Genomic DNA, 144,179 nt, shown 5'->3' with positions numbered 1-144,179 from the left:
TTACATGAAATGAGTTTCATCTTCTCCATTGTTCGTAATATCTCAGTGAATCTGGGCTTATTACGTTTTACAAGGTTAAATAATGAATTGAAATAGTAAACAATAAAAATAAAACGATTGCCTACATTTGCCCTATAAAATGTGCGTGCGTAAAGACGCACCTGTATCACAGGGGCATATTTGGTTCCTTGTAAGATGGGCAACGATGTTTCTGATTTTTAAGCACACATATGAATTATAAAACGTTTTGTTCATAATTTGAACTTTTTTTATGAAAATAAAAACATTAACACTGATTTTCTATTCTCCTCTCATAAAAGTTCCCATTACTACATTGAATAAGACATTTAGTACATACATGTGCCACGCTAAACAAGGCATACATATGAGTATTCCATCTGAGGATGAATTTAAAAAAAATAATAATATCAATGTTGGTTCCTTAGGTGTACACTCCCACTGGGCATAGATATTAGTTCAATGTTGAGTTTTGATTTACAATTGGTTGAGTTGTCAACTAACATAAATGCAACGTGAAATTCAACAAAACAACAAAACAAGCCATTGGACTTAGATGAAAATTTTAATGAAAAAAGACGAAATGCCCTTACTTTGATTACTTTTTGCAAATCCAATCAGTTTTCCACTGATTTAAGGTCATCACATTGATTTTGGGGTTGAAATGACGTGGAAACAATGTTGATTCAAAGGTAAGTTCACACCTATAGGATGGCACATTTCATGGAGTTACATTGCCTTTTTGGTCAGACCAACATGAATGATAGGCTTTTAACTTTCTCGTATAATATATATTTTTTCAAGCTGGAGTGAAAATAGTATATGGAACTTCAAGAAGAGAAGAGGTTTAGGTCGAGACTTTTTGGGGAGGCTTTTTACGCTGGCACCAGCATGGACGTGTAGCCAGGAAGAGAGAATCTGGCGGGGAAACTAATGATGAAAAAGTCTACTTTACCCTCGCGCCTTCATTAAATTAAATACATGGAAAGAACTAAAGCAGCGCATCTGGATTCAATTGCATGTCTTTGATGGCATCCAGTGTTCTTTTCCCAGATCAGGGGATGGAAGCTGGGATGTCTATAGCAGCTTGGAGCCTATATAGTCTACTCCTAGCTCCCATCTAAACACATGGACCCCCCTCCTCATTCCCCATTCCTCCTTCATTCCTACATCCCACCCCTAGCCCTCCTGTCAAGACCCCCACTCAGAGCGTGCACAAAATGAGACCCCAATTCTAAACCCAAGTCTAACAAATATATGTTTGTCAGACAACGGCTTGTGTAGCCTAATAGAATGTCTGGGGTTTGGTTTTGGTTGTACCATTGAGTGCCAGGGGGAAACTTAGCTAAGCTATGACAATAATGGCATCATCACAGTTTATTAATAATAATATATTGGTTGACATTGTTTTATGTTGGGATTATGTTTGAACTTTAACTATTGTAGCCATCCATGTAATAGCTGCAACGGGCAGACGAAATGTCTTGTCAATGTCTCTTCTTAAAGCTTTTATCAAACATAGCATTTACAGTATGACCTATCCTTCAATGTCCACATATCTGAGGAAAATGGAGGCATGGGCCACGGCTGAATCCCGTGCAGTAATAGTGATTTGATCTGTGGCCGAGTACCCCGACAGTTAATATCTCTTTACTGGCTCTATCATCGCACTGGGGGATAATTACGCCTCCCCTACAGAGCTCGCGGAGCTCTTCTTGCTGCTGGTTCCAATTAAGGGTTTGGTTAAGGTTGCCAAAGGTTCGTTAAAAGCCTTAATCAGTGGGTTCTGGGTGGTGGATATGTTGTTGGTGTGGTGTGTGCTGCTGAAGTGGAGGGCAGAGCTTTAGGAGGACGGGAGAATAGAGAGGGGGTCTGTGAAACGTCAGAAACTGCACAAAGGCATCGCCAAGTAATTACGGGTTCCTATTAGGGTCCATATACCCTCCCAGGGGTCTCAGCGTTTCATTTACTCCCCGGCTGGTACAGGCAGCATCTGCAGCGTGCCAGCGTGAGGCTCGTTTGAAGTTGCAGGGCGAGAGAGAAGCAGCGAGAAAGAGAGACAGAGAGAGAGAGCGAGAGCGAGAGAGAGAGAGAGAGAGAGAGAGAGAGAGAGAGAGAGAAAGAGAGAGAGGGGAGAGCAAGAGAGAGAGAGAATGTCGACTGATTCTCACTGAGAAAAAGCAATAGCTCCAAGAAAGGCGGCGGCGTCCAGCCTCTCAGTGCCATAGCTGAGCCGAGCCAGCTTTACGCACACACGAGCGCATCTGTTCGCCATCAGCACTTTCTACTAAACTCAGTCAGTTGCGACCGTGAGTCAACAGGAGTGGGAAGTGGGACAGGGCTTTTTAAGAGTACTTCTTGAAAACCCAGCTACAGGATGCTGTGATTTTATATGGTGACCTATATTTGTTGTTTATGCGCGTGTATGGATGGGCCAGATGCATAGAGATTTGTGATCCCGGGAAACAAACGAGGAGAAAAGCTTTTCTCCTCTGTCTGTAGAAGTTTGGTTTACCACTACTGTTCCGTCTGGATGTGAGCCGCAACTTTGCTTTGCTTGGAAAACGTAGGCTTCTCTGCTGGTTTGGAAGCGCTGTTCCTGTTCGTGAGTTCTGGGATCAATTTGGCTCGCTTATTATTATTGCTCTTTTTTTTTCTTCTACTGCATCCTATTTGCGTCATGACTTCTAGCTATGCACATGGAATGGACAGGCAAGCAACGATATCAAATCGTTTGGAGAGCTCGATTACATCCAATCTGGAAAACCTTCAAGCCAAAAAGAACTTCTCCGTGAGCCACCTGTTGGACCTGGAGGAGGCCGGAGAAAGGGTTGGGACCCAGGCGGACGAGAGTGTCGGTGAGGCGGGGAGGAATATGCTGGAGTCCCCTGGGCTGACCAGTGGGAGCGACACCACTCAGCAGGAGAGTAAGTGCAAAGTGCACTCCAAGTGCAGCCTATACACTCGGGACTGGGGTTGTCATCAACACCTTAACGCAGAAATAGATTTTGTAGGCTACATTAGCAAATGCAGGCTACAATCTTGAAAAATGGGTTCCAAAAGTGATCTTAGGCTGTTCCCATAGGATAACCATTTTCAGTTCCAGGTAGAACTGTTTAGGTTCCATGTAGAACCCACTGGGAAAAGGGTTCCACATGAATCCCAATTAGGTTCTTCCTGGAACCAAAAACTGTTCTTCAAAAGCTTATCCTGTGGGAATAACCGAAGACTCCTTTTATGCTCTCGATACCCATTTTTTTCTAAGAGTGTAGGTCTATATAGGGTATATAAACCCATTTTGAGAGGGTTTTAATCCGCAAAATAATCCGCATTTTTTGATGGTTGAACCCATTTTGGTGTGCGCCATCTGTAATTTAAGCGGGACTCTTTGGAGCCACGAATTGTATGACCATTACACAGGCTACTGGAAGCTACTTTAATTTATTTTCATTAAGTCTTGTCCAGGCTTGTCCAGCCTACCGCGCGCATGGAAGCAATCCTTCGTGGCTCATGGTAATATATCATTTCTGACGGCTACACTAAAAATGGCCATTCATTTTACCATTAACACTTTGATGTCAACGAAGTATGGCAAATGTTGGTGGATATGGTCAGTAAAATAAGTCAAGCTTTACAATAATAAATCAAACCACTACTATTGAGCCGTGCACAACTGCCTAGATGACTTCAAATGGGTCAGGATAGCCTGACCTATGGTTTGTCTATGACTCTTTTAAAAAGGCGATTGATGAGACTGAAGTAAACTTGAATTACACCCCAGTAAAAGCAAAATAACACCGTGGTGCTTTTTCCCACTCAGCCATGCCGTTGAGAGAGTAAATAAACCAGTCAGGTCCCGGGTGATACGCCCTCATATCCAGAGTCATTTGGAGAGGTTGACAGAAACGTTAGTGTTTAATGACTGTTATTGTTATGATATGGGTAAATCAGACCTCGAGGAGAGGTGTGTGAGACATGCGTAAGGGAAGGCGCTTAGGTGATGTCGTTAATTCAAAGCTATTTCGCTTGTCAAACAACTTCAGCATATTTATACCTAATCATTTTGTCATAATTATCTGATCTGTCTGCTAGACATGGCTCTGTACCGGATCAATTAACAAAACCTTAGTTTATCTGCTTGTCAAGAATAAAGATGTTCCTTAATGAATCACGTTGGATGTTTGTGTAATGTTTGGAATTCTTAAACACATTCATCGAAAACAAACAATACCCGTGTTGTGATATTAGGAGGTGCACATAGCTTGGATAATTACCATCAAGCCAAGCCAATAAATAAATCATTGTGTGAATTGTGTGAATTCTCTCACTTTGACAATATATTACCAGCATTTTCACAAGAGATTTAACATATTCCCAAAACGAGTTTTGCATGGGGGGTCACCTCGCAGTAGGCTCGAGACTGTTATAATTTGGTTTAGGCTTAAATGCACATGATTTATAACCATCCGCTTTAATGCAATGGTTTTCACCCCATTTACCACCTAAAAGCTTTGTTGGAAGTGTGCTAGGTCAGCCTCCAGTGAAGCATCTCACAATTTTTCAGTAAGAAAACAATAACTGCACTTTTGGACGTGTTTTACGATGATTATGTCGTAAGGCTTCCCATAATAAAAACATGTTTTAAATTCATTCCTGTACCAGGGACAAACATTTTCCTAGTGCAGAATTAGCCTAGTGATTTTCATTTAGGCTTAATGTTTTAAGTTAATTTCGAAATGACACATTAGCCTTTTTGGCAAGGAAAAAAAGCCGCAAAATTGTATCCAAAAACAAATATTATTATTATAATATTATGGCATGTGCTGTCTTGTGAAAATAGTGTATATTACATTTTTCCATGCTAAATTTATAAATATTTATTTTTGAAGGCCATTTTCCAAGTCCATTACAATAGTGTACATATAATTCATATTAATTACGCAATAATAACACAACTAGCATTTAAGTCCTGTAATGTGGTCTGCTGCGATCCCCTTTTGACTTGGCAGTTTTTCTTCTTCCATTATTAGTTTACAACGAAATACCATATTTAAATGAGTGCATTGCAGAATTCAACATTTGGCTACAGATGATTAATATCCTATTGGTCAAGACACGCGAATTAGCACTGGAATTGTGTTCTCAACGTGGATCGACAGTGCGCATTCTGTTTTGCTATTATTAGTCTGTCGGGTTATATTCTTGATATTTGTATATTCCTGATATTAAACATATGTATATGAAAGGTGGACATGGATAAGATACGGATTTAGTATTTTATTTTAGGACTGCGCTATGGGCTCGCATGCATTCTTGTTATGCACATCATAACCAAACTTAAGATAAGATAATGTGATTGGTAAAATAGTCCAAACTATACTCTATTCTGTTTCACACAATGGCACACACAATGTATGTGTAAAAGTGCAAATGTGTGCGCATTGTTGCTTTGCAACAAAATCATTAGTGCTATGAGATTAGGCCTTCAACGATACACTCAGAAAGGCTTAATCATGTCACATTCACCATAGGCTTCCTCTACAATGGATGGGCAAAAATCACCTCCAAGTATTGTGGGAACAGTCCATTTTTTGTCCTTCAGTATGCAATTGCAACTATCCCGCAGAATGGATGTGTAGGGTTATTTTTTATTAACACATGACTGTAGCAACAGTAGAAATGTCTGTAATGCTTAGCACAATACGATCATAGAAGAAGTCAGGTCATACATCCTCTGAGAAGAGAAATAAAGCAGATATAGTTTCTGATCTACAAGAAAATCCTTTTCGCTCCTTCTCTCATCACACTACATGATGACAACAACCTGAGCGTGTTGCCACGAGAGTTGTAGAAAATAGTACACAGTGGACACACTTGATGACAATATGGTGATCTTGACCAGAAATGTGTTTATCTGTACCGTAAGCCTGTGTGTGCCTGTATTCCGTATATTATACACAGTATATCTCTTTCCTAGTAGAGTTTGAGTTAGAGACGTTTATTAAAGTGTCCCTCAACAATGACGCAATCATTTACAATACAAAATACAGAAAAAAAACGCACATTGTGGACCACTCAAATAGAGTTTTCACTCAAATAGAGTTTTCACTCAAATAGAGTTTTCACTCAAATAGAGTTTTCACTCAAATAGAGTTTTCACTCAAATAGAGTTTTCACTCAAATAGAGTTTTCACACACAAAAAACAATCATAGTCAAAACATGGTAGTGTGCTTGTCTATGTGAACATGTATGTGTGTAAATTCAATAATCAAATGTGGGATATAAAAATACATATTCGGAGCAGGCAGCAAACAGTGAGCGGACATTTACTTTCGTGTCTCTAGTTAGGTTATAGCTAACCCCGTGCCAGCGCAAAAGCGGATGTCTACAGTTCTTCTCCTACTTCCTGCGTCTGACAATGTTGTTGTTGTTGTGTTGTAGATGAGCAGCTGAATGCGGAGGAGAAGAAAAAGAGGAAACAGAGAAGGAACAGAACTACATTCAACAGCAGCCAGTTGCAGGCTCTGGAGAGGGTGTTTGAGAGGACACACTACCCCGACGCCTTCGTCAGAGAGGACCTGGCACGCAGGGTCAACCTCACAGAGGCACGGGTGCAGGTAGGACCATAGTAAGCGATTTTGTATGCGCGCATGCATTTTTTGTCCCATCGGGGACAGAACCCACAGCTTTGGTGTTGCAAGTACCATGCTCCACCAACTGATCCACAGAGGACCCCCCTCGTCATAAGAAAGACTCCTCAGCAAAATCCTGATAGGTGATCCCCAGGCACTTAGACTCTCATTATGGAAACTAATAGGACCAATTGAACCTTGTAGCCTATTTACGTGACTCGGACAAGATAGTGTACAATATCTACACATTCTTCAATCATCTCGGGTAGATCTTGATGGTACAGTTGTGTACGTGTTTGTGTGTGTCTGTGTGTGTGTGTGTGTGTGCGAGAGAGAGAGAGAGAGAAATAGAGAGAGATAGAGAGAGAGAGAGGGAGGGAGAGAGAGAGAGAGAAGGAGAGAGAGAGAGCAAACACATCTGCGATTAATGCGTACCAGAGTGAGATGCAGAAATCCTTTGATAAAAGAGACTTTAGGCTCATTCCTGAAGTAGTGCGTAAGTGGACACTATGCCTCCAAGAGCCTCAGCGCTCCCAAAGCGTTAAATAATGGATTTGATTTCAGTGTGGAACGCCATTATTAGTAATCCCAGTCAGGCCCCTTGATCTACTAATAAAGGAGACTTGTGGCAGTGTGTGTACGTGTGTGTGTGTGTGTGTGTGTGTGTGTGTGTGTGTGTGTGTGTGTGTGTGTGTGTGTGTGTGTGTGTGTGTGCGTGCGCCGTGAAGAACAAAACGTGTGAGTGTGTGTGGTTGAGTGTCACAGGCTCGAAGCACTGTGAGGAAGTTTGGTTGTTGAAAGGACAGTGTTTGGTTATCATGCTGAGCGATACGGCTGTATTATGTTACAGTATCTATAGATACGAACAAAGGTTTGAAGAATTGCCTGTTCGAACATGCATGTAAACCTATTTTACACATTGTAAAAATGTAAAACATGGATGTCATGGAGAAGTAGTTAATATCATTACATTTAGGAGCTAGATATGACATAAGTTCTAAAATACTGTGTAAAGATATGAGTGCTAATTTACATAGATGTATATTGTAAAGGATTTATAAAAGGTATTAAAATATGTTTATTTACTGTAATTTATATATATATATCATTATGTCATTATCAATTGGACTGCTTTCATTCGAGGGTCCAATGTATGTTAATTCCTTGAATGAGAATGTTCTCTCACATTCTGCTGTTTTTCTCCAGGTGTGGTTTCAGAATAGAAGGGCCAAGTTCCGTCGGAATGAGCGCGCCATGTTGGCCAGCAAGAACGCCTCGCTCCTCAAGTCCTACTCCGGGGACGTCACGGCCATAGAGCAGCCCATCGTACCCCGCCCTGCCCCCCGCCCAAACGATTACCTGTCATGGGGTAGTGCCTCTCCTTACAGGTAGAACCTCTCTCCCCTGTCCTGACTCCCCTGCGTCCTCAGGCTCCCTCTCTCACTCTACCCACCCATACCTCTAGCAATAATCACATCTAACCTTACCACCCCTTCCTGAACACCACCCTTACCTCACACCCCAAACCCTCCATAACACCCCACCATCCATAACCTCCAGCCCCATCTCCCTTCCATAATACCCCACTGCTGTCTGTTGTTGTTTCATTTTCGTCCCTTTACATCTCACCTCCCCCACCTTCTACACTCACCTGTACATACTCCTCCTATTATCACTAACCCCTATAGATCCCTCTTTTGGTCCTCTTGCCACCTGGATCCAAGGAAACTGTCACTTTATTCAACCTTGGCTTTGATAAACAATAGTCAGGTTTAGTTTATAGTGTGTTTAGTTTTGGGGATTTGTGCTATAAGTAATATTAGAAAAGCATGACCTTGTTTATCAAAGCTTCAGTGATAAAATTCAGTCAGACCCCCCCCTCTCTCTCTCTATCTCTCTCTCTCATTTTATTTTCTCCAGCTCTACACTCTCTCCAAGGACTTTCCATATACACTACCATTCTAAAGTTTGGGGTCACTTAAAAGTTTCCTTGTTTTTTAAAGAAAAGCACATTTTCTTGTCCATTAAAATAACATCAAATTGATCAGAAATACAGTGTAGACATTGTTAATGTTGTAAATGAGTATTGAGAGTTCCTCTGTCCAGTGTCTATGTTATTTTGCCCATCTTAATCTTTTCCTTTTATTGGCCAGTCTGAGATATGGCTTTTTCTTTGCAACTCTGCCTAGAAGGTCAGCATCCCGGAATCGCCTCTTCACTGTTGACGTTGAGACTGGTGTTTTGCGGGTACTATTTAATGAAGCTGCCAGTTGAGGACTTGTGAGGCATCTGTTTCTTAAACTAGATACTCTAATATACTTTTCCTCTTGCTCAGTTGTGCACCGGGGCCTCCCACTCCTCTTTCTATTCTGGTTAGGGCCAGTTTGCGCTGTTCTGTGAAGGGAGTAGTACACAGCTTTGTACCAGATCTTCAGTTTCTTGGCAATTTCTCACATGGAAGAGCCTTCATTTCTCAGAACAAGAATAGGCTGACGAGTGTTAGAAGAAAGGTCTTTGTTTCTGGTCATTTTGAGCCTGTAATCAAACCCACAAATGCTGATGCTCCAGATACTAAACTAGTCTAAACAAGGCCAGTTATTTTTGCTTCTTTAATCAGAACAACATTTCAGTTGTGCTAAAATAATTGCAAAAGGGTTTTCTACTGATCAATTAGCTTTTAAAATGATAAACTTGGATTAGCTAACACAATGTGCCATTGGAACACAGGAGTGACGGTTGCTGATAATGGGTCTCTGTACGCCTATGTAGATATTCCATAAAACAAATCTACCGTTTCCATCTACAATAGTCATTTACAACATTAACAATGTCTACACTGTATTTCTGATCAATTTGATGTTATTTTAATGGACAAAAAAATGGCTTTTCTTTAAAAATAACAAGGACATTTTTAAGTGACCCCAAACTTTTAATGTTAGTGTACTTTAATGATACCCTGTCCATGGCAGTTGCAATCGGAGACCTATATTTCCAAACCATTATGCATGAATGTTTTGTATAATATATGGTGACATTGCACAATATAGATCTAGTCCTATTCCTAGATCTATAAAGTATCTGTAAAAAGGTCAGTCTCTCTCTCTTTCTTTTTCTTCCTTCTCTCAAGTCTTCTTAACAGAAGGGATGGGGCGAGATCCAATGACCCTCATGAGGAGGTGATAATCTGAAAACAAACTGTATTAAATCCACTGTTGACCCTTGCAACCTTCTCTGCAATACAAAACCAAGTAATGAACATTAGAGCAACAGCAGGCTCCACTGGGCAGGATTTTTTGTGACTCTGGTTACATTGGTTGTGATTTACAGTAATCCCCCCCTTATGAAACTCAGTATAAAAGGTTTGACCTGGTTGCTACAGCCAAAAGCTCCATTCTCCAATTGGACCTCAGTGGGGGAACACTTTTCTGGCCTGGCTGTATGCACTAGTGGATAGTCACATGACCAGAAGTAATACCAGTGAATACTATCACACTAATGTGGTCGTGCTAACACATACATTTAAACACCATTTATATATTCTTATTAAGCTGGTACCCAATGCCGGAGGGAGGGCCAATGCGAGTACCACAGAAAATGCTGCCCTCAGAAAGCAAGTACTCTTTCACTTTACTACATGTGGTTCCTTTCTTTTTTTTTTCTTTTTTTTTGGCTTGTAGTCTTGATATTAAAAAAAAACATTGCAATCATTAAAAACACTACCAAAATCTTGACTTTCACAGCCATGAACAATTCAACACATTTAATGTTTTTCCTCATTATGAGTTTTGCGATGTTAATATCGATGCTATTCTAGTTGAACTCACACTGCTATGTTGGCTCGATCGCCGCTGGTTACAGTTCTGACCGTTTCCCTCTGTTCCGTTCTCTCTTCCAGTACCATGGCAACCTACCCCCCCACATGTTCCAACCCCAATACATCCCAGGGAATGAACATGGCTAACAGCATCGCCAACCTGCGGCTCAAAGCCAAGGAGTACAGCTTGAACCAGGTGCCCACGGTTAACTGAGGAGAGAGGGGGGAGAGAGTGCTTCACGGTGGGGCTGGGGGCAGGAGCAGGGACTCTCTCTCTCTACGTCTGTCCCACACAGAAAGACAGTCAGACCCCAGCCTGACCCCCACAGGGATGATCAAGATCTGACCACCCTCCATGGAATTTTAGCTTGAAGTCTCCTCTCGCTCCAGAGCGTCGTCGCTATAGTGATGGACGTGCTTCCTATACTGTCCTCATACCTGAAGCATCAGATGAGAAAGCAAGTGACGCGGGGGAAATCTGAGAGGCTGTTTCTGTGAGCTGCCTCTCTCCTGTCCTGAGCATCGCTGAAATGTCGCTGTCTGTACCTTCCAATGATACCAAAGACATCGAGACTGAGACTGGGTGCTTCAGTAGTTTTTATTATTTCTTTCAATTTGGTGTTGACTGAATGAAAGGCTCATTTCCAAAGATATCAATGGAGAGGTGTTCTCTCAGACCCTGACAAAATAAATCTGATTGTCAGACTGTCAGTGTCCGTCTATAGTTTGACTCATGTTCAAGACCACAGTGCCTTGCTGGGGTTGAGGAGGAGACACCAGTATGGGCTACTTTTCAAATGGAATGTCTTTTTATAATAGAGCTGATCAATAGGATTATAACACCAGGGATGGGATGAGCAACGTTCTGCTCAACAACAACAAACAACAAACAACAACAAGGACTTATCCATGCAAATTGGGTGGTCGCAAACATTTATACATTTAAAGAATTTTAGTTTTCACATACTGTATCTTTCTATTTTATGCCACTGACAAGCAAACTTTTTTTTCCCGACGCATTCCGATTCATGTAATGGTACACCATACCGGAAAGGCTAATGTAACCTATTTCTGAATCCAAGACTGTAGTTTCTCTTAATCTTGGTATGATATCCTTTATTTGTAACAGATAATCATGTATATGAATAAAATACACTTCAAGCAAAGTAAAGCCACTGTGTCAGACTCACAGGGTTGAAGACTATCTGAGAGTTGCACCATCCAGCTGTGATATCCACATGAAGTACTTAAACGGATATAAGGATGTGATCGCTTTTAGAATAATTTAATGTTATTTTCAGAATGCAGTGTTTTTTGAGCCCCTGGGTGAACAAAGTGAATCATGTCAACTTTTTTACTTTGGTTAGTTTTATCTTTCTATGACTTAAGGGAGGACTTATCCATAGAGGACTTATCCAAATAGGACTTATCCATAGAGAACCGTCATACTTTAAAATAACCGTAACAGCAAGTCTAATTTCCATTTGACCACTGCAACAGAGACCATTTCGAACACTGGCTTTGTTTAACAAATATATATAAGAAGTTGTACCTTTGAAGTAGTGGCTGTTTGGAGAGGAAATGGCTTTTTGGAAGTTGTGCAAGTCCCTTTAAAAGTGTTTTATAACCCGGAGACAGACTTCTGCTTCAGAATAATTCTACTCTTCAAACCTCAAGCTGTTCCCGATGTGCTGATTACTACAAACTGAAATATTCCATCTTTAAAAAGCGGATATTTATGAGGAGGGAAATCCTCTCTCTAATACTGGGTGCCCAGTGGCCTCGTTGTGCTCAGCGGCTGTCACCAAGAGGTGTTTCTACTCACTGGCCCTTCATTACCTGTTGTAAACTGCTGATGTTTGACATCTCAGCAGTTCGGTCCAAGCCTTTTTTACACCTTGTCCTTAGTACACCTTGGTGTGTATGAGAAAGTTATTATTTTCAGGCAGTGTTTGCTTTTGGCTATATTGGGTTTTGACTGCATTACCCACTTTGGAGGTTTTCTGTATGGTAGTCTATATGGGATGGTACTAGGTGTCGGGTGCGTGGCCGTGGCATGTCCGTACAGCAGAGTGGCGCCCTGGCTCACCTTTCACGGCCAGGCCAGGCTGACCTGAAGTGATTCCAGATGTTCAGCCCCCTCTAACCCCCGCCCCCTGTACCCCTCCTCGCCTCTCATCCTCCACACCCCTCGCCCCAGGCCCTGGCCACTCCATCAGGCCTGACAGCGTCCCCTCAGATGGGCGTCTCTCTCTACACCCGCGCAGATAACATACAAGCAGCTCCCCCTCCTCCCTCCTCCACTCCCCCCTTTGCTCCACATCTGGATCCCATTACAGAGGAGACAGTCAGTGAGAGGGGGGAGTAACAGTCTGTGTCTCTGTGTGTGTGTGTGTGTGTGTGTGTGTGTGTGTATGTGAGAGAGAGAGAGCTAGAGGGAGTAAGAGAGAGGTGGTGTAGCATCAACTTCAGCCTCCATACATTACTCTATATCTGCTCTTCTTCACTTTCTATCTCTTATTATTTATCAGTCTCTTTTCTGTCTCTGTCCTTTCGATCTCCTTCTCTCTGTTTCCTCTGCTCTTATTGCTTCCCTCTCGTCTCTTCCCACGACCGTCCGCATTCTTTGTCCTACTGTCACTGCCATATGATCACGGATCTTATATTAATGAGAGGTTTTGGATTGGGCTTTGCTTTGCACAGAAAACTCCCGAGCTCAAGAGGTTGAGTGAAATAAGGCACAGCTGTTAACAGTGTGTGGTTCGGGTGAACAACCAAAAGAATGTCCTGAATTGTGGAGTTTCCACGCAGGGAGAGTCTAGTTGACTGAGAGAATCCAGTGTTTGTGTGATTAAGTCAGTTAAACTACACATTCTCTTAAATACAGATGCAACAGCCATAAGGGTAAACAAAGCCTAGCCTGCAGTCAAGTTTCATTATGAACATAATCAATTCACCTTAGAGCCATTTCAATTGACTTAATGGCAGGCTATGTCACACATTTGTTCATCACAATTTTAAAATGAGTACATTTTAAAATCATAAATACTCATTCACCATGTTTGGATATCTAACTAATTTATGTTTGCTAGGCCTAGTGTGTGTAGCCTGGGCCTGAAAACACGAAGCTTATTTAGACAAAATGCCACATAAATGTCAATTTTCTTGCAACACATCCTAAAGATCACACCCATGCTTTCTTCTCTCAAAGAAAGCAAATAAATTGTGAGATAAACATTTTGGGTCGTGTTAACCGACTGTTGTGGCATGGTTGGTACTGGATGAATTTGCACTTGAATTTCCTCCGACGCGAGAGGCCACCGGGTACCGACCAAAACAACAATTATGGTGACTGACATGACGTGTGTTCTGAGACATCGTCACCATATAATCACAGTCAGATTTCCTCTGCGTACAATACATATTCCCCATGCACAGCCAAAGTATTTACAGTATTTGCTGCTGGAAGGGTGTTTACGAATATGAATAGAATTTGATTGAGAGGTTTGGCTCAAGAGACTCCGAGGGGAACACAGGCGCAGGTTTGGCTCAGAACATTGCAGCTTTCATCATGCGCGGGAACAGGGAGCTGGGGAGGAATGTGCACCGCTGAGAGTGAGCTGCCTGACCCCTACAACCCCCAAAAATACCCGAGCAGCATATCTTTCCCAACCCTTAGGCCTAAATTTTATTTTTTGCTTTATGGAATCCTAACTTCATGTTGTAAAAATGGACTTAGGCTACACGCAATCTACCGACTACTCCATAGGCCCTTTTCCTGCCACCGGAAATGGCACACTTCAGCCAAAATGCATTTGTTTTCAAGGTCACTGATGTTTGTACTTCAGATTTCAACGATTGACTAAACTGATGTAATATCAAAGAGAGCAATATTATTTTTCTGATCGGCTGATGAATAGCTAATATCTAAAGCATGGAGCCTAATCAGAATTGATGATGACAGTCAGATTTCTTCTGATTGAATCTAGAAAGAGGAGGCCTATATGATACGGGCCTAGCACAATGGGTAGGCTTCTTAGGCCATTGTTCTCTTGAAGATGGCTTATTCCTTGGGAAACAACGACTAACAGCCACTCTAGTCAACAACAGGTAAATGAACGAGCTACGGGAAAGTTTGTGATGGTTTCAACAAACTACTACGTGACTAGCAGCCATCTTGCATGGACCCGGGATCCAACAGGTAATACATGCCTACAATAGCAGCTCACCTCACCTGCCTGACATCTTCCCCAGATAACAAGCTCTCTTCTTCCCTCTGCTGGCTGCTGCCTCTCCATGCAGTAATGTCACCACTGGTCAAGAGGGACATTGAGTCAAATCAACAGATAGCATGTTGTTACAGTAGGCTACATACAGTATGCATACCGAACATACACTCATAAAATGAATTATACACATCTTACTTTGTGTAAAGTTAGTTGTAATTATTATGAACATTTATCACTTGTTCGGATGAAGAATTGTGTAAAGGATAAGTTATAAAGCGATCTAACGAGATGGGCTGTGAACATCATTTCAAGCAAACTGTCAATGAAACATTTCTGAAAAACAGTCCAGTGTCTGTGGCATTAAACATGTCTGTAGTGTAAATAGTTTAAGGTTGAGGGGAAGCTTTGAAGAAGTAGAAAAGGGCAGAGCTGCCTGCACTCCTTTTTTAAGTAACTCAGTCAGGGTTTCAACTTACTTTTAAGAGTTACAAGTTTGGTAGTGCATCAGCAGTTTTCCACTTATGTCAGTCACTCAATTACCCTACATCAGCTAACATGTTTTAGATTGCTAGGTAAGGTAGTCTAGCCAGCTATCTACACATTGTAGTTGGCCTAATCATTACCAAATTACTGACCGGGGTGCAGGGCATGTGCTCAGGGACCCCGATTGATTTTGTTAGTCAGTCTCACACAGATATCATATGAACATGGCATAAGTTTTGGCAAAACGTTTAAGAATGACAGAAAATGTGCTTCAAAACTGCAGCACTTTGGGCCTCCTGAGTGGCTCTGTGGTCTAAGGCTGCATCGCAGTGCTTGAGGCGTTACTACAGACCTGGGTTTGTTCCCTAGGCTGTGTCACAACCAGCCATGATCACAACCAGCCACAATTGGCCCAGCGTTGTCCGGGTTAGGGGATGATTTAGCCGGGGCGACTTTACTTGGCTCATCGCGCTTTACCGTCTCCTTGTAGCAGTGTCCTCGGTTGTTAGTTGAAAGGTGTTTCCTCCAACAGGTTGGTGCGGCTGGCTTCCGGGTTAAATTGGCAGGTGATAAGAAGCGCGGTTTGGCAGGTCATGTTTCAGAGGACGCATGACTTGACCTTTGCCTCCTGAGCCTGTTGGGGAGTTGCAGTGATGAGACAAGATTGAAATTGGGGAGAAAAAGTGGATTACAAAAATAATTAATAACAACTGCCACGCTTTGTTCTGCACTTTTTCTAAAACACTTTTTCTATGGATTTTTTTATTGCAGGACATTAACTTTAACACTGCAACAACATTTTTGCAAGAAAACATTTACTGGAAGAACTGTGCAGATGTAAAGTTTGGTAAGAGAATTTCAGTATAATCTACCTCAGTTTATGTGACCACGTTTTCCAAAAACTCTGTTAAATATCTGCTAAGAATTCAAATTTAAAGATGTCTGCAGAAAGAATGTCAGCTATGACATGGCACCTTGACTTTGAAAATGTTTATTTGGTTATTGAACAACAGTAAGGGAAGTGGATTTACACCCGGTAACGGAATTGCAGTAATGGAATTTCATCATGGGTTCCTGATCTGTACTACACAGAAATACATCATTATGAATATGAATGGCAAAACACCTCCCTCTGCAGCTGGATCCTGGACTTCCTGATTAGCTGCCCCCAGGTGGTAAGGGTAGGTAACAACACATCTGCCACACTGGGCCTCAACACAGGGGCCCCTCAGGGGTACGTGCTCAGTCCCCCCACTGTACTCCCTGTTCACTCATGTCTCCATGGCCAAGCATGACTCCAACACCATCATTAAGTTTGCCAACGACACAGCAGTGGTAGGCCTGATCACCGACAACAATGAAACAGCCTATAGGGAGGAGGTCAGAGACCTGGCAGTGTGGTGCCAGGATAACAACCTCTCCCTCAACTTGATCAAGACAGAGGATATGATTGTGGATTACAGGAAAAGGAGGACCGAGCACACCCCCATTCTCATCGACGGGGTTGTAGTGGAGCAGGTTGAGCGCTTCAAGTTCCTTGGTGTCCACTTCACCAACAAACTATCATGTTCCAAACACACCAAGACAGTCGTGAAGAGGGCACGACAATGCCTATTCTCCCTCAGGAGACTGAAAAGATTTGGCATGGGTCCTCAGATTCTCAAAAAGTTCTACAGCTGCACCATCGAGAGCATCCTGATTGGTGGCATCACTGCCTGGTTTTGCAACTACTCAGCCTCCGACCGCAAGGCAATACAGAGAGTAGGGCGTACAGCCCAGTGCATCACTTGGGCCATACTTCCAGCCATCCAGGACTTTTAGGTGGTGAATAAGGCCCTAAAAATTGCCAAAGAATCCAGTCACCCAAGTCACAGACTGTTCTCTTTGCTACCACATGGCAAGTGGTACCGGAGCACCAAGTCTAGGTCCAAAGGCTTCTTAACAGCTTCTACCCCCAAGCCATAAGACTCCTAAACAGCTAATCAAATGACTACCCAGACTATTTGCATTGTCGTCCCCCCCCCTCTCATTTTTACGCTGCTGCTACTCTCTGCTTACTATCTATGCATAGTCACTTTACCTCTACCTACATGTACATATTACCTCAACTGACTCTGTACTGGTACCCGCTGTAGATGGCCTCGCTACTGCTTTTTTATTGTTGCTCTTTAATTATTTGTTATTTTTCTACATGCTTTTTTCTTTTTTTACTTCAGTTTATTTTAGTAAATACTTTCTTAAAACATATTTTTCTTAAAACTGCATTTTTGATCAAGGGATAATAAGTAAGGATTTCATGATGGCACATGTGACAAATAACATTTGATTTGTGGGGATGGTATTCTCAGGGTGATGAGAGGTGTTGGGTTTGCGCCAGACATTTTCCTTGATGGCCAAAAAGCTCAATTTTTGTCTCATCTGACCAGAGTACCTTCTTCCATATGTTTGGGGACTCTCCCACATGCCTTTTGGCAAACACCAAACATGTTCGCTTATTTCTTTAAGCAATGGCTTTTTTTCTGGCCACTCTTCCATAAAGCCCTGTGGAGTGTATGGCTTAAAGTGCTACGGACAGATACTCCAATCTCTGCTGTGGAGCTTTGCAGCTCCTTCAGGGTTATCTTTGGTCCCTCTCTGATTAATTCCCTCCTTGCCTGACCCATGAGTTTCAGTGGGCAACCCTCTCTTGGCAGGTTTGTTGCAATGCCATATTCTTTCCATTTTTTAATAATGGTGCTATGTGGGATATTCAAAGTTCCTGATATTTTTTTATATCCCAACCCTGATCTGTACTTCGCCACAACCTTGTCCCTGACCTGTTTGAAGAGCTCCATTGCCACTTGGTTTTACCTTTATTTAACAAGGCAAGTCAGTTAAAGAACAAATTATTATTTTCAATCACAGCCTAGGAACAGTGGGATAAGTGCCTAGTTCAGGGACAGAATGACAGATCTTTACCTTGTCAGCTCAGGGATTTGATCTTGCAACCTTTCAGTTACTAGTCCAACACTCTAACCCACTAGACTACCTGTGCCCCTTGATTAGTGGTGTTGCAAACTCTGGGGCCTTTCAGAACACGTATATATACTAAGATCATGTGACAGATCATGTGACAATTAGATTTCACACAGGTGGACTTTATTTAATTAATTATGTGACTTCTGAAGGTAATTGGTCACACCAGATCTTATTTAGGGGCTTTATAGAAAAGGGGGTGAATACATACGTATGCAACAATTTAATTTTAAAAATTTCACTTCACCAATTTGGACTTTTTTGTGTATGTCCATTACATGAAATCCAAATACAAATCTATTTAAATTACAGGTTGTAATGCACCAAAATAGGAAAAACGCCAAGGGGGGTGAATACTTTTGCAAGGCACTGTAAACTGTTGTTTTGAGAGTGAAATGTCACCCATAGTATTATGTCATCAACCAAATTTCAGCATAAACAAACCTTGTATAAATGATGTGGCATTTGTACCTTTTAAACGACATCAGATCTTCAGCGTTATGTCCACGATCAGAAAAAAAAAACTATATGCTGGGAAGCACCTCCTACTGGAGAATTGATATATTTACAGCAGGGGTAGGAAACCCTGGAAACCCTTTTTACAGCACTGTTTCCATTCAATTGTGTTTTTATGTACTGAACGCAGCCCTGACCAACTGACCTAATTGATCAGTTCAGTGATTGCCTAAATTTGACACACCTGGTCTTCCAGGTAAGTTAAATGAAAAACCTGAATCACCTGTGGCACTCCAGAACAGCTACCTTTTAGTCTCCCATCCAGGATTTTAACTAAGCCCAGTACTGCTTAGCTAGGATGTTTGTCATTGACTATTACCAACCTGCTATTGTTAGAATGACTGTTGAGTGATCTCCACTTAAAAAACTAAGTCGATTCACCATTGCTATCAGAGCAAATTAAAGGCCTCGGCTTTCAAATTCTGGTTGAATACAATATGCCCAGGGTATCAAGTTCTGGTTGATTACAAATGAAATAACATTTATTGAAAGAATAGGACTGAATCAAATCAAACTTTATTTAAAGTGCGTTTAAAGTTTGATTTTATTTATTTGATGTAGTCCTCTTCTTTAACTTAGATTTTTGTTTGAGATGGAGACATGAATCCAACATATCAATTATTAATTTGAAGACAAACTGAAATTAAAGCCAGATTAAATCAGATTTACATTTTACATTTTAGTCATTTGGCTGACACTCATCCAGAGCGACTTACAGGAGCAATTGGGCTTAAGTGCCTTGCTCACAGTGATGTGTATTTACTTAATTCTCCGTACTGGCCAATGATTAATATATGAAAAATATATGCCTTAATTTGACATGCTCCTATGAACTTCACATCTTTGTGCTCACGGGTCCTTTTACATGGAAATACCCAATAGGAAACTGATCTACTTCCCAACAGTCTTAGAATAGACATTATTGGCTTCATGTTAGTCTATTGAGCGATTCCACATCAGGAAGGCCCCAAAATATTTTTGGTATCTCAGATTGATCGGGCAATTCTCACATAGGAACTAAATTGGGAGGAAGAATGTTTGATATCCTTTTTACATTTGTATCAAACCATTTTTGGGGGAAATCATGATAAAAGTGACAATTTTAGGCCGCTTTTTAGACCTACACATGTTTCCTGTAAGACCCTATGATCTGTGAAATGTGAATGATACGGGCAACATCTTGATGTCATTATACTCCTTATAGTGTGCTCTAAGATATGTATGTCTATATTCTGAAATAAAACAAATGCCATATTAATTTAACATAAAACCAAAAGTACCTTTTTTGATTTAGCTTCTTTTTAGACATAATGTTTGGAACAATTTAATCTCAAATTTCCAGAGTTAATGTGCATTTCATATCTAGACATACTCCATATCTTAGAGCACACTATAAGGAGTATAATGACATCAAGATGTTGTCTGTATCATGCACATTTCACAGATCATAGGGTCTTACAGGAGAAATATGGAGTGTGTAAAGAGAGAAAATCTAGCGTTTTATAGTAGATCCCAAATCTACTATACTGACCAGTTGTATCCAATCAGAAAAATACACATTACCGGGATAGGATTAAATCTACCTAGCTGTTCTGTATGATCTCTGTGTTTGATCACTGTCTAACTCAGGAAGTGAGTATTTCTTTCTCTTTCTTTGAAGGCAGTTCTAGTTTTCAGTAATAGTTTAGTTTCTTCTGAGTTTTGTGTGTGTGAAGCGCTTGGTATAAATGGGGGCAATCTCTGAAATAAATATAACTGTCACATCTCGTGCCAGAGAAATTCCCTTTCCAAACGAGCAATTTGGAGCCTATGCCTGCCATGGAAAATCTGCCTTCAATTTGCCACTCTGACGGCTTTGCATGCACTCTCACTCTCAGCCTCTCTCTTTTGCCAGTACACACACATAGTGTACATGTAGGGCCTCACAGGCGTACAGTGATAAGCACTCACAATCTGTTTCTCTCTCTTCCCTTTTTCTCTCTCCCTCTCTCTCTCTCTCTCTCTCTCTCACACACACACACACACACACACACACACACACACACACACACACACACACTGCTTGATTTAGCTGGCTTACCTCAGCAAGTGGACCCCAAAGTTATTTTCTGTCTCAGTTATCCATTTAGTGTAAGTGGCAGGCTCATGAGGAGATGTTTTTTAAATTCTCTTTATTAAACAATTACATTTAACTTAATACCTGATTATATTGCGTGAAACACGTCCTGAAGATAACAATCCCCAACTGATTTGTTTCTTTATCATTGAATGGTAAGGTTACAGTAATTTCCTTTCACTACTACAGGTCCTCTGGACATTTGCTTGAGGGTTGCCTCCTGAACTATGCTGAATGGTACGTTAGAATTCTTAGTTTCCGAACATTTCAGGCCTATTTCTGGCATTAGGCCTAGCTACTTTGTTCAGGACTGAAACAAGTTTTAAATGGCATCCATTTGCAACATATCCACACACACGTGTGTGTGTTATTCACATGTAATATTAACAAGATTAATCAGTACATGGCTGATTTAATACATGTCATTGTAACAGCTACAGTGTACATCCATATGGAAATCATACATAGGTGTGGTCCTATGTATACATTGAATATGTGGATTAAAATAAATGCATTTCATATTGAATTTGCAGCAAATCATATGGTAACACTTTATATTAAGGTCCCTTAAAAAACATTTATAAACAGTTTGCAAAGAGTTTACTTGCCATTTATTAATCACTGTTCCTACATTTGTAAATGTCAATAAGCAATCTCTAAAGAGTTTACAAACACTATTTAAAATGATTTATGAATGATTTATAAGATCATTAATAAAGGGTTTGATTACAGTAAGTTCACAATTTGGAAATGGTTAGTCATGTACTACTAATGTATTTATAAACCAGTTATAAAGGTGTCATTGTTAACTCATGAGCCTATAAGCTTGTTAATGGTTGATTAATACGTCGACTCACCATTTATTACATGTATTTATATATGTCATGAATGGCATAGTTATTAATTGTTAATGAGTGCATTTGTAAATGAGAGTACATGTACAGTTGAAGTCGGAAGTTCACGTATACCTTAGCCAAATACATTTAAACTCCGTTTTTCACAATTCCTGACATTTAATCCTAGTAAAAAATTCCCTGTCTTAGGTCAGTTAGGATCAACCCTTTACTTTAAGAATGTGAAATGTCAGAATAATACTAGAGCGAATGATTTATTTCAGCTTTTATTTCTTTCATCACATTCCCAGTGGCTCAGAAGTTTATTGCCTTTAAATTGTTTAACTTGGGTCAAACATTTCCGGTAGCCGTCCACAAGCTTCCCACAATAAATTGGGTGGATTTTGGCCCATTCCTCATGACAGAGCTGGTGTAACTGAGTCAGGTTTGTAGGTCTCCTTGCTCACACTCACTTTTTCAGTTCTGCCCACAAATGTTCTATATGATGAGGTCAGAGCTTTGTGATGGCCACTCCGAATCATTGACTTTGTTATCCTTAAGCCATTTTGCCACAACTTTGGAAAAATGCTTGGGGTCATTGTCGATTTGGAAGACCCATTTGCGACCAAGCTTTAACTTCCTGATTGATGTCTTGAGATGTTGCTTCAATATATCCACATAATTTTACTACCTCATGATGCCATCTATTTTGTGAAGTCCACCACAACAGCATGATGCTGCCACCCCCGTGCTTCGCGGTTGGGATGGTGTTCTTCGGCTTGCAAGCCTCCCCCTTTTTCCTCCAAACATAACGATAGCCAATATGGCCAAACAATTCTATTTTTGTTTCATCAGACCAGAGGATATTTCTCCAAAAAGTATGATCTTTGTCCCCATGTGCAGTTGCAAAAGTGGCTTCTTCCTTGCTGAGCGGCCTTTCAGGTTATGTCGATATAGGACTCGTTTTGCTTTGGATATAGATACTTTTGTACCTGTTTCCTCCAGCATCTTCACAAGGTCCTTTGCTGTTGTTCTGGGATTGAGTTGCACTTTTCGCACCAAAGTACGTTCATCTCCAGGAGACAGAACGCTTCTCCTTCCTGAGCAGTATGACGGTTGCGTGGTCCCATGGTATTTATACTTGCGTACTATTGTTTGTACAGATGAATGTGGTACCTTCAGGCATTTGCAAATTGCTCCCAAGGATGAACCAGACTTGTGGAGGACTACAATTTATTTTCTGAGGTCTTGGCTGATTGCTTTTGATTTTCCCATGATGTCAAGCAAAGAGGCACTGAGTGAAAACAATTGTTGGAAAAATGACTTGTGTCATGCACAAAGTAGATGTACTTACTAATACATCAGTTGATGATTAATGTAGATCCTTATAAACCATTTACTAATTATTAATACCCTTTTTTACCGGTGCTCTTTCCATGACATAGACTGACCAGGTGAATCCAGGTGAACGCTATGATCCCTTATTGACAGGTGAAAGGATTTTTAAGCCTTGAGACAATTGAGACATAGATTGTGTCTGTGGGCCATTCAGATGTTGAATAGGAAAGACAAAAGATGTAAGTGCCTTTGAACAGGGTATGTTAGTAGGCGCCAGGCACACCAGTTTGTGTCTAGAACTACAACACTGCTGGGGTTTTCATACTAAACAGTTTCCCATCTGTATCAAGAATGGTCCACCACCCAAAGGACATTCAGCCAACTTGACACTAGTGTGGGAAGCATTGCAGTCAACATGGCCAGCATCCCTGTGGAACCCTTTCAACACCTTGTAGTCCATGCCCCGACAAATTGAGACTGTTCTGAAGGAAAAGGGGGGTGAGTGTGTGCTGTTTGCGTGTATGCCTGCCTGTATGAATGCATGTGTGCATGTGTGTGCACGTGTGCATGGTGAGCGACAGCACGTGTTTCAGTGCTCCATGGAGTCTTTGCATTGCTCTGAGGGGAGCAGGAAGGAATGTGATGCATTTCCTGTTTGGTGAGTTCTCTGCCAACTCCCAGCCACAGACCTCTGCCACATGACAACCTCCTCACACACGGTTCTCCACGGACACAAGAGAACTGATAAGTAACCAAACAAATTCAATGGAGGGGTATGTTAGGAATGGTGTAATATTAAAAGTCATGTGAAAATGTCAGACCTGTCATATGTGTCACAGTCTATTATGACAACTTCAAACAAACTGCAGGACTGACGGCAGACCAAGGGAAACGTGATATTACAGGCACACACATGCCTTCATGTGCACGCATGCACTCACAGGGCACACACACACACACACCTGAATTCAATGATTCAGCCCAAGCCTAATAAGAGTTGGAACTGAAGTGAGATGTGAATACCTGTGAATTATCATTAAGCAATGGGACTTTTCACAGGAACTAAATGCTGACGGACTGTGTTTACATCCACAGTAATTGGCTCTGCAGCCAGGGCACTGGGCCAATGTGTAGAGCAAAACTGCCCTATTATACATGCAGTATACTAGTTGCAGCTGGAAACATCATGAGCTGGGCTCTGGAGAGTATAATAACCCTATGGAGGGGAAATCACTATGCAAGTAGGATATTTGTGTGTGTGTGTGTGTGTGTGCGTGTGTGTGTGTGTGTGTGTGTGTGTGAGTGTGTGTTTGAGTGCTTGGCTTGTGCACTTTGGAGTAGTTTATGTTTGAATGTCTAAAAGTTATGGAGAGAGTGAGAGAGAGCAGAGTGGTCCAGTAATTCCCTGCTCTGTTACAGTTATGTAACCTATTCTCCTCAAGTCTCCTGTTATTTCCCCAGAACCTCTAACTTATTCATATCTCCATTCTTTATGAGTGTGCAGGACGAGGAAAGACACAGATGCTATTTTGGGTTTAATAATAATACCCAAGGACTGCAGCTAGCAATGGATAGAAACGCTTGCAACATCCCTTTGGTTTCAATGTTAGATTACTGAATATTTACAAGCATCAAGATGTGGCAGTGATGGAGTACTTCTTACTCTAATGTTAGCAGCACAGCTACAGTATACAGCTCCTATTTGTCACAGTTGAATTGAAACACAACACAATACCTTTGCTTCTTTAACAGAGGTGGTTCGGTGAACCACGTTCACCACACATGTCGTAACCTTGCCTGAGACCCGAAGAAGTGCAATAGCTTCCAGAATAATCCCTAGGATTTAGCTCAGTGGGCTAAAATACCTTTGTGGCGACGGGAGACCCAGGTTTGAACCCAGTCGGTAACACTTCCATAGACATAGACTTCTTTCTGTTTTTGTTGTGCAGGTGACTGTCCAACTGACCTGATTCCAGTGCCATGGTAATTACTCTGGTGTATTTCCTGAAGGCTAAATCAAATAGCTGTGATGTAAAAATCTATATACCACCGACATCCATCCGCTCCCCGCCTCCACACACAACCTACTGCACATGTTGCTGTTGCCTTCAGTCACTACGCAGGTTTACATCGACCCAGGTTAATTTGACAAAAGCAATGTCGCAAAGAATCTTTGCCACGTGTAATGGAAATGACAGATAAAGGTGAAATCTTCTAAAGATCGACAACATTTTTATCCTGTCACGACTTCCGCCGAAGTTGGTCCCTCTCCTTGTTCGGGCGGCGTTCGGCGGTCGAAGTCACCGACCTTCTAGCCATCGCTGATCCACTTTTCATTTTCCATTGGTTTTGTCTTGTCTTCCATCACACCTGGTTCCAATCCCATCAATTACATGTTGTGTATTTAACCCTCTGTTCCACCCCATGTCCTTGTCAGCGATTGTTTCTTGTAAGTGCTTATACACGGTATGCTGGTATTTACCAGGTTTTATTTGACCAATTTATTGTATTGTTCTGTTGACGGTGGTTTATGGATATTAAACGACACCGTTGTAAATCAGTTTTTCGCTCTCCTGCGCCTGACTTCTCTGCCGCCAGTACGCACCTCACTACATATCGTTCATCAGGGGTGGATCTTTCTTTTGTTTAACTTTCTTTATTGTGACAAATGATGATGGAAACTGTGTTTAAAAAAAAAAGTATGATTGCCAAATCATTTTAAAGGTACGCGGGCATTTGACAATTAAGTTCCACTCCACATTTAATTATAAATGCCTACTGCTTGCAAAATAAAAATGTTCAAATATACAAATGATGTTTCTTTGCAGGACAAGGATTGTCCCGACTTTCAAGAAGCCATGAATTGCTTCATCTTGCTTTTCTGGTTGGCTGGCAAGTCTGGAACAAACAGGACCCTGAACAGCTTCTACCCCCAAGCCATAAGACTACGAAATAGTTAATCAAGTAGCTACCCGGACTATCTGCATTTACTCTTTTTTGCACAAACTCTTGTGATTTATCACATACACTCTGCTGCCACTGTTTATTATCTATCCTGCTGCATAGTCACTTTACCCTCTTACGGTACCTATATGTACATACAGTATCTACCTCAATTACCTCGTACCTCTGCACATCGACTCGGTACTGGTACCCTGTGTATATAGCCAAGTTATCGTTACTCATTGTGTATTTATTCCTTGTGTTATTATTTTTCTATATTTTTGTCTTTGCATTTTTGGGAAGTGCCCTTTTAAGTAAGGCAAGGTGACTTAAGCCCAAAATGAAGGAGGGAGGTTGTTCAGGGAGGATTGGTACCATGTTCGAATCACATCACGGACAACTTGAGGATATTAGCAACTTTGCAAATACGTACTAACTTTAGCTCATTTGCAACTACTTAGCATGTCAACTAACCCTTCCCTTTCCCCTAACACTAATTCCTAATCCTAACCTTAACTCCAACCTAAACCCTAACCCCTAGCCAAGCTAATATTAGCCACCAAGCCACCTAGCTAACGTTAGACACAACAAATTACAATTTGTAATATGTAAGTATTGCAATTGGCATATTGTACAACTTGCAATTCTTAACATATCATACAAATTGTCATTTGGAACATATATGAAATGGATGATGGACATCCACAAATGAATACAAACCATAAGAAATGGAACATATCATACTAATTTTAGTGTCACAGATTTACATTTACTATGTTACGTCTACCCCTAAGTCCAGGTTGCAGCCAACATTTCAGATCGACTGGAGTGCACGTTTGTAACGATGTGCGCTGAGAGTCGGGAAGCAAGTTCAGGGAGTGAGTGTTTTAATAAATAAAAGAAACAATGAACACGAAACACAAACAACGCACCAACATGAAAACAGAATCAATAACACCTGAGGAAAGAACCAAGGGGAGTTTCATGACTGGCCTCTGAGGATCAGGTTACAGTGGATCACAGTTCTACAGAGATAGCTCTCCTTCCCGCAAGGCGGGAGAGGCATGGTGGGGGGTTTTATGACCTCACGCACATCGAGTCAATAACACTTGAGGAAAGAACCAAGGAGAGTGACTGATATAGGGGAGGTAATCAAGAAAGTGATGGAGTCCAGGTGAGTGTCATGAGGTGCAGGTGCACGTAATGATGGTGGCAGGTGTGCATGATGATTAGACAACTGGCGACAACGAGCGCCAGAGAGGAGGAGCGGGAGTAGACGTGACAGTCACTCCCCCTCCTCCTCTCTGGCGCTCATTGTCACCAGTTTACTTATTATTACGCACACCTGCCACCATCGTAACGATGGTAACGACGTAACGACGCACCTGCGCCTCATGAGACTCACCTGGACTCCATCACTTCTATGATTACCTCCCCTATATCTGTCACTCCCTTTGGTTCTTACCCCAGGCGGTATTAGTCCAGATGCTGTTCTTGTTTTGTATTGTTCCATGGTCTATTTAATAATAAATTCACCCCCTGTACTTTCTTCCTGACTCCCAGCGTCTGCGTTACAGCACCAAATGTCCCAGATTGGTGTAGCGAAAAATATATTTTTCTAATCAGGTCCCATGGCTTTAAAACATTCCCCAAAAAACTCCTGGGCTTGGGGAGGTTGAAAACCCTGTCAAGTTGCAGCAACCTTCTACTTGTTCATATGAATTATATTTTTAAGAAGGACTAGGAGGTTTTCCTAAACACAGTCACAGAGAAAACAACATGATTGGACAATAAGCTTTTCTTAAGAGCGATTTTCAGGATGTCTCCCGGTATGACAAACACCTCTGGGATTCCCTTCATAATCTGTGATAGTTTGGCAAACCCTGACACATCTGACGAGCGTCAGAGCCGGCGTAGTAGGATTCAGTCTTCGTCCAGTATTAATATTTTGACTGTTTGATGGCTCATCAGAGGTCGTAGCGGATTTTATTATAAGCTTCCATATTAGTGTCCCTCTCGTTGAAACCGGCAGCTGCAGCCTTTAGCTCAGTGCGGATGTCAGAGGAAGGCAAGTCATAGACTGCTCTCTGTGCTACCGCAGAGTAAGCAGTACCGGTGCACCAAGCCTGGAACCAACACCTGAACAGTCTCCACCCCCAAGCCATGAATCTGCAAAATTGTTTAAATAATTAACCAATAGCCTTCCGGACTATCTGCATTGCCCCTTTATGCACAACTCTTTGTACTCATCACATACGCTGCTGCTACTAGTCACTAAATCCTACCTACATGTACATATCTACCTCAATTACCTCATAGGCCTACCCCTGCCCATCGACTCGGTATTGGTACCCCATGTATATAACTAAGTTATTATTCATCATTGTGTATTTATTCCATTCCTCATGTTATTATTTTTCTCTGCATTGTTGGGAAGGGCCCGCCAGTAAGCATTTCACTGCTAGTCTACACCTGTTTACAAAGCGATTTGATTTGAGTCTGTGAATGCAAAGGTAGGCATAGGAACACTGAGCAGAGCAGTAAAAGCTTATAGGCTAACATTAATTTAGGAACATAGCCATACATTAGGCCTAGTACGAAATCCATGTTTGTCAAATATGTTATTATAACATTTAATTCATAGTATAAACTAGTAAAAAGTAATATCATTCGAAAACCCATGTGATCCTTTTTTGCTCTCTCATGGATGAGTCTTTGTCATGCGCGCAATGGTCCTCACCCGCGCTCGAATGTACTGGGGTCCTGGGTCCGGCTTCCTTTGATCACGGTGCACGTGCACAGACGAAGTGCATAATATGACGCATGTGAAATCAGCCAGCATTTATTGGACCGTGGGGGCCACTGGCAGCTACGGACCAATTATAACGAACTGAAAGCATCAGACGCTTTTGTACAACATTTCGCGGATTCCGTGAGATATTCGCTACCTTGCTTGGAGAGATTCGGTTGGATGATACAGTATTAATGGTTAGTAACGGGAAGATTCCAACGTGAGGATTCCCCCGTGATAAATCAGTATGGATTGGACAGTGTCAGAAAGCACTTTGAGAGGAATTGAAAGGTAATGTAGGCTATGCCATCTAATCAGTCATTGCAATGCTGTAAATATATGATTGATGATTCAACTGAGCAGATATTCATTGGATTATCAAGTCATCTGTGTGGATTGCAATTAGTTTTTTTCATGCAAAGATGCTCTTTTGAAAATGATAGGTTTTGCACTCTGAAATGCAGAACAATAATGTTCTCCTAATGTATCAACATTAATATTACATAGAGGATTGTGCCCAATGTGGTTGTGCAAGTTTGGAAGCTACATGAAGAGTGTTTCCTGTTGTAAATATTGACATCTTCAAAATGTGTCCAGTTGACAGCTGCTATCTATCTCTTGCATTTTGTCATTACATTCCTTGTACTCATCTAAAAGGGTACACTAGCATAGACTGTATTCAAAATAACGTTGCATTATTATACAGATGAATTGTTGTATAAAAGGAGCATTACTATCATTTTGAGTGATATAGTGGCTTCCCTAAGCCATATATAGTTTACTGGCACACTGGACTAAAACACTCAGGTCATGCTGTTCCAATGGTGAATGTGTATTCACTCTGGTGTTGTCAGTACTAGATGGGAGGTTTAAGAACAGGGGTCTTGTCTGTTTGTCTAACCCATGGCCATTTGATTTCTGATGTACTTTGACCTGGTCTGGCCCCTCTACCAGCTGACTGCTTGCTCCCCTTGTTTAGGGCCTATATCAATCCAGCAATCAATTAGTCGATTGATTGTGGGGTCTATAGGTGATAACTGTCATCAGACTTCAAAGGAGTATGTTTCCATTAATGACAAAACTCCCTCCCCCACCCATTTTATTTGAACCTTGTTTGAAAATCGATCGGTGATACTTATTGAACTGCCGAGCTTACATTTTGACAGTTGGTGCAAACCTTGTTGTTGTACACATGTTGTAGTCATCGTAGCTAGCACACCCATTACAGCTGTGTGCCACACATTGGAAGTGTTAAAAGCTCTCATTAACAGCTTGTAAAAACGTGACACAATGAATTAGACAGTCGGCTACATCTCCCCCTCTATCAACACAGGGAAGGTAGCAGGAACAGACCTAGCTGGTTCTAATCAGTAGGCGCCAAGTGAGCCATCCCATCGTCTGTTTGTCTGGGCTTCATTCAGTACAGATGGCCAGACACACAGCTGAGCTCAACTCAGAGAAGGATATTATCTACTGTACTCAGATCAGGTGTGTGTGTGTGTGGGGGGGCTTGTAGTGAAACATATGATGTGTGTGGGCTTGTAGTAAAACGTGTTTGTGTGCTGCCAATGATGCTTGATGGCAACATATTGGAACTGCACTGTCTGACTCCAGCACATAGAAATATAATAACATAGAATATAACCTCATTCTGTTTCTATGGTCCAGACCAAACCCATATATGCAATAGTATTATGGGTTTGGTCCAGACTGTCATTTTTCATGGCAGTGTCACTCTGAATCCACACTTATTAGCTTCTTGAATAGGACCTTGTTCTTTTTCTGGAACCTTTTGGTGACTCAAGGTTTTCTGTCTGTCAGTGGGCTGCTGTCATAGCAGCTGGTTCAGAGCAGCTGTTTAAACACAGTAGGAGAGGTGATGGGGAAGAGGGAGGGGGAAGGAAAGAATGGGGGAGGAAGGGGAGGGTTTGAGTGGTCAGGGTAATTACAGTGACCTTGTTGTAGTAGAGCCAGACCAATACATTGCTCTCTCTCTCTCTCTCTCTCTTTCTCTCTCTCTCTTTAGATGTCTTTATTTCTCTCTCTCTCTCTTTCTCTTACGACAGATCATAGGTTGATTTGCACTGTCTGAACTTTCTCAGTGCAATCACTATTCAGTAATTTTGGTCCCATTTATTGAACCGATGTTGGTTCAATAAATCATGATATCATGTATTTGAGAATCAACCAAAGGTCAGTAGTGTACCTCTTGTCCTGAATTGACCTGACCTGGTATTGGATACTCTTCTCGGAGCTATGTGTGAGATTTCCCATGGCCAGCAGAAACACTGCAGGCAGGGAGTGTAACCATGATTGGGATGAAATCAATAGTTATGATGAGGACGACAATGTCTGCAACGCAAACGACGTTGCCAGTCACGAAAGGAAAGAAAGAGTTGAAGGAAGGGGGAAAACCACAAGACACGTTAAATCACATACACAGTGAGGTGTTTTGGTGGTTACATAACATGATAACAGCCCAGCACAAAACAGTGCAAATAAATCACAACGTTCTCCTCCTCCTCCCCTGTACAGACATGCAGTGCAGCAGGGGCATAGCTATCTGGAGCCTGCCCAAGCTGCATGTGGAAGCCTCCTCTCTTCTCCCCTGTTCCACAGTGGTTGGAATTGTGAAATGCCAGACAGGTATGCGAGTTAGAGAGGGCAGATGCTTCAGAGAGGGGGGTGTGAGAGAGAGGAGGGAGACAGACACAAAGAGAGAGATAAGGAGCGCTAGAGGGTGAAGGGTGGATGAGGGGTCGGGTGTGTGTGTGTGTGTGTGCGTGAGAGAGAATATTCATAATATGCATTATCTAATTGACTGCTCCCCCCCACATATACAGTGAGGGAAAAAAGTATTCGACCCCCTGCTGATTCTGTACGTTTGCCCACTGACAAAGAAATGATCAGTCTATCATTTTAATGGTAGATTTATTTGAACAGTGAGAGACAGAATAACAACAAAATAGTCCAGAAAAACGCATGTCAATAATGTTATAAATTGATTTGCATTTTAATGAGGGAAATAAGTATTTGATCCCTCGGCAAACATGATCTAGTACTTAGTGGCAAAACCCTTTTTGGCAATCACAGAGGTCAGACATTTCTTGTAGTTGGCCACCAGGTTTGCACACATCTCAGGATGGATTTTGTCCCACTCCTCTTTGCAGATCGTTTGGCAACTCAAACCTTCAGCTCCCTCCACAGATGTTCTATGGGATTAAGGTCTGGAGACTGGCTAGGCCACTCCAGGACCTTAATGTGCTTCTTCTTCAGCCACTCCTTTGTTGCCTTGGCCGTGTGTTTTGGGTCATTGTCATGCTGGAATACCCATCCACGACCCATTTTCAATGCCCTGGCTGAGGGAAGGAGGTTCTCATCCAAGATTTGACGGTACATGGCCCCGTCCATCGTCCCTTTGATGCGGTGAAGTTGTCCTGTCCCTTTAGCAGAAAAACACCCCCAAAGCATAATGTTTCCACCTCCATGTTTGACGGTGGGGATGGTGTTCTTGGGGTCATAGGCAGCGTTCCTCCTCCAAACACGGCGAGTTGAGTTGATGCCAAAGAGCTCCATTTTGGTCTCATCTGACCACAACACCTTCACCCAGTTGTCCTCTGAATCATTCAGATGTTCATTGGCAAACTTCAGACGGGCATGTATATGTGCTTTCTTGAGCAGGGGGATCTTGCGGGCGCTGCAGGATTTCAGTCCTTCACGGCGTAGTGTGTTACAAATTGTTTTCTTGGTGACTATGGTCCCAGCTGCCTTGAGATCATTGACAAGATCCTCCCATGTAGTTCTGGGCTGATTCCTCACCGTTCTCATGATCATTGCAACTCCACGAGGTGAGATCTTGCATGGAGCCCCAGGCCGAGGGAGATTGACAGTTCTTTTGTGTTTCTTCCATTTGCGAATAATTGCACCAACTGTTGTCACCTTCACACCAAGCTGCTTGGCGATGGTCTTGTAGCCCATTCCAGCCTTGTGTAGGTCTACAATCTTGTCCCTGACATCCTTGGAGAGCTCTTTGGTCTTGGCCATGGTGGAGAATTTGGAATCTGATTGATTGATTGCTTCTGTGGACAGGTGTCTTTTATACAGGTAACAAGCTGAGATTAGGAGCACTAGCTTTAAGAGTGTGCTCCTAATCTCAGCTTGTTACCTGTATAAAATACACCTGGGAGCCAGAAATCTTTCTGATTGAGAGGGGGTCAAATACTTATTTCCCTCATTAAAATGCAAATCAATTTATAACTTTTTTTGTTGTAAATCTGTCTCTCACTGTTCAAATAAACCTACCATTAAAATTATAGACTGATCCTTTCTTTGTCAGTGGGCAAACATACAAAATCAGCAGGGGATCAAATACTTTTTTCCCTCACTGTAGCTACTCCACTGACCACACCCTAATATTTTGATCAAAGTTTCCATGGAATGGCATTCACCCTCTGTTGGAATAAACCCAATGGAATGAACCCCTTTGTCTTCTCAACAGTTCTCTCAGTATAGCGTGCTTAGGTGACAGCCATAGCTTCTCTTAGCCCGATGACAAAAGACATGATAAAAGGTCAAGAATAAATTGCAGGTTTTTCTTCCGTAAGGTATCTATAGTGAAAGGTTTCTTTAGAGCGACACCAAAGATCTGAAACCTAGTCGGCGCATGACTTGCAGTGGACCATCCAGCGATCACTGTTTTCAGTTGGAGAGGAGATCATCTCCTGATCCCCTGTTTTACCTGCAGCCTCTCTGAACCTGTCTTGTTTCATACACACACACATACATACATACATACATACATACATACATACATACAGTGGGTCAAAAAAGTATTTAGTCAGCCACCAATTGTGCAAGTTCTTCTCTCAAAAAGATGAGAGGCCTGTAATTTTCATCATTTCATTTTATCACATTTCAACTATGACAGACAAAATGAGGGAAAAAAATCCAGAAAATCACATTGTAGGATTTTTTATGAATTTATTTGCAAATTATGGTGGAAAAAAGGTATTTGATCAATAACAAAAGTTTATCTCAATACTTTGATATATACCCTTTGTTGGCAATGACAGAGGTCAAATGTTTTCCGTAAGTCTTCACAAGGTTTTCACACACTGTTGCTGGTATTTTGGCCCATTCCTCCATGCAGATCTCCTCTAGAGCAGTGATGTTTTGGGGCTGTTGCTGGGCAACACGGACTTTCAACTCCCTCCAAAGATTTTCTATGGGGTTGAGATCTGGAGACTGGCTAGGCCACTCCAGGACCTTGAAATGCTTCTTACGAAGCCACTTCGTTGGGGTATGTCTCTTCTTGGGGTATGTCTCTTCTTACGAAGCCACTTCGTTGCCCGGGCGGTGTGTTTGGGATCATTGTCATGCTGAAAGACCCAACCACGTTTCATCTTCAATGCCCTTGCTGATGGAAGGAGGTTTTCACTCAAAATCTCACGATACATGGCCCCATTCATTCTTTCCTTTACATGGATCAGTCGTCCTGGTCCCTTTGCAGAAAAACAGCCCCAAAGCATGTTTCCACCCCCATGCTTCACAGTAGGTATGGTGTTCTTTGGATGCAACTCAGCATTCTTTGTCCTCCAAACATGACGAGTTGAGTTTTTACCAAAAAGTTATATTTTGGTTTCATCTGACCATATAACATTCTCCCAATCTTCTTCTGGATCATCCAAATGCTCTCTAGCAAACTTCAGACGGGCCTGGACATGTACTGGCTTAAGCAGGGGGACACGTCTGGCACTGCAGGATTTTAGTCCCTGGCGGCGTAGTGTGTTACTGATAGTAGGCTTTGTTACTTTGGTCCCAGCTCTCTGCAGGTCATTCACTAGGTCCCCCCGTGTGGTTCTGGGATTTTTGCTCACCGTTCTTGTGATCATTTTGACCCCACGGGGTAAGATCTTGCGTGGAGCCCCAGATCGAGGGAGATTATCGGTGGTCTTGTATGTCTTCCATTTCCTAATAATTGCTCCCACAGTTGATTTCTTCAAACCAAGCTGCTTACCTATTGCAGATTCAGTCTTCCCAGCCTGGTGCAGGTCTACAATTTTGTTTCTGGTGTCCTTTGACAGCTCTTTTGTCTTGGCCATAGTGGAGTTTGGAGTGTGACTGTTTGAGGTTGTGGACAGGTGTCTTTTATACTGATAACAAGTTCAAACAGGTGCCATTAATACAGGTAACGAGTGGAGGACAGAGGAGCCTCTTAAAGAAGAAGTTACAGGTATGTGAGAGCCAGAAATCTTGCTTGTTTGTAGGTGACCAAATACTTATTTTCCAATTCATAAAAAATCCTACAATGTGATTTTCTGGATTTTATTTCTCATTTTGTCTGTCATACAACCTGGAATTAAAATTACATTTTGGGGGGTTTGTATCATTTGATTTACACAACATCTACCACTTTGAAGATGCAAAATATTTTTTCTTGTGAAACAAACAAGAAATAAGACAAAAAAATGGAAAACTTGAGTGTGCTTAACTATTCACCCCCCAAAGAAAATACTTTGGGGAGACACAGCAATTACAGCTGCAAGTCTCTTGGGGTATGTCTCTATAAGCTTGGCACATCTAGCCACTGGGATTTTTGCCCATTCTTCAAAGAAAAACTGCTCCTGCTCCTACAATTTGGATGGGTTCAGCTGGTGTACAGCAATCTTTAAGTCATACCACAGATTCTCAATTGGATTGAGGTCTGGGCTTTGATTAGGCCATTCCAAGACATTTAAATGTTTCCCCTTAAACCACTCAAGTGTTGCTTTAGCAGTATGCTCATGGTCATTGTCCTGCTGGAAGGTGAACCTCCGTCCCAGTCTCAAATCTCTGGAAGAATTTCCCTGTATTTAGTGCCATCCATCATTCCTTAAATTCTGACCAGTTTCCCAGTCCCTGCCGATGAAAAACTTCCCCACCGCCTGATGCTGACACCACCAAGCTTCACTGTGGGGATGGTGTTCTCAGGATGATGAGAGGTGTTGGGTTTGCGCCAGACAAGCTCAATTGTAGTCTAATCTGACCAGAGTACCTTTTTCCATATGTTTGGGCAAGTCTCCCACTTGCATTTTGGCGAATACCAAATGTGTTTGCTTATTTTTTTTCTTTAAGCAATGGCTTTTTTTCTGGCCACTCGTCTGTAAAACCTAGCTCTGTGGAGTGTACGGCTTAAAGTGGTCCTATGGACAGGTACTCCAATCTCCGCTTTGGAGCTTTGCAGCTTTACAGCTCCTTCAGGGTTATCTTTGGTCTCTTTGTTGCCTCTCTGATTAATGCCCTCCTTGCCTGATCCATGAGTTTAGGTGGGTGGCCCTCTCTTGGCAGGTTTGTTGTGGTGCCATGTTCTTTCCATTTTTTAATAATGGATTTAGTGGTGCTCCTTAGGTAGTTCAACGTTTTGGATATTGTTTTATAACCCAACCCTGATCTGTACTTCTCCACAACCTTGTCCCTGACCTGTTTGGAGAGCTCCTTGGGCTTCATGGTGCCGCTTGCTTGGCGGTGCCCCTTGCTTAGTGGTGTTGCAGACTCTGGGGCCTTTTAGAACAGGTGTATATATACTGAGACACTTAAATAAAATCCACTTGTGTGTAATCTAACTAATTATGAAGGTAATTGGTTGCACCAGGTGTTATTTAGGGACTTCATAGCAAAGGGGGTGAATACATATGCATGCACCAATTTTGTATTTTTTAAATTTCACTTCACCAATTTGGACTATTTTGTGTATGTCCATAACATGAAATCCAAATAAAAACCCATTTAAACTACAGGTTGTAATGCACCAATACAGGAAAAACACCAAGGGGATGAATACTTTTATAAGGCACTGTACATACACACACATAGGTGTGTATATATATATATATATGTATATATACCTAACCCCTAACCACTTATCCTTTACCCTAACCCTAACCTAACCCTAAGCTTAAAATAGCCTTTGTTCTCATGGGGACATGGGACATTTTCCCACAAGGGAGAATTGTCCCTGTTTTACTATCCTTGTGGGGACTTTGTGGGATTTTAGGTCCCCACAATGATAGGAGAACCAACCTGCGCACACACACACACACACACACACACACACACTGCCTCATACTGAATTGCCTGTTTGGTCGGGAGTGTGCTGGAACAGATCTGTCTTTCATGCTGAACCAGAAGCACACACACACTTTACCTCTTCCTCCCTCTCTCTATCTGAGTGTTTGTGTACCTTTGCTCTGGTGCTTTTTCCCACTACTCCTCCCAGTGTGTGTGTGTGTGTGTGTGTGTGTGTGTGTGTGTGTGTGTGTGTGTGTGTGAGTGGAGAGGCCCTGTGTGTTTCACTGGAATCCTGTCTTTCTCTGGCTGGCCTGCCACGTCAAATGACAGTCTGGAGCCCCGTGTCCTCAGGGAGCTGTGTGGCCGAACAGCCTGGCTGCTGTCTCTAGTCTGGGGTCTGTACAGGAACAGGACGGGCTCTTACTGAGGTCTGAGGAGGACAACACTGATCTCAACTGAACTGGAGTAGCCATTGAGGAGATACTACTGCTCTGGAGGAATCTTATGGGATACCCTGCAACTTGAATCCTGTGGAATCCTCCCAGTGCTTTTTTTAGTCTGTTTTATTTTGATTTACTGTGAACCGTTGGTTGGTTGGTTTGGCTTGGATATGAATGGTTTTCTGTACAGGGGCAGGTAAGGTGTTCACTCTGCTGCCAGTGATATACACTCCCCTGCATATTTATTTGGAGAGGGAAGCTAAAACTCTTAATTTGCCTCATAGAATATTTCTCTGAACACTTCGACATTAATGTGGGTGCTACCATTATTACGGATAATCATGATTGAATCGTGAACAATGATGAATGAGAAAGTTACAGAGGCATAAAGAGCATACCCCCCCCCACACAAAAAAAATGCTAACCTCTCACCGTTACCAATAACAGGGGAGGTTCAATATATTGATGGGCTATGATCTTTATGCCTGTAACTTTTGGTAGCATACACATTGATGTAGAAGTTTTCAGAAACATGTTCTATTCTTATTTACAGTAAGTGACTCGAAATTGACACAATCAATTATTTCCCAATAATTTATATTGGGCACAACATAATCCCAAACACAACCAAAAGAAACGGCAAAGGTATCCAACAAGTTTGAAGACTCGCAATCAAATGGGGGGACTACATACATAACGTGCTTACATTTTTTAACGGTAAAACAGATATGTATGAAAATACCCTCAAGTAAAAGGTGACATTCTGTACTGTCGCCTCATATAAAACATTTCATCTCAAATCCAAAATGCTGGAGTATAGAGCCAAATAAAATGTTCAAATAAATATGCAGGGGGGGGGGGGTGTACAGTACATGTGGACTAGGCTGAATAACTAGTTGTAGGTTTAGTCGTGTGTAGCTAGCTGGTATGTGTTTTTTAAAGGAAAATCTAAATGTATTTTTACAGTTAGTCTTTGAGCAGCTTGGCGTGCTTCTGTTTGTTTTGAAGGCGTTGTGTTGTGTGTTGATCTAAGGCTATCAATATACTGTATTATGTCATCAAAGTAATCACTCTCATGGGAGAACAGACAACCCATATCATCAGGTTCTTTTGGTTAGTCATTAGTCACAACACTGATTGGATGATTCGTTTCATCTACTGGGAAGGTTTGTTCCTATAGGAAGGACTACATTGAATGACAAATAGAAACACTAGTGGCAGCAATACACATGGGAAAATCCCAAATTGTATTGATGTAATCATAATGAAATGAAATGATGTATACTCATTATTTTGTTCACCGTGTTGATTACTCCGACTTCCCTGTTGGTCCCCATGACAGGTGCTGATGAGTAAGGGCTTTTTAAGTTCAGCTTTGTGGGAAGACCTGCTGTTGTTGTTGTAGTAACAGTGACCTGGTGGTCTGTCTGTCTGAATAGTTATTAGGCTTCTTCCACGGCTAGAACTAACACACACACACTCAGATGCTGCCTATACAGGCCAGCTGTTCCCCCAGGCGCAAGGTTAGGAGAGGTGTTGGCCGGGGTAGGCCGTCATTGTAAATAAGAATTTGTTCTTAACTGACTTGCCTAGTTAAATAAATAAATACAAATAGAAGTGTGTGGTTTAAAAATCAGAAAGTGTCATGTTCAGTATGTGCTTGCTACATGTGTGTGAACACATTCGGCTCAACCCAGTCTCTACTCCACTGCTCACTGTGTTCCACATAGTCTAATCACTAGTGTTATTTCATTAGTAGGGAGTAGGCACAATAGTATTTCCTGATCACATGACCCGACCAGGAAATACATTCTGGCCATACTCTCAGCTCAAACAGTTTTAGCACTTTTTTGTTAGTTTTGGATGTGAGTAAAACTATATTCCAGTCTATCCGAGGTAATAAAAACCGGATGTTCGATGTTATGTGTGTTTGACTAAAAAAAGTCTGTTTCAGGCACTATGCTGGTGATCGGCAGGCCCGGACCAAGAGTATAGGACACAGGACTGGTAAGTGGAGATTCACACTGGCTCTGTCATTTATCACACACACACAATATTCCATTCACGTTCTGTGACTGTCTCTCTCTCTCTCTCTCTCTCTCTTTCTTGCACTAAATGGACTTTTCACCCTCTCTTTCTATCCTGCTGTTTTTCTCCCTTCCTGTTTGGTCAAACACACCTCTTACACCTCTCACTATTTAACTCTTTTTAACTCTTTATTTATTAACCCACCCCGCCCATACAAGGACATGTTTATACCATACGGCAGTTATTAAAGTCACTTAACAACTATTGCCTCTGTGAATTACTCTGAGTACAAAAAAGTGTTAGAATGTGTTTGGATGTGCCCCCTTCCTAGTTCCTGTGTGTACACGTTTGGCACAGTGCAGTCGTCAATCATATGGGTGTTGTGTAATTTCTCGTAGCCTGGCCTGGCCTGTGTACCAGCAGTTACACTTTAGGCCTGGGTCCAGGACATCTTCTGTAGCCTAGCCTACACTCTACACAACGCAACGCTCTTTAATAATCTGTAATGAGCTCCTACTGCGATTTTAAAGAACTGTCAGACGTTTCAGCTCTGCCAATGGTTCTGTGATTAAGCCCCTCGGGACCTAACCCCGCATCTCCCCACTCATTCTATAACCCCCTCCAAAATCTGCCAAACACCCATTCTCAAGGAACAAAACACACATTATTGTATCCCTGTGTGGTTTTCCTGGGAATGATCCTGGTATTTAGTCGTTTTAAAGAGAAGTTTGGCATTAGGCCGTTTGGAGCAGTTTCAGCTGTAACGGACCGTACCATGTTGGCTAAGTACTTAACAGGGCCCAGGGGTGATACAGTGCATTCAGAAAGTATTCAGACCCCTTGACTTTTTCCATATTTTGTTACGTTACAGACTTATTTTAAGACGTATTAAATTAAACATGTTCCTCATCAATCAACACACAATACCCCATAATGACAAAGGGAAAACAGGTTTTGAGACATTTTTGTACATTTATAAAAAATATAACACAGAAAAAAAACTTATTTACAAAAGTATTCAGACTCTTTGCTATGAGACTCGAAATTGAGCACAGGTGCACCTTGTTTCCATTGATCATCCATGAGATGTTTCTACAACTTTATTGGAGTTCAACTGTGTTCAATTCAATTGATTGGACATGGTTTGGAAAGGCACACACTTGTTTATATAAGGTACCACAGTTGACAGTGCATGTCAGGGCAAAAACCAAGCCATTAGGTCCAAGGAATTGTTCGTAGAGCTCCGAGAAAGGATTGTGTCGAGGCACAGATCTGGGGAAGGGTACCGAAACATTTCTAGCAGCATTGAAGGTCCCCAAGAACACAGTGGAAGAAGTTTGGAACCACCAAGACTCTTCCTAGAGTTGGCCGCCCGGCCAACGGGGGAGAGCAATCGGGGGAGAAGGGCCTTGTTCAGGGAGGTGACTAAGAACCCGATGGTCACTCTGACAGAGCTCCAGAGTTCCTCTGTGGAAATGTAAGAACCTTCAAGAAGGACAACCATCTCTGCAGCACTCCACCAATCAGGCCTTTATGGTAGAGGGGCCAGACGAAGTCTGTTCTTCAGTAAAAAGCACATGACAGCTAGGGCTGTTATGGTGACCGTACTACCGCTGCATGATAATGGTCCATTCTAAATCAAAACTAATTTCACACATATTATTTAGTATATGTAAAGACAAGATTAAATCAGGAATAGGCTAATATTGTCACCCATCAGACTATCACTTGTGAATGATATATTATCACTTGTGAATTATGCCTAGCATAAGGCAAAAAAACAGTGCTTTTTTAATGCAACTTTTTCAAATTATAATTGCACGCCTGATGTAGCCTAGCCCATAGGCCTAAATGTTTTGATGATATTTGTTTCACAGCTAAAGTGGCCACTTAACTTCTTAAAATGAAGCACAATGATCCGCTTTACGGAGTGTGTGAGTTTCGAAATGGGGGAAGATCATTTTCACCATAAAAATCCACCTTTTTAATAAAAGCATTACATGCATAATCGCATTTGCGGTCACTTTTGAGAATGGTGTTTTTCTGCTAATGGAACATTTGCGCTTATAGCCTACTGCCGTGTGCGCATTGCTGTGCTTATAATTTGAAAAAATAGCCTAATAGTTTATCAACATTTTAAGCTAAACATTCTGATCTGTTGCGTCAGGCTCATTGCTTAAAACAGTATTTCTTTATGCTAGCGGTTATATTAATTTGGGATCTATCGCATCCCATAACTGTCCCAGACTATGTTTGGAATATATTTTTCTTGCACAGAGAGAAAGAAATAGTAGATTCACATAGGCTAGTGCTGTGGGGATGTTTTTCAGCGGCAGGTACTGGGAGACTAGTCAGGATCGAGGGAAAGATGAATGGAGAGAAGTATAGAGAGATCCATGATGAAAACCTGCTCCAGAGTGTTCAGGACCTCAGACGGGGGCAAAGGTTCACCTTCCAACAGGACAATGACCCTAAGCACAGAGCCAAGAAAACGCAGGAGTGGCTTCGGGAGAAGTCTCTGAATGTCCTTGAGTGGCCCAGCCAGAGCCCGGACTTGAACCCGATCGAACATCTCTGGAGAGACCTGAACATATCTGTGCAGCGATGCTCCCCTTCCAACCTGACAGAGTTTGAGAGGATCTACAGAGAAGATGGGGGGAAAATCCCCAAATACAGGTGTGCCAGACGTCATACCCAAGAAGACTCGAGGCTCTAATCGCTGCCAAATGTGCTTCAACAAAGTACTGACTAAGGCATCTGAATACTTATGTAAATATGATATTTCCATTCTTTTTTTTTATCAGCAAAAGTTTCTTAAAACTAGTCTTTGCTTTGTCATTATGTATCGTGTGTAGATTGATGAGAAAAAAATAGTATTTCATCCATTTCTGAATAAGGCTGTAACGTAACAAAATGTGGAAAAAGTCAAGGGGTCTTAATACTTTCCGAATGCACTGTATATAAAACACTAATAGGAATTTAATGAGACAACGTAAGTTCCACACCGTTACTAAGGCCGGGATTCAAGTAATTGCAGATTGTGACTTTTCAGGATAGCTGCAACGCACATGCTGTTGTTTTGCAAGTCAATCACACTTCTGCAAAGTGCAAATCAATTCACTTGATCCTAACAACCCTGTTAAGAGTTCTGACTGAGCGATGGCCTGGTGAGAATCCAGAGGTGTTTTTCTTAAAACTAAATATGATTTTTTTTTTTACCTGACAATTATTGCAGCTTTCAGGTGTTTCATTATATTTTTTCCAGATTTCTTGTGTAATGAGACAGAGAACGGCCCTCCTCCTCCTCTCCAGACCCACAGCCTCAGAGAGTTTGAACAGGTAAGGGCTTGTCTTCCTCTCTCCTATTCTTATGGTCTGGTACAGTGTGGTAGTCAGTGTTCAGACCTGTCAGAATTGTCTGACAACGTGTTTTTAGGTGGGTTGGTGATGATCATGTGGTAACGGAACCTCTGACTATGAGTCAAGAAGACTATGGGTAAAAAAGATTCCGGTCTCCTGTAACTTCCCCCAATCCATATCTTTGCTCTCCTCACCTTATCCTTCCTGCATAATGGCCACGTAGAACTGGCCTGTAAATAGCCCATACACTCAAGCACACAAGTAGAGGAATCTAAATAAATGATATTGTGTTAATGATGCAGTGTAGCGCTGGTATACTACTATACAGTAAGTGGTGTTTATGGTTGTGGATGGAGGAGGTTGGTTTCTCTCTCCTCTAGTGCTCAGACATTGTAATAGGTTCTGGGCTGAGCGCCAGGCTATTATGGTTCTGATATAACTCTAGAGGTGCTTGCTTCAATTACCATCGTCTCCAGGGGAGGGAGGAATGGGGAATCTGTGATTTGATATGGGGGTTAGGGGGAAAGGGTGGTAGTGGGGGCTGGATGGTTGAAGTAACGTCAATAGCGAGGGATAACAGTGTAAGGGTGATTTTGCCTGGAGGTTACAGGGTCGTGGTTTGTTTGGGGGTTAATCATTTTGGAAACCAGGAAGCCATCGCCTGCAGTCTGATCACTCGGTGTAATCCAAGGCTCGCTTTCCCCAACGAAGTCGACCGTGTAGCAGAGTCCCCAAACCAATCTAGTACAACGCATTGAATCCTGGGAAATGACGTGGGGGCTGACTGATCCAGTGTGTTGGCTTCTGGAGGCGACTCCGGCTGCCTTTTGAAGTCTGTCTGCAGCCTGCAACTGGCTGCTTCATAGAGGGGATAGGATTAATCACGCGATGCAGATGCTCGAAAACCAGACCCGTGGCAACGGAGACTCTTAAGCTAGAGCATTTGAAAAGCAATGCGGGCATCTAGAGAGACTACAATACAGATACAGACCCAGTTACTGGGAGGAGAACTATGCTAACTCGGTCTCAGGCTGGACACACACTGGTACTGCATTTGGACCGGAGAAGATAAAAGTAGAGACAGAGAACAGTGGGGACAAATTTCAGTTCAGGGAATGTAATTTCCTGAGATAACCCAGATAGCAAATCTTGTACCATGTGCTCTCGGTGGCAACAATGGATTTTGAATGCCAGGGTTTGGGTTGTCAAGACGGTTGCCTCCACCATTGGGGTTTTGTTTGCATGTAATTTCATATGCATAATATTTACAACAGAAACCACTGATTCATAAAAACGGCTTCACTATGTCAGTCATAGTAACAGCAGGTCCAATCTGTTAAATACACCTCTTTCTCTAAATATATATTTTTTATCGAATTTTCTGTGTCACTGGAGGTGCTATAGCAGTGATGGTGATTTAATATAACACAGTATCTCTGTTGAACTGAATGTGTGTTTTTTCCCCCACTAAGCTCACTGTAGAGCAACAGAGACTAGTGCTGTTGTTTTAGCGGAGGGATCTGAGAAAATATATATCAGGTTACAGAACGGCCTGTGTGTGTGTGTGTTTGTGTGTCCATGCGTGCGTAAGTTTGTCTTCTTTCCAAATTTGTGTCAGTTTAAAGAGTCAATCTTTCCCCCTCTAGCTCAAAGAAACATGAACCTGCCAGACTAGCATTTGTAACTGTCAAACATCTCTGGACTACAATCCTGAGGTTTCAAGGGAAAAAAAGTCAGAAAGTCAAAATACCCTTTCTCAAATAGCATTTATTAGTCCATTTGAGAAATTGAAGGCATATGCCTGCCTATAAATGTGAATTCAAACCGACCACAGAAACACTTAAATTGATATAAGAGTTGGGTATAATTTAAACCATTAAAACCTCACGACAAATTACAATTGCTAATCTGTTATGTTGCCCTTAGACTGAATGTGCCGTACTCCAAAACCACATTATATGAAAGGTCTTTTAAAGTAGAATTACTGTAGAGTGGAGTGGCAGCCGTATACAGTCTGTCTGCCATACACCCAAACAATCCCACCCAGACCCACAGCCCATAGAGTTCAAGGCGGCAGAATTCGGTGCCTATTTTTCATTCTTAATCTCCATAGCTTGTTCTCTCTCTCTTTCTCTCTGTTTCTCTGTCTCTCTGTCTCTGTGTCTTGGTGTAGTTTTTGTTTGCCTTGTGAAAATAGGTCAGTGTTCTCTGTGACTAGCTAGCTAGCGCACGGCTCATATCAGCCCCCAACTTGTCGGATGGGAAGCCATCGCACCGTGAGCCCGTTTCTCTAGCTGCTCATTATAATGCTGTAGAATTTAGAGAGAGTGAAACACTGCTTGAAAGGTTATTGTTTAGTAGACAATGTTAATCACGAGTGACCTTCATATTTACAGGACACTCTAACAAAAAAAGGTGTAGGAGAACCCTTTGAATAACCATTTTTGGTTCCAGGTAGAACCCTTTTGGGTTCAATGTTAGAGCCCTTCTACATGGAACCCAAAAGGGTTATTCTATGGAGACAGTTGAATAACCCTTTCTTTTCCTAAGAGTGTATACAGCTGATTATATGATTATGACAAATGTTTTTATTCTGCTCTTGAATAACACTGGGGGAAAAAATATTCTCGAGGTTAGTAGTGTATTCACGTCAGTCTGTCTGTGTCCTGATTGAGCAGACCGGTCTCTCAAGTTGTCCACATGCTTCCCAGACGAAACAGTTAGGGAGAGTTTGTACACATATTATGACGACATTTTGGGATGTTTTTGTTCGTTTTGGACTCTGGTAAGGTTTTTTTGGGCTGTTTGGGCACACACAATTTTTTCTCGAGGTAAGCCGAAGTCTGTTTAGCAGAAGTCTACGCCCCTTTGTTAGTGATTGGTCAACAGAATGTTTTTTTTTTTTATAAAGACTTTGTTTTCATTCAATGAGCGACGACTCGTTTTCATGCAAATTTTTTCAATGACAAATACTCCACCAAACATATTAGTTAGATGTAAAATTACGCGACTAAGATCTCCTCTGCAAAATTTCAGAATCAATGGCCGATTTCTTGAGTTATCTTAGATTAATTCAGTCTATTTTGAGGTAGTGTATACTAGCTATGGTGTCTCCATGGACAAACAGTAATATTGCGGCTTTTTTCTTGTTTTTCAAGCAAAGGTCTTTTAAGGGAGTATGTGAGCACACTCGGTTCGCCTAGCCGAGTTCGACTAGCCGAACTGAAGCATGCTCACTCCTATAGTCTTCCCTCCACTGATTAGTCTAGTAGGCTAGAGTTGTGTTCCCTTGCGCAGGCGAGACGACGTAACAACCAATGGGTAATTTCAAATGTGCATCCAGGTATACTTAGGTCAACTTATTTGAATGACATACTCTAAATAATATGATTTCGTACATGATATAAACAAAGTGTGCTCTATTTGAAGTAGAAATGGACAATATACTTTATTACGTGAAACAAAACATTTAATAATTTTGAGACTGGTTGACTGCTATGTTAAACAACTGCTGTCATGGTTGCTTTGGTTGTCAATAGCCTTCTGGCTATTGTAGTCTTTTGGCTGTAGAAAAACAGGAACCTCCCAGGTGAGACAGGCAGGAGGAACTGCGGCTGCGCAATGAACAGTCTGAGGAGGAGAATGCACACTATGTCTTCATTCACACGTCGATATGGATCTCAGTCCCGGTTCGCCCTTGGTAATTGGTGTGCTTACGACAGATGGATCAGGTTTCTGTGGAGCAGCAGCAGCAGCACTCTGGCTGTGTGGCACAAGATCGATACATAGAGCCCAAACATCAGCTCGGCTCACCTTTCCAGCTCCCCGTGCTACATCCTCTCTCTAATATGTATGGTACGCTCTTCTTCCCTTTTCTCTCTCTGTCTCTCTCTCCCTCGATCTCTATATCACTCCTTCTCTCTCTCTCTCTCTCTCTCTCTCTCTCTCTCTCTCTCTCTCTCTCTCTCTCTCTCCCTCGATCTCTATATCTCTTCTCTCTCTCTCTCTCTCTCTCTCTCTCTCTCTCTCTCTCTCTCTCTCTCGATCTCTATATCACTCCTTCTCTCTCTCTCTCTCTCTCTCTCTCTCTCTCTCTCTCTCTCTCTCTCTCTCTCTCTATCTCTCTCTCATATAAGAGAGAAAGAAAGAGAGAGAGGCCTACATTACCGTAGAGTGTTTAATAGTTCTCATGCCAGAGCTGTAAATCTGTGCTCCTCTCCAGTGGGTCAGAGACGTCATATTGAGCTGATCAGCATGTCGGTCATGGAGGATAACTGCTGCCTTACACTAATCTGCCTCCTCACTCCAATAATGTTACTGTAAACTTCCTCCTCAGTACCATACTGTGGGTAATGGAGGTGGAAATAAACTGTTGTTTACTGTGAAACTGTACCACCAGTTCAGCTTGGCTGTAAAATGTTGATCTTGAATACCTGTATGCTGTAAAGCTGTCCCAATGACTGTGATGAGGATTGGTGTGTTGGTCTGTACCCTGTATGGTTTTTGTGTTGTTGTGTATCTTGTGTCTGCTGTCACAGTTCCGACATGGCTGGGTGAAATCAGCTGTAGGCACTGCACAATGTGTTTGTGTCACGAGAGCGTGGGTGTGGGTGTGTGTGTGTCATAGGGCTGTGGCAGTCATGACATTTTGTCAGCCGGTTATTGTCATGCAAATGACCGCCGGTCTCACGGTAATTGACCGTTAATTAACATAAACATGTTTAGCATCTCCAGGCCACCACACGTACAAGCCGCTGATGCGTGCCATTTAATATACACCATCACAAGAAATCCATTTATTTATTTTAGGCATGCAGATCTAAAGAAACATTATCATATGAAGAAAATGTATTTCAGAAGAGTCGGCCTACTGTATGTTAACTGGCTATGCGCCATGCCATGGACTGTAGGCTAGTTCACTTAGCAGACAAGATGTGCTTATAGGTCCTGTGCCATTATTTTATATTATATGATTTTATTGTAAGAATAACATAATGGAACTTAGCTGAATAAAATAGAAAATATATTTTTCCCATTCCAGATTGAGTGCTCATATGAAGTGGCTATGTTGAGCGTAAAAGCGATCATTTGAAACAGGTCCTGTATGCTAGATTTAGAGTTATTTGGCAACTTTAGTTGTGAATGATACAAACCTTAAAATGTCTTAGAATTCCAAACATATATGGGTTGCATGGTGTGACTATAGGCTATTTCTGCCATCAGCATGACGCAACAGGAACCGGGATTCGTCGGACCAGGCAATGCTTTTCCACTCCTCAATTGTCCAGTGTTGGTGATCACTGGAGCTGCTTCTTCTTGTTATTAGCCGATAGGAGTGGAACCCGGTTTCTTCTGCTACCATAGCTTCTGCTACAACAGCTCGTCCATGACGAGGACTGACAAATTGTGCGTTCCGAGATGCAGTTCTGCACACCACTGTTGTACTGCGTCGTTATTTGCCTGTTTATGGCTTTCACGATTCTTGCCATTCTCCTTCGCCCTCTCATCAACGAGCTGTTTTCGCCAACAGGACTGCCGCTGACTGACAGGATGTTTTTTGCTTGTCGCGCCATTCTCGGTAAACCCTCGACAACGTCATGCCTGAAAAGCCCAGGAGGCCGGCCGTTTCTGAGATACTGGCACTGACAATCATACCACGCTCAAAGTTGCTTAGGTCACTAATTTTGCCAATTCTAACATTCAGTCAAACAGTAACTGAATGACTTGATGCCTGTCTACCTGCTTTATATACAGTGCATTCGGAAAGTATTCAAACCCCTTTACTTTTTGCACATTTTGTTACATTATAGCCTTATTCTAATATTTATTAAATCCTTTTATTCCATCATCAATCTACACACCATACCCCAAAATTACAAAGCAAAAACAGGTTTGTAGAAATGTTTGCAAATGTGTTAAAAATGTAAAAACAGAAATATCACATTTACACAACTATTCAGACACTTTACTCAGTACTTTGTTGAAGCACCTTTGCCATTGATTACACCCTCGAGTCTTCTTGGGTATGACGCTACAAGCTTGGCACACCTATATTTGGGGAGTTTCTCGAATTCTTATCTGCAGATCTCTCAAGCTCTGTCAGGTTGGATGGGTAGCGTCGCTGCACAGCTATTTTCAGGTCTCCAGAGATGTTAGATCGGGTTCAAGTCCAGGCTCTTGCTGGGCCACTCAAGGACATTCAGAGACTTGTCCTGAAGCCACTCCTGCATTGTCTTGGCTGTGTGCTTAGGGTCGTTGTCCTGTTGGAAGGTGAACCTTCGACCCAGTCTGAGGTCCTGAGCGCTCTGTAGCAGGTTTCATCAGTAATCTCTCTGTACTTTGCTCCGTTCATCTTTCCCTCGATCCTGACTTGTCTCCCAGTCCCTGCAGATGAAAAACATCCCCACAGAAAGATGCTGCCACCACCGTAGGGATGGTGCCAGGATTCCTACAGACATGACGCTTTGCATTCAGGCCAAAGAGTTCAATCTTGGTTTCATCAGACCAGAGAATCTTGTTTCTCATGGTCTGAGAGTCCTTTAGGTGCATTTTGGCAAACTCCAAGCGGGCTATCATGTGTCTTTAACTGAGGAGAGGCTTCTGTTTCGCCACTACCATAAAAGCCTGATTGGAGGAGTGCTTCAGAGATGGTTACCCTTATGGAAGGTTCTCCCATCTCCACAGAGGAAGTCTGGAGCTCTGTTAGAGTGACTATTGGGTTCTTGGTCACCTCCCTGACCAAGGCCCTTCTCACCAGTCTTGGGGGTTCAAAATGTATTCCATTTAATAATGATTGATGCCACTGTGTTTTGGGGGACCTTGAATGCTGCAGAAGTGTTTTGGTACCCTTCCCCAGATCTGTGTCTCGACACAATCCTATCTCGGAGCTATAAGGACAATTCCTTCGAACTCATGGCTTGGTTATTGCTCGGAAGAACCCTGAAGAAGGCACAGTGATGCCGAAACGTTGGTGATTTACCCAATAAATGACTGGGAATTTATATATGGTGTGCGACTCTCTTTATTTTTGTAGCTTTTGGTTTCTGCTCTGACATGCAGTGTCAACAGAGGGACCTTATATAGACAGGTTTGTGCCTTTCCAAATCATGTCCAATCAATTGAAATTACCACAGGTGGACTCCAATCAAGTTGTAGAAACATCTCAAGGATGATCAATGGAAACACGATGCACCTGAACTCCTGAGCTCAATTTCGTGTCTCATAGCAACGGGTCTGAATACTTATGTAAATAAGGTATATTTGTTTTTATTTATAATACATTTTCAAAAAACCTGTTTTCACTTTGTCATTAGGGGGTATTGTGTGTAGATTGATGAGAGTTAATTTTTTTATTGAATCAATTTTAGAATTAGGCTGTAACGTAACAAAATGTGGAAAAAGTCAAGGGGGGGGGGTCTGAATACTTTCCGAATGCACTGTAACAAGCCACTGCCACGTGACTCACTGTCTGTAGGAGCGAACCATAATAAGATGGTCATCGCAACTGCCATAGCTTATGCGTGTGTTTCTGTCTGTGTGTTTTCAGACTCCGAGAGAGGATATTTATGTTGTGTATTTCAACATTTATTCAAATAGGAATTATTACAAACAAAAATGTAAAGAAAAAAAGTATTTTATAAATCGCTCTGGTACTTAGTGGCTGGCTGGGGCCTGCAATTACTCTGCAATAAAGTCAACTTTCTTTACCAGGGTCTGAGAGACAGAAAACCATATAGACTATACAGTCAAGGCAGTTTGACCAATCAGTATAGCACACTCAATCAATCAGACCTATCAAAACAGTACACTCAGTAAATCTGACCAATCATCTTCCAACAACCGATGAAAAACTAGAGTTAGAGTCACATCTGCCGATCTTTAACGAGACACGGGCTATTGAGTGACCTGTTGACGATGACACCCGAGTAACGGACGCAATTATGGTAGTTTGTTAGTTAGAGGAGGAAAAACCGTCAAGCTTTTGAAATACTGAAACACAGCGTCGTATGACTAATTGAATCTTGTGTGTTTGGCACGCCAGTTGTAATATATCACAGACCTCTGAATAAGAGCGTAAGTATATCACAGAGCTGCGAGGGCCGACTGCTGGCCTGGCCAACCAAGCACGGACTGTTACACTGTGACCTGAATACATTTTGCTTGGACATCTTAGGTATCAGAAGGCTCTCTATCTAGACTTTATTGGTTAAAGCAGAAGGAAATATCCAATGCAAGATAACACATGATATCCTGTAGCTATAAGCTCTCTGATGTACCAGAGACAAATATGTGCTTTTGTGTTATTTCAGGGAGGCACCAACTCCGTGGTTGTGTCGCTAGCAATGTTCCCTGAACGTTGTGATTATTCTGTACGACTTCCAGCCCGCGTTTGCTGTGAACACTGAGGCTGTACCCGCTTTAAGTTACAGTTTTAACAGTGGCCATGTAGGCTACTGTGGCTATTTGATCATAATTTAGGCCTACCAGAGTGACCTACCATTAAAAAACAAACAAAGGAGAAAATGCATCCCATACCTTTTTAACATGGAAATAGCTGTTCTATCGTTCAAGCTAGAGTAGCAGCCAATGTGTGGTGTTCAATGTAGGCCTAAGTTCCATGAGTCTTTTGACATTAACCTGTTTATCCACTTGTCCTTCAGACAAGGTGACTGAAAATGTTGTTTGATGCAAGAAACCACTTTACAAAATAAATGCATTTATTATTCCCACAATTATTACAGAAAATCAGGCAAATTATGCTACCCTCTGCCGATTGATTATTTAGCTTATTCAAGCCTGTCTCAAAATACAACACTGCCCCTTTCAGACAAAAGATGCTCTTTACCTGACTCTCTTTTCAAAGATGTCTAGAATGGTATGCATTTTATGCTCTTGTAGGAAGCAATCACTACCCTATTGCTGACTACAAATGATCTATAACTGGGCTAATAACTCACTAACTAGTAAAGGATATTAACAAAATGTGTAGTAAGCTGTAGGCCCAATACAATATCAACTCATATTGGCTTTGCTTGAATTGCCTTTCCAATGCAGTGTTGTTCGGGCCATAAAAATAAAAAAAAGTATTTCAAAATTTGAGGTAGTCCATACGATCACATCTGTAATAGATCTGTTGTTGTATTACTTGTGAAGCACAGCTGAGTGAGCATACATTTAAATCATTTACTTTTTATTTCTATTTTACCGGGTTCATGGTGCCTGCATCTATCTGATGGTCAGTCTCAGCGGAGGGAGAGAGCAAGATTTTTTTATTTTATTAACATGACTTAAAAAATGTAAGCCTATGCAACATTAACCACTTAAAAACAGTACTGTAGCAATGAGGTTTGTGTAGTAAGCTATAGGCCCAATACAATATCACTGCATACTGGCTGCTTGAATTTACCTGCCAATGCATTGTTGTTCTGGCCATTTAAAAAAAATTATATTTCAACATTTGTGGTAGGCTATATGATCAGACCGGTAAGCGATCCATTGTTGTAGTACTTGTGAGGTACAGCTGAGTGAGCACACATTTAAATAATTCGCTTTTTATTTTACTGGGCTGATGGTGCCTGCATCTGATGGTCAGTCTCAGTGGAGGGAGAGAGCAGCAGACTGTGGGTCCGTCTCTCAACATCCCTCCACTCTCCCTTTCCTTCACTCACACTGACCAAAAAGAGACACCATCTTTCAGATGGCGAAACTCGAGTCGCATCGCATTATTTCTGCCTCATGCACAAATTCATGTTGTCACTACTATGAACAGAGAAAGTGAAATATTCCTTGATATTAAAAAAGACCCAAGTCGCTAATAATAACAACAACACGAGCCAATAGATAGACTTCCCTGCTCATTCATTATTGCTGCAGTGCTTGTTGTAGGAAGAACGTGCATTTTATAGCATATAAAAGTGTTGAATACAAAGTGTTTACAGTGCTGAGTAAGAGCTTAAATATGAACACACTCATAAAAACAGCATATCTTTGCTGTATTCGTTGACAGTCTCTCTCTAGTCATGGTTTTAAACTTTTTGAAATCTCACAGTATCAACTTTGCCGTAACTTTATTTTACGCATGCTACGTTATTCCAGACACGGTCATCTGAGCCATTCGATTGGCCAGAGGTAGGCCTATAGAGCTCTTGATTTGCACTGCCGGGAAGGCAGTGTTTGTAACTTCAGACGCATGAAATGGTTCAGAATGGCAACGGTATGCCTACCCGGCGCGCAGGGCAGCTGAATCGGGGGCACCTACCGACAACAGCCCGAGACAAAAAATAAATAAGTAGTAACACAAGGCTTTATCATTGGGTTTTTTGCGGAAATGTTTGGCGATTGACTAGGAATGCCTTGAAGATCGACCAGCCGATCGCGATGACTGGTTGGTGACCACTGCTCTAGAAAGTTGAGTGAAGTTCAATCTGGTGCTTCTCTCTGTGGGCTGATATTTCTGCATGGCAGTCCCGGGGAGCCGCGTGGCAGTCTCAGGGCTACTGCGTGCACGCTCGCAGAGGGAACAGTGGTCTCTAGTTGGGTTTTAGATCAATATGCCGCTTGTACTAACACATTACTGATGGACTGTTTGATGCTCTCCATTTGTTATTCCTTTCTATAGCTAGTCTCTGTCGCTGTGCTGGTAATGACCAGATCTGTCTGTAATCAAAGACAGGTCTGGGATCAGATATATGCTCTGAGTGTTGGGTTACACATGTGCCCAACAGGCCTCTGACAGACAGAGAAAGATAAAGAGAGACAGAGGGAGAGAGCTAGCGTCAGTGAGCGAAAGACTTCGAGAGGGAGAGAGACAGAGATAGAGCCCCTCTCACGCCTTCTCCAATCCTCCTCACATACCAGAGAAAACCCACACACTAGCCAGAGAAAGGACAGAGAGAGAGAAAAAGAGAGAAATTGAGAGAGTAATACAAAGAGGGAGAGAAAGGAATTAGAGAGTAAAAACCTGGAACATAGTGCACACCATTTATTCCCAGTGAGAGGTTCCTGAAAGATTAGAATGCTGTGGTGTTGAAACAGTGGGATAGTGCTGGTATGACAGACAGCCCACTGGGCACAGACATCAGTTTGACGAGTTATCAACGAACGTGAATTCAACATGAAGTCAACAAAACATTTCACCATGTTATTGTTTTTAGGTACAAAAAAAGGAAAGACGAAATGCTCTTATGTTGATGACTTTTTGCAAATCCAATCCCTTTTCTACATTAATTCAACGCCATCATATAGATTCTTTGTTGTTGAAATGATGTTGAAACAACGTTAATAATATATATATATATAAGTAAATTCAACCAGTTTTTGCCCAGTGGGAGGTGCTTCTAGGTAAAGGAAGCATCTATTACTGATTTCTTAGGATCCTGCAGTGTATATTGTGTGATTGGTTACAGAGAGAATTATGAAGACCGGGAGCAGAGCAATACCTGACTCTCATCAACATCTGACTCCTATCCATCCATCCATCCATCCATCCATCCATCCATCCATCCATCCATCCACTCACTCACTCACTCACTCACTCACTCACTCACTCACTCACTCACTCACTCACTCACTCACTCACTCACTCACTCACTCACTCACTCACTCACTCACTCACTCACTCACTCACTCACTCTTGTTCCTGCTCTCCTCTCTCTCAGTTCTCCCCTGTCAAGACTCTTCGATAACAACCAGGACTTTGTTTTGAACCAAGGAATTATTGCACGACCAACCAACCAACCATCCACTAATGTAATTATTTCAGCAGGAAGGAACATTGTGCTCTATTGTTCTTTGTGGTTGCATTCCAAATGGAACCCTGTTCCCTATTTAGTGCACCACTTTTGACAAAGGCCAATAGGGGACAGATTGTTGGGACTTAACTTGTTTCTCTAGACTGTCTGTCTGTCCAGAGTGACTCAGACCCATACTGCAGTGCTGACTGAGTGAGGTCATATGTAATGGCCCTACATTTAACTCACAGGACTTTTTAAATCCTGCATGGGGATACTTAAGTGGCATGAGCTCATGTTTTTCTGCAATCCTTCTCCCCGACCGGGTCTTATGAGTGAGTGAGTGAAATCACTGGCCTGTGAGTCTCAGAAATGGCAGTAATCCCATTTTAAAACATATTTCGAAGTTGAACTTTTTCTTTAACAACTTTGCTCAAGTAGCCTCCACCCCTGTGAAAATATTTTCACTGCCTATGAAACATTAGAATTGAACCAGCGAACTCCTTGTTAAAGAGAATGCTGAGCCCCTGCTGTGGATGTTGTGCAGGGCAGGGGTGGACTGAATTTCTTATGGGTAGGTGCAGTATATAACATATCTGACCCAGTTCAGCTCAGGGTCGTGTTCAAAAGGCACAAAACATAAGAAAGCGGTTCGAAACGGAATGAATTGGGGACTTTCCATTTGAACTCGTCCAATAAGAAAAGTTCATTGTGGTTTTTGCTACGGGTGCCCTAATGAACACAACCCAGCTCAGCCCAGGCCATGCAGTCAGAATTGGGTAATACTGTTTGTAAATACCAGCCCAATTATCCCTAACGAGGGCCTAATAGGAACCAGATGAATGCTTATTTAATTTGTCAGAAAAAAGTTAGGGAAGGAGAAAAGGAAGGCCAGCTTTCCCCAGAGCTCTGCTCCCGGCAGGATGAAGCATCGCAGGAGGAATAAAACACAGGCCCCACTGGGCACAGATGTCAGTTCAACGTCTAGTTTTGATTTACATTTGGTTGAGTTGTCAACGATCGTGAATTCAACGTGAAATCAACAAAAATATCACCATGTCATTGGCATTTAGGTTAAAGGTTTGGTGAAAAAAAGACCCATTTCCCTCATGTTTATGACTTTTTTCAAAGTCAATCAGTTTTCCACGTTGATCCAACGTTATCATATAGAATGTTTTGGATGAAATTACGTGGAAACACCCTTGATTCACCAGTTATTGTCCAGTGGAGCATGCCAATTTGTTGCGTAACGTTTATCCTTTTCATACCATATATACAATATAGACAGACATTTCACAAAGCAGGGGATGTACAGACCAAATATGTTTGAAATTAAAATATTGTACAGTAGGCTATTTCTGGAAACATTTTGTGCCAGTGTCCCTTAGTACAAATAATGTGCTAGCCAAATGTTTTTCAAACCATAAAATCTCAAACATTCAGAACATTCAAAGCCACTAACTGTTCATTGGACGCAGTGTCCTAAAGTGGCTTTACTCCCAGATTGTACTGTTCTTAACTTAATCATATGGTGGCCAGGCAGCAACACACAGAGAAAGTGACTAACTGTTGCTTTGACAGCACAGCAGTGGATCAGAAGTTATGAGAACATGTTTAAAGAGATTCTCTGGTACTTTTGTATACTTTTTAGCCAGTAGTTATACAAGTAGCACTCGAGCAAAAAGTGGTCTCTGAAAATTGTATACTATGTCACATACAGTAGCAGTCAAAAGTTTGGGCACACCTAATCATTCAAGGGTTTTTCTTTATTTTTTAAAACTATTTTCTACATTGTAGAATAATCGTGAAGACACCAAAACAATGAAATAACATATGGAATCATAAAGTAACCAAAAAAGTGTTAAACAAATCAAAATATGTTTTTTCCTTTGCCTTGATGACAGCTTTGCTGTCACACTCTTGGCATTCTCTCAATCAGCTTCACCTGTAATGCTTTTCCAACAATCTTGAAGGAGTTCCCATAATTGCTGAGCACTTGTTGGCTGCTTTTCCTTCACTCTGCAGTCCAACTCATCCCAAAACATCTCAATTGGGTTGAGGTCAGGTGATTGTGGAGGCCAGGTCATCTGATGCAGCACTCCATCACTCTCCTTCTTGGTCAAATAGCCCTTACACAGCCGGGAGGTGTGTTGTGTCATTTTCCTATATAAAAACAAAATTATATTCCCACTAAATGCAAACCTGATGGGATGGCGTATTGCTGCAGAATGCTGTGGTAGCCATACTGGTTAATTGTGCCTTCAATTCTAAATAAATCACAGACATTGTCACCAGCAAAGCACCCACATACCATCACACCTCCTCCTCCATGCTTCAAAGTGGGATCCACACGTGCAGAGATCATCCATTCACCTACTCTGCATCTCACAACAACCATTGCTCGTCCATTGCTCATGTTTCTTGGCCCAAGCAAGCCTTTTCTTCTCATTGGTGTCCTTTAGTCGTGGTTTCTTTGAAGCAATTTGACCATGATGCATTTATTTGGGCTGCAATCTGAGCTGCAGCTAACTCTAATGAACTTATCGTCTGCAACAAGGTAACTCTGGGTCTTCCTTTCCTGTGGCGGTCCTCATGACAGCCAGTTTCATCACAGCGCTTAATGGTTTTTGTGACTGCATTTGAAGAAACTTTCAAAGTTCTTGACATTTTCTGTACTGACTGACCTTCATGTCTTAAAGTAATGAAGGACTGTCATTTCTCTTTGCTTATTTGAGCTGTTCTCGCCATAATATGGACTTGGCCTTTTACCTAATATGGCTATCTTCTGTATACCACTCCTACCTTGTCACAACACAACTGATTGGCTCAAATGCATTAAGAAGGAAAGAAATTCCACAAATTAACTTTTAACAAGGCCCACCTGTTAATTGAAATGCATTCCAGGTGACTACCTCATGAAACTAGTTGAGAGAATCCCAAGAGTGTGCAAAGCTGTCATCAAGGCAAAGGGTGGCTACTTTGAAGAATCTAAAAACACTTTCTTTGGTTACTACATGATTCCATATGTGTTATTTCATAGTTTTGATGTCTTCACTATTATTCTACAATGTAGAAAATAGTAAACATAAATAAAAACCCTTGGATGAGTAGGTGTGTCCAAACTTTTGACTGGTCATTACTCTCTCGTGTCTTTTGAGCCATTGGGCCCATGACTAAGAACAAATTCTCATTCACAGCAACGACCTGGGGAATAGTTACAGGGAAGAATGAGCCAATAGTAAGCTGGGGATGATTAGGTGACAGATTGGGAATTTATCCAGGACACCGGGGTTAACACCCCTACTCTTACAATAAATGCCATGGGATCTTTAATGACCTCCGAGAGTCAGGACACCCATTTAACATCCCATCCGAAAGACGACACCCTACACAGATCAGTGTCCCCTGGGTTATTGGAATTTTTTTAGACCAGAGGAAAGAGTGCCTCCTACTGGCCCTCCAACACCACTTCCAGCAGCATCTGGTCTCCCATCCAGGGACCAACCAGGACCAACCCTACTTAGCTTCAGAAGCCAGTCAGCAGTGGGATGCAGGGTGGTAACGCTGTGCAGGCATCTTGCTTGCTTTCACTCAAATGTAAGGGGCTGAAGCTCATTAGCTAGAACTCAAATTGCTAGGGGGCTGGCCCATGTGGGGGGATATGTACAATATGGTGCAATTGCAGACTGCAATTCGGGTCATTCCTTGATTTCAATAAATGCCCATTGGAGCCTGCCATTGGTCAGTTCCAGTGTTATAAGACTGATGGTTTCTTGACAAAGATGAGTTTTTTACATAACAGGTTAGGATAACTAATGTGGCAGGTTAGGATAATTAACATGGCAGATTAGGTGAATTAGCGTGGCAGGTTAGGAGGATGAGGTTAAGGTTAGGACAGGATGTAACTTCTGCTTCTCAACATCAACACAAAGATTGCTGAATTCCTAAGACAACACAGAGGAAATTCTTGGATACAGTCGATAAGAAGAGTCACTTCGGGGGCTGGGCCACAATACATAACTTGACATCAAAAAAAGGCGATATTAGAAAACACCTCTAATTGAGGTCTGCATTTACACCCTTATCAAAATGTAGGGAAAATGGCGTGGCAAAGCTTCAAGAAAATGGTCGCTTTCAAACTAGGGATTCCGTGGCTATTTGAGGAAGCTAAGACAGTAATTCTGCTCATACATTATGTATGTATGTACTACACATTGACATATCCATCCCCCCCAAAAATAAAATAAATAAATACTTTCTTAGACGCCAAAGTACCGGAGCATGCCATTAATGTTAGTGAACCGCAGCTCCCAGAAAGACCGACCGAGAGAGGCTTGATGTTAGTGAACACAGCTCAGTGAAAGACACACAGAGGAAGAGATTCCCTCCTCTCTGCCTGCCATGACTGTACACTTCCAGTTACATAAGAGGTCTGAAGAAGAGAAGTAAAGTGGAAAGCAGCAGTAAGCTGTGTGTCTCTGTTAGAGGAGTTAGGGATGCACCCCAGAACAGGGTTTCTTAACATTTATAGGGATCGGCAAAGCTTTGATCCTTCCTAACAATAAACTTGAGTCTTTATTGTTTGAATGCTGTGGTTAGGTGTGTGTGTGTGTGTGTGTGCATAGTTCAGTCATTGAGTTCTACAGATGTGCCCTTTATGGAAAATAATGGGAGCAGAGACCGTGCCTTTAACCCCCCTTACTAGTCCACCCTCTCCCTCCACTCACCCCAGGCCCCTTTACACAGTAACGTTACAGTCCCATCCTGCCAACTGATGGTTCAGTGCAGTCAATGGGGCCCTCGGGCAGCACAGCTCTGTGTCCCTTTGATTTATTTGCATAGACAACAAAGGAGGTCATGGTTCCAGCACACACACACACACACACACACACACACGCGCATATAGTATACATCAGATAGATACTGGACACGTGTCCATGCATGCATTACTGTAGAGTACTGTAGAATAGAGTAGAATATTATGTGTCGCTTCACTTACTGTCCATCCGAAGATGATTACATCACAGCACACGTCATATATACACAGCACACGTTCATCCATCCGTCCATTGGTCCATGATGAATCTGACATCTGTGCTTTACTACCAGACCTTTTCATACTGTACATTACATGGCATACTCTGCACACACACGCACAGTATCTTAAACATATGCATACATACAGCCCATCCATTTCAGACACCACCAAGGTCAAGTTCAGCCAGGCTCTTCATGGTTTTACATATTTTACATTACAACCCCCCTGTCTCGTTACACACACAACACAAGCCACGCATGTTGATCAGAGAAGGTGTTTACAGCGTAAATGTGTTTGTTTACCACGCTAATTACAGGGGTGATACTGTCGTACCCACCACATACCACCATACAGTACCACCTGCTGCCATCTCTCTCCTGTCGCCATCTCTTGGATCTATTGGGCGTTGCACTCTTCAATGAGAAGCACAGTTTCTTCTTAGTTTGCGTGTTCAACCACAGTCACACACACATCCACTCACAAACACGCACACAGTTTTTTGCTTTTTACGCTGCTGCTACTAACTGTTTATTATCTATGTCACTTTATGTACATATTACCTCAATTACCTCAACTAAACCTGTACCCCTGCACATTGACTTGGTACCGGTACCCACTGTATATATAGCCTCGTTAATGTTATTTTATAGTGTTACTTTAAAAAAAAACGTTCGTTTATTTAGTAAATATTTTCGAAACTATTGTTTTTCTTAAAACTGCATTGTTGGTTAAGGGCTTGTAAGTAAGCATTTCACTGTACTACACCTGTTGTATTCGGCGTATGTGACAAATTTAATTTAATTTGACACACACACACACACCTATATATATATACACACAGGTATATGTTTACGGCCCTGGTACCCCATCCCTAATCTGTTCTGTTTGTCAGCTGGGCTTCATTCACAAAACTGTTCCGCCGGCGGCGTTTCCTCCCTCCGATTTCTATTTGGGGGGTGAAAACACATCACTTTGTTCCATCAGTTTATGTTTTTTTTCTTTCTTCAAAACTGCTCTCCCTGTTCGGCCGAAATGAATTCTAGCGAAGAGAGAGAGACTCTGGGAAAGATTGGGTTACACGTCTGCGAGAGACAAAAGCGGCCGGTGGGAGGGGTCATGACAGTTGGCAGTGGTTTGGAGAGAACTCGATACCATAATTTAGACCCTCCATAAACACACTGAATCAGAGACAGATTTACTCTGTGATATATGGCTCTGGGAACAGCGGCACCTTTCCACAAAGCAGACCTTTCCCTGTAACATGAAATGCATGCTTTTATGATTACGTGCAATGTGTTTATGGTTGCTTACACAAACCTATGGAACGTATTTAGTTGAACGTAACAGCACGGACTGTGTAGATGAACTGTCATGAATTAGAAACAAGAGCAGCTATTGACTGTCTAGTCTGAAAGATTGTGATGTAATCAACTCTATTTAGAAATAACATGTTAGAGTTAGTAGGGTAAGGGTGTGTGTGTGTGTGTGTGTGTGTGTGTGTGTGTGTGTGTGTGTGTGTTCACCTTGTACATATATATCCTGTTTCGACCCTCAGACTTAGCAAAAGATGACCTAGCGAAAGAGTAGCTTAGTGAGATTATTTCCTGACGCTCCAGCAGAAATCAAGCCTTTTCCAATCAGACAGCTAATAGTCAGCAAACAGTAGACAGCACAGCACAGCAGCAGCATGCAACTACAAACGGTTAGCTCATCTTCTCTCTCTCTCTCTCTCTCTCTTTCTCTCTTTCTTTCTCTCACTCACCATATTACCTCATCTTCTCCCTATGTATTTGTCTCTGTCTCTCCCTCCCCACCCTCCACCCCACTCTCTCTGATCCTGCCTCCCAGTGGAGAGTAAGGGGAGCTGGGGTGAGGTGTGTGGAGGCGGAGAGGCTCAGAAGGTTCATTTGTGGACTGAGATTCACACCGGAAGCTATTGATTGGAGCAGCAGGAGAGACAGGGGTGGGGGTGGAGGTGTAAGTGTTTCAGCTCCTCTGATTCATATATGATAGATTACTATGTGTGGGTGTGATGGAGGTTGTCAGAAAGGTTGGACACGGAGGTGGAGGGGGGGGGATATGTCTGTCTCTTTATTCACCCCTGTATTGATGTGATCTGTGATCTGTCAGGAAAAGAGAGAAGGTGAAAAGAAAGGTTACTGCTACCGCCAAAGTGATGACTGAAAATATCACCTGGATAATTGACCTAAAATACGGCTTCCTAATCACTTCCAGTTGCATTGTGTCTACAGCCAAAATGACTCTGAGGGAATTCCTCAACTAGCCAATCAGAGAGCCATCGAGGCTCTAGTTGTTTTCTTACCTGATTCATTGATGGAGTCACTCTCTCTCCTCTGGAACTGCCTATTGTCCTCCCTACTCGCCATTACTACAGGCAGATGATGCATGGTAACACATCCCCCCCCCATACTCCTCTCTGTTTGGCTCCCAGGCCTCAGCTGCTGCAACATGTCTTAATGGAATGGAGTGGTACTTAGTGCTCTCTTTCTCTCTCTCTCTCTCCCTCCCCCTAACTCTAACTCTAACCTCCCGATCCCCAATATTTTCTGCTTTAATCTTAGCATTGATGTTGAGTGCCCCCCCCCTTTCCCTCCCTCCTAGACTTAGGTAATTTCCTGTCTGGCTGACTCACAGCAGTCACACCTCTGAATGGAGGGGGCGTTATGAAAGAGTGGATGGAAGGAGCGCTAAAGAAAGGCGTGTGGTATGTCAGATCTGTGTCCATACTAGTCCACGTTGGCCTCAGCCTCTCTTTATCTCCCCCTCTCTCTCTATTATACACACACACATACACCGCCCTTCCACAGACACACACACAGACAGGTATCTCTCTCATCTGCTCGTTGTCCCTTTCGTCTGTCTAATCGTGTGACAATCTTGAAATTCACAGAGATGCACACAGGCAGGGTCCATTTGCCCAGAACTGAGCTGGCAGAGTTCCTTTCCTGTCTAGTCCCTACCCAGTAGCCGTAGTGTTAGCTACATCAGCTGCCTGAGTCAGGGCACTGCTGCCCTCTCTGGGAGTATCACTCTGCGCTATTGACCAGAGCTCCAGGCTAAGGGCCATCCGTCACAGTCTGCCCAGGGAAAGGCTCACGTCCGGGGGTCGGGTATCACAGACAGCCTGGGTCAGGAAGACCGGCGCTGAAACTTTTGATCCCAGGCCAAAGAACGCTCCATGAGTCCGGATTCGGGTTCCAGTTTATTAAGTCACCCGTTCAGTAAATAGTACGGTCTGGGACATCTGAGTTCCACCTGGTGAGAATACGCCATCCAGTACCTAGCAGGGGGTTGATATAAAGCATGAGGTTAATGTGGCGTCAACAGAGAGGTGGACTTCTCCATTCATTGATTACACCCAGTAGGTTAGCATCCAGCTACAGAAGATGTTGTGAGACCATGCAGCCCTGCATTAGTTACACTATTTATTACTCTCTTCCCCCCCACAAAATACATGACATCAGCTGTGTGTGTTCTACTCAGAGAGAAGCAGTAATTCTAACAAGTAAGAGCAGCCAATAGCCTCTTTAACCTAGCATCAGTCTCTGGTCGTATGAACTACAGCGTACAGATACCAAGTGTTTGTGTTTCCTGGGTTTGTATGAATCCTGTTTTATTCGTGCTCCTTTCCCACTTGGCATTAACAAGCCCAAACAACAAATGTACAAGTACTGTAAATACCCATGGAAACGCAGCGATGCCTGTAACCAAACACTGCCTGCGGCGGCGAGGGCTCCCTGAGCCCTAACGTGTGACCCGCTCTTTTCCACCACCGCTGGGTTCTGCCCCTGTCTAGGCCCAGTGTGTGTGGGTGTGTGTGAGTGTGTATGTGTGAGAGCTATAGGTGTTGTGTTGCAGGAGCTGTGGGCAGCAGCATATGGGTTAGTGTTTGATTGGGTCTGTTTTTCTGGTCGTCATTGCGAGCAAGGAAGGTGACTTGCCATAGGGGCTCTTTTTGGAGCGCAGTGGGGTTGTCAGGCGGGCTGGAAAGTGTATGTACCCCTGATGGGAGGCTGGCACAGGGAGAGAGTCCCCCTCCTACCGCCTTTCCCCCACCCACCACCCTTACACTACTTCATCCTCCACTCACATACCACTGGCACCCTGCTCTGCCTCCTCATCTGGGACGGATTTAACAGAGAAAAGGATGGCGAGAGGGAGAGATGTAGAGAGGGGGGAATAGAGAAGAGATAGGGAGGGGGCGTGATGCTTGATGAGAGAGGGGGAGAAGTAGAAATTGAAAGATGATATCCACCCCTCACCCTCTCGGTGACTTCCTCGTGTTACCATGGCAACAGAAGTCGACTGACAGATTGAGGCAGTGAAGAAATGGTTGATCTAGTTGGTATTGGATCAGTGATGGATTATATGTACGTATAGCCCGTAAGGATCTGCACGTATTGCATTGCATTGGGGTTACTGATTCAGAGTGCTGTCACAGGTTCCGTTTTTTAAAATTGTTGTTCCCTTGGGTTACCGCTGGAGTGCACCCTTGCCTCGTGTTCTAGTTTCCAGGTTACCCTAATTTTTACTTATTGGTTTCACCTGGTTTTGATTACCTTCTCTATTCACCTGGTTGCCTTGCTATTTAGGTTCCTCTGTTGCTTGTATCTGTGCTTAGGTCTTATGTTTTGTTTAGTGCACTCTTGTGCTGTTGCTTTGTTTTTGTCAAGACTTTAAGTAAAGAGCTGAATTTACCTTTACCTCTGCTTGCTGTGTTTCTTTGCGACTGGGTTCGAGTTCGTACAAGCATCATTGTAACAGGAGATCTAAGCCAACCATGGACCCAGCAGAGATTTTTCAGTCGTCTGAGGAACATGCTGAACTCCGCCATTTACGGTCGGCTGTCACCCACCATGGAACTGTGATTGGCCACCATGAGGTGCGGCTGCAGGCATTGTCGGATGATTTAAGAACTCTTGTGCCCACTCTTCACTCAGCCTTTCTGAACGGACTCAGCGAGGTTCTCAAGGATGAACTGGCTTCCTGGGACAACCCTGACACTCTAGATGAGCTCATCGTTCTGGCCATCCGGATTGACAACCGGCTCTGGGAAGGTCATCGTGAGAGGACGGAGGGGTTCCAGGTGGTCACCAGTGTTTCGGGTCCCGCTGAGGGAGTAGATTCTCTGGGTGTCCCATTGCCCTATGCTGCGCCTGCTTGTTCTGTACCCCGTTCTGTACCCTGAGTTCTCAATTCTGCTCTGGTTTCCCTCCATATCCTTCAGAGGAGCCGACACTATTGGGACACACTAGGTTTCCGCTCTGGAGAGAAGGTGCATGATTAACGAGCAACTCACCCTCCAGGGATCTATGTTTTTTTATATAAATTGGACTTGTGCGAATCAGAAGGAGACGAGTGGAAGACAGCGTTCAACACCCCTAATGGACATTATGAGTACTGTGTCATGCCGTTTGGACGGCTCCAGCTGTTTTCCAGGCCCTGGTTAGTTGCTGTGCAACTTTCTTCACCAGTTCGTCTTTGTATACCTGGATGACATTTTCATTTTCTGTCGGGTTTTCTTCTGCACCCATTCTATTTCATGTGGATCCTTCTCTTCCCTTTGTGGTAGGGGCGGATGCCTCTGACATTGGCATGGGTGCGGTTCTGTCTCAGTGCTCGGCTAAAGACCAAAAGCTTCAACCCCATGCCTTCTCCAGACTTCTCACTTCAGCGGCGAGGACCTATGATGTCGGCAATTGGGAGCTGCTTGTGGTCAAACTGGATTTGGAGGAGTGGCGGCACTGGTTGGCGGGTTCGGAACATCCTTTTACGGTTTGGACAGACCACAAGAACCTGGCCTACATTCAGGAGGCTAAACGCTTTCAACCCCCGACCGGCTCGTTGGGCTCTTTTCTTCACTCGGGTTCAGATTCACAGTATCTTACCGCCAGGGTTCTAAGAACGTGAAGCTGGATGCCCTGTCTCGCCAGTTCCCCAGCTCCAGTGAGGATCGGCCACTTGGATCCATCATCGCCAAGTCGCTCATCCTCGCGCTGTTGTCCTGGGGTATAGAGACTGTAGTGAGGGAGGCACAAGGCAGGGGGGCAGTTCCTGACAAGTTGAGGGACTATTGTGTGCAGTTATATACTATTTGTTAATGCTACACTTGAAGTTAATTAGCTCAATTAAAATATTTTATTCTCTGTACTGCACCCATTCAAGCATACATACTCATGTGACCGACCAGAGAAATATAGAGAAATGGTTACTTGTATAGTGGAGCTAGCTTGCTAAACAATTAACCATTATCCCAACTCATACCATTACTTCCCTGCATGAATCTGCAGGTACCTAACCAACCAGGTTCAATGTTAGCTAGTTAGCTAGTTAGCTAACTAGCGATTCAAATGGCTCTGAGATTCGAATAATATTACTACACAGATCAGTAACTCTGATCACTCTTAGCTATGATGTGGGCGTGCCCCAAGGGTCAATACTGGGGCCCCTCCTGTTCAGCCTGTACATTAATGATCTGCCTTTTGTCTGTACTGGGTCTGAAGTTCAAATGTATGCAGATGATACGGTGATATATGTGCATGAAAAGAGCAAACAAGCTGCACAAGAACTCACTACTGTAATGGTCCAGGTTACAAAGTGGCTCAGTGACTCGTGTTTGCATCTCAATGTGAAAAAAAACTGTCTGCATGTTCTTCACAAAGAGGGCAACAGATGCTACTGAGCCAGATGTCTGTGTCAGGGGAGAAGTTCCAGGTGGTATCTGATTTTAAGTACCTTGGCATCATACTTGATTCCAACCTCTCTTTTAAAAAGCATGTAAAAAAGGTAATTCAAATAACCTAATTAAACCTAGCTAATTTCCGATTTATACGAAATTGTTTGACTACAGAGGTAGCAAAACTGTACTTCAAATCTATGATACTCCCCCACTTAACATACTGCTTGATTAGTTGGGCCCAAGCTTGCTGTACAACATTTAAAACCTATTCAGTCTGTCTACAAACAGGCTCTCAAAGTGCTTGATAGGAAACCCATTAGCCATCATCACTGTTACATCCTCAGAAAGCATGAGCTCCTGAGTTGGGAAAATCTTGAGCAATACACCGAGCGCATGTCTTGTATTCAACATCCTAAATGGCCTGGATCCCCCTCCACTCAGAAAAAAAACAGAAAACCCAAACATTGATTTATGTTTATATCCCTTGATATAAACAGCTTGATTTATATCCCTTGTAGATAATCTACAAAGAGAACAGTGGCATTTATGCTTGTCAGCCCAATTTTTATACGCATAATTATGAGCCTTGCGGTGTAAGATTGGAAAAATTGAAATAAACAGAAGCGGTGTCCCAGATTTTACATGGTTGTTAAACATTGCTTGATATTATTAACTGGTGTTTTTGTTAACAGTGTGAGAACAGTAGCACACATTTCCTTTTGCATATTATTGCAGATATATTGGCAGTTGGAAAAATCCACATTAGACTGTATAACTAATTTAATGATGAGGATTTGGAGTGAAAAGTGTTTGTTACCTCAGTATCCTCTCTTCCAGTGCTGTGTGGTCTGACTTTATTTGGTTCATATTCAGGGGGTTGTGTCATTCTACTTTTAGTGTTGGCCCTCCATAATTGCATCTTAGAACTAATTTAATAGGATGGACAAACTCAACTAGCTAGTTTTACACGGCTCAGTTGGTTGAGCATGATGCTTGCAACACCAAAGTTTGCGGGTTTGATTCCTGCTGCGCCCGATTTGGAGTGTGTCTGCCGAGTGTCTGCTAAATCGCACACATATATATATTAGTGTTTCCATTCACTCAGGTGAACAGAAAAGGAGAGTGAAGCTATAGCAAAGCAGAGTTACAGCCATAACTTGACTTCATCTAAGGTCCCTTTCCCCTTCCCTCTACTTCTCCTTCCTCCCGAGCTCTTCTGTGGTTAGTTCTTGGTCTCTTGTTGCACATTCAGTTTGACAACAACATCCTAATTAAAGCACCATGGAAATGCGCAGCCCGGCTCTGCTTGGCGAGGGACGTCACCGTTGGAAAATGTTTATGAGCTGTGGCTGGTGTGACGTAGGAACCTTTCACTACCCGGATATTTATCTGCACGTCTTTAATCCAGTCTGATTGTAATAATGGATGGTTAGATACACCCCGATAATATAAACCAGTGGGGTACAATTTAGAAGTTGGTACGGGAGTCTGGAATATATCTGGATGTGCTTTTTTTTCTCCTGATGTGCTAGAGCCACTAGACTATGAGCTGACGTCAGAAAGAGAAAGTACAGTGAGAGAATAGGGATGATTTCATTTCACATCCAGCTCGTTTGGTAATAAATTCAATGATTTCTTCTGAATGAGACCTAATTGGGTTGTAATCGGTTATGGGTGTACTGTTGTTCTCTCCAGCTCTGCCGTAGCCTATCCAGTATGCTGGAATACTTTGTTTTATTTAACCTTTATTTAACTAGGCAAGTGAATTAAGAACAAATTCTTATTTAAAAAGACAGGGTAGGAACAGTGGGTTAACTGCCTTGTTCAGGGACAGAACGACAGATTTTTTACCTTGTCAGCTCAGGGATTATACATAGCAACCTTTCGGTTACTGGCTCAACGCTCTAACGACTAGGCTAGCTGCTACCTGCCGCCTACCTGGACTAGCCTGGGGTTCTCTACCTATTCAGTGTTTCCCAACTCCAGTCCTCTAGTACCCACAACAGTAAACATTTTCACTGTAGCCCTGACAAACACACCTCAATCTACTTGTCAGCTAATCATCAAGCCCTCGATGAGTTGAATGAGGTGTGTTTGTCCAGGGGTAAAACACACATGTGTACTGTTGGCGGTACTCCAGGACTGGAGTTGGGGAAACACTGACCGATATGATGGAATACAGTGGTACCACTGGCGATGATCATTCTCTGACCTGTTTGTGTCTCAGCTACTCAGTCACTGGCCTGGCCTAGCCATTGCAGTCTTGTTTGGTTAAGGTTTGTGTCTGCTAAATTGCATATATATATATATATATATATATATATATATATATATATATATATATATATATATATATATATATATATATATATATATATATATATATATATATATGTATATGTATGTATATATATATATATATATATAATATGTTGTATATATATATATATATATATATATATATATATATATATATATATATATATATATATATGTATATGTATATGTATGTATATATATATATATATATATATATATATATATATATATATATACAGTACCAGTCAAAAGTTTGGACACACCTACTCATTCAAGGGTTTTTCTTTATTTTTACTATTCTACATTGTAGAAAAATAGGGAAGACATCAAAACTATGAAATAACACATATGGAATCATGTAGTAACCAAAAAAGTATTAAACAAATGAAAATATATTTTTGATTTTAAATTCATCAAAGTAGCCACACTTTGCCTTTATGTCAGCTTTGCACACTCTTGGCATTCTCTCAACCAGCTTCATAAGGAATGCTTTTCCAACAGTCTTGAAGGAGTTCCCACAATTGCTGAGCACTTGTTGGCTGCTTTTCCTTCCCCCTGCGGTCTAACTCATCCCAAACCATCTCAATTGGGTTGAGGTCAGGTGATTGTGGAGGCCAGGTCATCTGATGCAGCACTCCATCACTCTTACTTCTTGGTCAAATAGCCCTTACACAGCCTGGAGGTGTGTTTTGGGTCATTGTCCTGTTTAAAAACCAGATGGGATGGCACATCACTGCAGAATGCTGTGGTAGCCATGCTGGTTAAGTGTGCCTTGAATTCTAAGTAAATGACTGATAGTGTCACCAGAAAAGCAACCCCACATAATCACACCTCTTCCTCCTCCATGCTTCACAGTGGGAACCACACATGCGGAGATCATCTGTTCACTTACTCTGCGTCTCACACAGACACGGCGGTTGAACCAAAATTCTCAAATTTGGACTCATCAGACCAAAGGACAGATTTCCACCGGTCTAATGTCCAATGCTCATGTTTCTTGGCCCAAGGAAGTCTATTCTTCTTATTGGTGTCATTTAGTAGTGGTTTCCTTGCAGCAATTCGACCATGAAGTGGTGATTCACGCACTCTCCACTGAAAAGTTGATGTTGAGATGTGTCTGTTACTTGAACTCTGTGAAGCATTTATTTGATCTGCATTTCACTGCCGATTTCTGAGGCAGTGAACTGCAGCAGAGGTAACTCTTTCCTGTGGCGGTCCTCATGAGTGCTAGTTTCATCATAGCGCTTGATGTTTTTTTTCTGACTGCACCTGAAGAAACTTTAGAAATTTGAGTGGAGCTATAGCACCTCCTTATGGTCACAAAGCATGTAGTCACTCCGTAGTTGTCAAGTGTTGATATTCATATCTCAAATGCTTCATTGGCGATATACATGCACGTACAGAGTTGTTTCAGTATTTATGGTTCCAGTTCAACTTGTTTAGGTGCTTTGCCTTTTCTGCCTGTATGTCTACTGGTATGAGGTGGAGTGTTGGGGATTCTTGGAAGCAGCTGTTGTGCCTAGCTCAGCGAGGGTTAGGGCACTAACCATCAACTTGTCTCCTAGATCAACACAGTATGTGATGTGATCTCAAACTAGTTAGCAACCTATTTCTTTCCATTACAGTTCCAGATCAAATTGAAGGCTACTGCCCAAGTGTAGTCGCATACAGTATGTTTTCCCTATCAGCTACAGTAGCAGCACACCACTTGTGTCTGTGGTCTGTCTGTGCCACTCTCGAGCCCATGTCAGATCCTGGGATAACTTCACAGTGTTAAAAAAATTAACTCTGACACAACTCTTTATCAACACCCCCCCTCCCCCCACTGCCCATGCCACCCCCCACAGCCCCTCCTCAATGTTGAAAAACGAGGAGGCAGCTCTCCACTCAGGTTGTGATTGTCATTCACTTCATTCTTGATTGTGTGTTGGACATCAGTGTTGTCGTTCTACAATTAGACAGCAACTACTATTCTACTGATAGATTTTGAATTATTGTTGTTTATGTTAATACGTTTTTATTCAGTGCTGCTTTAGGATGCCGGACTGAATGGGTTCCCTGTTGCCGCCTGTGAAAAACATGGCACCAATGTCTAACAGTTTCCGCGGTTACCACACTATTTCTCAGCACCTGAAAGACCTGAAGAAGGAGAACTTCAGCCTGAAGCTGCGGATCTACTTCCTTGAGGAGAGGATCCAGCAGAAATACGAGGACAGCAGTAACAATGTCCACAAGAGGGTGAGTCTCCCTGGGGCACCGAGGGACAGAGGAGAGGGGGTAGGAGCAGTGCCGATTTTCACAAGAGGGTGAGTCTCACTGGGGCACTGAGGGACAGAGGAGAGGGGGTAGGAGCAGTGGCGATGTCCACAAGAGGATGAGTCTCACTGGGGCACTGAGGGACAGGGGAGAGGGGGTTGGAGCAGGGATGATGTCCACAAGAGGGCCCTACTGCGACACGGAGGGGTGGAGGAGAGGGGTGCAGGAGGGGACAGGGGAAAGGAATTGGGAAGGAGGCCATTTGTTGCAATTTTACAATTTCATTGGCTGTGTCGCAGTTTCATGTGCTGCTTCTGTCGTGTGTTTGTGTGTGTGTGTGTGTGGTGTGTGTGTGTGTGTGTGTGACAGAGAAAGAGGGTGAGAGAGTTTTGGTCTTTGCTGCATGCTCTAGGTTCATCATACAGTTGAAGTCAGAAGTTTTCATACACTGAGGTTGGAGTCATTAAAACTAGTTTTTCAACCACTCCACAAATTTCTTGAAAACAAACTGTAGTTTTGGCAAGTCGGTTAGGACATCTACTTTGTGCATGACACAAGGAAGTTTTCCAACAATTTTTTACAGACAGATTATTTCACTTATAATTCACTGTATCACAATTCCAATGGGTCAGAAGTTTACATACACACTAAGTTGACTGTGCCTTTAAACAGCTTGGAAAATTCCAGAAAATGATGTCATGGCTTTAGAAGCTTCTGATATGCTAATTTACATCATTTGAGTCACTTGGAGGTGTACCTGTGGATGTGTTTCAAGGCCTACCTTCAAACTCAGTGCCTCTTTGCTTGACATCATGGGAAAATCTAAAGAAATCATCCAAGACCTCAGAAAATAAATTGTAGACCTTCACAAGTCTGGTTCATTATTGGGAGCAATTTCCAAACGCCTGAAGGTACCATGTTCATCTGTACAAACAACAGTACGCAAGTATAAATACCATGGGACCACGCAGCCATCATACCGCTCAGGAAGGAGACGTGTTCTGTCTCTTAGAGATGAACGTACTTTAGTGTGAAAGTGCAAATAAATCCCAGAACAACAGCAAATGACCTTGTGAACATGCTGGAGGAAACAGGTACAAAAGTATCTATATCCATAGTAAAACAAGTCCTATATCAAAATAACCTAAAAAGTCGCTCAGCAAGGAAGAAGCCACTGCTCCATAACCGCCATAAAAAAGCCAGACTACAGTTTGCAACTGCACATGGGGACAAAGATTGTACTTTTTGGAGAAATGTCCTCGGGTCTGATGAAATAAAAATAGAACTGTTTGGCCATAATGACCATCGTTATGTTTGGAGGAAAAAAGGGGAGGCTTGTAAGCTGAAAAACACCATCCCAACCGTGATGCATGGGGGTGGCAGCATCATGTTGTGGTGGTGCTTTGCTGCAGGAGGGACTGGTGCTCTTCACAAAATAGATGGCATCATGAGGGTGGAAATTTATGTGGATATATTGAAGCAACATCTCAAGACATCAGTCAGGAAGTTATAGCTTTGTCGCAAATGGGTCTTCCAAATGGCCAATGACCCCAAGCATACTTCCAAAGTTGTGGCAAAATGGTTTAAGGACAACAAAGTCAAGGTATTGGAGTGGCCATCACAAAGCCCTGACCTCAATCCTATAGAAAATTTGTGGGCAGAACTGAAAAAGCGTGTGCACCAGCTCTGTCAGGAGGAATGGGCCAAAATTCACCCAACTTATTGTGGGAAGCTTATGGAAGGCTACCCAAAACGTTTGACCCAAGTTAATCAATTTAAAGGCAATGCTACCAAATACTAATTGAGTGTATGTAAACTTCTGACCCACTGGGAATGTGATGAAAGAAATAAAGCTGAAATTAATCATTCTCTCTACTATTATTCTGACATGTCACATTCTTAAAATAACGTGGTGATCCTAACTGACCTAAAACAGGGAAGTTTTACTATGATTAAACATCAGTAATTGTGAAAAACTGAGTTTAAATGTATTTGGCTAAGGTGTATATAAATTTCCAACTACAACTGTACTAGAAAATGCATAGGCTTTGCAACTCTAGATGATGGGGTCATGCTAGTCACGTCGTTGAATGAATGAATACTGTAATCATGATTAACAGTAAAATCCCAGGCCCAAGTATCTCCTATGGTAGTTTGCAGTACACACTGTAGTTCGTAGCTCTCTTCCTGTTGATTGTTTATGAGGCAGGTCCCAGCATATGATGATAACTACATCTGACAGCAGGTCTCAGACCTGTCTCTGAATGTTAACAGAACCTGTCAATCACACAGCCCTGTCTGTATGTATATATAACCATAAAACGCTGCTTTTCATTGCTGACCAGCAGATGTCACTAATGTGCATTGAGTTAAAAGCTCTGAGTAAATAACCGTTTTTTGGCACAATTTGGTGAAAGCCCCAAAGGCTTTAGAAAACCTCGGTTTCCCATCACTACCTAACGCGCAAGTCAGTCTTCTTCTTCTTCTTCTATGGTATCATGCCGGTCCGCAAACAAATGTTAGAGGAAGGGGTAAAATACAATTTAATCCACAAAAATGAATGATCAACTAAAATCTTCCCACTCCTTCAGTCATTCTATAATTCCAACTTCCCTAATCAGGCTCTGGGGCCTGAGAGCCTGGGACCACTCGAGACAGTACTCCAATGAGCTCTTCAGATGTGAAATCTTTTAATCCCTGATATCATTTAGCTGCAGAAACAATTATGTAAATTTTTCTCAGTCTCTTTCACCCTAGTCGGGCATTCCAAGGACTTCACTTAATGGTCTCCACTACAGTTACAGCACTTTGCTCCTTCGCCATTCACCTTCATAGTGGTTTTCCCCCCCACATATCCCACACCTTGGCTTCTCACTTCGACACACAATACATTGTAAAGGCCTGTATATAGACACTTTGATAGGGCAGTGTACGCACCCCAGCTGCACACTGATAGAGAGAGACTCCACATAAAAAAACACAAGAACAGACAAACTCTTCTCCTTCATGTGCCTTTTATCACATGAGCATCGACCACTCCGGCCGTGTTCTTTAACCGAGCAATGGCGACTTCTTTCGAAACTCCTTAAATGACAACCTTGACAGGTGCCCTTCTCCGTAGATCAAGGACAACTGGTGCCCCCTCCCCCTCCTTTTTGTAGGCCCGCGGATCAATTTTCCTTACTGTTGAGAGTTAGAGTAGAGGAATACACAAGGTGCAATTTCGAAATGTGGTTGTGCATCAGCAGTTCTTTTATCTTGTTATGTCAGTCATTGACAGTAAATCAATTAGCCCATGTCAGCTAACATTTCTTTGATTGTTAAGTTAGTCTAGCCAGCTATCTAAATTTGTAGTAATCACGGTTGAATTGGTCACTCTTACTCAGATATCATATTATAAACTGCAAACATTTCTCTCCACCCTATGGAATAATGTATAGAATTGCATTAGATTAGCTGTAAGCACTAATCGCTCAGCACTACCAATTTCACTTTACCTAAAGAGTTCTTCAAAACATTTTGATGGATTCACCAAGGCATATATCTGTTTTCTATAAATCGTACTCCTACCAGATACGATAGTCCATTCGTCCTTGTTTCCACCGCCATCAGATTTTTGTTCACCAACCCGCTTCTGCCATTCGTTCGCTTCCATCCACTTCCCATAGTCCTCCATTCCGGAAACCGTCATGACTCCAGAAGTCTCTTCTTCTTTTTTTGAGATTGGGTTGTTGGATCGCACCCAACTTTTAAGGTGCGTACACTTCCACCTGCTGTACTGAATTGTGAGGCCAGTCACGGCCTACCTACATGTTCCTCTTAAGAAAGTGAAATAGAGCCCTAGACACTACTTCCCTTCCCTTTCCTCCCCATGACACCACCCCAACCCTGTCCAGCCTCTCTAACCCTTTCACACAATCTCCCCATCTACGTCATACGGTTCACAAAATATCAACACGTGCTCCAACGTTTCCTCCACTAAAACACTCATCACACAGACCTGTTTCATGTCTCCCTATCATCCACAATGTGGCATTCAAACCTGTGTGCCCAAACCATAGTCTACTCCACCCAATTTCCTCTCTCCTACATCCCAGACTCCCAACCCTTTTTCCTTAACTGACGGGAGCATGCGATTAAAATTGCATCCCACTCCCTTTGCCAAAGATCGAGCCCTTTTGCCCGGATCAAGGACTTGACTTCCTTGCGGCCCAGCGGGACCTGAATATCTACCAGCTCTCTCCTCACTGTACTCTTAGCCACCACATCAGCCTTCTCATTACCTTCCACACCCACACGGGCGGGAACCCAGCAAAAGCTTTCCACCACTCTCATCCTCTCCAATTCCATTAGAGCCAAGAGTGTGCAAAGCTGTCATCAAGGCAAAAGGTTGGCTATTTGAAGAATCTCAAATATAAAATGTACACATTTTTGGTTACTACGTGATTCCATATGTGTTCTTTCATTGTTTTGATGTCGTCACTATTATTTTACAATGTAAAAAATAAAGATAAACCCTTGAATGAGTAGATGTTCTAAAACTTTTGACTGGTAGTGTACATGTACATATTACCTCAATTACCTTGTACTGGTACCCCCTGTATATAGCCTCGCTACTGTTATTTTATTGTTGCTCCTTAATTATTTGTTATTTTTATTAAAACATTGTTTTACTTCAGTTTATTCTAGTAAATACTTTAACACCTTTTTTTCTTCTTAAAACTGCATTGTTGGTTAAGGGCTTGTAAAGTAAGCATTTCATTGTAAGGTCTACTACACCTGTTGTATTTGGCGCATGTGACAAATACAATTTGATTTGATGACTCCTTTCTATGCGCACCAAAATTACGACCAGTTTCTCTAAATTGCCCTGTGAAAGCCTTCCACTGTAAGATCTTATTTTATAATTTAGCTAGTCATGTAGGCAATAGATCAAATGTTCAATTGATGCCCACCTGCCCAGATAGTGATTTTTGTAACGGCACGATTTTTGGATTGCGTAAAACAACAACAGTAAGTGTGCTTTCTCTAGTTCCTCAACGCCACAGCTAGGAGAGCTCCCCAAAAAATTATCTTATAGTTGAAGACACTTCTTTTGAGTCATAAAAGTGCACTGAAATGATTTAGGTACTGGGCACACTTTGGAGAGGTGTGTGGCCACTTAGAGACATTAGTTAGTCCTCTTACTCAAACCCTTGTAATTGTTTTGTCTCATGTTGCATCTGCCCCACACTTTCCAGGAATATTATTATCATGTTACTAAATGTATCCAGATATTTATTTGAATTGGTTAACAAAAGAAAATGCGCAGAAATGTACAGTTAATGTTTGGATTCAGTCTTGTGATCTGTCGTGTCCTCAACTTTGGTCTAATCATTTTCCCATAATCTTCAAAGTGTTTTTCATATTTCTTATGTAAAAAAAAACATTTCAATTTAGCCATATACATATAGGCCCACGATAAAGGGTTAACATACACATTGTAATCCCAAAACTCATTAATAATCATCAATCCCAAATACTTGTACTCGCTGACAACATCTAATAATATGTCAGGACCACAGGAGAAACTTAAAAGGTGAATGAGGCACTGCTGAACTCCTATAGGGAACTACCTTAGTTTTGTCTATATTGATATTCAGCTTTGATTGTTCACACCAGTTAAAAAAACTTTTTAATTTAAAAAAAAATGTATTGAAGCTCATCTTCAGGTTCAGAGATCAATACAATGTCATGTGCATATAAAATAATTGTTTAGACAGACACCTTTTCCTAGCGCTTTGATGACCAGAGTGAGATCATTAATATACATTGAGAATGGAATGGGTGATAAAATGCAACCCTGTTTCATACTAATGTCAACGGGAAATCAGTCAGTCAGGCGGCCATTGACTTGAACACAACATTTCACATCGTCGTACATGGAGATGAGCCATTTCAGGATGTTACCATATAAACTAACTGGCCCCAACTTGTCCCATAACATGTTTCTGTCAATGTGCTCAAAGGATTTAGAGAAATCTATGAAAGAACAGATGGTGGATTTTTTCTTCCCTCCCTTGAATCTATGTTTGTGGTTTAAGGTGGGGATGTGGTCCGGGCAGCTTTTGTTTTGTTCTGAAAACATTTAGCTCATCTGCTCTGATATTGTTGGTTTTAGCTCAGTAAGAAATGCAGTTCAACAGAACACAACAAAATAGTTTATCCACAGCAGTTCATGGGGACCCTTTTGTCTCCTGACTTGGGCATAGGGTTGATGACGCCGTATTTTCACATGTCCAGAACAAAGCAATAACCAAAGAGCTTGTACAGTTCTGGCCTTACAATTTTTCATAACTTCAACAGGTAACCCATCATAGCCGTATGCTTTACCATTCTTAGTCGTATGCTTTACCATTCTTAGCCGTATGCTTTACCATTCTTAGCCGTATGCTTTACCATTCTTAGCCGTATGCTTTACCATTCTTAGCCGTATGCTTTACCATTCTTAGTCGTATGCTTTACCATTCTTAGCCATATGCTTTACCATTCTTAGTCGTATGCTTTACCATTCTTAGCCGTATGCTTTACCATTCTTAGTCGTATGCTTTACCCATTTAGCCGTATGCTTTACCATTCTTAGCCGTATGCATTTTACCATTCTTAGCCGTATGCTTTACCATTCTTAGCCGTATGCTTTAACATTCTTAGTCGTATGCTTTACCATTCTTAGCCGTATGCTTTACCATTCTTAGCCGTATGCATTTTACCATTCTTAGTCGTATGCTTTACCATTCTTTACCATTCTTAGTCGTATGCTTTACCATTCTTAGCCGTATGCTTTACCATTCTTAGCCGTATGCTTTACCATTCTCAGTCGTATGCTTTCCCATTCTTAGCCGTATGCTTTACCATTCTTAGCCGTATGCTTTACCATTCTTAGCCGTATGCTTTTACCATTCTTCGTAGCATTCGTATGCTTTACCATTCTTACCATTCTTCGTATGCATTTTACATTCATGCTTTCATTCTTAGTCGTATGAATATGCTTTACCATTCTTCAGTCGTATGCTTTACCATGCTTTACCATTCTTTATGCTTTACCATTCTTCGTATGCTTTACCATTCTTAGTCGTATGCTTTACCATTCTTAGTCGTATGCTTTACCATTCTAGCCGTATGCTTTACCATTCTTAGCCGTATGCTTTACCATTCTACCATTCTTAGTCGTATGCTTTACCATTCTTAGTCGTATGCTTTACCATTCTTAGTCGTATGCTTTACCATTCTTAGTCGAATGCTTTACCATTCTTAGTCGTATGCTTTTTACCATTCTTAGCTTTACCATTCTTATGCTTTACCATTCTTAGCCGTATGCTTTACCATTCTTAGTCGTATGCTTTACCATTCTTAGCCGTATGCTTTACCATTCTTAGCCGTATGCTTTACCATTCTTAGTCGTATGCTTTACCATTCTTAGTCGTATGCTTTACCATTCTTAGTCGTATGCTTTACCATTCTTAGTCGAATGCTTTACCATTCTTAGTCGTATGCTTTACCATTCTTAGTCGAATGCTTTACCATTCTTAGTCGTATGCTTTACCATTCTTAGCAGACTCACTAATTGGCTCATTTAAAGGAGAGACAATGTGCCTTGAGCCACTAGCACTGTCCTGGGGCTTTGTTGTACTGTGATGGGCTGTTTGGAACAGACTGGCAAAGTCATTTCTCCGTATGTCTAGTACAGTGTGCTTATGATTGCAAGTTTCCTTTGAGCCCTAGGACTTCCCAGGGGATTAACTGTCGGCGTTCACTAGCCACACCAAGTTTGTTAACATGTTGCCAAAAAGCCTTTGGGTCAGATGTCTCTAGTTCTTGAATGTTCTCCTGTTGTTCTCCATTTCCACAGTAAGGTGAGCTCATCTGACCACCAGGCTTTTTAAAATGTTTTCCTTCCTTCTCTTATTAGACCTGCCAGGCTTAATCTCAATGTCCCTGTGGGGGATCTGGTCCCCCATCTCCTGCTTTACTGTTTCACAGAATGGAGTATAGACAGAGTCCACAGTCTGCTGATTAGCAACTGTGGCCTCCAGCTAGGCAACACAGTCATTCAATGCTGCTTCACATACATTACTTGTCATAAAATGCTCTGGAATACTGGATAGGTTGAATTTGGTGATGGTAGAACCTTCCATGACCCGATGTGTCTCTGCATGACACTCAGCATTAAAGGTGCAATATGTCACTTTTTGGGCGACCTGACCAAATTCACATAGAAACGTGAGTTAAAGATCTGTCATTCTCATTGAAAGCAAGTCTAAGAAGCTGTAGATCTGTTCTATGTGCTCAATTTCTATGCTTCCAGTACTTACAGTTTAGTTTCTGTAAAATGTGTCTTTTATATTCAGTTTTGTACACCAGCTTCAAACAGCTGAAAATACAATATTTTTGGTTATGCAAAATATATTTCACAGCGGTTTAGATAGTACAATGATTCCCTACACTATATTTGCTTGTTTTGTCACATAATCTGAAATAAGGCAAACTATTAGAATTTTAGCAACCAGGAAATGGCGAAGCGATTTCTGCGTAGTGCAACTAGCTTCCTGTCCAGGAGGTGTACTTATATATCAAGCTGCCTCACACTATAGAAACAGAAGATAGGCACCTTGCCTTTTGAGATGTTCCGGCTCATGCAAGGCTACTTACTATCTATCCCCATCCTCAACGACCTAGCAAGCCACGGAGCCTACTACGTGCTCGCCAATTATTTACTATATATACACTAGATGACTGACAGGGAGAGCTGTCAGTCATTTTGAGAATCCAATCAGTAATTCACAATAGCTGGACTCTCTAGAGGCTAGAATGTCACCGTTCATTTGTCGGCTTTCAAGCCGGGCTCACTCGCTCAGAGGAAGAGGTAATCGGTTATTTGTCTGGATAGGCCAGAAAATGTGACACGTCACTCCCTATGCAAATGCGGGGTCTGAAACCTTACACTTCTCGTCAGCTCCAGTTAGAGAGTGGAAAGGAGAGCAGACAGATGGGGCTTTCTGGCATTATAAGGCATGGGACCCTACGGCGTTCACAGAGCGCTTTGTAAACCAAATTCCCAGGGCCCTCACCTCCTCCCTGTAGGCTGTCTCGTCATTGTTGGTAATCAGGCCTACTACTGTTGTGTCATCTGCAAACTTGATGATTGAGTTGGAGGCGTGCGTGGCCACACAGTTATGGGTGAGCAGGGAGTACAGGAGGGTGCTAAGCACACACCCTTGTGAGGCCCTTGTGCTGAGGATCAGAGAAGTGAAGGTGTTGTTTCCTACCTTCATCACCTGGGGGCAGCCTGTCAGGAAGTCCAGGACCCAGTTGCACAGGGCGGGGTTCAGATCCAGGGTCGCGAGCTTAATGATGAGCTTGGAGGGCACTATGATGAACAGCATTCTTACATAGGTATTCCTCTTGTCCAGATGGGATAGGGCAGTGTGCAGTGTGATGGCGATTGCTGAAGGGGGTGGATTGGGGGTTGGGGAGAACTAGAGCTCATATCCCTCTCTTCTATTTAGAAACATGCTTCACTCTCAAATCCCACAGATATGGGTCGGCACGTGTACTTGGAGACACTCATTTTGCATACTGTATTATGAAGCTTATCTGAGTCAATTTATGCCTCATACAAATGATTTACATTATTATTATTATTATTATTATTATTATTATTATTATTATTATATTGAACATGCATCTAATGAACATGCACAGCAAAACGTTTCTATGTTACATATTATTGATCTGTGGTGTGACGTTACCTTTTGTTTTTATGCAGAACATTGAATTGAAGGTAGAGGTGGAGAGCTTGAAGCAGGAGCTCCAGGAGAAACAGGAGATTCTGGACAAGGCCCCGTGAGTACACTACCATGGCGTGTATTGTCGCAGTGTCCTTGCACAGGCAAATACTACAATACAGCCTACTCACTTCACAGTTTATCTCTATATTCAGAATAAGTTCTCATGCCCCCTTTACAGACCTTCTGTACTGTATACCAGGGGTCGGCAACAGCCCACAAGTGATTTAAAAAAAAGAAGTTTGTGGTAAAAAAAAAAGACTGTAAAATCATCAGGAATTCAGCTAAAAATGTAATTTAGGAAATCTGTTTCCAAGTATTCTCATGAATAAAAAAGAAATGTGATTGTGTCTCAATGTAATCAAGTTACAGATGTAGGATGTTAATTTGATCACTATTTTGTTGCTGAGTATGAAATGAAATGCAAACTTGTAGTGTATTTAAGGTTTAAAATGCTTCTAATTTTCACTTGATTTGCCCTAATGAAAAATGTATCAACCTATAATGTATCAACCTAGTCAAAAGAATTCCATTAATTATAATGCACATAATATTTAACAGTGCATTCAGAAAGTATTCAGACCCCTTGGCTTTTTTCACATTTTGTTACGTTATAGCGTTATTCTAAAGAAATGTCCTCATCAATCTACAGTCGTGGCCAAAAGTGTTGAGAATGACACAAATATAAATGTTCACAAAGTCTGCTGCCTCAGTTTGTATGATGGTATATATTGCATATATTCCAGAATGTAATGAAGAGTGATCAGATGAATTGCAATTAATTGCAAAGTCCCTCTTTGCCATGCAAATGAACTGAATCCCCCCAAAAACATTTCCACTGCATTTCAGCCCTGCCACAAAAGGACCAGCCAACATCATGTCAGGGATTCTCTCCTTAACACAGGTGTGAGTGTTGATGAGGATGCTGATTGAGTTCAAATAACTGACTGGAAGCTTCAAAAGGAGGGTGGTGCTTGGAATCATTGTTCTTCCTCTGTCATCCATGGTTAGCTGCAAGGAAATACGTGCCGTAATCATTGCTTTGCACAAAAAGGGCTTCACAGGCAAGGATATTGCTGCCAGCAAGATTGCACCTAAATCAACCATGTATCGGATCGTCAAGAACTTCAAAGAGAGCAGTTCAATTGTTGTGAAGGAGGCTTCAGGGCGCCCAAGAAAGTCCAGCAAGCGCCAGGACCGTCTCCTAAAGTTGATTCAGCTGCGGGATCGGGGCACCACCAGTACAGAGCTTGCTCAGGAATGGCAGCAGGCAGGTGTGAGTGCATCTGCACGCACAATGAGGCGAAGACTTTTGGAGGATGGCCTGGTGTAAAAAAGGGTAGCAAAGAAGCAACTTCTCTCCAGGAAAAACATCAGGGACAGACTGATATTCTGCTAAAGGTACAGGGATTGGACTGCTGAGGCCCGGGGTAAAGTAATTTTCTCTGATGAATCCCCTTTCCGATTGTTTGGGGCATCCGGAAAAAAGCTTGCCTGGAAAAGACAAGGTCAGCGCTACCTTCAGTCCTGTGTCATGCCAACAGTAAAGCATCCTGAGACCATTCATGTGTGGGGTTGCTTCTCAGCCAAGGGAGTGGGCTTACTCACAATTTTGCCTAAGAACACAGCCATGAATAAAGAATGGTACCAACACATCCTCCGAGAGCAACTTCTCCCAACCATCCAGGAACAGTTTGGTGACGAACAATGCCTTTTCCAGCGTGATGGAGAACCTTGCCTTAAGGCATGACCAGGAACCTCCCCAGACCTTAATCTCATTGAGAACTTGTGGTCAATCCTCAAGAGGCGGGTGGACAAACAAAAACCCACAAATTCTGACAAACTCCAAGCATTGATTATGCAAGAATGGGCTGCCATCAGTCAGGATGTGGCCCAGAAGTTAATTGACAGCATGCCATGGCTGATTGAAAAAGAAGGGTCAACACTGAAAATGACTCAATAAAAGCCATTGACACTTATGAAATGATTGTAATTATACTTCAGTATTCCAAAGTAACATCTGACAACAATATCTAAAGACACTGAAGCAGCAAACCTTGTGGAAATTAATATTTGGGTCATTCTCAAAACGTTTGGCCACGACTGTACACACAATGCCCCTTACTGACACATAAAAATATATATATTTTTTAACCTTATTTAAATACAGTACCAGTAAAGAGTGTGCTGTCATCAAGGCAAAGGGTGGCTAATTTGAAGAATATAAAATATATTTTGTTCATTGAAATTGCATTCCAGGTGACTACCTCATGAAGCTGGTTGAAAGAATGCCAAGAGTGTGCAAAGCTGTCATCAAGGCAAATATAAACTGTATTTTGACAATTAACAATTTTTTTGGTTATTACATGATTCCATATATGTTCTTTCATCATTTTGATGTATTTACTATTATTCTACAATGTAGAAAATAGTAAAAATAAAGAAAAACCCTTGAATGAGTAGGTGTGTCTAAACTTTTGACTGGTACTGTAAGTATTCAGACCCGTTGCTTTGTGACTCGAAATTGAGCTCAGGTGCATCCTGTTAACATGGATCATACTTGAGATGTTTCGACAACTTGATTGGAGACCACCTGTGGTAAATCCAATTGATTGGAAATTGTTTGGAAAAGCACACACCTGTCTATATAAGGTCCCACAGTTGACAGTGCATGTCGGAGCAAAAACCAATCCATGAGGTCGAAGGAATTGTCCGTAGAGCTCAGAGTCAGAATTGTGTCGAGGCACAGATCTGGGGAAGGGAGGTAACCAAGAACCCGATCGATTCTCTGACAGAGCTCCAGAGTTCCTCTGTGAAGATGGGAGAACCTTCCAGAAGGACAACCATCTCTGCAGCACTCTACCAGTCAGGCCTTTATGGTGGAGTGGCCAGACGGAAGCCACTTTTCAGTAAAAGACAAATGACAGCCCTCTTGGAGTTTGCCAAAAGGCACCTAAAGGACTCTCAGACCATGAGATAAAGATTCTCTGGTCTTATCAAACCAAGATTGAACTCTTTGGCCTGAATATCAAGCCTCATATCTGGTGGAAACCTGTCACCATCCCTAAGATGAAGCATGGTGGTGGCAGCATCATGCTGTGGAGATGTTTTTCAGCGACAGGGACTGGGAGACTAGTTAGGATCGAGGGAAAGATGAAGGGAGCAAAGTACAGAGAGATCCTTGATGAAAACCTGCTCCAGAGCTCTCAGGACCTCAGTCTGGGGCGAATATTCACCTTCCCACAGGACAACGACCCTAAGCACACAGCCAAGACAACGCAGGACTGGCTTCGGGACAAGTCTCTGAATGTCCTTGAATGGCCCAGCCAGAGCCACGACTTGAACCAGATTGAACATCTCTGGAGAGACCTGAAAATAGCTGTGCAGAGACGCTCCCTATCCAACCTGAAAGAGCTTGAGAGGATCTGCAGATAAGAATGGGAGAACCTCCCCAAATACAGGTGTTCCAAGCTTGTAGCGTCATACCCAAGACTCTAGGCTCTAATCACTGCCAAAGGTGCTTCAACAAGTTCTGAGTAAAGGGTCTGAATACTTTTGTAAATGTGATATTTCAGTTTTTGATTTTTAATACATTTGCAAACATTTCTAAAGACCTGTTTTTGCTTTGTTATTGTAGGTTATTGTGTGTGGAAAGATGAGAAAAACATTTTTGAATAAGGCTGTAACGTAACAAAATGTGGAAAAAATCGAGGGGTCTGAATACTTTCCAAATGCACTGTACATTTTCCTGTTGCTGCAGGACTATTTTCCTGCTGTAAACAAACTGGCTTAAATTGAGGTTCAGTTGTGGTCAATTTGAAGTGTAGAAATTATTCTAATTATATTGGGCCCCGACCATCCGCTCCGACAAACATCTGCCCTAGTTGCCTACCCCTGCTGTATACCCTCTCCAATCAACCCCTCTCCGAACATCACACTCTCACCTTAAAGTAGAACTTTCCCACTTTCATCACCTTTCTAGACTTACTCATTGTAAAACAGTCATTCCTTCATTAGTACTGCTTAATGGATGTATTCTTTTACTTGTACTATACCTCATGGCGCCCCCCTACTAGCACTGACCTTGCTGACAACCACATATCAGTCGTAGTAAGTACATTTCCCCCCAATAAAGTTGTTATCTTAAGATAAACTGTAAGTCACTCTGGATAAGAGCAACTGCTAAATGAGTGAAATGTAATGTACTAGCCCTTCTGTTTGTTGTTCTCAAGAGTAATAATGTAACACGACTTAACACAAGAACAATAATGTAACACAACTATCTACATATGCAGGACCTTAATTTGAGCCCGTTTGCTACAGCGTAAACCTAGAGCATCAGGAAATGGGAATTATTACGTGGGAATTATAATTAATGGACATTTTTGTCTGGGTTGATACATTTTTCGTAAGGGAACACCATGTCTGGAAATTACAAACTTCGGAAGCATTTTAAACCTCAAATACACTACACGTTTGACTTTTCCTGTATTGCAGGAAGGTTCTCCTGCAACATGGCGATCAAATGAAGATCCTACATCTGTACCAATCAGCACCTGATTTGATACACGAATCAGCCTGTGAACAAATAACGATGTTAATTAATCAGCACTGTATACAGAGAAGTAATGACTTAATAAATCAGTTAAGTGCTTCGTCAAGGCACGTTCACCCTAAAGGAGTATGGGTCCAGGGTCAGTCCCTCTAGACCTCCTGAAGTCTAGTTGACCTGTTGTGGTTCAACAAGGGTGCCAGGGCCAAGTGGCGCTCTCCCGGATTCATAAATAAACAGCTAGCTCTGTGATTGTCGTTAGAGTTCTAAAAAAGACTATGACATATAGAGGGCCACAGGGGACAAGCAGTTAGAGCGACACTCTCTTGAGAGAAGCGGCCCTGGGCTAACTCTAATGGTACTGTTAGGTGGTGAGCGACGAGCAGTGATGGGCGCTCGCTGTAATAGTGAGGGCCACAATAAATGTCAGAGGGCCACAATAAATGTCAGAGGGCCGCAATAAATGAGAGAGAAATTATGCTCTTTTGCCTAGTTAGATGTAGAGAGCAGGGGCCAAGCCTCAGTCCATGGCTTACTGTTTATCGTACATTATCACTCTCCAGGGAGAGAGCTTGTTGGCTTTTAATCTTTGGAACAGTCGATACATAGACTCCAGCAAACGGCTAACCCTGCAGTACAACAGTTAAAGCATCTACAGAACCATGTATCATGTTTTATTTACGTATGTTGTATAAATAGAGTTTAAAAAATATATATATATTTTACCTTTATTTAACTAGGCAAGTCAGTTAAGAACAAATACTTATTTTCAATGAAGGCCTAGGAACAGTGGGTTAACTGCCTGTTCAGGGGCAGAATGACAGATTTGTACCTTGTCAGCTCAGGGGTTTGTACCTTGTTAGCCCGGTTACTAGTCCAATGCTCTAACCACTAGGCTACCCTGCCACCCCAGTTACAGGATGTGATATTCTCATTCTGCACTGTATCATACTCAAGCCTTGTCGACGTGTTCATGTGCTCTGATAGGACGGCGGCGGCGAGCCTGACCAATCAGAATGAGGAGGAGCTGCAGCGTCACTGTGAGGAGCGGCAGCAGGAGATCAGCCACATTCAGGAGATCCTCGAGACCAAGGTCGAGCTGCTGCAGGAGGTCACGCGCGCACACACACACCACACACACACTAATGCAGGAGGTCACATAGTTTTGACAGAAACTAGTATTATTCCAATGTTGATGATTCCAATACACTTTGTTTCTCAGTTTCAAATTCTGTGGTTACATTTGGAACATACACTGACACTCCTGATGCATTGTGTTGTCAGGAGGCCCAGTTAGCGCGGGGCGAGGCTGAGAAGATGGCCTCTCTGGCAGAGGCTGAGTCCCAGTGCTGCTTGGCCCTGGAGAGAGAGATGATGATGAAGATGGAGGAGGAAGAGGAGAAGTGTGAGGGCGGGTCACTGGGATCCAGGCTGCAGCAGGGGGCCCTGGCAGAAAAGGACAGGTTAGCAGGAGGACAGGTGCTGATCGAGGTGTGACTGGCATGTCAGTGTGTTGTTTCTCTCAGAATGTGTGAATTTAATGCCAGATCAGAGTTTAATGCCCGGTCAGGGTTCCATGGCCGCAGGCAGAACAGCAGAAATTGGGTCTGCAGCACGACCAGGTGGACTCGGGACGGGGACAGCCAGGGGTCGTCAGGCCAGGTAGTCCTGAGACATGGTCCTAGGACTCAGGTCCTCTGGGAGGGGAGAGAGACAGAGAGATGGGAGAATTAGAGGGAGCATATCTAAGATCACACAGGACACCAGATAAGACAGGAGAATTACACCAGATACAGACTGACCTTAGCTCCCCGGCACATAGACTATTGCAGCATAGATACAGGAGACTGAGACAGGGGGGATCGGAAGTTACTCCCGGACAGGGACAAAAAAGCAGGATATAACCCCACCCGCTTTGGCAAAGCACAGCCCCCACACCACTAAACGGATATCAACAGGCCACTAATTTACTACCCTGAGACAAGGCCGAGTGTAGCCCACAAAGATCTTCCCACCGCAGGAGCCTGAGGACAGGAAGGAGGGAAGAGAACGAGCAAGCCAGTGACTCAGCCCCCGTAATAGGGTCAGAGGCAGAGAATCACACTGATAAAATTGACAGAGAAACGGTGCCGGAGTCGTGCCCTACTGCTGTCTTTCTCTCTACCTCTCTCACTTTCTTGCTCTCCCTCGCTCTCCCTCAGAGTAATAGAGGACCTGACTGAGGAGAGGAGGTTGCTGAGCCACCGGGTCGGAGAGCTGGAGGTCAGAGTTCACGACCTCATGACTTCCCTCCAGAAGGAAGACAGGGATGCAGAGGTAAATGAAAGTCCATTTTTTTTACATAGCTTATTACAGTGTATAACATCGGTATCCTAAATCCAACCCCTCAGCCTCTCTCTCTCACAGTTCACTTAACCTTTTCATACGTGAGTTCGGTCGCCCCAGCATGAGTTTTTTTATGCACATAGAATGCATTCACGGTTCCAAAATGTGATTATTACGCAACAGGACAGTTAATTATTGATAGGCTATGTTTCAACTTGTCAATTTCAAATGATTTTCTAACAAGTTGTATTTTTTAACAACAGTTTGAATTGAGGTGTGTTCCTCATCCTCATTAAGTCGCATAGAAGGAGCTCATTTCAGCGCTGCGGACAATTTGTTTGAGGCTTTACTGAGCCGGACAAACTTCTGTCTTCGAGGAGAGCCCACGCACTTCACCAATGTTTCCGCAGATCAAGTATGCAGACATGTGCAGTTTTGCACGAATTGTCACATTGTCTGGCTGGTGTCTTCCTTACAGATAATAACTTTGGACATGTGTGCGTTCCTATCAAAGTAAGTGCCTTATTTTCTGGATACCGTGTTGCGTTTCTACTGGAGCATACAGTATGTATTGTAGCAGGCTCAAGGTGGTGGGGTTTCCATGTCACCAAGTTCAAAAACCAAACATGAACACGAAGCACAACTAGAATACAAATAGGTCATTTATTAGGGAGATTTGCATACTGTGGGAAATCAAAACCAAATTTCAAAATAACATTTTATGAGTCACACGCGCTGAATAAAACGGGTGTAGACCTTACAGTGAAATGCTTACTTACGAGCCCCTAACCAACAATATGGATAAGTCATTAAAGAGCAGCAGTAAAAAAAAAAACAGTATATACAGGGGGGTGCTGGTCCATGTGCGGGGGCACCGGTTAGTGGAGGTAGTATGTACATGTAGAGTTATTAAAGTGACTATGCATAGATGACAACAGAGAGTGGCAGTGGTGGGGAGAGGGGGGGGGGGCAATGCAAATAATCTGTTTAGAAGCCTCTTGGACCTAGACTTGGCGCTCCGGTACAGCTTGCCGTGTGGTAGCAGAGAGAAAGGGGGGGAATTCAACCACCAGTTCACAGTCCACAATCCGTTCTCATTGTCTGGTTTTCCAGGGGTAATCCTACAACTCGGATTCTCAGCCAAACCGGTTCGGTACACAGTGGGGGTAATCACACAATTCTCTCTCTTCTCACACGTTTTCCTCTCAGTCCTCTTCCCGTTTGTGCAGCCCGCTTCCTCTTTTACCCCCAAGCACTCCATGGCTTAATGATCCACAGGCTTGCCACGTTGGGGCAGGAAGTCCATATAAGGCTCGGGGGTGGAGCCTATCTCCCTTCAAATCACCACTCCCCTCACCTCTCCCTGCCTTCTGCCACACACCCTCCACCCTCATCTCCTGTCGGAACGGAGGGGTGGTCCAGCTCCCTAGAGCATTCCTCCTGGAGAGGGCATCAGCATTTCCATGGGCTGCACCTGATCTGTGGACGACAGAGAAATCAAAAGGCTGTAAGGATAGGAACCAGCGGGTCACCCGGGCGTTACTGTCCTTATTCCGTGACATCCAAACCAGTGGTGCATGGTCCATTACGAGGGTGAAGTGCCGTCCCAATAAGTAATATTTCAGCGTCTCCAGCAACCATTCTTTCTCCACAGTGGAATATCTTTGTTCCTGCGGCAACAGCTTCCGACTAATGTCTTGATTCCGACTGGGTGTTCCTCACCTTCTTGTAGCTGTGATAGGACGGCACCCACCCATTTCGGACGCATCAGTCTGAACCACCAGTGGTTCGGAAAAGTCCGGGGTCATCAGCATGACTCCAGAACAGTGCTCCCTTTAGGTCCTGGAAGGCTTTCTCTGTCTAATCGGTCCACGTCACCTGGACTGGTAGACGGCTCCTGGTCAGATCAGTCAGGGGACTGACTAGGGAGGCAAAGTGGGGAATAAATCTCCGGTAGTAACTAGTCAACCCCACAAACGTGCGCACCTGCTTCTTGGTGAGGGGGCGGGGCCAGTCCCGAATTTCCTCCACTTTCTTCACCTGGGGTTTGACACAACCCCTCCCGACCGTGTACCCCAGGTACTCAGCCTCCCACAGGCAGAGCCGACATTTCCTTGGGTTAGCTGTTAGCCCCGCCCCCTGTAAGGCCTGCCTCGCTCCCACGGATCACAGCATCACCGAAGTCAGACGCCACGTACTCACGATGGGGACGGAGAATCCGGTCCATCAACCTCTGGAAGGTGGCCAGGGCCCCGTGCAACTCAAAAAGGACAGCTTCTTGTAGTGGAACAGCCTGTCAGGGGTGGCGAAAGCAGTTTTTTCCCATCCCTTTTGTCCCCCAAAGGGCACCAATAACCCGTCAAGTCGAGCATGCTGATAAATCGGACGGTTCCTAGCCGTTCGATTAGTTCATCATTTCGGGGCATGGGGTAGGCGTCGAACTGACACGCCTGACAGGAAAGGTGCTAGCAGGCTGGCCCATTGCTCATGGAGCCATTTCTCCCTAGCCTCCGTCCCCTCGAAGGCATGGAGGTAAGCCTTGATTTCGTCAGCCTCTGTCAGCATCAGTATAAACTAACTGGGTTTGGGACAAGAGACTGCTGCACCTGCAGACACGCCCCGGCCTGGGCGGCTGTCAGCTGGCTGAGTTTAGCTCGCAGGAGAGCAGTCTGCTGATGCTGGTCCTCCAGCAGCACCCAATGCATAGCCTGCTGCACTATGTTCGCCTCCACCAGTCTGTTTAGTTATTGAGCTTGGTTTGCTTTGCCCGCATTCTCCATCACATGTAGTAGGCTCAAGGGGGTGTAGTTTCTACGTCACCAAGTTCAATAAACACACACACGAAGCACAACTAGAATACAAATGGGTAATTTATTAGGGAGATATGCACACGGTGGGAAAGGGGGGAATTCAGCAACCAGTAATCCGTTCTCATTGTCCGTTCCGTTCTTCAGGGGTAGTCCTAAAACGCGGGTCCTCAGCCAAACCGGTTCGGTACACAGTGGGGGTAATCACACAGATAATTCTCTCTCTTCTCACACTCTCCATAACACACATTTTCCATTTTCCTCTTTTATCCCCAAGCACTCCATGCCTTAATGAATCACAGGCTTGCCTCGTTGGGGCAGGAAGTCCATATAAGGCCCAGGGTGGAGCCAGTGGGCTGCAAGATATCTCCCTTCAATCACCACTCCCCTCACCTCTCCCTGCCATCTGCCACAGTATTTATGTACAGTCGAAGTCAGAAGTTTATGTACACCTTAGCCAAATATATTTAAACTCAGTTTTTCACAATTCCTGACATTTAGTCCTAGTAAAAATTCCCTGTCTTAGGTCAGTTAGGATCACCACTTTATTTTAAGAATGTGAAATGTCAGAATAATAGTAGAGGGAATGATTTATTTCAGCTTTTATTTCTTTCATCACATTCACAGTGGGTCAGAAGTTTACATACACTCAATTAGTATTTGGTACCATTGCCTTTAAATGGCCAAATGTTTTGGGTAGCCTTCCACAAGCTTCCCACAATACGTTGGGTGAATTTTGGCCCATTCCTCCTGACTTTGTTGTCCTTAAGCCATTTTCCTACAACGTTAGAAGTATGCTTAAGGTCATTGTCCATTTGGAAGACCCATTTGCGACCAAGCTATAACTTCCTGACTGATGTCTTGAGATGTTGCTTCAATATATCCACCTAATTTTCCTACCTCATGATGCCATCTATTTTGTGAAGTGCACCAGTCCCTCCTGCAGCAAAGCACCCCCACAACATGATGCTGCCACCCCCGTGCTTCATGGTTGGGATGGTGTTCTTAGGCTTGCAAGCCTCCCCTTTTTCCTCCAAACATAACGATGGTCATTATGGCCAAACAATTCTATTTTTGTTTCATCAGACCAGAGGACATTTCTCCAAAAAGTACGATCTTTGCCCCCATGTGCAGTTGCAAACCGTAGTCTAGCTTCTTTATGCCAGTTTTGGAGCAGTGGCTTCTTTCTTGCTGAGAGGCTTTTCAGGTTATGTCGATATAGGACTCGTTTTACTGTGGATATAGATACTTTTGTACCTGTTTCCTCCAGCATCTTCACAATGTCCTTTGCTGTTGTTCTGGGATTGATTTGCACTTTTCACACCAAAGTACGTTCATCTCTAGGAGACAGAACGCATTTCCTTCCTGAGCTGTATGACAGCTGCTTGGTCCCATGGTGTTTATACTTGCGTACAGTCGTGGCCAAAAGTTGAGAATGACACAAATATTAATTTCCACAAAGTTTGCTGCCTCAGTGTCTTTAGATATTTTTTGTCAGATGTTACTATGGAATACTGAAGTATAATTACAAGCATTTCATAAGTGTCAAAGGCTTTTATTGACAATTACGTGAAGTTGATGCAAAGAGTCAATATTTGCAGTGTTGACCTTTCTTTTTCAAGACCTCTGCAATCTGCCCTGGCATGCTGTCAATTAACTTCTGGGCCACATCCTGAATGATGGCACCCCATTCTTGCATAATCAATGCTTGGAGTTTGTCAGATTTTTTTTTTTTTGTCCACCCGCCTCTTGAGGATTGACCACAAGTTCTCAATGAGATTAAGGTCTGGGGAGTTTCCTGGCCATGGACCCAAAATATCGATTAATTGTTCCCCGAGGCACTTAGTTATCACTTTTGCCTTATGGCAAGGTGCTCCATCATGTTGGAAAAGGCATTGTTCGTCACCAAACTGTTCCTGGATGGTTGGGAGAAGTTGCTCTCGGAGGATGTGTTGGTACCATTCTTTATTCATGGCTGTGTTCTTAGGCAAAATTGTGAGTGAGCCCACTCCCTTGGCTGAGAAGCAACCCCACATATGAATGGTTTCAGGATGCTTTACTGTTGGCATGACACAGGACTGATGGTAGCGCTCAACTTGTCTTCTCCGGACAAGCTTTTTCCGGATAACCCAAACAATCGGAATGGGTACTCATCAGAGAAAATGACTTTACCCCAGTCCTCAGCAGTCCAATCCCTGTACCTTTTGCAGAATATCAGTCTGTCCCTGATGTTTTTCCTGGAGAGAAGTAGCTTCTTTGCTGCCCTTCTTGACACCAGGCCATCCTCCAAAAGTCTTCGCCTCACTGTGCTTGCAGATGCACTCACACCTGCCTGCTGCCATTCCTGAGCAAGCACTGTACTGTACTACCCGATCCCGCAGCTGAATCAACTTTAGACGACTGTCCTGGCGCTTGCTGGACTTTCTTGGGCTCCCTGAAGCCTTCCTCCCAACAATTGAACCGCTCTCCTAGAAGTTCTTGATGATCCGATAAATGGTTGATTGCCCGTGAAGCCCTTTTTGTGCAAAGCAATGATGATGACACGATTTTCCTTGCAGGTAACCATGTTTGACAGAGGAAGAACAATGATTCCAAGCACCACCCTCCTTTTGAAGCTTCCAGTCAGTTATTCGAACTCAATCAGCATGACAGAGTGATCTCCAGCCTTGTCCTCATCAACACTCACACCTGTGTTAACGAGAGAATCCCTGACATGAAGTCAGCTGGTCCTTTTGTGGCAAGGCTGAAATGCAGTGGAAATGTTTTTTGGAGATTCAGTTCATTTGCATGGCAAAGAGGGACTTTGCAAATAATTGCAATTCATCTGATCACTCTTCATAACATTCTGGAGTATATGCAAATTGCAATCATACGAACTGAGGCAGCAGACTTTGAAAATGTATATTTGTGTCATTTTCAAAACTTGTGGCCACGACTGTACTATTGTTTGATGAACGTGGTACCTTCAGGCGTTTGGCAATTGCTCCCAATGATGAACCAGACTTGTGGAGGTCTTTTTTTCTGAGGTCTTAGCTGATTTCTTTTGATTTTCCCATGATGTCAAGCAAAGAGGCACTGAGTTTGAAGGTCGGCCTTGAAATACATCCACAGGTACACCTCCAATTGACTCAGGCTAATTGACATCATTTATCAGAAGCTTCTAAAGACATGACATAATTTTCTGGAATTTCCAAGCTGTTTAAAGGCACAGTCAACTTAGTGTAAAAATGACTTGTGTCATGCACAAAGTAGATGTCCTAACCGACTTGAAAAACGTGATTTAATGGCTCCAACCTAAGTGTATGTAAACGTCCGATTTCAACTGTATGTGTGTAAGTATGTATGTATGGAGCAAAATGTATTTACAGTTTTATTCACGTTTTCAAGTTCTGGTGACAAATAAATCATTCTGACTATTGCATAGATTGTAATGGTCACCTATGATGTGTGTAAAATACTTTTTTGAAGGTTGTACTGATTATAATGAGCTAATGCCAAGCTATTTGCCAGCAAGTTGTCGCACCATGTTTGTTGACATAATACAATGCCTTCTGTGTGTTACGTAAACGTCTGTCAGACCGAAGATGTTATAATGGGGTCATCTTTCGGGTAGACTTCTGGAAGTGAAGTGAATGATTGTACACGACACACCCCCTTCAACATGCATACTGCAAACTGACCAAACTCATCTTGTCTCTTCTTATTATCTTTGGTTGACGCTAAAAACAAACATGGAGGTGCGCACAAACTACCCATCATCGGATTACTTTCAATATCTAGAAAGTGTTTTACTCAATTATATTTCAATCAATATTGAGCTGACCCGTGATGTGATGAATTATAAATAGTATTTGCTATTAGCTGATTCATATTGTGGATTCTATCATCCGAGAGTTATCTAAATATGACTGCTTGTGTTATGTCAATATTTCCTCAGTTAGCGTTAGGACCAATATAGCTTACATTTTCTGGTTTGGATGATTGTGTATGCTGTAGCTACTTCTGTGAAAGTCTGAACATTGCATCCAAAAATAAACTGGTCACATTCAGGAAATTAACTTTGTACGGACTGTGTTTGTGCAAAACGTTTCTGTGAAAAAAGTGTGGCTAGCTCAAATGCTGATTGTTTTGTCAATCGAAACTGGTCGTTCTAAATAAGCATTCTAATCAAACCGGTTTGATCGTACGCTCCAGGGACCACTGTAGAATGATCACACCCGTTCGTTGGTACGTGTGAAAAGGTTAAAGTACTCCTGAGTGGCGCAGTGGTCTAACACGGAATCCAAACCGGCTGCGCGCGTGCACTATCGTGCATACATTTATTTTGCCCCCCCACACCAAACGCGATCCCGACCCCGACACGCAGGTTAAAATATCAAAACAAACTCTGAACCAATGACAGGTCGAAAACCATTAAACATTTATGGTAATTTAGCTAGTTAGCTTGCACTTTCTAGCTAACGTTAATTTGTCCTATTTAGCTAGCTTGCTGTTGCTAGCTAATTTGTCCTGGGATATAAACATTGAGTTGTTATTTTACTTGAAATGCACAAGGACCTCTACTCCGACAATTAATCCACACATAAAATGGCCAACCGAATCGTTTTTAGTCAGCTCTCCTTCTTCCAGGCCTTTTCATCATTTAATTTATATAGTGATCACATCTAAACATTCATTGTATTACCACAACTACCGGCAAAACAGTTCATCTTTCAATCACCCACGTGGTTATAATCAATGAGGAGATGGCACACGGGTACCTGTTTCTATAAAACCAATGAGGAGATGGGAAAGGTAGGACTTGCAGCGCGATCTGCGTCAGAAATAGGAATGACTCCTATTTTAGCCCTTGGCGTCACAGACTGCGATCAGTGTGGGTGCAATAATTGAATAACATGGGTTTCTAAATGTATTTTGCGACGCTAGCTGTGCCACTAGAGATCCTGGTTTGAGTCAAGGCTCCGACCGGGAGACCCATGGGGCGGCGCACAATTGGTCCAGTGCCGTCCGGGTTAGGGGAGGGTTTGGCCGGCAGGGATGTCCTTGTCCCATCGCGCTCTAGCGACTCCTGTGGCGGGCTGGGCGCATGCATGCTGACATGGTCACCAGGTGTACAGTGTTTCCTCCGACACATTGGTGTAGCTGGCTTCCGGGTTAAGCGGGCATTGCGTGAAGAAGCAGTTCATCTCGGGTGGTACGTGTTTTGGAGGACGCATGGCTCACGACCTTTACTTCTCCCGATTCTGTACGGGAGTTGCAGTAATGAGACAAGACTGTAACTACCAATTGGATACCATGAAATTGGGGATGAAAATTGGTAAAACGTCAAATCAAATAAATAAAAGTAAAGGTGAAAGTATATAATAATTACTACAGTCACAAACAGATTCTACACACACCTTCTCACAAATCATAACCTATCCACATATACAGTATGACACACTTAGTTTTGTGACTGTAGGCCTAGTACTGGTTCTAATATTTGATTGGGCACGTGAGGGCCAACTCTACTGTACTCACTGCTAGCTACTGACATATGGGTTAGTCACGCTGTACACAGGTTAGTCATACCTCTCCTGCCCTCCGTCCTACCCCTCCCTTCCCTCCCTGTCCCCTTCCCAAGGGAATGAACAGCTGAACCCAGATTATCGGGGGGTTGAGATACCATTACCATATCTGTCCTGTATTCATAAACATGTTGAGTGTACAGTAGGTCAGTGGAACCCTGGCACCTGCTCCTATGCTAGGCTAACATACCCCAGAACCACCGTGATGATGACAAATCACAGATGGCTTTTATGGGTTACATGCAGCAGGACTCACATGAATGCCTCCATGTCTATTTTGAATCCAAGAATGTAGTTGGTTCAACAGTACCTCTTAAATGATAGTGAAATCTATAATATCCTGGCTCAGAAAATGTAGCCATTTTCAAAATATTTCATGCCATCATGCAATCGTGTCATTCAAATATTTGTTTTAACCGTTTTCTGAGGAACAAAAGATTGGGTTCATTATGAGTTTATACATTTTTTTATTGTTACTTATTTACCATCCTTATTGTCTTCTGTCCACAGTTGCTGCGGGGTGAGATGGGTCGAGAGAAGAGTTGTATCCAGCCAGAGATGCAGGTATGTGTGGCAGGAATACTGCCATCCTATAGTATGTCTGGTTGTGGGACTCTGATTCCATTGGCTTAACATAAGCTTTTGGACCATGCACACACAGACAGGGGCACTGTAGTGGGGAAGTGGGCTACAATAAATTAGTTTGCATGTAAGTGATGATAAGCTAAAGTTTGCTCTTTGAGAAATTTAATTCAAGGCCTGTAGCCAGCATTGCCTGGAGTAGTGTGTTTGATAGCAAGGCAATGGTATATGAAAGCCCTCCCAACCCGCTCCATGCTCCCTGGGACAAATGGTCGGAGGTTGCCCTCTGTAGGAACCAAAGGAAAACTGCATGTAAGATAGCTGGACCACACATTCACAACACCACACACACACACACACACACACCATTCACAACTCCACACACACACATTCACAACACCACACACACACATTCACAACACCACACACACACATTCACAACACCACACACACACACATACACACCACAAACACACCACACACACACAACACATACTGTACACAAATGAGGATCAAAATACTTGGTGCATTCGGGTCACTCAGATATATTGTTCAGCACTAAAATCTTCCCCTCAATAGTACTGAGGATATCTTGCTGGGTTCTATTTCAAATATATAGTTTCGATATCTCACTTACCGTTTTTTTCAACTGCTTACACAAGTTTTCAAAACGGTCTCCTTTTTTTCAAAACTCTACACACAATTCCCAAAACTGCACACACAAAATGCAAAATGCCTCACATCTCCTTCAAAATGTAACATTGCATTGCAAATGCCATAAACACATGTCAGAATTAAGCATTTGCATCAAATGGCCAACACTGCTTTCACAATAGTACATTTTTAGGTAGACCATGTAAACACTGTTGTTCTAAATCTAAAGCTCTTTGGTCTTTCATAGGCTTATATCTACATTTCAATACCATGTTCTACAGTGAAAGTAATCTGCTGAGAGGGGTAACAAGTACACTGTATACACCAATGCAATGTAGAAACAGAAAATATTTATTAGGCCAAACATTACTGTTGTATACAGTAGCATACAACAAAACCATAAACATATGTAAACCAAAAGTATATTCTTTAGAATACAGTAAAGAACACAATTGTGTGTGTGGGGTCCCGGGGGGGCAGTCCAGGAATTGGTAGGATGGGTGGCAAACCAGTTTTGGACCAGAACAGCCCGGTGAACACTAACATTGTCCCATAAAACCACAAATCTAGCAGGCTCCTGATCTGGATCGGGGAAAAGCATTGTGTAAATTGCATCCAGAAAAGTGAGCATATGGCCGGTGTTGTACGGACCCAGTGTGGCATTGTGATGGAGGACCCGGTTTTGAGTGATGGCAGCACACATAGTTATATTACCCCCATGGACATTGGTAATTGCCCTCTGTCCTATTACATTTCTGGTTTTGGTGAGGTTGAATCCAACATACACACCACAAACACACCACACACACAACACATACTGTACACAAATGAGGATTTTGGTGAGTCACTCAGTTGAATCCAACCTCATCCACATAAATAAATTCATGGCGATTTACATGGGCATCCAGCTCCAATACTCTCTGTAACAGACAAAAGGATATACAGATGAGTAAATATGGTATGTCTGAAGTACTGGAAGTTGTGTTGCATACATACCTCTACAAAGTCATGTCGCATATTCTTTACTCTGTCAGAGTTTCTTTCAAATGGCACCTTGTAAAGTTGTTTCATCGTCACTCGGTGCCGTTGGAGGATGCGTTGTATGGTCGACAGGCTTACAGCATTGATGTTGTTAAATATGGTGTCATTATTCAAGATATGCTCTCTTATCTCTCGAATCCTAATTGCATTGTCGGCCAAAACCATATTTATAATTGCAGTCTCTTGTACATCTGTAAACAAGTGTCCTCGTCCTCCATGATGTCTTTGCCTTTCCACTCTGTAAAGAATTCAAACACAGAATGTGTTCAGCATAGGAACTGTAAACAATGTACAAAAAAAATGTAGTACAGCATGATAACCAACCTCATTCATTCAATGCAGTGCAGTAAATGGATGGCTTAGAGTTACAAATGTTTATGCAATACTGTGCAGTCATACATATTTTACAGTACATTACTGTAATGCTAAAATAGTCATTAGATAGTCATTAGATAGTTGCATACCTGTTCTCATTTCTGAAGGTTTGAATTATGGACGCCACTGTAAATTGACTCACGTTGGGCTGAACTCTCAGTCCAGCCTCTCTCATGGTCAAACCGTGGTTGATCACATGATCAACAAGTGTTGCCCTAATCTCATCAGAGATGGCTCTCCTTCCTTTTCTTCTTTGCCCTCGTCCTCTTCTTCCTCTTCCTCTCCCTCCTACACCTCTTGCTCTCTGTCCATTGTTGGCATCCATTGTTCAAAACAGGTAATCTGACCTAAAGCAGTGATTTAAAATTATTATTAATTTTTTTAAATGAATTTTTACCCCTTTTTCGTGGTATCCAATTGTTTTTAGTAGCTACTATTTTGTCTCATCGCTACAACTCCCGTACGGGCTCGGGAGAGACGAAGCCGCACTGCTTCTTAACACACGCATCCAACCCGGAAGCCAGCCGCACCAATGTGTCGGGAGAAACACCGTGCACCTGGCAACCTTGGCTAGCGTGCACTGCGCCCGGCCCACCACAGGAGTCGCTGGTGCCGCGATGAGTTAAGGAGTAGTAGCTCATGGGATCCTAATAAAATACTAAATACTAAATATTGAGATTTAGTCTTCTATTCTATTCTTCTATTTATGTTTGCTTGCATAATGTTTTACAGAACAAATCAAAGAGAAGAGGTCATGTTTATGTAAATGTGTGACACAACACACACACACATTGTTATTCCAAAGGTTAAACTGGGTCTCCTGACTGACTGACGCCAGCTCTAATTACAATCAAATCACAGTCTGCCACTTTGGTCTTTTTTTTGCCTTTCTTTACTCTCTTTATGCCACTTTTCTTATTTTTCTGTCATTTCCAAATAAATAAACAGTGAAATAATCAGTAAAAAGACTTCTGTAATTCCCACTGATTAGGATTAATACAGTTTTGATTGTGTTGATCATTAGGGTTGATTGCTGTTATGGCATCTCATCTACAGGGTTCAACTATTACATCTTTTTGGGTGACAAATGTACATTAGAGGTTTGTTCACTGAGTTCCAAAGGTCTGCACCCCCTGGAGAAAACAAATCACATATCATCATGTTGTATCAACATAAACAGCACTCATAATGAAAGATGGGGTACTAAGGTTGGGGAAGATTCATGTTTCCACTGCACGGGAAAGGCTTGGAGCTTGAGAGGCAGGATTTGGGTTAAACTCTCATCCCTTCACACAGCATCATGTGATTGGAAGGGAGCAGGGACGCTCCTCCCCTTATCCCCCTTGTTTTTGGCTGAAATGTGGGCCTGTGTGTGTGAAGGCCAAAAGCCTGAGTGATGCTGGGAAATTCCTGCCCCGGGGAAGAGATGAACTCATTCTTACATAGTAGCCTATGACTTCAGCACAGTAGACAGAAGAACGTTTCAAGCAAATGAACATGAAATGATGGCCTAATTCTAAGTTTCAAGTATAAACACACAGTGCCCAGTTGATCAGTTCAGAAGTATACGTTTAGATGTTATTTTCTATTAGGCTATGCGTTTATATTTCTATTATGGATTATAATAACAGGACATGCCGATAATGACAGTACCATACTTTTTAGACCTGCTTTTCTACCTGCTTGACTATCTATAAAATGGGACAGTACAAACTGAAGGGATAATAATATAAAAGTATTTGGGAGGAAAGTATAAAGGGCACTCTATATGGTTATGTAATGTGATAGGCAGGCTGGCATATTATGCTCAGGAGAGGAAGAATATATCATCCCTGTTTCAGGGAAATGGTACATTCCAGTGTGTCAATAGCCAGGGGAAATGGTACATTCCAGTGTGTCAAAGTCAGGGTTGCCATGTGATTTGTTTTCTGGAAAATTGGTCTACTTTGAAAATGATGTTGCAGGGTGAAATGTATTGGTCGCGGGCTGCAGGTTTTTGGGTTACTTCTAAATTGCACCACGGCCGCCATTGGCATTTCTCATAAAATAGATATACATTGAAAAAATATATAAACGCAACATGTGAAATGTTGATCCCATGTTTCATGAGCTGAAATAAAAGATCACAGAAATGTTACATATGCACCAAAAGCTTATTTCTCTCAAATTGTGTGCACAAATTGGTTTACATCCCCTGTTAGTGAGCATTTCTCATTTGCCAAGATAATCCATCCACCTGACAGGTGTGGTATATCAAGAAGCTGATTAAACAGCATGATCATTACACAGGTGCAACTTGTACTGGGGACAATAAAAGGCCACTAAAATGTGCAGTTTTGTCACACAACACAATGACACAGATGTCTCAAGATCTGAGGGAGTGTGCAATTGGCATACTGACTGCAGGAATGTCCACCTGAGCTGTTGCCAGAGGATTGAATGTTCATTCCTCTACCATAAGCCTCCTCCAACGTTGTTTTAGAGAAGTCGGCAGTACATCCAACTGGCATCAGAACCGCAGACCGACCACGTGTAACCAAGCCAGCCCAGGACCTCCACATCCGGCTTCTTCACCTGCAGGATTGTTTGAGACCAGCCACCCGAACAGCTGATGAAACTGAGGAGTATTTATGTCTGTAATAAAGCCCTTTTGTGGGGATGATTGGCTTGGGCTGGCTCCCAAGTGGGTGGGCCTATGCCCACCCATGGCTGTCCCTGCCCAGTCATGAAAAACCCTTAAATTAGGGCCTAATGAATGTATTTCAATTGACTGATTTCCTTCTATGAACTATAACTGAGTGAAGTCTTTGAAATTGTTGCATATTGCATTCATATTTTTGTTCAGTATATATATTTACTGAACAAAAATATGAACGCAATATGCAACAATTTATATATATATATATATATATATATATATACACACACACAGTTGAAGTCGGAAGTTTACATATACTTAGGTTGGAGTCATTAAAACTTGTTTTTCAACCACTCCACAAATGTCTTGTTAACAAACTATAGTTTTGGCAAGTCAGTTAGGACATCTACTTTGTGCATGACACAAGTAATTTCCAACAATTGTTTACAGACAGATTATTTCACTTATAATTCAATGTATCACAATTCCAGTGGGTCAGAAGTTTACATACATTAAGTTGACTGTGCCTTTAACCTCTCTAGGGGGTGTGGGAGGCTACCGTCCCACCTGGCCAACATCCAGTGAAATTGCAGAGCGCCAAATTCAAAAACAGAAATACTCATGAAAATTCATAAAACATACAAGTTTTATACATCGGTTTAAAGATTAACTTCTTGTTAATCCAACCGCGGTGTCAGATTTCAAAAAGGCTTGACGGTGAAAGCATACCATGCAATTACCTGAGGACATTATCTCTGCGGGGTGGAGATTATAACAGAACATAGCCAAGATTTTCAAAAGTTCCTAGATGACCAGCAGGGTCAAATATTAATAATCACAGTGGTTGTCGAGTGTGCAACAAGTCAGCGACTCAGGATTAAATGTCAGTTGGCTTTTCATAGCCGATCATTCAGAGTATCTCTACCGCTCCTGCTGTCTCTAGAGAGTTGAAAACAGCAGGTCTGGGACAGGTAGCATGTCCGGTGAACAGGTAGGATATAACCCCACCCACTTTGCCAAAGCACAGCCCCCACACCACGAGAGGGATATCTTCAACCACCAACCACCAAGCCTCCAGCTGTTTGCTTAGAAATTCTAGGGACAGTTAGGAGGCCTGCGTCTTGTGACCGTAGCGTACGTGTAGGTATGTACGGCAGGACCAAATTGGAAAGATAGGTAGGAGCAAGCCCATGTAATGCTTTGTAGGTTAGTAGTAAAACCTTGAAATCAGCCCTAGCCTTAACAGAAAGCCAGTGTAGAGACGCTAGCACTGGAGTAATATGATCACATTTTTGGGTTATAGTCAAGATTCTAGCAGCCGTGATTAGCACTAACTGAAGTTTATTCAGTGCTTTATCCGGGTAGCCGGAAAGTAGAGCATTGCAGTAGTCTAACCTAGAAGTGACAAAAGCGTGGATTAATTTTTCTGCATAATTTTTGAACAGAAAGTTTCTGCTTTTTGCAATGTTACGTAGATGGAAAGAAGTTGTCCTTGAAACAGTCTTGATATGTTCGTCAAAAGAGAGATCAGGGTCCAGAGTAACGCCGAGGTCCTTCACAGTTTTATTTGAGACGACTGTACAACCATTAAGATGAATTGTCAGATTCAACAGAAGATCTCTTTGTTTCTTGGGACCTAGAACAAGCATCTCTGTTTTGTCCGAGTTTAAAAGTAGAACGTTTACAGCCATCCACTTCCTTATGTCTGAAACACAGGCTTCCAGAGAGGGCAATTTTGGGGCTTCACCATGTTTCATCGAAATGTACAGCTGTGTGTCATCTGCATAGCAGTGAAAGTTAACATGTTTCCGAATGACATCACCAAGAGGTAAAATATATAGTGAAAACAATAGTGGTCCTAAAAGGAACACCGAAATGTACAGTTGATTTGTCAGAGGACAAACCATCCACAGAGACAAGCTGATATCTTTCCGACAGATAAGATCTAAACCAGGCCAGAACTTGTCCGTGTAGACCAATTTGGGTTTCCAATCTCTCCAAAAGAATGCGGTGATCGATGGTATCAAAAGCAGCACTAAGGTCTAGGAGCATGAGGACAGATGCAGAGCCTCGGTCTGACGCCATTAAAATGTAATTTACCACCTTCACAAGTGCAGTCTCAGTGCTATAATGGGGTCTAAAACCAGACTGAAGCGTTTCATATACATTGTTTGTCTTCGGGAAAGTTTTAAAAATATTTTCTGGGTCAAGGTTTGGCTTTTTCAAGAGAGGCTTTATTGCTGCCACTTTTAGAGAGTTTGGTACACATCCGGTGGATAGAGAGATGTTTATTATGTTCAACATAGGAGGGCCATGCACAGAAAACAGCTCTTTCAGTAGTTTAGTTGGAATAGGGTCCAGTATGCAGCTTGAAGGTTTAGAGGCCATGATTATTTTCCTCAATTAAGTTGGAAAAATAGGATGATCGAGCAGCAGTGAGGGCTCTTTGATACTGCACAGTACTGTCTTTCCAAGCTAGTTGGAAGACTTACAGTTTGGTGTGGCGCCATTTCCGTTCCAATTTTCTGGAAGCTTGCTTCAGAGCTCGAGTATTTTCTGTATACCAGGGAGCTAGTTTCTTATGACAAATGTTTTTGGTATTTAGGGGTTCGACTGCATCTAGGGTAATGCGCAAGGTTAAATTGAGTTCCTCAGTTAGGTCGTTAACTGATTTTTGTACTCTGACGTCCTTGGGAAGGCGGAGGGAGTCCGGAAGGGTATCTAGGAATGTTTGGGTTGTCCAAGAATTTATAGCATGACTTTTGATGATCCTTGGTTGGGGTCAGAGCAGATTATTTGTTGCGATTGCAAACATAATAAAATGGTGGTCTGATAGTCCAGGATTATGAGGAAAAACATTAAGATCCACAACATTTATTCCACAGGACAGTATGACTGTGGCAGTGAGTAGGTCAAGAGGCATGTTGGACAAAACCCACTGAGTCGATGATGGCTTCGAAACCCTTTTGGAGTGGGTCTGTGGACTTTTCCTTGAGAATATTAAAGTCACCAAAAATTTGAATATTATCTGCCATGACTACAAGGTCCGATAGGAATTCAGGGAACTCAGTGAGGATCACTGTATATTGCCCAGGAGGCCTGTAAACAGTAGCTATAAAAAGTGATTGAGTAGGCTGCATAGATTTCATGACTAGAAGCTCAAAAGACGAAAAATTGAAATTTGCTATCATAAATGTTAACAACACCTCCGCTTTGCGGGATGCGCGGGGGATATGGTCACTAGTGTAACCAGGAGGTGAGGCCTCATTTAACACAGTAAACTCATCAGGCTTAAGCCATGTTTCAGTCAGGCCAATCACATCAAGATTATGATCAGTGATTAGTTCATTGACAATAACTGCCTTGGAAGTGAGGGATCTAACATTAAGTACCCCTATTTTGAGATGTGAGGTATCACAATCTCTTTCAATAATGGCAGTAATGGAGGAAGTCTTCACTCCAGTGAGATTGCTAAGGTGATCAACGCCATGTTTAGTTTTGCCCAACCTAGTTCGAGGCACGGTCTCAATGGGGATAGCTGAGCTGACTACACTGACTGTGCTAGTGGCAGATTCCACTAAGTTGGCAGGCTGGCTAACAGCCTGCTGCCTGGCCTGCACCCTATCACCCTAAATCATTCTCTCTACTATTATTCTGACATTTCACATTTATAAAATAAAGTGGTGATCCTAACTGACCTAAGACAGGGAATTTTTACTAGGGTTAAATGTCAGGAATTGTGAAAAACTGAGTTTAAATGTATTTGGCTAAGGTGTATGTAAACTTCTGACTTCAACTGTATATACAGTGGGGAGAACAAGTATTTGATACACTGTCGATTTTGCAGGTTTTCCTACTTACAAAGCATGTAGAGGTCTGTAATTTTGATCATAGGTACACTTCAACGGTGAGAGACGGAATCTAAAATAAATATCCAGAAAATCACATTGTATGATTTTTAAGTAATTAATTTGCATTTTATTGCATGACATAAGTATTTGATCACCTACCAACCAGTAAGAATTCCGGCTCTCACAGACCTGTTAGTTTTTCTTTGAGAAGCCCTCCTGTTCTCCACTCATTACCTGTATTAACTGCACCTGTTTGAACTCGTTACCTGTATAAAAAGACACCTGTCCACACACTCAATCAAACAGACTCCAACCACTCCACAATGGCCAAGACTAGAGAGGGTGTAAGGACATCAGGGATAAAATTGTAGACCTGCACAAGGCTGGGATGGGCTACAGGACAATAGGCAATCAGCTTGGTGAAAAGGCAACAACTGTTGGCGCAATTATTCGAAAATGGAATAAGTTCAAGATGACGGTCAGTCACCCTCGGTCTGGGGCTCCATGCAAGATCTCACCTCGTGGGGCATCAATGATCACGAGGAAGGTGAGGGATCAGCCCAGAACTAAACGGCAGGACCTGGCCAATGACCTGAAGAGAGCTGGGACCACAGTCTCAAAGAAAACCATTAGTAACACACTACGCCGTCATGGATTAAAATCCTGCAGCGCACGCAAGGTCCCCCTGCTCAAGCCAGCGCATGTCCAGGCCCGTCTGAAGTTTGCCAATGACCATCTGGATGATCCAGAGGAGGAATGGGAGAAGGTCATGTGGTCTGATGAGATACAAATAGAGCTTTTTGGTCTAAACTCCACTCGCCGTGTTTGGAGGAAGAAGAAGAAGGATGAGTACAACCCCAAGAACACCATCCCAACCGTGAAGCATGGAGGTGGAAACATCATTCTTTGGGGATGCTTTTCTGCAAAGGGGACAGGACGACTGCACCGTATTGAGGGGAGGATGGATGGGGCCATGTATTGCGAGATCTTGGCAAACAACCTCCTTCTCTCAGTAAGAGCATTGAAGATGGGTCATGGCTGGGTCTTCCAGCATGACAACGACCCAAAACACACTGCCAGGGCAACTAAGGAGTGGCTCCGTAAGAAGCATCTCAAAGTCCTGGAGTGGCCTAGCCAGTCTCCAGACCTGAACCCAATAGAACATCTTTGGAGGGAGCTGAAAGTCCATATTTCCCAGCGACAGCCCAGAAACCTGAAGGATTGGGAGAAGGTCTGTATGGAGGAGTGGGCCAAAATCCCTGCTGCAGTGTGTGCAAACCAGGTCATGAACTACAGGAAATGTATGATCTCTGTAATTGTAAACAAAGGTTTCTGTACCAAATATTAAGTTCTGCTCTTCTGATGTATCAAATACTTATGTCATGCAATAAAATGCCAATTAATTACTTAAAAATCATACAATGTGTTTTTCTGGATTTTTGTTTTAGATTCCGCCTCACAGTTGAAGTGTACCTATGATAAAAATTACAGACCTCTACATGCTTTGTAAGTAGGAAAACCTGCAAAATCGGCATTGTATCAAATACTTGTTCTCCCCACTGTATACATGTGAAATGTCAGAATAATAGTATAGAGAATGATGTATTTTAGCTTTTATTTCTTTCATCACATTCCCAGTGGGTCATAAGTGTCTATGTCCCGGAAAGTTGGCTGTTGTATTCAACGTCATTCTAGTCACATTAGCGCACGTTAGAAACAACTGTCCCGGTTTAGGGACACCGATCCCGTAACACGGTAGAACTGATGCTCATCAAGAAATAAAGGCGTCAAAGCACAGGAAAACGACATTGGGCGCACTAGAGCCAATAAGATTATTCTCTCCTCAATGTTATTCTAACAAATAATCCTGATAGGTATCAGTCTGGTGTTTTCTGTAATGACCTTAGTGATCACTGTTTTACAGCTTGTGTTTGTAATTGCTGCTCAGTAAAACGACCTGTCCTGATTTGTCATAGACACTTGCTAAAAAACTTTAATCAGCAAGCCTTCCTTCCTGAGCTGGCCTCTGTAAAATGGTAATGAATCAGCTTGATCCCCTCTGTCAAAGACGCTTGGGCCTTCTTTTTTTTCAGTGGTATTGTTAACAAACACGCCCCCCATGAAGAAAATGAGAATTAGAAACTGATTAAGCCCCTGGTTTGACCGTGACCTTGCAGAGTTACTCCACCTCAACAATTGCATTTGGCGAAAGGCTCGGCACACGCATTCTCAGGCTGACTGGCTCTCGTTCAGGCAAATGAAAAATAAGTGCACTCAGGCTATCCGGAAGGCCAAAGTTAGTTACTTCAAGGATCAGTTCTCTCTCTGTGGGTCTAACACCAAGAGGTTCTGGAAAACGGTTAAAGACATGGAGAAGAAACACTTCTCCTCACAGCTGCTCATGTCCCTTAATGTTGATGACGTGGTTGTTACTGACAAGAAGCACATGGCTGAGCCCTTTAATCACCACTTCATTAAGTCAGGATTCCTATTTGACTCAGCCATGCCTCCTTGCCTGTCCAACATTTCCTCATCTCCCACCCCTTCAAATGCTACTATCCCCGATGCTTCTCCCTCTTTTTCCCCAGCCCCGCTACAAAGTTTTTCCCTGCAGGCAGTCACTGAGTCCGAGGTGCTAAAGGAGCTCCTGAAACTTGACCCCAAAAAACATCTGGGTCAGATGGTTTAGACCCTTTCTTCTTTAAGGTTGCCACCCCTATCATCGCCAAACCTATATCTGACCTTTTTAACCTGTCTCTCCTTTCTGGGGAGGTTCCCATTGCTTGGAAGGCAGCCACGGTTCGTCCTTTATTTAAAAGGGGAGATCAAGCTGATCCTAACTGTTATAGGCCTATTTGTATTTTGCCCAGTTTATCAAAAGTGGTGGAAAAACTTGTCAATAATCAACTGACTGGATTTCCTGATGTCTATAGTAATCTTTCTGGTACGCAATCTGGTTCCCGCTCAGGTTATGGATGTGTCACTGAAACCTTAAAGGTCCTCAATGATGTCACCATTGCCCTTGATTCTAAGCAATGTTGTGCTGCTATTTTTATTGACTTGGCCAAAGCTTTTGATACGGTAGACCATTCCATTCTTGTGGGCCGGCTAAGTATTATTGGTGTCTCTGAGTGGTCTTTGGCATGGTTTGCTAACTACCTCTCTCAAAGAGTGCAGTTTATAAAATCAGAACATCTGCTGTCTCAGCCACTAGCTGTCATCAGGGGAGTACCCCAAGGCTCGATCCTAGGCCCCCACTCTTCTTAATATACATCAACAACATAGCTCAGGCAGTAGCTCACTGCAATCTATAGCTCACTGCACTCTATACTCCTCTGTAAACTGGTCATCTCTGTATACCCGTCTCAAGACCCACTGGTTGATGCTTACTTATAAAACCCTCTTAGGCCTCAATCACCCCTATCTGAGATATCTACTGCAGCCCTCAGCCTCCACTTACAACACCCGTTCTGCCAGTCACATTCTGTTAAAGGTCCCCAAAGCACACACATCCCTGGGTCGCTCCTCTTCAGTTCGCTGCAGCTAGTGACTGGAACGAGCTGCAACAAACACTCAAAACTGTACAGTTTTATCTCAATCGCTTCAATCAAAGACTCAATCATGGACACTCTTACTGACAGTTGTGGCTGCTTTGCGTGATGTATAGTTGTTTCTACCTTCTTGCCCTTTGTGCTGTTGTGTGTGCCCAATAATGTTTTGTGCTGCTCCCATGTTGTGTTGCTCCCATGTTGTGTTGCTACCATGTTGTTGTCATGTTGTGTTGCTACCATGCTGTGTTGTCATGTGTTGCTACCTTGCTATGTTGTTTTCTTAGGTCTCTCTTTATGTAGTGTTCTGTTGTCTCTCTTGTTCTGATGTGTGTTTTGTCAATATTTATATTTTATTTATTTTTAATCCCAGCCCCCGTCTCCGTAGGAGGCCTTTTGGTAGGCCATCATTGTAAATAAACATTTGCTCTTAACTGACTTTCCTAGTTAAATAAAGGTTAAATAAATAAAAAATATGAATATCAAATTGAGTGATTGAAATTATGACCCCATCCTCAATAGCCTATTCAGGCAGGCTACTGGGAAATACAAGTGCTTCTTACCTCGAAATTGCGAATGAATTAGTCTGTTAATTTGATCTAAACCAGCTGCTAAATCGTTCAGTTTACATCTTGACCACATCTTGCCTAGGCTACTGTAGACTGTCTGAAATAAAATGTAGGTCTATCAGGGACTATAGGCTACCTTCACCTATCAAAGCAAACCATGGCAAAGTTGAATTCCAATCATAAACCCAGATTTTAGTCTGTAGCCTATGCCTTATTGAAATGACAAGTCAATCTCGCAAATGGGCCATTTGTACCTGTTTGTTGTCTTAAAATCTGGCACATAATAACTGCACAATTGCCAGAACATAGCCTAACATTTATCTTTTTCTTCTTCCTAGTGTTTCCTGCTCAGAGATTGAGATCCTCTGTTCAACTTTCATCACTCAAACTCATCTTTCAGGTTTTAGCTTTAGTTATGCAGATGCGCAAAAGGGATTTATTTACAATTATAAACCAGGTTTGAGGCCTGATGCTGATTAGCTGATAGCCGTGGTATATCAGACCTTATACCATGGGTATGACCAAAAATGTTTTTTGTTTTTTTTACTGTTCTAATTACATTGGTAAACAGTTTATAATAGCTATAAGGCAACATGGGGTTTGTGGTATATGGCCAATATACCATGACTAACGGCTGTATCCAGGCAGTCCTTGTTGTGTCTTGCATAAAAACAGCCCTTAGTGGTGGTATATTGGCCATATACTGTACCATAACCCCTCATGCCTTTTTGCTGAATCAAAGCAGTCATCATAGAGTTAAATCGACATCCAATGTTGGAAAATTATCTGGGGAGTTTAATAAGGGAAAATTATATTTTTATCTTGCAACATATTCAAATGTGTTTATTACCTCATATCATAGTTTGCAATAATTATTATTTTGATAATCCGAATTTTGCTTATTGGTTCTTTAACATTATGGAAACATTATTTATTGTATAAATGTGGCAACTCCTCTTTTGCTGTGAAAAAAAAATAGGTCATTTTCAGGCCTTTTGGGCGGGTTTTGTTTTGTCATTGGTCAGAGTATTTGCGGGACCTGGCAACCCTGATCAACGTTTCCATCGCGCCCTGTTCTGATACACGTGAAAACCCCGTGGAAACCATCGGTTCCATCTTCTCCTTTCCTCGTCACACGGTCCGCTAAACTGCTATCAGGGAGCCGAAAAATAACGGGACGTCTCCACTTACAGTCTTTTTCTTTCGGGTGGTGAATTCCGTGTTAGTGTTGAATTAGCTGAGATGAGACAGCGCAACTGTAATTTGTTGTCTTAGATGAGCCGTGTCAGAAAAAGCAGTATGAGATGACATCCGCAGTGAAAAGAATAGCGTGATATATTTGGTTTAGATCTGAATTGAGCACTATTGATAATGTATCATCTGTTTGATGACATTTTGTGAAGAACTGAAAGTGTTTCGACCGATTAGACGCAGTGTCGGTGACACTGACAACGACAACGGATTTAGGCGCTTATCACAAATGACAGACGTGTCTTTCTTATTACGCTATATTCCATATATTGACCATGTTTTATTAGACTACAGTCTATATTTTTAGATGGTCTTGAATAGATATAATCGCGATTGAATAGAAATCATTGCGCCCCTTCAAAGCACTGCAAAGGGCATAGGCTACCCCATTTTTGTGACGGCTTCTCTTCATCGAAGATGCAACGATGAGTTTTCATAACGGCAAATCGGCACAATGTACTAGTAACTAGTCTATTAGACTACTATTTATTTTGAATACATTTTTATAAAACATAGAAGAAAAGTAAATGAACATTGCACAGCTAAATCATTTAAATAAAATCATGGATTTTATTTAATCATGCTCAATACATTTTATTTTATTGCCTGAACAATCTGAACAGACCCAATTCCCCTCCAGTAAAACTGAGAGCAGAACTTCTCTGTGATGTTGGACATTAAAATGAAGGAGGCGTGTCGGATCTGCGCCCGCGAGCTCTGCGGTAATCAGCGGCGATGGATCTTCCACCCAGCCTCCAAACTCAACCTGCAGGTGCTGCTGTCCCACGCCCTGGGCAGGGAGCTGACCCGTGATGGCCGCGGGGAGTTTGCCTGTTCCAAGTGTGCCTTCACGCTGGACCGCATGTACCGCTTCGACACAGTGATCGCCCGCGTGGAGGCTCTGTCCCTGGAGCGCCTGCACAAGCTGCTGCTGGAGAAGGACCGGCTGAGACAGTGTATAGGAGGCTTGTACTGGAAGAACAACACCGAGGACCAGATCCAGGATCAGACTGGGATGCGAATGGGGATAGGGCTAGGGGGTACTGGGGCTGGAGGGCTAGGGGGTACTGGGGCTCCACCACAGGGGAGTCACCCTCAGACAGCCCACCACTCTCTTTCCAGTGGTGGGCTGTCTGAGGGTGACTCCCCTGTGGTGGACCTCTCAGCCCTGCAGGAGGCCAGGTACAGCTCCCTGCTTCAGGGCGACCTGGCCAATTCTGTGTACGAATCCTGGGCCGACCACGAGGACCAGCAGAGTCCGGCCCCGGATCACCAGCACCACACCCAGCATCATCACCCTCAATGCTCAGGATCAGAGACTCTGTCTGGGCATCGCTCCAGGCGTTGCAGAGGGTGTGCGGCTCTCCGTGTGGCCGACTCTGACTACGAGGCCGTGTGTAAGGTACCTCGGCGGTTAGGCAGGAGGAGCACGTCGTGTGAACCCTCCACCCGCTACTCAGGCAGTGCCATGGGGGGTGAGGAGACCTCCACAGGGTCAGTGTCCACGCCTGTCCCCTCAGAGTCCTCTCCCATGGGGCCAGAGAGCGACAGGACCCTGTGCGATGGGGACACAGAGAGGATAACCCTCAGCCCGGGCTCATCGATAGAATCTCAGGACACAGCCGTGGACGTGGCTCAGCCCTGTACCGCTCACCAAGTTGGGGAAGAGGAAGAGCAGGGAGAGGGAGGAGAGAAGGACCCAGGGAAGGATCATAGGCGAGACCCTCGTCTCCAGGGGGATGATGCCCCCAGGGAGGGGTCAGTCTCTGGGTTGACCATGGAGCTGGCTGGAAGTCTAGTGAGGATCTGGGAGTACAGAGCTCTAAAGTCCCCTCAAGGCAGCAAGCTCCCTATCCTGGTCAAACCCAAACTGGAGACGGGCCTCTCTGGGCTCCCCCTGTCCATCAGAACCCCAGACTATGACCTCTACTCCCACCCTGGTATCCCAGAGTGGGTGAGCCTCAGCAGTCAGCAGGAGCTGCAGACAGAGCTTTCAGAGATGGAGGAGCAGTGGCTTGATGACTATGTGCAGTGTGGCCCCTTCTGCTTCCAGCAGGTACCGAGCAAGACCACCACCAGCCCCTGGCTCATAGAACAGACACACTGGAACTAACGAGACCAGATAGAGGGGCTTGAATTGGGGAGGAGATGGGATGGTATCTACTGGCCTGGAAGGGTCGTGATTCTACAGACAATCAAACCACTTTTCCCCCATCGTTATCCTAGCAACACGTCTGTAGCCATGACAATGGTTGCTATATGAACAACGATGCCCCGTGTTAGGCATGCTCTCCGCTGTTTAATCCACCTCCATAGCTTCCTTTGTCGTGTTAATAATTAGCTACCCTTGATACATGGCTAGGAATGAGCGTACTGATATTCTGAAATAATGGCCACTTGATAAGTATGACTCAGGGAGTTTAGTGGGTTGGTTTTTCCACTGAAGTTTGATTCACTGAACTGATGGAACAGCATGTAATCATTAGAGCCCAGCTTGAGTCCTGTGTGTGTATTAGTGTGTGTGCTCTACCGGTAATGGGTTTACAGCACATTATGTGGAAGCAGGATTGGTTGATCTTTGAAATGAAATGACAAGGAGTTATTTCACTATCCCTGACTACTAGAGACTTTACAGACCAAAATCAGACCCTCACAATCACAAAGATAGCTCTATAGAGCTGAATTGACAAAAAAACAGGAAATAAATGCCACTCTGCCGTGGAAACAGGGACTACTTTCTCAGGAAGTTATAGTGCAGTGAACTGACCTCATCACTTTCCACTCTCACACAGGGGCATGGGAAGTGTGTGTGTACATATGCGTGCATTAAAAAAAAAAATGTTATAAACCTGAACCTATTTGTGCGTGTTGTGTGTTGTGTGTTTCAGAGGCTGCTAGATGAACAGCACGGCCAGCTTCGTCAGTATGAGACTGCTGCAAGTCAGTGTGTTACTGAGCTCCAGAAGGCCCAGCTCCAGGTCCACTCTCTACAGGCCAAGATCAGAGAGAGCGAGGCCAGGAACCAGGTACCACTTCCCCCACAGACTTTCACCATTCCTCCTTCTGAGGCAGTTCCTCCTTTACTCTACTTGACCATAGCATACAGTAGACATGCATCCAAGGTGGATTATTTGTTAAGTCTTCAGACAATTAACACTAAATTGAACTATTAATTCAAAGGCCTGCTTATAAACTATTTATTTAAAAAAATCTAACTACAAGTATTCGATTTTTAGCACTTCTCTGATGTGTCTGTGAATGTGATGTGTAGAAGCTGCAGGTGCGACTCGGGGACATGGAGTGTGAGCTGCGCCTGGTCAGAGAGAAGGCCCAGAGACAGGAACGAAACGTCCTCAACCTCACCGACACTGTCAACAGCAAGGAGACTGAGGTATAGAGGGAGAGAGGGAAGAGGGAGGGAGAGGGAATGAAGGAGAGGCAAAAAGAGTGCGAGTGAGAGACGGACTAACAGAAAGCGAGAAAATGAGAGACGAAGAGACTCTGGTAGGAGAGAGGGAGGTACACAAAGAAAAGCCGGAACAGCAGGCCACTTTACACGGTATTGTGTCCAACCAATGATGAACAATAGGCTACTTTACTCATGTCTTTTTGTGTGTTTTGTGTGTCTCCCTCTCAGGCAGCAGAGTTGTACCGGGTCATAGAGGAGCAGAATAACGTGCTGTGTTCTTTGAAAGAGCTGGCCAACAGAACCCAGCTCCAGACACTACAGGTCAGCCCTCCTCTGAACCGTACACACACCTCACACACACACTTCGTACTAAAGTCTGAGAACACTAAAATGCTCTTAAATCTACAGCTGACGTGACGACACCGTCATTTACGGTTTGTGTAGTGTGTTACAATTTTTTATCAACATGATAATTGAGAGTAATAGGAGCTTGGCTTTCTCCATCTCTAATAGACCTTGTATTAATACACACGCTTGATAGGATCCTTTGTAATGTCCCACAGTGCTAGTATAGAGAAAGCACAGCTGACCCCAGCACACAGCACATAGAGCTATCTGTAAACCGCCTTCACTCTCTGGCTCTCTTCCACCCACACCCTCCTCATCTCCACTCCCTCTACCCCGTCTCGGGTGCAGGTGTCTGGGGTGGAGTTAGTGCGAGGGCAGGGGGAGGTGCTGGCCCTCCAGGGCTCTCTGTTCCAGGCTCAGCTGGAGCTGCAGGAAGGCCAGAGAGCCCAGTGTCAGGCCACCAGGAGGGAGGAGGACCTCACCAGAGCCCTGCAACGCCTGGAGAAAGACCTACAGGGAGTCATGGAGCACAGACACAGTACTGAGAGACACAACCAGGTGTGTGTGTGTGGGGGGGGGTGCGTGTCTGTGTGCGTGGCTTAGCCTTGCAATGGGGTTCATTTTGCGAGTACGTGCATGCGTTTGCTTGTGTGTAAACATTGTAGGAGACTGTGCTGCTACCTGTCTGCTTTAGGACTTGCATCTGGTGCTTGAAAAAGCTTGGTTAGAGCTGCAGCGGAAAGAGGAACAGCTGAAAGAGAAGAAGGGAGAGAGACGGAGAGAGGAGGAGGAGAGGGAGAAGAGCATCCGAGAGCTGAGGACCTCACTACAGACCAAAGAGCAGCTGGTGCAGGTCAGAAACAGACACACACTCACACACGCATGCGCGCACACACCCCATTCACACACCACCTCCCTCATCCACAGCCGTTCCAACACACACTGTCCCTGTCTCTCAGGAGTACTCCGAGTTGTTGGACCAACAGCAGGAGCCCAGGGAGAAGAGGGACACACTCCTCACCAAACTGAAAGATCGCATCAAGGACAGGGACAGAGCACTGGAGGTGAGAGTCATCGTCTAGGAGAGAATGAACCTCAACGAGAACATATTACAGATATAAGAGGCGGGCAATCAAACTCGTGATCCAGGACTGCATGGGTTGCATGAACAGCAGTGGTGATTGATGGTGGTGACTGCCAGCTGTGTTCCATTAGAGATGCATTACATTGTTCTATTCCGGTGTGTTCCCTCCCATCAGCGAGCGGTGGATGAGAAGTTCCGACGTGTGGAGGAGAAGGAGGGAGAGATGCGTCGGCTACAGCTTCTTCTCAGAGAGAAGGAGAGAGACCTGGAGAGACAACACTGTGTACTGTCCAACAACGAAGAGACCATCACGGTATTGATGAGCACACACACACGCGCGCGCACGCGCACACACACACAGACACTGGTTACTGAGTTCCTTCTATCTTGTGTGTGTGTTAAAGAGCCTGGAAGTGCTGGTGCGTGGGAAGGGTTTGGAGCTGGAGCAGGTGTATGAGGCATGGAGGAGTGTACAGCGCCACCATGAGGACAGGGAGGAGAGACACAGCCGCAGCCTGAGAGAGAGAGACACGCTCATCAGCCAGCTACAGAACGCCCTGCACACACGTACCAATGAGGCTGAGGTGACATGCCCTAATTATACACTTGCCACAGTATACATATACTGTACACCAGCACAAATACATTTTTGCTGATCAGTGGCAAAATATTTTTATTCTTGATTCTTCACACTATTTGCAATTTCTCGTCTTCTCTCTCGCTCTCTCTTTCTCTCTCTCCCTGTCTCTGTCTCTCTCTCTTTCTCTCTCTCTCTCTCTCTCTCTCTCTCTCTCTCTCTCTCTCTCTCTCCCTCTGTCTCGCTCTTCCGCTCTCACATTATCTCTCGCTCTCTGCATCCCAGGACCTGACTGGAGCCCTGCTAGATAAGGTGAAGGCAGGTCCCAGTGAGGTGGTGGATGAGCTGAAGGCTCGCCTCTCTCTGAAGGAGAAACTGTTCCAGGAACTGCTGTCCGACCACAGCCGCCAGGCCCAGGAGCACCACTCACAGGTCCAGGACCTGCTCAACACCATCGGCACCAGAGACCAGTACATCCAGGTAACAAAACCAGACTGGCCTGAGAGCTGTGGTGTGGTATAGTCTGAGGGACTGATTGGGTAGAGAGAATGAGAAGAGAAAGAAAGAGTGAGAGAATGAGAGAGAGAAAGAGACTTCTGCCACAAAGAAGCTGTATCGAGTCAGATATTTTAATCCTCAAAAACCTCCATCCTTTTCTTCCCTCTCCCTATCCTCCCCTCTCCTCACTCTTCTCCCCCTCCAGGAATCGTCAGGTCGTCTGGGTGAGGTGATGAGTGAGCAGACTGTACGTCTCCAGGAGCTCCGCAGACAGCTAACCTCTTGCTCCCTGGCCTACGGGTCCCAGCTAGGCCTCCGGGGTCCAGACTTCCAGGGGACCAGCCAGGACCTCCGGGCATTGCAGGAGGAACTGCGTCTGGCTCTGCGGAGGGAGAGGGAGGCCCAGGCTGAGCTCACAGCCCTCAGGACCCAGGGCACTGCCAGGCCAGCTGACAGGCAGGCAGAGTTTGAGGGTGGGCATCAGAGGAGCATGGGGCTCTGTCTGTAGTGGCACCTTCTGTCTGTAGTGGCACCTTTTTTGGGTGATGATGCTAACCATAGTTAAGACTTCACAATGTTATTTATATATCAGCTAATAGTTTATTTTATTTTATGTATGGTTTTAGCTTTTTGTAAAGCTTTGTGCAATTCTACATGTGTATGTTTTAATTGTGTAATGCATTAGATTATGTTTACAGCAGCTATGGTATCAAATGCTTCTTTGAATGTATAACCAATGTTGACATACAATGCAAGGGATGTTGAACTTTGTATGATAGCATCACATGTTTCATGTTATGACTTCTACTATTTATACTAATAACATGCGTGTGCCTTCACATGTTCAACTGCATGATTCATGGTGGTTATATACCATGTAATGGTATTGCGTGTTGCTATAGCGGTCTCTGCAATTTGTATAGACTATCTAATAACGACTGCTGTCTGAAATGTGGGCTTCAAGTGGATTAGCAGTGATGTTTTGCTTTTGCCAGAGTACGGTACATTTCAACAACCCTGAATTATTCTTATTCGTTTTAGCTCATTGTGTGTGTAACATCTATAAACCGTTTTCTGAGTGTCACGCTATAAGATTCCACGGTATGTAATAATAAAACGTAGTTTTCTGACCTTGGGAATCCTCCTCTCTTCGACTAGAGGTTTGTCAAATAGGAATCCCCCCCGGAGACATTACCCGGCACGCGTGTCTGAAAGAGAAACCATTTGATCTGATAACGTGGCAGAAGCTGCTTTGCTCCGGTCTCTACCATCATCATCAATGGAGCGCGAACCCTTGTGTTGAGCTGAATAAACAAACCTTGCGTTGATGTCAGTGGGTTTACATGGTGTTCGTGGTGGGCTCGGCTCCACTGTCCCTCCCTCCTCACCTCCCTTGCTTCCTGCATGAACATATTCTACCTGAGTTGTACACTGGTCATAAACGTATCTATATCCAGTTACGTTAAGGTCAATCTCTGTTAACACATCTAGTTCTCTCCACTTCCCAACCTGTCACAGTTGGTTCTACTCTGAGTAATAGGTAGTATCAGTTGAGCTCATTTGTGGAAGAAAGGTAAGAAACCCACCTAGACGTACAGTGTGGATGCATGACTGCATGAGCGTTTGTGGGTATATATACCCCCCCCATTTCAACACTAAAATGCTCCAATGGCATCAGTCTATTCGATTGTTTGAAGGGCAGTGCTCATTACATAGAAACAAGGGTAGTCTTTCCTAGTTGCATGTTTTACATGTCAATCAGATTCATCCTGATTAGACCCAATGAGCAGAGAACATACCTCCTGCTGGCCACACCTCTTCTTAAAGTCTGTCACTCGTCTCTTGTTGCACAAGCCGCGTCTCCAAAGTACAGCGTCTGTGGGAAAGAGAATATTGTAACGCTCAAGTCTCTTAGCACTCACTCTGCTGTCTGACCGCACAAGATTACAGTCAGCTAGTGCTTAGACATGCTTTTGAATGAGTTTCTATTTGAATATAGTGTATTACTGAAGTCCAACATCGAACAGATTGCACAGAGGTCTAGACAAAATGATGGACTATTGCATTAGCCAAAGAGGCCTTATGCTTTTTAGAATGTGCATCCTGCACTGTTTGACACATTTTAATACTCTGCCCTGGCCAATTGCACCTCGTATCACATCATCTACTATTACCTAGTTATACGTCATAAACCTGTAGATTTCATCAATGAAACATTTTGATGATATTCGTTTTAAAAGCATTGAGTGTTAGGCGACCTTACAGTACATTTAAGCTATCTTCTAGTGTCACGTTCTGACCTTAGTTCCTTTTTTATGTCTTTGTGTTAGGTTGGTCAGGGCGTGAGTTGGGGTGGGTAGTCTATGTTCTTTTTTCTATGTTTTTATATTTCTATGTGTTTGGCCTAGTATGGTTCTCAATCAGAGGCAGGTGTCGTTCATTGTCTCTGATTGAGAATCATACTTAGGTGGCCTGTTTTCCCCATTTTAGTTGTGGGTGTTTAATTTCTGTTTAGTGTCTGTTCACCTGGCAGAACTGTTTCGTTTTCTCTTCGTTGTTATTTTGTGTAGTGTTCAGTTATTCATTAAAATATGACGAACACTTGCCACGCTGCATTTTGGTCCTCCTCTCCTTCCACCAACGAGAATCGTTACATCTAGTCCCCGGCTATTGTGTAATTTTATTTGACTGTAAAATGACTAATATATATGTAGAACTACTCCGATAGCCTTACAGTAAACATTTTAACATCCTCTCCTAGCCCTATAGTCTGCGATTCCGTAGCATGTTACTCCACAGAGCCGTGTCTGTAGGTTTGTATTTACTGTTAGCAGTTAAAGTATCTGCTCTTACTGTATACTTACAGTATATCTTACAGTTTACCTTACCGTATATCTGCCCGCACAGTAGTATATCCCAGTACAGTGAGATAGATTCCCTCAGAGGAAAATAACGTGTATTATGTTTGAAGCTTCTCTTCCTGTCATTACTGAGATGGGGAGAGGGTTCAAGGGTGACCACCATTACTGAACGTGGGAAGCGTTGTTTTGTTGACGCGTTCACATCAGTTTGCTTTTTTGGTGGAAAGACTTTGACACGCAGAAAGGCCAGGATTGGGGTATGTGTGGTATGAAAATGTACCATATTAAAATGCTTGTTGAATTGTACTCTGGCAAAAGTAAAAAAGTGTCAAGGATTTGTATGTTTTTATCGATCTGTTGCCACAAATGCAAAAGAGTCGAACTCTATGTCAGTGTGACATTTTCTTTTCTGCCTTTTCTTTTCATGACGTGTGTGTGTGTGTGTCCATGTTATTGCTTATGTTTCAACTAAGAACTGCATTCTGGGGTCTCGGTTCTCTTTCTAGAATTCAGCTCAGAGGACAACAATAATGTTGAGGTCAACAGTAACTATGCAGACAGCATGGAGGAAGAGGACTCCAAACTGACAGCTCGAACCCTAGCCACCATGCAGGTAGGCCCTGTGCTGTACATATACAATTGAAATAGTGGTAGATTATTTTGTCTTAATCATGTCACATTTGAATCTTTCCTAACCACCACTCATATTTTAGTTATCAGCCTGGGTGATCCAAACACACTGTGGAGATTTTGCACACTCAGCGTTCTCTCACTGTGTTTTCTCCACTCTCCTCCAATCAGAACTCTGGAGGACCTGGGAAGGGGAAGCTGTCCCAAGAGGCAGTGGGAGACGCCCAGGGGCTGGTGGAGGTGAAGCAGCTGCTGCAACAGAAGAGGGTGGTGGAGAGAGAGCTGCAGGAGCTCAAGGCTCAGCTGGAGAAGTCTGGCTTCTCCCTGACCAGGATGAGGTAACACACGCTGACTGCATACATGTTATTATGAAACGTGATACAGATACAGTATACACTGAGTGTACAAAACATCAAGGACACCTTCCTAATATTGAGTTGCACCCACCTTTTGTCTCCAGAACAGCCTCATTTCTTTGGGCCATAGACGCTACAAGGTGTCGAAAGCGTTCTACAGGGAACCATGCTGGCCCATGTTGACTCCATTGCTTCCTACAGTTGTGTCAAGTTGGCTCGATGTCATTTGGGAGAGGGACCATTTTTGATACACACAGGCAACTGTTGAGCGTGAAAAACTCAGCAGCGTTGCAGTTCTTGACACAAACCGGTGTGCCTGGCACTTAAATATTTTCTCTTGCCCATTCACCCTCTGAATGGCACACATACACAATTCGTGTCTCAATTGTCTCCAGGCTTAAAAATCCTTCTTCAACCTGGAGGACCTGGTTACACTGATTGAAGTGGACATTTAAAAAATATATATATTAAAAAAAAAAAACTTTTTACCCCTTCTCTGCAATTTCATGATATCAAATTGGTAGTTACAGTCTTGTCCTATCGCTGCTACCCCCTTACGGACTCAGGAGAGGTGAAGTTCAAGAGCCATGCAATTGAAATGGATTTAACAAGTGACGATCAATAAGGGATAATAGTTTTCACCTGGTCAGTCTATGTCATGGGAAGATGTCATGTTTTGTTCACTCAGTGTATATATATGAATGAACGTGAATGAGAATAAATGAAGTGAACGAGATGAAAGTAACGAAAATATATCCTTGTTCATACAACTATTTTTGTATTTTCTGACAATTACAGTGGTGTACATACGGAGGTCCCAGCTTCTAGATTCACAAACGCCTGTGGTTTTCACCCTGGTTTGAGCAGTGGATATGAGAGGTGCTAGTTGAGGTGTGCCTGTCTTCTCTCTCTCACACAGGAAAGCCCTCTTCGGCCTACGCATGGAGAACACGGAGTTGAAGTCTCACCAGACAGAGAGACGGTCAGAGACGGACCCCAGGGATGAGCAGGGATTCCTGGAAGAAGTGGGGGATGAAGAAAAGCTGGATGTGGAGGAGGAGGACGAGCAGCTGTGTGGGGTGGATCTATCTGGTGGCTGGGAGGATGAGCGTCTCTCCCAGGGGAAGCGCTGTGCCCCCAGGCCCACCTTGAGATACCCTGGCCTGGGGAAGAGACACTGCACTAGGCCTGTCTCTCTGGACCTGGAAGACCTGCTGTCCCACTCCACGAAGGAAGGGGAAGACATCGCACCAAATTATACTCTAGTAACGCGTGCTACTGTATGTATGGTAGGTCAACAGTGAGAGGCCCCATCGACTGATTACCTGAAGAAAGGAATATCATTCTAAATATTTACGTGACTCTGGTCCTGTGTTGCAGGATGATGATGTGGAGGAGGCAGGAGGAGGAGAAGCTGGAGACAGGAAGCAGAGCCCCACAGAAACAGTGATGGTTGAGAATGCTGTGCGGCTCCGGCTGGAGAGCGAGGAGCTGCAGGAGAGACTCATGGTTTCTGAGGCCACCGTGGAGGCTCAGGAGGAGCAGCTCAGAGACTACAGAGATCTACCGAGTGAGTCAATACACCCTCACCACACATATGCACACATACTGTTTGTCTATCACACACACGGCAATATGCTGCATGCGTTAATTATTCAAATGTATTGTTCTCTCTCTCTTTCTCTAGTGGAGACGTCTGTGCAGCAGGACAGTAAGCAGGTCCAGGTGGATCTACAGGACATGGGCTATGAGACGTGTGGTCGCAGTGAGAACGAGGCTGAGAGGGAGGAGACCAGCAGCCCAGGTACTTACTATTGACGCTACAAATGCCAGCATTTTTTTTTACACTAAAGTATTGCTGTGCTCTGCATTACTTGAGGGTTATCGGGAGAATTAAACAATCTGCTATGGTTTAGTAAAGCCACAAGAGGGCAGGACTGTATTTCAGTTGTGTAACCCACGTCCCCTCCCTTTCTGTTCCCCGCAGAGTTTGATGATCTGGAGATGTGCACTTCTCTGGAATGCGGCGGCTCCCAGTGGTGGTCAGGCGTTGTGCATCCTGGGAAGGCCGGTCCTCCAACATCAACCTCCAAGGCTGATGACTTCACATCTCTCCAGCGATTGGTTGAGGACCTGCGCTCGCAACTCTCCCGCTCCCAGACGGTGATCCGGAGCCTCCAGGGCCGCCTGCGCTCCCTCTCCACCTCCAGTGACCCCTTCGGCCACTCCAATGGCCCCTCCACCCCCCGCAAGGTCAATTGGGCCATCCAGTTCCAGTCCTCGCCCTCCCAGAGTGGCCTGGATGAGGACGAAGGCTGGGAGTCGTCTGGTGGTGGTCTAGGGCCCTCCCCACATCACCCCAAACCCGACAAGGATCTCCAGGAGCTGGTGTTTCGCGTGGGAGCCCTGGAGGACCAGCTGAGGAAGGGCAAAGGGACCCAAGCAGGGACTCCAGGGCTCCCTGCAGAGGGAAAGGCTTCCATCTGGCCTGGGCCTGGGTAGATAGCACCACCACTAACCCTGGTCCACATGTTAGAATGTATGCCGTATACAGCAGATTAATTTACAGTAAACACAGTATATGTGACCCATGTTGGAATGGAATCCACAATCCTCTTGTTGCTAGACAATCCACTGACCCGTGGGAACCAGTTTGTTTCATATTGACGCTTCCTTCTTCATCTGTCTCATGTCGACTCTTCCTTCCGCCTCTGTCTCCTTGCAGGAAGTTTGATACCCTAATACAGGCGCAGTCCCGTGAGCTGTCGCACCTGCGCCAGAGGATGCGAGAGGGGCGTGGCGTGTGCCACATCCTGACCCAGCACCTGGGCGACACCACCAAGGGCTTTGAGGAGCTGCTGCGTGCCAATGACATTGACTACTACATGGGCCAGAGCTTCAGAGAGCAGCTGGCGCAGAGCAGCGCCCTGGCACAGCGAGTCAGCACCAAGATCAGCGGACGTGAGTGGAGAGGTGAACACACATGTAGACACATAAGATGTGCACCATTGCACACACATAGCACTTACTGGACCCCAAAAAAAACACACAAATCGTTCACAATTTACATATAGCGCTGGCAAAATGATTGTGACCTATAATTGTGGACAATCACCTTGATTTGATTTGACCATGAACAAAAAATGTGTTTTGTCAAAGTTGTCTTAATACATTTATTTTAGGAGAAGGGGGGTTTTAACTTAATCTGCAAGTCGATGTAGTTTTCCCAATAGCAGTTTTACATTTTGACATGAAGTGGGTGAAGTTTGTAATCATTTTAAGAGCAGAACGGCACGGTCGGAAGGAGAAACTTGATTTCCAAAAGTTGCACGCGGTCAAAACCATTTGTTTTTGAGACAGGGGTGTCACTAAAGCTATATTTTATTCATTAGGTATGTCGTATTTAATTTTCAAAGATGCCTTATGGTACATTACAAGCTCAAAACATTTTTCGACAAAAATGACAATTATACCAATAAACGTGGCCATTTGCGTGACACATAATCCTTACCCAAAATGACATAATCGTTACAGCCCTAATTCCACGATACCCATGAGCTAACAGGTAGCTAATACACTCAATCTTCAACATCTTTTGACTTTACAACAGACATTTGCAAACACAATTTCTCAGTCATGTCCATTCATGCCAGCAAGACATAGCATGAGTGTGTGTGACCGTGCTTCTACACCTGCATTGCTTGCTGTTTGGGGTTTTAGGCTGGGTTTCTGTACAGCACTTTGCGATATCAGCTGATGTAAGAAGGGCTATATAAACACATTTGATTTGACCTTGTATGTGTATTAACCTTATATAAAGTGCTAATGTCTCTCTTCAGGGGATCATCCAGAGATGCATGATGACAAGACTGGCACAGAGCTGCTCGCCATACGGTATGCGTCTGCCAATTTGCTTTCTGCGTGCGTATGTATGTGTGTGTTTGTAACAGTGTGACATGAATGCAACAGTATTTCATCAGTATCAGTGTCGTCTATGGTTGCTATTGTTGGTAACTCTTCTGCGTAGCAGTCGACTTTGGCAGTTGGAAAACATTGATTGTTGGGGGCATGTGTGTCCTCCACTGGGGTTCTCTCTCTCTCTCTGGTTTGTCACTTGATCAGTGATCCACACAGAAAATCAATTAGTCTGATTAACTCACTGGTAGACCAGCAGACTGGACAGTTGGCTGTGGCGATCATCAGAGATTGAGATCAATCAGTTGCTCATGTCGCTGACGACATCGGATCTCAATCCGATACACCACTGTGACTGTTATTGTTGGGGTGTAATCTCTTTGAAAACTACTGAGAGACTGATCTCTCCATTTCCCTCTTTTCCTTTCCTAAGTCTATCCACTATATTTCTCTGCCTGTCTTTTTTCGCTCAATCATCTTTGCCCTCTCTCTTTCTCAAACGTTCTAGTCCCTTCGCCCCCATGCTGGTAGGGTGGCTGGTTTTATAGCGTTAGCAACATTAGCATTAAGGCAAACATGTTGAGTCAGGGCCGTGTGATGTCACCACTGCTAACCAGCCCCATGGTAACAGTAATTGGAGAGGAGCATTGTGATTGGATGAACCCACTGCCCTCCCTCCGCCTCCCTCTGATCGTTGTAGCAGCAGCCTCAGACCGCCACGGGGGATTTGGTTGCTGAGAAGGCATCCTTTTCTTTCCATCGTGTGTGTGTGTGTGTGAGAGTGAGAATTAGCCAGTCATCCAGGCTTCAGTGTTGTGGGCACGCGGACAAGACTCGTGCTGTCTTGTGTTTGGGTTCAGACTCGGAGACGGAGGAGTGTGTGAGTATGAGAGAGAGAGAGAGACAAAAACACAATGAACAGAACCTGACAAACATTGTATTCCTGTTTCAGCTCGTACGGTACTGTATCTTTTGTATCTCTTCATCCCTGAGCTGTGCTCATCTCGTGACGTGGTCCTCGTAGAGTCGACTGGTGCTGAATAACCTCTGAATAACTACAACGACTGTTCTGGTTTGTGGGGTCATACTGTGCGGCCCGGGGCCTGTCGGGTCAGCCTGTCTGCTGGATGTCCCTGGTATCTGGGTGCATCTGATTACAGAGTGTCCCAGCCAGTTAGAGGGGCAGGCAGTGACATACAGGGGCACGCGGACAGAGACTTACGGACCAGATCAGAACATTAGAGCACAGCAAGCTGCTAGCTCTCTCTGGTCCAGGCTCATGCTGAAAGAACAGTCTCTCGTTCCCTCTTCTGAAGTAGTGGCACAGGCTGCATCTGAGATAACACTATGTCCTATTCCCAATACTGCACTACTTTTGACTCACATGCACTACTCAATTACTATTTGGTAGCATTGCCTTTAAATTGGTTAACTTTGGTCAAACGTTTTGGGTAGCCTTCCACAAGCTTCCCACAATAAGTTGGGTGAATTTTGGCCCATTCCTCCTGACAGAGCTGGTGTAACTGAGTCAGGTTTGTAGGCCTCCTTGCGCGCACACGCTTTTTCAGTTCTGCCCACGATTTATCTATAGGGTTGAGGTCAGGGCTTTGTGATGGCCACTCCAATACCTTGACTTTGTTGTCCTTAAGCCATTTTGCCACAACTTTGGAAGTATGCTTGGGGTCATTGTCCACTTGGAAGATGCATTTGTGACCAAGCTTTAACTTAATGACTGATGTCTTGAGATGTTGCTTCAATATATCCACATAATTTTCCTACCTCATGATGCCATCTATTTTGTGAAGTGCACCAGTCTCTCCTGCAGTAAAGCACCCCCTCAACATGATGCTTCCACACCCGTGCTTCATGATTGGGATGGTGTTCTTCGGCTTGCAAGCCTCCCCCTTTTTCCTCCAAACATAACGATGGTCATTATGGCCAAACAGTTCTATTTTTGTTTCATCAGACCAGAGGACATTTTTCCAAAAAGTTCGGTCTTTGTCCCCATGTGCAGTTGCAAACCGTAGTCTAGCTTTTTCATGGCTGTTTTGGAGCAGTGGCTTCTTCCTTGCTGAGCGGCCTTTCAGGTTATAGGACTTGTTTTACTGTGGATATAGATAATGTTGTACCAGTTTCCTCCAGCATCTTCACAAGGTCCTTTGCTGCTGTTAAGGGATTGATTTTTACTTTTCACACCAAAGTACGTTCATCTCTAGGAGACAGAATGCGTCTCCTTCCTGAGCAGTATGACGGCTGCGTGGTCCCATGGTGTTTATACTTGTGTGCTGTTGTTTGTACAGATGACCATGGTAGGTACTGTGTGCTGTTGTTTGTACAGATGACCATGGTAGGTACTTCAGGCGTTTGGAAATTGCTCCCAAGGATGAACCAGACTTGTGGACGTCTAAATAAAAACATTGGAGGTCTTGGCTGATTTGTTTTGATTTTCCCATGATGTCAAGCAAAGAGGCACTGAGTTTGAAGGTAGGCCTTGAAATACATCCACAGGTACACTTCCAATTGACTCAAATTATGTAAATTAGCCCAGCAGAAGCTTCTAAAGCTATGACATCATTTTCTGGAATTTTCTAAGCTGTTTAAAGGCACAGTCAACTAAGTGTATTTAAACTTCTGACCCACTGGAATTGTGATACAGTGAATTATAAGTGAAGTAATCTGTAAACAATTGTTGGAAAAATGACTTGTGTCATGCACAAAGTAGATGTCCTAACCGACTTACCCGAAACTCTAGTTTGTTAACAAGAAATGTGTGGAGTGGTTGAGAAACAAGTTTTAATGACTCCAACCTAAGTGTATGTAAACCTCCGACTTCAACTGCAAGTGCACTACAGGGAATAGGATGTAAATTCATGTCAGATGCAGCCATGGCCCGAATAACTCCCAGACCCAGACCACAGCTTCAGAGTCAGCAGAGAAACCCACCTCTGTGCCGTGCAACGCTGTTGGGGGAAGTATACAATAAACACAGAGTAGCAGTAACTGTGTCCCAGCTCTCCTCTGTTTCTGCCCCTTTCCTCGGCTAGAGTTCTTCTCTCGTTTAAAGCATCAATGGGGAGATTCTGATTTTGGAGGACTACTTTCCCCTAGAATTCGTGTGCCCTTACAGGGTTGAGAGCAGGGTCAGCTATTGCATTTTGGGTAATTAGAGGTGCCTCTCCCTCTCGCTGTCTTATAAAAGAAAGAGGATGCAGAGAGAGAGAGAGTAGGATGTAGAGAAAGAGAAGCAGATCCAGGGGATGTATCCCTGCAGTACTGCCACACAGATGGCCAACCAGATGTGGGCGACTTAAATGTGTTTTATTGCCATTTGACTCATTTAGGACAAGCCCTTAATTGAGTGAGTGAAAAGAGGGGATTTGTATTGATTTGATTCCCTCGCATGTGCCTTCTCGCGAGAGTGAACTGAAATAGGTCAGGAGCATCTAAATCTACAGAGAGAGAGAGAGAGAGAGAGAGAGAGAGAGAGAGAGAGAGACGCAGAGTGAAACAGAGAGAGGGAGTGCGCGCGAGAGCATCACTTTGCCCCACAAATAGCAAGAGAAGAGCCGAGCCTAGTGTAGAGCATGTTCCAGCACAGGCTCAGCTTGTCCATTTCTATAACCACAGGAGCACTACGGAGCATCAGGGCTCTATTACATGTGCAATGGTGGATATTCTGAACACTGCATTGGATTCATACTAAGCCCTGGGACTTTTTAAAGGGGGACTCATTGACTACAGTACCTGGACTTCTATTTTGGACCTTAACCTTGTGCTTTTAGTGGATTTTAGAGATGTTTTGTTCCTTTTTTTGGAAGTATACAACCTCTTCAAAAATCCAGTTTGAGGTAAGATGTAATAAACAATAAAATGTTGGGGTGAGGAACAGATGCTCCCCTCACTCACACTGCAGAACCTGCAGACAGAGGAGCTTAGAAGAACAACGTTTGACAAAGGGGCCGGATGGGGACAGGTTTTTTTGGGCCAGCGCTGCAGTGTGGGTTGTAAAACACACTGAAGGCTGACTAGGGTTATCTGACTCTTTGTGTTTGACCATTCAGCCCCGGATACACCCGCCTAATATCCCGCTCTGCTCTCTCCGTCTCTGGAAAAACACCACTCTCTCCGGTCGCTCTGTTTTGTTTTTGGCTGCTGGTGGGAAAAGAGGGAAGAGGTTTTCTTGAATGCAGGATTGGATGCTCTCTCTTCTTCCCCGAGGGACACAGAGAGAAAGACGGAGACAGAGCTACCTAGACAGAGCTACGGCTCTCCTCAATGTGAAGAACTGTCCTCCTTGCTGTACCAAAACACCAGTGCTTCTTTAAAGCAAATATAACTGGCATCATTGTGCTCGCTTAGCATAAATCGCTGTACCTCACCAACAGGATCCAATTCAATTGGCAACATTTCAAGCATATCACAAAAACAGAGGAAACTGTATTTGAAAGACCTCTTGTTTAAAGAGGTGGACACGCCACCTGATCTAAGTTACTGCACAGCAGATTTGGTATTTGTGGGACATTGATGGGCTTGTCTGTACTGGACTGGCCTGGGTAAGGTGCTGCTTACGAGACTGCACTAGTCATAGTCACAGCCCACACACACATTTGCGCATCCGTATCCTCATTCTGTGTGTGTGTGTGTGCTGTGTGGCGACGGTGGAGACAGCCAGCAGATCGGCCTACTCCCCTGGCCATCTCTGTCACCAGGCCTAATCTGAGGATTTACTCTGCTTTTCACCTGATTGCTTACGACCAGTCATCCCTCTATCTCTGTCTCCATCCCTCCCTCTGGCCAGTTCCCCCTTTCCTAACCTTACTAACACTCCGGGGATCACGTCCTTGGCAGTAAGCTAATGAGCACTCCTCGTTTACCGCGGTGACCCAGCTGAGAGACGTTACCCCGGCGACGACCCCTCACGACGAGGACAACGACTGTCTCACTGGTTTGGAGGAGGAGGAGCAGAGAGGCCAGGATCGCGGCTCTCTGGCCGAGGGAGGAGGGCCTTTGGGGGGACAGGCTGGCCTGGTGAGCAGGGGGCCCGAGCCCATAGCTCCACTCTGGAAGGCCATGCTGTCTAAGAGCAGCCCTCTGTACAGAGACTCTCTGTTCTCCTTCTCTCTGTGGGAGAGCCGGGCCCAGGAGAGAGAACTGTCTCTGTACAGAAAACACACTGAAAGAGAGAGAAGGGCCCTGCACAGGCAGCTGGAGAAGTAAGAATCTTACATTAATTGATTTAGTAACGTGAGAGTGATAGTAATCGTTAACTGTGTACTACACAGTAAGTCCTTCAGATGAGTAGCCAGTGCTGAACTGCATAATGTATGCACAAGTCCACTGTGTGTGTGTGGGTGGGTGTTTAGAGGGATCAGCCTGGCACTGGTTTAGATTGGTGAGATGAGGTGACCTTCACCCTGCAATCAGGATGCTGCTATCAATTCATTAATTCAGCTGAGGGAGAACAGCCTGTGTGTTTATTTCTGCGTGCGTATGTGTGTGTTTGCAACAGTATGACATGAATGCAACAGTATTTCATCAGTATCAGTTTCGTCTCTGGTTGCTATGGTTGGTAACTCTTCTGTGTAGCAGTAGACTTTGGCAGTTGGAAAACATTGATTGTTGGGGGCATGTGTGTCCTCCACTGGGGTTCTCTCTCTCTCTCTGGTTTGTCACTTGATCAGTGATCCACACAGAAAATCAACTAGTCTGATTAACTCACTGGTAGACCAGCAGACTGGACAGTTGGCTGTGAGTTGCTCATGTCACTGACGACATCGGATCTCAATCCGATACACCACTGTGACTGTGATTGTTGGGGTGTAATCTCTTTGAAAACTACTGAGAGACAGGTCTATCCACTATATTTCTCTGCCTGTCTTTTTTCGCTCAATCATCTTTGCCCTCCCTCTTTCTCAACCTCTCTAGTCCCTTCGACCCCATGCTGGTAGGGTGGCTGGTTTTATAGCGTTAGCAACATTAGCGTTAAGGCAAACATGTTGAGTCAGGGCTGTGTGATGTCACCACTGCTAACCAGCCCCATGGGGACAATCATTGGAGAGGAGCGTTGTGATTGGATGAACCCACTGCCCTCCCTCCGCCTCCCTCTGATCGTTGTGGCAGCAGCCTCAGACCGCCACGGGGGGACTTGGTTGCTGAGAAGGCATCCTTTTTTTCTTTCCATCGTGTGTGTGTGTGTGTGTGTGTGTGTGTATGTGTGTGTGTGTGTGTGTGTGAGTGAGAATTAGCCAGGCTACAGTGTTGTGGGAACGCGGACAAGACTCGCGCTGTCTTGTGTTTGGGTTCAGACTCGGAGAAGGAAGAGTGTGTGAGTATGAGAGAGGGAGAGAGACAAAAACACAATGAACAGAACCTGACTAACATTGTATTCCTGTTTCAGCTCGTACGGTACTGTATGTTTTGTATCTCTTCATCCCTGAGCTGTGCTCATCTCGTGATGTGGTCCTCATAGAGTCGACTGGTGCTGAATAACCTCTGAATAACTACAACGACTGTCCTGGTTTGTGGGGTCACACTGTGCGGCCTGGGGCCTGTCGGGTCAGCCTGTCTGCTGGATGGCCCTGGTATCTGGGTGCATCTGATTACAGAGTGTCCCAGCCAGTTAGAGGGGCAGGCAGTGACAGACAGGGGCAGGCGGACAGAGACTTACGGACCAGAGCAGAACATTAGAGCACAGCAAGCTGCTAGCTCTCTCTGGTCCAGGCTCATGCTGAAAGAACAGTCTCTCGTTCCCTCTTCTGAAGTAGTGGCACAGGCTGCATCTGAGATGACACTATGTCCTATTCCCAATACTGCAAATCAAATCAAATCAAATCAAATGTATTTATATAGCCCTTCGTACATCAGCTGAGATCTCAAAGTGCTGTACAGAAACCCAGCCTAAAACCCTCTCTGTTCTCCTTCTCTCTGTGGGAGAGCCGGGCCCAGGAGAGAGAACTGTCTCTGTACAGAAAACACACTGAAAGAGAGAGAAGGGCCCTGCACAGGCAGCTGGAGAATTAAGAATCATACATTTTTTTTGTATTGTAGTAACGTGAAAGTGATCGTATTCGTTAACTGTGTACTATACAGTAAGTCCTTCAGATGACTAGCCAGTGCTGGACTGCAAACGGATACACAAATCCGCTGTGTGTTTGTGTGCGTGTGTGTAGAGGGATCAGCCTGGCACTTGTTTAGATTGGTGAGATGAGGTGACCTTCACCCTGCAATCTTGATGCTGCTATCAATTAATTAATTCCGCTGAGTGGGAACAGCATGTGTGTCTTTCTTTTTTTAACCAACTGTGAATATTTCTTATTTTTCAATATTTTATGAATTTGTACCTCTTTAATACGTGTTCTATTTATTTTGTTTGGTTTCGTCCGGTCCTGTTCACTCTTTCAATGTGTATGCCTCTTGGCCAGGTCGTTATTGTAAATGAGAATTGGTTCTCAATTGACTTATCTGGTTCAATAAAGGTGAAATCCAAATAAAATAAATGAGACCTTAAGTGAGCTGATGTGCCAGTCTGTCTGTATCAGCCTGGTGATTGATCACCTCTGTGTCTGTGTCTCTGTTGATCCCTGTTTGTCTCTCTGCGGGCAGTAAGAAGCGTCAGTTTCAGGAAGGATAGGATCATCAAACATCATTCTTTGTCTGTACGGGCAGGACCGTAGGGTGACTAGGCCAGGACGGAACAGATAATGGCTTAATCATGCTTTGGTTGTCCCTCTGTCACTAGAGAGCAGATGTATGGCCATATGTGTGCAAGGACAAGATCACTGAATGTATCCCTGTATGTTTGTGTGTGTACAGGCTGAGTAAGGAGCTCCAACAAAAGGATAAGGTCATTGAGTCTCTCCAAGCCAAACTCAACCAGCGCCAGCCGCACTCTGACACACCCTGCAGTAGCCATGCCCTCTCTGACACCACCGACCAATCAGACCGCATCTCATTTGTGTCTGATGATCAGGGCTCCACCAATGAGGACCTGGAGCTGTGCTCAGACATAGACGCAGCCAGCGAGTATGGCCAGGAGGACAGACGTGCCTCCCCTAGAGCCAGTACAGGTGCAGTAAACAATAGACACACACGCACACGGACACACACCCATCCATATTTCGAATGCATGCCCAGTAGTGCACAACTTAACGGTCTTCTTTTCATTCATCATCTCTCAGATTCCCACTGTAACAGTGTGCCCATGTCACGCCACCCCTCCACCCCTCCATCCAACACTTCATCCCACAGACACCAGTCCTCCATCAGCTGTCTCAGCATGCAGCCGCCAGGGGACACACAGACCCAGACAGGTAGGCAGACAGACAGGAAGAGAGGAGTGGAAGTGACTGCATTATTCAACACATTGTTGTCATTGTATCCACATACTGTACTTTATCATGTCCAGACATTGTGAAGTGTTTTCTTCCCTCATTCCTCATACCTCTCCCGGTCCCACCCCTCTTTCTGTATCCCTGTCGTCTTTTCATCTCTATTTTCACCTGTATTTCTCCTCCATACCTCCAGGCCTCTACAGTGGGCCAGTGTCCCGTTCCCTCCCCACCCCTCCCCAACCCCAGCCTCTCTACCACCCAGACCTCTCCTCTCAGAGAGCCCCTCTGCTCTTTGACCCCTACACGGGCACCCTGCGACCCCATTACCATGGCAGCGGGCCCGTGGGCTTCTCCCTGGCAGAGGTTCACCGGGAGCTGCAGATGTTACAGAGACAGCTGGGAGATACTGAGCGTGCGTCACTCTGCTTGCACCTTGTGTGTGTGTGTGTGTGTGTGCCTGTGTGTGTGTGTAGGATGGAGTGGCTACATTTGTCACGCTTTAAGCACATCATGTAACTACATGAGGTTATAAGCTTTAAAATGTACTTTTAAAGTTTTGTATTACAGTTATAGTGTAATCTGGCATGGGGATAGTAGTATTAGTATCGTTGATAAACTTGATGTACAGTAAGTGAATTTCACATTCAAAGCTCTGAACTATGCCCCATGGTAGTAATGTCAGACAGGACTGCAGGTGTATTGTCCTGTTGAGATTCCAGACGAGCAAGAATAAACATGTGAGTGTGTGTGCTAACCCACCACCCATTAGGCTTTTCCTCTGAATGAGGTAGGATGTGTCACATTGGCCTCTCCAGGCCCAAGTGTAATTGAGCAAGTTGATGTGCTGTATGGCTTTGAGCTAATTCATACCCCGCCTAACCCCACTCCTACAACGTAACTCTCCACCATCCTAACATCCCAACACTGGAGGTTCTGATAGTGTATCTCACAACAAGCTGCCTGGTCAACCTGTTTATTCATGCTTGGGCTTTTCTCTCTTTCTTACTGCAGGTTTTTCAGTTCCTTCAGCCAAGCCGTTTGTTGGCTTCCAGATGTCGGCAGATCCCTCCAGTTACCTGGCCCAGCCTCTGTCCTACCACACCTTCCACCCGTCTCCTCACAGTGGCCCCATGAAGGCGGGCACCAGCCTCCTGGAGAGCAGTGCAATGTGGGATATGGCTTACGGAGCTCAGCCAATTAGAATTGGCGCTGATTTGTCATCAGGGTCGTCAGGATACCAGTCTGGCACCAGCCATACAGGTGTGTGTTTATCTGAGTTTTAATGTAAATGTGTGTGTGTGTACTTGTTTTCCTACATTCTCAGGACCCCAATGGTCAGACAATTCACCAGAATGCCCTGAGAGAATCAGAAAACAATAACTTTTTTGAAAAGTCAAGATGTTTTTCAGGTCCTGAATTAGTTCAAATGCTATCTTAAGCTTAAGGTTTAGGATAATGGGGTTAAGGTTAGGGTTAGGTTTAGGGTTTTTGGGTTAAGGCTGCAGTTAGGTTGAAGGTTTAGTGTTAGGGAAAATAGTATTTTTAATGGTCAAAATTTCTATACTCCATAAAGTCCTGAAATGTAACAAAAACAAAGCTGTGTGTGTGTGTGTGTGTTTATGTATATGTTTTTTGGATGCCCTTTTAATTAATAAATAATTGTGTTATAATATATATATTGTAACCAGTATTTTGTTGTGTGGTTTGGTGCAGGTTCTGACCTATTGAAGGAGCAGCTGAGGGAGATCAGGAGTCTACGTCAATGCCTGGAGGATTCCATCCAGACCAATGACCGCCTCCGACAGCAGCTGGAGGAGAGACTGGTCAACCAAGCCAGAGACAAAGGTGCTAGACCACCAACCCACCGTTACTCAGATGTTGATATATTTTAGACATCCAACTTTGCAGTCACAAGTGAAATGTACTATCTCTCCTCATCCTTCTTCTTCCTCCTCAGGTGCCCCCACCAACATCTACATCCAGGGCTTGGACTCTGTCAGCCAGCTTTCCAGTGAGATCAGAGCTCTGAAAGAGGAGAACCTCAGCCTGCAGGACCGACTCCAACAGGCCAGCAGAGGTAACTAACCGCCCCGGCTCCTAGTACTCTCATTACTCCCTAGTATACTCCTAATACACAAAATACTCTCAATACTCATACACAGTGAGGGAGTTCGATTAAGCTGACGTGAGCAGGAAAAAGCGGCGAGGGAGGAGCGCACCTTTCAAATCTAACAGTAATCTGTGCCGCTCGGTCATGTTGCCAACAAGGCAGCATGTTGCATCGTTCAGAAACATACAACATATGCACTACCGTTCAAAAGTTTGGGGTCACTTAGAAATGTCCTTGTTTTTGAAAGAAAAGCAATTTTTTTGTCCATTAAAATAACATCAAATTGATCAGAAATATATTGTTAATGCTGTACATGACTATTGCAGCTATAAATGGCTGATTTGTAATGGAATATCTACATAGGCATACAGAGGCCCATTATCAGCAACCATCACTCCTGTGTTCCAATGGCATGTTGTGTTAGCTAATCCAAGTTTATCATTTTAAAAGGCTAATTGTTCAATAGAAAACCCTTTTGCAATTATGTTAGCACAGCTGAAAACTGTTGTTCTAATTAAAGAATCAATACAACTGGCGTTCTTTAGACGAGTTGAGTATCTGAAGCATCAGCGTGTGTGGGTTCGATTACAGGCTCAAAATGGCCAGAAACAAAGTGCTTTCTTCTGAAACTCGTCAGTCTATGCTTGTTCTGAGAAATTAAGTCTATTCAATGTGAGAAAATACTAAGAAACTGAAGATCTGGTACAACGCTGTGTACTACTCCCTTCACCGAACAGCGCAAACTGTCTCTAACCAGAATAGAAAGAGGAGTGGGAGGCCCTGGTGCACAACTAAGCAAGAGGACAAGTACATTAGAGTGTCTAGTTTGAGAAACAGACGCCTCACAAGTCCTCAACTGGCAGCTTCATTAAATAGTACCCGCAAAACACCAGTCTGTGTTTTGTGGGTACTATTTAATGAATAGTTTTTATTAATAATACTATTAATAGACCAACTTTACTCCACAAACAGAGACACATACAAAGCTCTCCCTCGCCTTCCATTTGGGAAATCTGACCATAATTCTATCCTCCTGATTCCTGCTTACAATCAAAAACTAAAGCAGGAAATACCAGTGACTTGTTCAATATGGAAGTGGTCAGATGACGTGGATGCTGAGCTACAGGACTGTTTTGCTAGCACAAAATGGAATATGTTCCGGGATTCATCCAATGGCATTGAGGAGTATACCATCTCAGTCACTGGCTTCATCAACAAGTGCATCGACGACTTCGTCCCCACAGTGACCGTAAGTACATATCCCAACTAGAAGCCATGGATTACAGGCAACATCCGCACCGAGCTAAAGGCCGGAGCTTTTAAGAAATCCCACTATGCCCTCAGACGAACCATTTATTTTTTAAATTTAAATTTGTACCTTTATTTTACTAGGCAAGTCAGTCAATGATGGCCTAGGAACAGTGGGTTAACTGCCTGTTCAGGGGCAGAACGACAGATTTGTACCTTGTCAGCTCGGGGATTTGAACTTGCAACCTTTCGGTTACTAGTCCAACACTCTAACCTCTAGGCTACCCTGCCACCCCGGCAGGCAAAGCGTCAGTACAGGACTAATATTGAATCCTACAACACCGGCTCTGACGCTTGTCGGTTGTGGTAGGGCTTGTACACCATTATGGACTACAAAGGAAAACCCAGCCCAGAACTGCCCAGTGACGCGAGCCTACCAGATTAGCTAAATGCCTTTCATGCTCGTTTCGAGGCAAGCAACACTGAAGCATGCATGAGAGCACCAGCTGTTCCGGACGACTGTGTGATCACGCTCACCATAGCCGATGTGAGGAAGACCTTTAAATAGGTCAACATTCACAAGGCCGCGGGGCAAGACAGATTACAAGGACGTGTACTCAGATTACCGAACGGTACCATGTGAGATTATACATTATGTCTACCTCTGAAGGTACATTATGTGTATTTTATTTCAATATTTTTTTTACCCCTGGGAACAATACCCTAACCGTACCCTTTTTTTCTGGGAGTGTGATTCACGAATGCAGTCAATGCTAACCATGTTCAACCGGGGCATTAATCGAGTCCCCAGGTTCCGGCGGCCACGGCCTGACAGAGCTGCAGCGCCTATGGCGATGCGCCTAGGGGAGGGATCTCCTCTGGGCCCCGACGGATGGGACGGAAATTGATTCAGAGGAGCAGGAGGAGGCGAGTTTGATAAGGACTCACCCCGTTCCTGTACAAAGGACCGAAGACAGCCTTTTAACAAAATGACTTTTTAACATGTTTTCATGTCTTAAAAATGTTTTACCTTTGTTAAATAATTTGTACACATTTTAAATGGCTTTTACAGAATTGGATGTTTTTACAAGAAAAAATACTTTAATTCCTGGTTGTTTCTATTGTTTTTAAATAAGCAACATGTACTTTTTAACAAATTTAAATGTAATATTCAAATGCTGTGTTTTATGCTATTATGCATATGTATAAAATGACGTACAAAAAAATGAGCTGTTTTTAAAGGAAATGCAACAATACAACTTTTTTTAAAGTCACCTCAATGAGAGAAGAATGATAAACATTGAGTGTTATGCCTCATTATACCATATTATTCCTTGTAATTTCTGTCTTGGTATCTGAGTTCCTTTGTACCCTCCCCCTAGACAGCAGTAAGGAGGCGGAACAGCTGCGGGAGGCGTTGCTGTTGGGGCGTGCCCGTGTGAAGGAGGCAGAGTTAGAGACCGAGCGGTGGGCGGAGCCGGGCAGGAAACTGCAGAAGCAGACACAGGCTCAGACCCTGGAGATCACCCAGCTGAAACAGGACAGGCAGAACAACCAGGAGGCCATCAAAAGGTAGGAGGGGTGAGTGTGTGTGTGTGTGTGTTTGTGTGTGTTTATAACTGTGTTGTGTGCGTCCCCAGGTTGCAGCACGAGGTGAATGTCTTTGAGCAGCAGGTGTGTGAGAGCCGTGGCCTTATCCACTCTCTACAGTATAAGCTCCAGATGTACCACAGAGTGTGTGGCGTCCCCAAGAATACACATACAGGTAAGGGGTCACACTCAGGGGAGTCTGCGCCCTTTGACCCCAGGGACCTGCATGTTCAGCTGGGGCAGCAGTTGACCTCTGCGACATGCCCTCCTGCAGCGAAGAGACAGCTCTTCCACGGTGAGAGCGAGGGAGTGCGACGCTGCATGCATTCTGGGATATGGTTACCATTGTTACCACATATTCTACCACACTTATTGGCACTTAACAACAAACTGTCCGAAATTGCACCCTATTCCTGCCTATATAGTGCACTACTTTTGCCCAGAGCCTAAGTAGTAGTGCACTAAATAAGGAATAGGGCACCATGCCATTTGAGATTTACCCCAACTCTAACACTGATTCTCCACTCCTCCTCTCCTCCTCACAGACCCTGCTCTCTCTCCCCCTGTCCGAGAGACTGAACTCTTCAGCCCTGCTTCCCCTCTCTCCCCCACACTGGATCCCCAGGAGACTGACTCTTCTCTGGAGGGCCAAGCCCCAGACGGCTCTTTTACAAACCGTAATGGCCGCCATGCTGTAGGGCACGTTGATGACTTCCATGCCCTACAGCAGCAGATGCTGGAGGGACACGTCCTCATCGGCAAGATGGAGGCTGCCCTCCAGGCCACTGCCAACCACGCTCTCCTGGAGCTCAGCCTGGATAAGGTGAGAGGTCAGGGGTCCTTTAGAGGTTAGAGGAGCAGCAGACATTTTACAGAGGAGTTAATGATCCCGAGAGTAACTTTTAGATCATTGGTTGAAATTCAACAAACTATAGCTAGTTAAACTGAAAATATGTCACACTTTTGTATTGTTATCCTGTGTTTTAGTTAGATTTGTTTAGTCAATCTGTCTCTGTGCATGTATCTTTCTCTGTGTGTCAGCCTGCGGATCCTGGCTTCGTGAGTAGACTGCTGACCAGCACTAAGACCCTGCGGCAGATCCTTGAGGAAGCCAACTCCTTGCTCAGAATGTTCTGGAGGGCAGCCCTGCCCAGTTGTGAGGGGTACCCTCAGAGCACCAAGGTCAGAAACACATACTCTTTATAAAGTATTCATAAAGCATTCATAATGCCTTCATGTGCATGACATACAGAGACACTGTCCACTCTTTATGTTCGTTTGCAAAGGGTTACGTTAAGGGGATTTGCTTTCTCTGTTAGCGTGTTACGCGTGTGAAGTTACTGATCATTGTTTAGAGTTTGTGTGCTTTAGTGGTGACTTTGTTTATACATTTGTCACGTCACTCCAGGTGAAATCACTGTAACCTCACTGCTCTTTACAGGTGTGTGTACATGTTTGAAATGTGACGGTGTGTTTTTTTTGACAATCTGTGTGTGTCTAGGAGCTGTCTCTAAAGGATGAGGTCCACACGCTCCGTCAGCGGATCTCACAGCAGGAGGAGGCTCTAAGGGATGCCATGGAGACCCTGAAGAGCTCCAACCGCACCAAAGACAGCATGGAACACTTCATCGTCAGCCAACGTGAGTGACTCTCACTACTCTCGTCTCAGTTACTCGTGTTCTCTTCCCCCACTATTCACCACTTTACCTCTCCCCTCCCCTCCTCTGTTTTCTTCTTTCTCTCCCCCTCTCCTGTCTTATCCTATTCTTTTCATATTGTCCGCCTCATATGCACAGTCATGTATCTTCCAGTTTGTTTATTCCTTTGTTCATCATTTCTCCCCCCTCATTCCTCTCTCGCTCGCACACCCGTTGTTTCTCTTTCTTTCTCTTTCACTGCCTTCTCCCTCTGTCGTGGACCGACTCATCTCTCTCCAACTCTTTCTTTCTCTCTCTGTCTCTTCATAATTCAGCACAGACTCTAATGGCTCAGTGATATGACTTAGTGTGGCGTTTGTGTTTGCATGTGTGTGTGTTGAAGTGATGGGCGACAGTCACAGATGAATCAGAACTGTTTTGTTTCTGGTTGTTTACAGTGTCGACAACAAAGGATGTCTTGAAGAAGGCACGGACAAATTTAGAGGTGAGCTCACTCTTTTTACAGGGTCTGGCTTATTTCGTTCTTCTCGTACCCTCTATAAGGCTGTTGTTTGACTTATTTCTATGTCATGCACTCTTTAGAAAAATCACTGTTAGAGAAAGAGAAGAGCAGATGGAATACCTATCTCACCCGCCCTCCTCTCTCACCTCACCTGCACTTTATCTACCTCTGTCTCGCTCCCTCTTGCTCTACCTTGAGTTATTCCAGGAGAACAAGCAGAGAATGTCCTCCACTTCTCCCCCCCTTCCTCCTCCTCTTTGTTCTCTTCCTCCTGTCCCTGGGTTGGTAAAGGTACTGCTTCCTGGCTTGCCGTGCCTGTCGGTGTGCATGTTTCAGCTTCCTGTAATCCACCCTGCCTTTAACCACCATCTAGAGGTCTTCTTGGATCCACCTGTACCCGAATACCCGAGACCTGATCTGGGACCCGAGCGGGTCCAGATCCAGAATTCTAAATAATGTCACGGGTTGGGGTCGGATTTATTATGATTGTCTCGGGTATGGGTAATTTTAACCTCTAGCGTCGAGCAATCCCGTATCCGGGAGTGTAATTATAGCCTCAAGCTCATTACCATAACGCAACGTTAACTATTCATGAAAATCGCAAATGAAATGAAAGAAATATATTCACTCACAAGCTTAGCCTTTTGTTAACAACACTGTCATCTCAGATTTTCAAAATATGCTTTTCAACCATAGCTACACAAGCATTTGTGTAAGAGTATTGATAGCTAGCATAGCATTAAGCCTAGCATTCAGCAGGCAACATTTTCACAAAAACAAGAAAAGCATTCAAATAAAATCATTTACCTTTGAAGAACTTCGGATGTTTTCAATGAGGAGACTCTCAGTTAGATAGCAAATGTTAATTTTTTCCAAAAATATTATTTGTGTAGGAGAAATCGCTCCGTTTTGTTCATCACGTTTGGCTAAGAAAAAAATCTGAAAATGCAGTCTCTACAATGCCGAACTTTTTACCAAATTAACTCCATAATATCGACAGAAACATGGCAAACGTTGTTTAGAATCAATCCTCAAGGTGCTTTTCACATATCTATTCGATGATAAATCATTCGTGGCAGCTGTGTTTCTCCTCGAAGCAAACGAAAAATACACGCAGCTGGAGATTACGCAATAATTGCAACGGAGGACACCAAGCGGCCACCTGATAGATGTAGTCTCTTAAGGTCAATCTTCCAATGATTTGCCTACAAATACGTCACAATGCTGTCGACACCTTGGGGAAACGACAGAAAGTCTAAGCTCATTCGTGACCCATACACAGCCATATAAGGAGACATTGGAACACAGTGCATTCAAAATCTGGGGCACTTCCTGTATGAAATTTCATCTTGGTTTCGCCTGTAGCATTAGTTCCGTGGCACTCACAGACAATATCTTTGCAGTTTTGGAAACGTCAGTGTTTTCTTTCCAAAGCTGTCAATTATATGCATAGTCGAGCATCTTTTCGTGACAAAATATCTTGTTTAAAACGGGAACGTTTTTTATCCATAAATTAAAAGAGCGCCCCCTATATCCAAGAAGTTAACTGACTTGTCCGGAATGGGCCATATAGATCTGAACTTGACTGCTGCAGTAGAGAGAGAGAGAGATTTTTAAAATTTATGCTGCTGCTCTTGCTTTTCATGAGAGTGGAGTGTGGTGCGTGTAGCTTGTTGTTGGCCAATCATGAGTCATCAGTGCGGCAATAGGCTACAGTCATAGAGCTCACTCCGTGTGTGGCAAAGGTTAGGAGACATATAATCAATGGAAGGTGGAATTACAATGACAGAATTTAAAGTTAAAGGATAGGCTACAACGACCAAGAGCCAACAGGTAGGGTCTACTTAATATTCTGAATGGAGTTGTTGTTATTTTTAACTGTACGATTAGAAAATGTGTGCACTGCAGCCTGTTAGCCTAGCTAGCTAACATTAGCTAGTTTAACTAGCTTCTCGCAGGTTGGTGTAGTCAAATCAGGTACTACGTAATCATATTTTATGATAAATAACCTACCTATGGCAATTACTGGTCTACTATAGTGTAAGTCGGCTTGGTTGGTTGCTGTCTCTCATCTCTCGCTCCCTCCTCCCTGTTTCAATCGCTCACAGTACAGCCCCTCCCTGCCTGCTAGAGTGGCACCTCTCTCCCTCCTCTTGCGCTTTATCAGCTCTGGTTAGTAAAGTAGCTCAAAAAATACATTTTCTGCTGCTTCCCTCACTCAGGTCAGATCGAGTCTGGATCCGACCAGATCTATATACGAAACAGGTGTAGTTGTCCTCGGGTCCGGGTGGCAAAGCTCCAGGTCCATTTCGGAACCCGCAAAGACCTCTACCACTATCCTTTATCAGTAGAACGCCCCCTACTGGCATTAAACAGCAGTACATGATACCCTCTTTGACTCTCACTTAGTTAATGTTTTTTTTGTAATACCATTGTACAGATAACATCTTCTAACACCTCCTTATTGGGATCATACTTGTTGTAGGCCTACCATCAGCAGATTTAAGTTACCCTAATTTAATTTGCTAGTGTCTAAGTATGAGTGTATTAATATTACACTGGTTAGGAAATAAATAAGTATGTGCATTATTTTGGTAATTTTTGTTAAAAATCTTTAATGGAGGGTTTTCATTGTCTTACTTCAGATAGTGCAATGACTCAGCATAACATAAGTCATGACATTACATAGTAACATGAAATATAAGTATGCTGACCCTTCCTCCTTTTGCCTCTTCCTCCCACTCAGGTGAAATCCCAAGAGGCTTCTGTGAGCTCACCCATTCTGCTGGTTCGGGTGTTGTGAAGCAACAGATAAAGGCTCCATCACCCAGAACTCCTACCGTGGCCCAGTAATACCCAGGGTCTGACCCAGGGGGTTAACAGACTGCACCCCCCACAGCCAGCCTCTTTGTGATGCACAAGCTTCAGCGTCCTCCTAATACTGGGAGACAGGACAGGACTCTTCCTGTTTTAAAGGAAACAAAGTGCATAACAGGTCTCTGGTTAAATAGGGGGGACACTACAGTTGAGGGGAGACAGTCTGATAGTCAGTAGAGGTTCAACCAGGTGTTCTCTGTGATGTTTATGAATGTCGACGGCTGTCTATCTCAGGTGTTATGTATAGCTTTTGTAGGTGCTACGAAGGTTTCTCAACTGAAGTGTTTCCCCTATTTTACCTGATATACAGTACCAGTCAAAAGTTTGGACACACCTACTCATTCAAAGGTTTTCTTTATTTGTACTATTTTCTACATTTGAGATAATAGTGAAGACATCAAAACTATGAAATAACACATATGGAATCATGTAGTAACCAAAAAAGTGTTAAACAAATCGAAATAAATGTTATATTTGAAATTCTTCAAAGTAGCCACCTTGCCTTGATAACAGCTTTGCACACCCTTGGCATTCTCTCATCCAGCTTCATGAGGTAATGCGTTTGAGCCAATCAGTTGTGTTGTGACAAGGTAGGGGTGGTATACAGAAGATAGCCCTATTTGGTAAAATACCAAGTCCATATTATGGCAAGAACAGCTCAAATAAGCAAAGAGAAATGACAGTCCATCATTACTCATAGTCACGAAGGTCAGTCAATCCGTAAAATGTTAAGAACTTTGAACATTTCTTCAAGTGCCGTCACAAAAACCATCAAGCGCTATGATAAAACTGGCTCTCATGAGGACCGCCACAGGAAAGGAAGACTCAAAGTTACCTCTGCTGCAGAGGATAAGTTCATTAGAGTTACCAGCCTCAGAAATTGCATCTAATTAAGCCTTCATGGGAGAATTGCTCCAAAGAAACCACTACTAAAGGACATCAATAAGAAGTAACACGAGCAATGGACATTAGTGGTGGAATATAGATAGATAGATAGATAGAGTACCAGTCAAAAGTTTGAACTCAGCCACTCATTCAAAGGTTTTTCTTTATTTTTACTATTTTCTACATTGTAGAAAAATAGTGAAGACATGAAACCTATGAAATAACACATATGGAATCATGTAGTAACCAAAAATGTGTTAAACAAATTAAAATGGATTTTATATTTGAGATTATTCAAAGTAGCCACCCTTTGCCTTGATGACAGCTTTGTACACTCTTGGTATTCTCTCAGCCAGCTTCACCTGGAATGCTTTTCCAACAGTCTTGAAGGAGTTCCCACATATTTGACCCGATTCAGGAAACTAGTCGTATGTCGCAAGTCACGACTTCATAGGAGAGCCGTTTAAAAAAAATCAAAATGCGATTTTTGACAGAAATGCTTTCTCGAACATGTGAACTTTCATGTGCCCTAGTAACCAACTTCTTTGCCATCTGTAAATACGTATAAAATTGTTAAATTAAGAGCCTTGTTGGTTAAGCCACAGAAAAAGTCAGCAACCTTCCCACTAGCCATGATTGGTTGAGATAATGAGTGGGCTGGACATGCCGAGCCATATAGAAGGCTTCTTTCTGTCTATTTGAGCTCGACAGTCTGTGTTGGTAATCCTGTCAAACGCAGCTTTTTTTATGCATTGTGTAGTGGAGCTGCATAAGTGTTGCTCTCCACTTTCTGGAGGATCAAGTTTTGAAATCAGTGGAATTAGTGTATGATAGCTACAACTAAGGGCAACCGTGGTATGGCATTCCTGACAGGGAGACTCATCCATCATGCATGATGATGTATACAGGTAAGATAGTCTAGCATTAGCTTGCTACTGTTGGCTAACCCCATTACATACACATTTGCACAACCACGGCAATCAAACAAGGCTGCAATGAAAACTAATGGGACTGTAGCGACTGTGTTGGCCTCACAATCTGCAGTGTGAACTACATTTCTATTCAAGCGTTG

General features: G+C 43.4%; 2 protein-coding genes across 11 annotated transcripts; both read left to right on the top strand.

Annotated features, from left to right (window-relative positions):
• Positions 1-2,000: 2,000 nt before the first annotated feature.
• On the top strand, positions 2,001-11,636 carry LOC112250905 (paired mesoderm homeobox protein 1-like). 2 transcript variants are annotated; one of them, XM_042321624.1, is made up of 5 exons: positions 2,001-2,945; positions 6,461-6,636; positions 7,858-8,039; positions 10,200-10,261; positions 10,547-11,636. In XM_042321624.1, exons 1-5 carry the CDS (start codon positions 2,699-2,701, stop codon positions 10,600-10,602), a joined length of 723 nt encoding a protein of 240 aa, XP_042177558.1. In that variant the 5' UTR covers positions 2,001-2,698; the 3' UTR covers positions 10,603-11,636. The 2 variants fall into 2 exon arrangements, with proteins under 2 accessions (XP_042177558.1, XP_024277212.2); XM_024421444.2 differs by lacking the exon at positions 10,200-10,261 and having other exon boundaries at positions 2,005-2,945.
• Positions 11,637-28,726: 17,090 nt separating this feature from the next.
• Positions 28,727-142,638, top strand: LOC112250898 (myomegalin). 9 transcript variants are annotated; one of them, XM_042321613.1, is made up of 40 exons: positions 28,727-29,020; positions 39,170-39,222; positions 42,509-42,582; positions 70,517-70,627; positions 80,451-80,527; positions 86,009-86,114; positions 86,306-86,484; positions 87,223-87,337; positions 96,231-96,284; positions 113,118-113,255; positions 113,501-113,620; positions 113,867-113,959; positions 114,335-114,544; positions 114,681-114,839; positions 114,946-115,050; positions 115,246-115,383; positions 115,475-115,654; positions 115,933-116,127; positions 116,351-116,618; positions 119,513-119,619; positions 119,808-119,974; positions 120,912-121,281; positions 121,373-121,562; positions 121,680-121,796; positions 121,980-122,490; positions 122,718-122,965; positions 123,832-123,886; positions 131,720-131,973; positions 132,085-132,216; positions 132,431-132,649; positions 133,249-133,497; positions 133,951-134,082; positions 134,195-134,314; positions 136,978-137,167; positions 137,236-137,480; positions 137,731-138,008; positions 138,227-138,367; positions 138,687-138,825; positions 139,281-139,327; positions 142,092-142,636. In XM_042321613.1, the coding sequence occupies exons 1-40, from the start codon at positions 28,977-28,979 to the stop codon at positions 142,146-142,148; spliced, it is 6,387 nt and encodes a 2,128-aa protein (XP_042177547.1). In that variant the 5' UTR covers positions 28,727-28,976; the 3' UTR covers positions 142,149-142,636. The 9 variants fall into 9 exon arrangements, with proteins under 9 accessions (XP_042177547.1, XP_042177542.1, XP_042177555.1 ...); XM_042321608.1 differs by having other exon boundaries at positions 86,009-86,132; XM_042321612.1 differs by lacking the exon at positions 28,727-29,020 and adding an exon at positions 36,892-37,411 and having other exon boundaries at positions 86,009-86,132.
• The last annotated feature ends 1,541 nt before the right edge of the window (positions 142,639-144,179 follow it).

The sequence above is a fragment of the Oncorhynchus tshawytscha genome, linkage group LG01, assembly GCF_018296145.1.
Source record: "Oncorhynchus tshawytscha isolate Ot180627B linkage group LG01, Otsh_v2.0, whole genome shotgun sequence".
NCBI classification, from domain to species: Eukaryota; Metazoa; Chordata; class Actinopteri; order Salmoniformes; family Salmonidae; genus Oncorhynchus; species Oncorhynchus tshawytscha.
Note: the sequence above shows the minus strand (reverse complement) of the source record. Positions and strands in the feature narration are given on the sequence as shown.

Excerpts from the sequence above, each read along its gene's own strand:
- LOC112250905 (XM_024421444.2), top strand. The coding sequence starts at position 2,699 with ATGACTTCTAGCTATGCACATGGAATGGACAGGCAAGCAACGATATCA. Across the intron at positions 2,946-6,460 it reads CGACACCACTCAGCAGGAGA|ATGAGCAGCTGAATGCGGAG; the intron begins GTAAGTGCAAAG and ends GTTGTGTTGTAG. Across the intron at positions 6,637-7,857 it reads TCACAGAGGCACGGGTGCAG|GTGTGGTTTCAGAATAGAAG; the intron begins GTAGGACCATAG and ends GTTTTTCTCCAG.
- LOC112250898 (XM_042321594.1), top strand. The coding sequence starts at position 110,897 with ATGTTGGACATTAAAATGAAGGAGGCGTGTCGGATCTGCGCCCGCGAG. Across the intron at positions 115,655-115,932 it reads CACGTACCAATGAGGCTGAG|GACCTGACTGGAGCCCTGCT; the intron begins GTGACATGCCCT and ends TCTGCATCCCAG. Across the intron at positions 139,328-142,091 it reads AGGCACGGACAAATTTAGAG|GTGAAATCCCAAGAGGCTTC; the intron begins GTGAGCTCACTC and ends CCTCCCACTCAG.